Below are 144,179 nucleotides of genomic sequence, written 5' to 3' on the forward strand. Positions count from 1 at the left end.
AGCGAGAACATGTTCACCATTCAAGTCTTGATGAGTGAGTTTAATGCTAGCATCAGTTTTATCATGCATTGCTTTTTTAATTTTATCAGCTTGTCCCTGTGAGATGTTGAGTTTGGTGTTTTGATAATTGCTCATTTTTTATAGAAAAAGAAAAAAAAAAATTTTATCGATCAACAGCACTGTTTGTATATAAATCTTGCAGCACAGAAGAAATTCTTTCTCTAACATGAAATCGAATAATGATGTCTTCTCCTTTAAAGTCGATTAAATCTCCATGTTGATCATTAAGTTGCGTTTCCATTCTTAAAATTTTGTTAACAGCAATGGGTAGATAGATGAGATGAAAAGGTTTTTCACTAATTTTGTATCCGGGAAGAGCATCAGGGTAGAAGGAATAAATACCATTGGTCGATTTTCCATCTAAATAGGATGAACCTATAATGTCGTTGATGACTCTAATGACGGCAAGTTCTTCAATTCTTACAATGCTTTCAGATTCGTAATAGTCAATAACGCTGGTGACTTTATTAGGGTCAATAGGATCTTCTTTTTTCTCAACGTAAGTGTATTCTTTCTTATCAAAACCGAGAAGTGAGGCTAAGCTGTTGTTTACGTTAAAGTCAACCCAATATTGAGTGTTTGTTCCAGGTTTTCCAAAGGTTAGAGTGGACCTTGAAGTTGTATCACTTGTTCCAAGAATGACTCCATCTGCTCTGTATAAAGTTCCAGTTTGCTTTTCCATTTCTTTTTGCAAGTAATCGTTGATTTCGTTAATTTCGTAAACGCCTCCTTCGATGTAGATGGTATAACTGGTTGATCCTAGGTTAGGGCTATATTTGAAGACGTTATTTTTAGAGGTGATGTTTGGGTAGCTGCGATAAGTCTCAAGCCCGACTAAGGCCATTTCATAATTTTTTTCAGTTCCAAGATCAATGAGAACGTCAAAGTAGGTTCTAATAACGCTGCTATCCACCGTTGAAGTTTCTTTTTTAGATTTAGCGATAAAATAAAATCCAGACATGTTTTTTATACGTTTGGAGAATAAAAATCGCTAAACCCGCTTCGGTATTTTCTCTGGTTCTTTTTAGAAGACAAATTAATGGCAGCAAACCCATGAGGTTGAGACCAGCAGTACTTGCAGAACATTTTAAATTCTTCTTTATTCATGTCAACAGTAGCATGGTCTCTGTATAGGTGATCAACTTTTTTGGTCTTGAGGAAAGAGACAAATAAAATTAGCATTTTCTCTAATGATTTGTCTAGGGAGCATGAAATAGTTTTGAGCGAGATAAAAGCAGTCAACGTTAGAGTGTCTTCCTCGGATGTAATATTTTTCGCGTTTGTTTTGCTTGATAAGTTGCAAGTCGTCAAAGATCATTAAATTGTTTTTGGTAGAGTCTAAGGATTCGGGTTCAGGCACGTCTTCTTCAGTTTCAAAGAATTGGCATTCAATGTCTGTTTTTCCTTCCCTATTTTTAGAAATTTCTTCAATGACGCATTCAGGACTGGAGTTTAACTCTTCAATTTCGTTTTGAATGTTGAACAATTCGAGGATGATTTCTTTAGGTAATTTTTTTAAGGACCTTTTGAGTATTTTGTATTCAGGTTGAAAAAGTGATTTTCCAAACACTTGCAATCGGTTGTAATCAAGCCATCCCGGTCTAAGCAATAAATTTAGAAGCAACGTTGTTTTTCCACATCCAGACTTTCCAACGATGATACCTCGAATGCTTCTCGGGAAAAGCTTCTTGTTGTTTCTTTTAGTTTTACCAATGTTTCATGATAAATCAATCACTTCCATTTTTTATATATAAAAAATTTTCTTTATGTATTTAAAATGTATTGCGTCAAGTGTAAAAGAGAAACAGAAACCATTCACATGAGAAACGAGAAGACAAAAAATAATCGAAATATGTTAAAAGGGACTTGCGACTCTAACGGAACAACCAAATGCAAGTTTGTTTCCGCAACAAAAGGAGGTGACTTGGTGGAATCGATTAATAAACTGTCGAGCAAAGTGAAGCTTCCATGGGCTAAGTTTCCAGGAGAAATGCATATTCCCGGGATGAACTTTGCAGGACCTGGTACGAATTTGGATGAGACTGACTTCAACGAACATGTATCAGGAGTGGAGCAAACCGGTGGACAGAGTGGACAATGCAGCATACCATCACAATTTGGCTTATAAATATTTTAATGACAGACAGAACAGAAATTTAGCAGATCAGATGATGCTTGAAGAGATGGATTCTATACCCAACCCCACTCAAAAAGAAATCAACGAAAGAAAGCTCATTACTCCTGTGATTAAAGCAAAAGCTAATTTTGGATTGGGTGTTAGTAAAAAAAAAAAATTCCCCCCACGAACCTGAAATGGACAGATCAGCTTGCAGAGGAGCTTCATAAACCGGTCATTCGTCATTTTAAAAGAAGAAGGGTGATTGTGAATGACGTCGATGAAATATGGGCTGCAGATTTGGTTGACATGCAATCGTTTTCAAAATTTAACAACGGCGTAAAATATTTGCTCATGGTGATTGATGTGTTTTCAAAGTATGGATGGATTGTTCCATTAAAAAGCAAAACGGGTCTTGAAGTGGCTGAAGCGTTGAAAAAAACTTTCGTAGAAAGAAAGTGTTCTAAATTGTGGGTGGACAAAGGAAAAGAATTTTATAACAAGCATGTGAAAGCGCTGGCTGTGCAATTGTATTCTATTGAAAACGAGGAAAAAAGTTGTGTCGTTGAGGGGTGGAACAGAACGATGAAAGAAAAAATGTTTAAATACTTTTCAGCCAACATCACAAATAAATATATTGACATTTTAGATGAAATGGTGAAAAATTACAACAGCACAAAGCACTCTTCTATAAAAATGACACCAGTTGAAGCCAGCGAAGAAAAGAGCAAGGTTTGGATGAATCTGTATGGAAAGGCGCAAAGTGAAAGAAAAGATACGAAATTTTCCATAGGTGACAAAGTGCGAATTACTAAAAAGAAGTCTAATTTTGAAAAGGGGTATACGCCGAGATGGACTGAAGAGGTTTTTACCGTGTCAAAAGTTCAGTTTTCAGATCCTCCTACGTATAAAATCACTGACGCTAATGGTGAAGAAATTCAAGGTACTTTTTACGAGCAGGAAATGCAAAAGACACATCAAGACATATTCAGAATTGAAAAAATCATTCGCAGAACAAAGAGCAAATCACTGGTCAAATGGTTAGGATATCCAGACTCGTTTAACTCATGGGTGGATAATAAAGATCTTTCCCCATTAAAATGATCCACGGATTAAAAAATGAGTTAAGTAGATTTATTTTCTATATAAATAAATGAATTATATAACTGTCGAGAATTTTGATGAGAGTAAATTATCAGTGGGTGAGATATATTCAGCAACAAGTCCAATTCAGTTTCAAAAGGTTCCGTTGTATTATGAGTACCCTTCAGGCAAAGGCCCAGTTGTATTGCGCATTCCTGTTTTACATTCTCTTGGAGTGTGTAAGAGTTTAAATTTAGAGACTAAGAATCTGAAAGGTTATTCCATGTCTCTTTTAAGCGAGGAAGGGAGTAAATTTGCAGAGGTGACTGAAAAAATATCAAAATACCTTCACGAACAAGTTCCTTCGTTGAAAAAAGGTGGAAGATCAAAGAAGATAGTAACAGAAGACTTGTATATTTTAAAAACAATGCCTGGCAGTTCTCCTATTCTTTTTGGTTAATTGTATACGAAGAAAAAAGGGTCAGACATAAAAATAAGTTCAATCTTTTATTTGAAGAAGGATGGTAAAATGGAAGTGAATAAAAGTCCTTTAGAGTATCTTAATCAAAAATGCGAGGTGGTTGCTTCTTTAAAAATAGAGGGATTGTTTATTGGTTCAAAGGTAGAGTGTATTCAAGTGAGTGTTTCAGAAGTGTTGTCGTAAAGACTTGTCCTATTAAAAGCATCTTGACTGATTTAGAAGACGTGCAAAGTGATTTTTAAATTTTTTAAACAAATTTAAAAATGATCGACGTTGAAGGAATTATTTTGCCTAATGAGACTTTAAACAACTTTCAATTGATAAAGGCTGCTAAACAGTTAAAAACTAAAAACCTTCGAGGTGTTTTTGTCAGAGACGAGTTGCCAAAAAAGCCAAGAAGAAAAGAATGTTGGCGAGAAGAAATAAAATTTATTAAGACAGTGTGAATGAAAACATGATAGATTCTCAATTCCAAACGGATGTGAGCAAACTGTTTAAACCGATCATCGAGAGCAATAAAAAGGTGATAAATAGCATCAAGCCTGAGGTTAAATCTGAGGTTAAATCTGAGGTTAAATCTGAGGTTAAACCTTTTTTAGACTCAACAAGAATGGAAGAGTCGTATATTCCTGAGAGCAATATGTCTTTGAGGCGTTTGTTGGATCTGGACACAAGAGCAAAATTTAAAAGAAGTTTTAAGAACAAGTTTGAATTGAGTAAAAACGACGGTCAATATACCATTGGAAAAATGGGAGTGATGTTTGAGGGAGATGATATGATTGTTGGAGGTGAAAAGTATGAAGGAAAAAGAGGTCTTTGGGAGTTGATAACCAATCCAAACATTTCGAACGAAGTGACAGCAAAAGATGTGGCTAATTACTCGAAAATATTGGTAGATAGCGGTGCTGTAAAGCCAGATGCAAGAATGAACAAATCTAAAGCTGCAGAGGTTGAGAAATACAATCAATTCATCATACCTATTGAAAGCGATCTTAAAGGAAAAAAAGTTCGTGGACTTATCGTTCTTCCAAGCGATCCGAATGCGTTGGTGGAAAAGCTTCAATTGAGTATCGCTTCTAGTCATCCTGGAAACACGGCTTCAAGAAACGAGGCTGTGAGCATATGTGATGAGCTGTTGAGACAAAAGGTGATTAGCGAAGATCAGTACAAGTCGATTCAGAGATGTATTGCGAAATAATTTTTTTTGCTTATAAAAAAATGATCGTTTACAGAAAGAGATATGTGAGAAAACACGTGATTGGTGGAAGCGGTATATTTGACACGTTTAAAAATTTCATGAGACGAGCGGCTGCGTCGAGCGCATCGAGAGCAGCGTCGACTTTGGCTATAAAATGGCGAAAAGCGAGTTGGAACGAGAAGCGATTATGGCTGCCAAGTCTGCTGGAAAAGAGCTAGCTTCTTCTGCGATTACTACTGCTAAAGATGTGGCTAATGACAAGGGAAAGAAAGCTTTTGAAAAGGTGTACTGGAACTCCGAAGCAAAGACATTATTTCAGAGCTGGCTAAAGCTCCAGCTCCAAGTCGTGTTTCCGACCGTGTTTCCGACCGTGTTTCCGACCGTGTTTCCGACCGTATTTCCGACCGTATTTCCGACCGTGTTTGCGACCGTGTTTGCGACCGTGTTTCAGACCGAAGGTCAGAAACAGGATTTGTGGACGAGTATTCCATGATGGGTGGATCTTTAAGTCGTAAAAACGCAGTTCGAATCCAAGACCTGGTTAAAATGGGGAAGGGACTTAAAATTGTCTGAAAAATTCATTTTTCAGAGACATGAAAATAATTTTTAGAGGCGCGCGTTCGGAACTTTTGGAACTTTCAGAGCTTTCGGAACTTTCGGAGCTTTCGGAGCTTTCGGAATTTTCGGAACCCTCAAAAAAATTTTTTTTCTTTTATATAAAAAAATGGCAAACTCCGAGATTTTAAATTTTACAGAAGAAGTCATAATTGATGAAGGAATCGAGAGATTCAAGTTCACGAGTATGAGCCCGTGAGCACCAATTTAAACAACACTGGAGAGATAAGAATTAATATTGAACAGCAAGATTTGTTCACTCTTCCCTCTGAGTCCTATCTTTTAGTTGAAGGAAGACTGACTAAAGCAGACGGTACGGCTTATGCAGACACAGATGTGGTTACTTTTGCAAACAACGGCATCATGCATCTGTTTAGCCAAATTTCTTACTATTTGTCAAATCAAGAGGTAGAAACCATCTATAGCCCTGGTCAATCCACCACTATGTTTGGCTATCTTAAATATCCGGTCGAGTTTCAAATATCTGAAGGAATGAATCAACTGTGGCAGCGAGACACGACCGTGGATACTGATCTTGCTAATAAAACAGGGTTTATCAACAGACACGTTTACATCATCAAGCAGCCAGCTGATAAAGGAACCTTTTCGTTCTGCATTCCTTTGAAGCACATTTTTGGTTTTTGCGACGATTATGACAAAGTTCTTTATGGTTTTAAGCATACCGTTACCCTTGTGAGAAAGAGCGACACGGATGCGATTTTTAAAGCCAATAGCACAGGCGCAGGAAAAGTCGATTTGACAAAATTGTCTTTGTTTACGCCTCATTTCACTCCCTCTCTTTTGGAGAGCAACAATCTTTACAAAATCATCGAGTCTAAAGTAGACGTTCCATTATCGTTCAAGTCTAGACAATGCGACACCATTTTTGTTCCCGTGGCAAACACATTCAGTTGGAGATTGAGCGCGAGATCTGCTAGCGAAAGACCAAGATATGTCGTGATTGGATTCCAAACCAACAGAGACGGAAGTCAAGACCGAAATCCATCCGTCTTTGATCACTGCGACATTAAAAACATGTATGTGACCTTAAACAGCGAAAGGTATCCTGCTGTGGACTACGACTTGGACTTTAAAAACAACAAATTCTCAAGGGCTTACAGAGACGCGTGCAAGTTTGACAATAGGCTATACGGCATTGACGACATTGTGGCTCATTGTGGCTTAAAATCAACCGTGTTGGACGTTCAAATCAAGGCCACCTTTAATGCAAACGTTCCTGCTGGCACTCAAGCCTTTGCCGTGGTGATCTCTGAGAAGATGCTCAGGATTAAATCCGACGGGAAAAAGATGAACGTTGTTTATTAATTTTTGGGCTTCTTAAAAATGAGGTGCACGAAAAAGATTTTAAAAAGCTGCTGAGAGAGAACGGCATTACTCAAACTTCAAAAAGCAAAATGGCTTCGTTGATGCTGGCGGTGGAGAACCATCTGATTGACAAGAGCGAATGGATGAAAGACGTGATGGAAGAAAGACCGGTGGGACGACCTAAAAAATTGAATTCGAGTTAAGAAAAATTCGTAGTTTTTTAAAAAAATGGAAGAAATAATGATGAGACATAGAGAAAGACTTGGAGAAATAATGATGAGATATAGAGAAAGACTCGGAGAAATAGCTAGATCAGCTGAAGAAAGGTTAGGAGAATCATTGGTATCGGGTAATGTAATGATTGAAGGAGTATTTAATAGAGTAATGGAAGGTGACAGCGATGATGGTGACGACGGCGATGATTGGGAAGATGATGAGGAGCAACAGCGAAAATTGAAGATTAAAGCATTGCTTAAAGATTTCCGTTCTGATAGACGTAGAGTTTGTGCTCCTGCTGCTTAAAAATTTTTTAATTCTTCGAAAAGAATTGAAAGATCTTAATATTTAAAAAGATGGAAAGAAAGGATTGAATTTGATAAAATGGGCTGTGCGCATTTATTTTATGAAACTGACTGGGGGAATCTTGCTGCTTAATAATTCTTTTCAGAAAATTGAATTCGAGTTGAGAAAAATTTGGAGTTTTTTAAAAAATGGGAGATATAAATGAATTGAAAAAAATAAAAAGAGAGTTGGCGGAGGAATGAAAAAATTTGGCAAAAAGAAGAAGAGAGTTGGGAGAGGAAAGGAAAGAAAGAAGAAGAGAGTTGGAAGAGAGAAGAAGTTTGTCAAGATTAATAACAGATCTTGAAGGGGAAAGAAGAAGAGAGTTGGAAGAGGAATTAAGAATAGAGTTGGAAATGGAAAGGGAAAAAAGAAGAAAGTTAACACGGGAAGAAAAAAGAGAGTTGGCAAATAAAAGAAGAGAGTTGGCAGAGGAAAGAAGAAAGTTGGCAGAGGAAAGAAGAAATTTAAAAGAAAGAAGAAGAGAGTTGGAGGAAAAAATGAGAGAGTTGAAAAAGGAAGAAGGGGAAAATGAAGTTGATAAACTAATTGAAAAAATCAGGCAGCAAGGAAAAATGTTTGAAAAGATTTTCAATCTCAAATGTAAGGTTCGTGCAAATTTGTATAGACCGTTACTTGCAGGGGAGTTTAAAAATAAATACAGGCCGATACACAAAATGGTTAAAGACCTCTTCCTTCTCAGAAGTCAGGTGTACATGGAATTTATGGAAATTCCCAATGAGCAAATGAGTAAAAAATACATGGACAATATTAAAAGACTGTTTTGTCACGATCTGTATTATCTAGATTTTTAATTAAATATGCCAGGTCGCATGATTAATGAATATGATGAAGAAGAAGACATGTTGATGAGTGGCTGTCATTCTCTAAAATGGATGCAGACTCAAATTGAACTCATGATGTTTGAATAAAGATCTTTTCAAAGAATTGAAAAATTGATTTTGAGTTAAGAAAATTTTTTTTCTTTACTTAAGATGAATTATATAGATGAATGGAGTCTTTTGGAACTTCTTAGCGGTAAAGAATTAACTTATGATGTAGAAAAATCTAGAAGTTTTCTTAAATTTCAAAAAAACGTTAGAAAACTTCCAAAGTTGGTTAAAATTGCCTTCATTGAAATGATTCAAATGCTACCATTCAAAGGAGTTTTAAAAAATTTAAAATCTGTTATTGGTTCACATCATTCTATTGAAATTCAAAGATCTTTTTAAAGTGGTTTAATACATCCTAGATCAGTAAGCGAAATTTATCGTACTTATAATGCAGACATTGCTAAAATTACAAAAACAAATTTCAATATGAGTAAAATTAAAGAATGAGAAAAAGCAAGGAGGGGAAAATGAAGCCTTTTTAAATTTGGTGAAAAGAGCTGCGATTAAAGTCCTAGAGAAAAACAAAAGAACGAACATTATTTTAACATGTGAAATGACACGTGTGAACATTGCTACTGGACAAGAAGCTATTCGCACTGTGTCCTTCCCGTCTAAATATGAAATTATTCTCGAATCAACAGATACTGGAGAGAGCTTTGAGACGTGGAAAGAAAGAATTCTTGAAAACTGGGTCAATTACAGCAATGAAGGATCCAATTGGAAAGTGTCCAAAATTTTAAAAATAGATGTCAATGTGATCGAATACACCCCTCTTACTGCTTCTTCCTACATCGATTTACTGATGACTTGAAAAATAAAAAGGCCATTATCAATATGGAAAACAAAGACAATCAATGCTTTATGTGGTGTGTTACTCGAGCGCTAAATCTGAAGAATAGAGATAATGGAAGAATTGATGAAGACTTGATTCTAAAATCGGAAGAGTTAAATTGGGAAGAAATTGATTTCCCTGTCAAGCTTAATCAAATCGACATTTTTGAGAACAAAAATTTAGACATTAGCGTTAATGTTTTTGGGCATGATGAAAAAAAACCACACCCTTTACGAATATCTAAAAATAGAGATCGAAAGCATAAAATAGATTTGCTTCTCATTTCAAACGATGAGACGAATCATTATTGCCTTATTAAAAGTAAAAGTTGATTGTTTTCCTCTTCTACACCGTCATGGTGTAGAAGAGGAAAACAATCTCCAAGCGATTCTCCAGAGCGGAAACCCTGCAAGTAATTATCGCAATAATGTTTTTTATCATGGTAAAAAACATTATTGCGATAATTACTTGCAGGGTTTCCGCTCTGGAGAATCGCTTCTTAAACATTGGACTTATTATCAAGAACACAGTTCTGTTCGAATTGAACTCCCTATAGAAGGAACCACCCTTCAATTCCAAAACTACAACAGATCAATGAGAGTTCCGTTCGTCGTTTATGCTGACTTTGAAAGTTTCATCAAACCTGTTAACACTTGCACCCCCGACCCTAGCCAATCTTACACCAAACAGTATCAAAAACATTCACCAAGCTCCTTCTGCTATTTCATCAAGTGCTTTGACCAAACCGTTTATAAAGGAAAACTTATCATGTACACAGCAGAATCGATGATGATGACGTAGCTCAAAAGTTCATAGACTTGCTCGAAAAAGACCTTAAAAAGATTTTCAACAAGATTGATTTTAAAAAAAAGAAGGTGTTGACTAATGAGGATGAAAAAATTTTAATGATGCAACACAATGTCACATTTGCGAAAGAGATCTTGACGGTGATAAAGTCTTAGACCACTGCCATTTTACTGGAAAGTATCGAGGAGCTGCTCATAACAAATGCAACTTGGATTATAAAATTCCAGAATTCATACCCATCCTATTCCACAATTTTTCCGGTTACGACAGCCACTTGTTCATCAAAAAATTAACAGGTGGAAAATTAAAATGCATCCCCAACAACGAAGAAAAATACATCAGCTTCTCAAAAAAAATCAAAGTAAGAGAATTTATTAATAAGAAAGGCAAACTGCAGGAAGTTTGGAGAGAATTGAGGTTTATTGACAGCTTTAAATTTATGGCTTCATGTTTGGACAGTTTAGCTAAAAATCTGACCGATGACCAATGCAAAAACGTAGCCAAGTACTACTCTGGAAAACAGTTTGAATTATTGAGGAAGGAAGGAGTTTACCCTTACGAATGGATGGACACGATTAAAAAGTTTTCCGAAACAACATTACCTCCAATCGAAGCGTTTTCCTCCAAACTGAACGATAAAGAAATAGAAGTTAAAGACTATGCGCATGCTCAAAATGTTTATAACGAATTTAAATGCATAACGTTTAAAGACTATTACGAGCTGTACAAAGTCTCTGATGTACTGATGCTAGCAGATGTCTTTGAAAATTTCAGAGACGAGTGCATGAAAAATTATAAACTAGACCCTGCTTGGTATTACACCTCTCCAGGCTTGGCTTGGGACGCTTGCTTGAAAATGAGTAAAATAACATTGGAGTTGTCGAGCGATCCTGATATGCTTCTCATGGTTCAAAAAGGAATACGTGGTGGGATAAGCATGATTTCAAACCGACATGGAACTGCTAATAACAAATACATGGGCAATTCGTATGATCATTCAAAACCATCCACATTTATCCAATACTTGGATGCAAACAATCTTTACGGATGGGCGATGAGCAGACCTCTTCCTACTCACGGTTTTGAATGGATGACTGAAGATGAACTTTTAAATTGGAAATCTATGCCATGCGTTCTTGAAGTCGATTTAGATTACCCCGATCATCTTCACGATGATCACAACGATTACCCTTTGGCTCCTGAAAGAATGACTCTCAACAAAGTCGACAAGCTTGTTCCGAATTTAAACCCGAAAAAGAATTACGTCATACATCATGAAAACCTAAAACTGTACGAACGATTAGGACTAAAAATGACAAAAATTCATCGAGGCATTAAATTTGTAGAAAGACCTTAGATGAAACAATACATTGATCGCAACACCAATTTAAGAACAGATTCCAAAAACGACTTTGAAAAGGACTTTTATAAGCTCATGAACAACTCCGTATTTGGAAAAACCATGGAAAACATTGAAAATCATGTAGATGTCAGACTTGTCACTACTAAAAAAGAAGCCTTAAAATTATCTAAAAGACCTCATTTCGAAAGTCGAACCATTTTTGATGAAAATTTGATCGCCGTGCATATGAAGAAAACAAAGCTGGTTTACAACAAACCCATTTATTTAGGAATGTGCATCCTAGACATAAGCAAAATTTTAATATTTGAACACCATTACGACTACATCAAACCAAAATACAATGATCGTGCAAAACTTCTCATGACCGATACTGACTCACTCATTTACGAAATCGAAACGGAAGATTTTTATGAAGACATTGCTAATGATGTACTAGAAAGATTTGACACGAGCGATTTCGACAAAAACCATCCTGCCATTAAAAAAGCTGGTTTTAAAGTTGGAGCAAATAAAAAGGTTATTGGTAAGTTCAAAGATGAAACTGGAGGAAAGCAAATTGAAGAGTTTGTTGGACTTCGACCTAAGCTCTACTCTTACAAGATTCTTAAAGAAGAAGACGGACACAAAAAATGCAAAGGTGTTAAGAAAAGCGTTGTTGATAAAAAAAATGAAACATGAGCATTATAAAGACTGCTTAATGAATGGAAAAGAACAGCTTGCAACCATGAACATTATCCGATCACATCTTCACAACATTTACAGTGAAGAAATCAACAAAGTTGCACTCAGTGCTGACGATGATAAAAGAATTATTTTAGAGGATGGAATTAGCACGTTGGCTCATGGAAATTATAAAAAAAGACCTTGTCCTGATTTGATTGACAAGCCTTGTTTTAACTTGATCAATTATAATAAAGTCTTTGGTCCTGATAATTGATATATTAGCTTATGATATTTGCAAACTATTAATAAAAAATGAATATCACTTCGTTAAATGAAAAAATTTTAAAGCAGTTCAACATTGATGCTGCAAAAGACATGAAGAACTTTAAAAAAATATCTGTTGAAAAAGCATTCTTTGTTGCAAAAACCATCCATCTTGTTCAAAGATATGAAGACATTTTGCAAACAAAGATTCCCTTTGAAGAAATTTACAAATACAAAGATGAAAAAGAAGACATTCGAAGAAAATACTCACAAATGACGATAAATCTTGTCAATAATAAAAAGTGGACTCATATTAAAATTGAGCAAAAGCCAATCTACTTGTATAAATGCAAATAATGCTCCAATGAAGATCTCAACAACTTTGAATTAGATGCGTGTGGTAAAAAATTTTGCAATGTATGTTCTTGCCAACAAGATACTCTAGACATTAAAATAGAGTACTATCACTCCAATATAAATAGACTAAGTTCGTCAAGAATTGTTCATTTCCAAGAATGCATCAAACAGTACAATGGAAGACAAAAATGCAAAGTTCAAAAGGAGGTTTTTGAAAAACTTAAAAGCAAATTTCAAGCATTAAACCTTCTAATTAACTCCAATAAAAAAAGCATCAAATATTCCAAAATTACTAAAGAGCATATACTCATCTTCTTAAAGCAACTTGGGTATACCTATCACTATGAAAATGCAAACTATATTTATTTTGTGCTGACTGGAAAAAGAATAGATGACATTGAATACTTGGAAGAACAGCTCATCAAGGACTATATAAAATTCTCTTCTCTCTATGAGACTTATTATGGAAGAGACAAGTCGAAAGATATTAATAGAAAAAGCTTCATTAGCGCGCAATATATTTTGTTTTAACTTTTAAGAAACAGAAATCATCCTTGCAAAATTGAAAACTTCTCATTTCCAAAAGCTATTGATAAGAAAAAGATGCATGATGAAATTTGCTCTTACCTTTTTCAAAAACTAGGATGGACTTTTACTCCCACTTTTTAATTATTATTTAATTATTTAGTTATCGAAAAAGGTATGATTTACTTAGAAACTTTCTAACTAAATTATTACAAAAACGCATATTCATGAGCTCTATAAAAGGTGGCACATCAAAAAACTTAACGCGCTTAAGTATGGGATTATTAAGGTATCAATGCGCCAGAACTCTCATTTCTCTACTACTCTCATTTGAGCATCACTATCACTATTCACGTCTGCTGATGTAATTATATCTGCCGAGCTTAGACGCTTTATTAGGTTTATTATAATTTTTTTATTTTGGGCACTTGTATTCGGTACAAAAACATCAGAGATTTTCGATGAAGTAACCTGGCCATTATGAAGATAATAAACTGTGCTGCTTAATGGCGTTCTCCTCTCTTTAATTCGGTGACTAAAAGCGGCATGCAATTGTTTTCCAGTTTCGGATTGTTGTTGTTTTATTTTGGTCAACATAAACTCTAATGCAATGTCAGCTGTAATTAAAGTTGCGTCTCTTCGACAAGGTGCTTCCACAGTTGCTTTAACGGGAGTCAAAAGTACCACTAAACCTGATGTGGTTCGATATTCGTTTTCGTTCATCTTAACTGAACTATCAAAATTGGAATTCAGAAAATGAATCAGAAATGCCTTTTTAACACAATATTTTAACTTGTCAAATCCTTCAAGCATAAACAACAAACTGCTCCATCGGGTTTTGCAATCCATTATTAAATGGATGACCAAACTCAATTTTCACGTACTTTAGTAAATAATTTTCTTTTTTTGTTGGGGACCTTTTAAGCATTTTTACAATTTTCCTGACTTAGGTTATGATAGGTCCTATAATTTGATGTTTAATTGTAACCTCAGATGTTTCATTGATTAACAATGAATCGTTTGAATCTCGTGTACAATCTTCCTCTTCATAAACATGTTCGCTTTTGTAATCATCATCTTTGTCTTCATTATCGTTGTTATCTAAATTTTCAAAAAAAGTGTTCTCATCTTCTAAACTTTTGTCAACTTCCAAGTGACTGGCGTCTTTTTAGAGCCTCTTGATATTCGATCAGTTATTTCCTTTATAACTTGCTTTTTAATCTACTCGTTGTAGTCTAATACCATTTTTCTGATAGTATTACGTGATTTTGGAACATTTTTATATCTTCTTGCAACTAACCCGGCTCGTATATCAATGGAATTACAAATTGTACTAAATGATATACCATCTTTTGCTGCCATACGCGCCAATACTTCAGATAGATTTTCCTCTTTTTTCGATGCTGTTGAAAAATAGTTAGTGATTTTCGGTTTTTTATTTTGAGGTTCTTCTTCTAAAATCTTTTAAATTTGAAGCTCTCGTGGATAAACTTGGTACTTGCGATTGCAATGTTACTTTAAGTTTATGTTTAGACAGTAAATGGGAATGTAGATCTTTTGTTGAACCACCTGCAATTTTCAATGTTTTTTTGCATGTACTAACTTTGCACATGGCTGTTTCATCTGTTCCTCTTAAGAAATGTCTCCATATCAGATTTGTGCTATTGAATTCAGCATAGTTTGTCATGATATTTACTTAAGTTTTTTTTAAAGTTCTAAAGTTCTTAAATTATTTCAATTTACGTTTCTTTATCAGATCTATAATTTTAACTGAATTTGTTACTGTGAAAAGGATAACCACTTTGAATAACTGCAAAAAAAAGCTTATTTACTTAAAAAACCTTCTGTATTTTGAAAACTTCATTCATTTAAACCCTTGTTGAAAAATTTTTGAGAATCACACATAGATTTCGACGCATAAGAATTGTAGGGTTCTATCTAATTTTTGTTGTTGTGAGAATTTAACTTTCAATTTTTCTTAGTTAATATGTTTTTATTCCTGTCATTTTTTATAATTTCAACTATAACTCTTTTTTTATTTATGTTTCATAATTAAACCGATAATATTATTTATAAATATTTTAAATTTTTTGTTTTTTATTATTATAAATTGTTAATTAAAACTTTTATTTATAAATTCTTATAATATGAAAAAAGCAGATAGAACTCTTTAATTCTGCGACGATTTGGAATTAAAATGAAGCCGAAAATTCGAAATTAAATTAAATCATTGCAAAGAGAATACAGCTATGAAACAAATATTTTACCAAAGATTGTATTTACTAGACACTTTATAATGTACAAATAAGTTAATAACTTAATCCCTATTTATCTTTATTTTTCTTTTATTACGTTCCCGAAATCCCGGAAAATTTTTGTAAAAAATCCCGGGATTACGGGATCAAAAATTTGTAAGGATTGCCATCCCTATAAAAAATACTGTTCTAGATTTCGTTAGAAAATAGCGCAAAAAAATCGACCAACAAAATGAAAGATCATATCAAAATTATATCATGAACTCAATGCGCACAAAATTTTGTATAACACCGAACATAATGTCAAAAAAAGAGGTTTTCAGTTTCGATTTTCCAGGAACATCAAAACTTAGTTCTTTTCTGGAAATTGCATTCACCAAGAAATTCAGCCATTGCAGTTGCTCACCACTAAAATGTATTATATGTAACATCATCTAACAATGGTTTTTTCTTATTGAAAATATGAAGGTAATAAAAAAATAAACAAGAAATATTACGTAAAAATATAACGTGGATGATGCTGTTAATCAATATGAATGGCAGTAGTTTAGAAACTGTGAGCAGTTACAAATATTTCCAACAAATTACCATCTTTCAGAGTGCTATAAAGTGCTAAGATATGCACAGAAAAATAGGAACTCTATCATCTTTGAACTGATAGAACGAGGTAGCCCTTTACATTATAAGTTACACGTTTAACTGATACACTTGTAGCTTTAAATATTTTACTAAAATTATATCCAAAATAATCAATTAGTTCGTCTTGATCACGTTTTGGAATATACAGTAAATATCATAACTCCATTCTTTTCATCTTTATTGTTTCAGAGGCAATCATAAGAGTTCAATTCTGCACATTGTCTTATTTGGTGGCGTTTTGATAATGTAAAGGTTATATTTTTGAAGTTCGAAATTATATGGCACAATCTATTTGTGAATCTATTAGTTTCTACTTAAAGAATATAGTTTCTACAGAAACTTACTGCCCAGAGTGTTGACGGCGGGTCTAGCCATTTCAAAGTTTTTCAAAACTTAAAATTTTATGAAAAGTCTTCGGCGAATGCAACATATTGAGGCATAAAACCAAATAGATTTTTAAAAAACTAAAAAATATGTTATGGTTTTTTGAAAAACCAAAGAGTTTTTCAAAAAACCACTGAAAAACCGATTTGTTTTACAGTGTAGGTGGTTGCAAATCAAAGTGAAGCATAGTTGGATAAATGCGCCACAACATATCTTGAACCAACTTTCCCTTATAAAACTTCAAGATGAAAATTTAAAGAAAATTATTGAATAATACATGAGATCTTCAGCATAATATTCTCATTCTAAAATCTTATTACAAGTTTACTTTGAAGCCAAAACAAGATTGAAAGAAAATTTGCTGTTAATAAAATCTAGAAACAAAAAAGTATCAAAAAATGGGAAGTCTAGCTCCCAGAGCATACAAGACTCCTAACTTAAACTTGCATGAAACCACATTGACTGGCCTTAAAACATGGGAAGAAGCCTTTAAACCTATCTTAACCTGTCAAATGAACAATAGTGATGTTGAAAGATTCCTGATTGTACTATGATATTTCTATATTTCCTTGTTCACACACAAGGAGTTGAGAGGGAAATTAAGGAGTAAAATTAATTTTCCTTGTGCTTAATAATATATTTTAATTGATAAAAATTTAAGAAATATTAACTGTCTTGAAATTAGTTTTTAAATGATTAGCTTTTTCTTAGGTAACTGCTGCTTTTGAAACAGTCTTTGGTTTTGAGAGAAAAAATGATTTTATCTGAAAAAGAGCAGAAAATAGAGCGATAATGCCTTTTTCTAATAGCGAGAAGGAGATATCTTAAGTTTAGGATTCATTTTAGTCATTATTAGTGCCTATAACAGAATTTATTATTTGGTTTATCTGAGCAAGAGCAGAAATTAGATTAATAATGCCTCTTTTTAATAGCAAGAAGGACATATCTTAAGTTCAGCATTCATTTTAGTCATTTTTAGTGCCGATTACAGAATATATCATAGAGATATTTAGATATTATAGAATATATTGTTAGAGATAAAATATTTTAATTTTTGTTTGTCAACTTTTATAACCTTAATATCGTATTGTAGAAAAAGCATTTATGAAACCTGGCTTCTATACATGGGATGTAAAGGGGGGTTTATACAACACTCCAAAAAAATCCATAATTATTGACATCCAATCTGGAAAAAAGAAATCGCTTTTTATAACATCTGTCTTACACATTTTAAACTTTTCTTTCCCCCCCCCCCCTCCCCCAGTAGGCATTGGACGTTCTTAGAAGTCCAGTGGACGTCAATGGACGTCTTGGACGTTCAATGCCTACTGGGCCCATTTGAGTTAAAATTTGCAAAAATAAAGGTCTGTTTTTGCAACTGTTGCTTTTACTTTGATAAATTTATATATGCCACACCTTAATGTGTGTACTTAAAGGCCAAAAAATCCTTCGGGACCGACCTTGTTAATTAAAGTTGAAAAGTACGGGATGCCCAAATGGATCTGTACATTAGGAATATGACAATTTTTAAAGACCCTATCCCCATGTTATTTTTTGTGGAGTTTTAATGCAAAGATCAAGAAAAATCCAATGGCAAGTGTCAACATTAAAAAAATGTCACCCCCCTTATTCAAATTTATAAAAATATATACAATTATACATTGTACAAAATGGTTTTTTTTAATCAGAAATACAAACACACAGGTTTTAGTGTTCATTTGTCAAAAGATATTTAATGTTAATTTTTTCAATGCTTTGCACAATGGAAGTAAATCCTGCAGAACTTTAATTGCACGTTCAGCACAAATGTTTGACCTTTGAGTTGGGATTGGAGTCGGCTCAACCGACCAAAAAGTCCTTAAAGTCTTTATTGCCTTTGAGTGATCTTTGCAAACGGCTGCCAAATTATTGTAGTTATCCTGATTATAAACCTGACCAGAAAACCAGATGTCACTCCACGTGCCACTAATAAAGTCACATGATGACTGACCTTCGGCTGACCTTCGAAATTCTGGAAGTAAAATATAAGCTAGCAAAGCATAGATTGCTCGGCTATTCCATCTTGCATTGCTTATATTTGACAAAGTTCTGAAATTTACTTTAGGGAAGCATCCTGCTTTCTTAAACTGTCTGTAACAAGTGATCAAGTGATGAAGGAAAGCCATATCATCTCTCCAAACAATTTCTTTTTCTTCCTTCAGAGCATATCCAGAATTGTCAAAAGATGCTTTTAGTTGCTGGTACTCTTCTGTTATTCTGCTGATGAACCAATAATTGAGATTAGGCGAGGTTGTTGCTGCTTCAAAATAATCATTCATCACATGTTTTAGTAATGTATCAAGAACATGATGATGGCATCCAATATAAAGAGGTTTGTCTAATCCAAGCTTAACAAAATGCTTTTGTAGTAGTGTGACTGCCCCAACAGATTTTCCTGTATTTGCAGAGGTTGTATCAGAAATTATTAACTTAATTGCAGGCCATAGCTAATATTCATCAAGCACAGTTTTTATTTCATTGTATATTGTTTCACCTTTTCCTTTGATCAGTGCAAGAACTGCTACTTTAACTTCTCTATTTTCATTTTTTAGAACTACAACCTGGTACTCTGTATTCTTTATGTGCTTCCCATCAAAGTGCAAGCTCCAGTTTTCATTTTTTAGAGTTTCAATAAAATGTTCTTTTAATTTTTCTCCTGCTTTCATTGTAGCTTTGTAAACACCACTTTGACTTGGAGTTGGAATAGAAATTCCATCTTTTGCAAAAGTTTTGCAGACTGTGTGTGCCTTTCTTGAACTCAGTTTTGCTTTTGTCACCAAATTTATTGCATAATCAGTTTTTTGTCTTTTACATGTTGTTGGAGCCTCTGAATCTTGAGAACCACTATCAGAATCTTGTTTTTCTTCTTCCGTGCTAAAATGTTCTTCATCTTCACTGCTTAAATCATCCTTAGTATCTTGACTGACTCTTTGCTGTTCTTCATCTTTACTGCTGAAATCATCCTTAGTATCTTGACTGACTTTTTGCTTAATCAACTTTAGTTTCTAGGATGAACTCCTTGTGTATCTTCAATTGTGGTGCAGTAGCCAGCTCTACCATTTGTTGACATCTGAAGATTAAAGAAGGCTTTATCTTCCTGGCACAACCATTCTTCATTTTCATCAGTTACCTTGAACAAGTTGGTAAAGTCTTGCGTTCCTGGTTTTCTGCTGTCTTTTTCATACTTATTTAGTACATTCTCAATTTTTCTTGAGAATTAGATTTGCCTTTTTAAATTGGAAGATTCAGTTTTTTCCATAAGATTTTTACTTCTTTGACCACTATCACAACTCTCTCCTGTCTACTTTTCACATTTGCAGTCAAGCACTTAAATCTGTCCAAGATATGCTATTCTGTTGGCATTTTGTTCATTTGATCAAGACTGTCAACAATCTTTGCATACTTTCTTGAATTCTTGGCTGTTTCAAACCTCACCAAATTTGATTCCCATAGTTTCTTATTCAAATCTGAAGGAAGACTATTTTTAGACATCTTGACTATAGTCTTGTCGAATTATAATTTAAGAGTAAATTTAGTTATCTACAAATAAACAAATCTCATGAGTTTAGGTTTTCAAAAGAAGTTTATAAAATATCAAAAGTCAGGTGATGATAACAAATATAATATATAATATGAAAGATTATGTAATAAGAATGCATACATTTAGCAAAATCACACCAGCAATAAACTGAAGCTGTGATACCTTAAACTGTACTGTATCTAACAATAGATATGAGTCATCAAAAAACATGCCACTGAACTTATTGCAATAACTTTGCTCATTGTGAACCGATTTTAAAAATTTATTCAGCGATTATTCACAACTAAATTATCTACTAAACGACATCAAAATTTCCACCAAAGTGCCATTGCTCACTATGCAAGTGCACTCCAAACTTCAACAACACAAAATTGTCTCATTTCTTTACCAAAAAGTGAAATTACTGAAATGCAAATGTTAAGCTAAAAACATCCAAAAGTTTAAATACTTTTAGTTGTTTTCTAAAAATGGTGTCTTCTTCAAGTAGAGAACAAGAACAATACTTGACTAATATAAAATATTACTTTTTAAATTCTTTTTTATTGTCTCAACCTAGAATTTTTAAACTAATTTTAACTTCTATATAAGAAATCAGACAATTTTTCTGTTGTTGAAGTTTGGAGTGTTCGTGTAGAGGCAGTTTTTAGAATTGGGTCGCCATCAGACGAATGTTTTTCTACAATTCAATTCTTAACAAAACCTGAAATTTTGTTAGGCATCAGACCAAATTTGACAAAAATATGGTAGAAAGTTCAGTGGCATGTTTTTTTATGACTCATAGTGTAGATGGGAGAAAACAGTTTTCAGCTTAGGGGGATGAACTTTTTTAAGATTTAACACTTTCAAATGGTATTTCCAGTTTTAAAATGTAATTTCTCCACTCATAGTGGCATGGGAAACCAAAAATTGCCAAAAAAAATTTTTAGTCATACCTCTACTGTACATACACGTAACTCAACTCAAAATAACAATAAAGAACATAAAATATTGCTAAAGAACGTAGAAAGCGCTGTTTAGCGGTGCTCGCCCTAGTAGTCTTACTAACTAATAAATGGGAAACGCACGTTTGGTAACAACAGCTAATTGCATCTCTCAACTCATTAACGCAATAAAAGCTTTTTTTACTCAAAATAAAGTTGCTTTGAACTCACAAATGTGATTTCGCATTAGTTCAACCCAGCTATGGCTTTAGCCAAAGACATTTGTAAAATTTATCAGATACCAGATGTAGTGATGGAAATTTTTAACTTCTCAAACTTGTGTTGCTCTCTAGTTTGAATAATATTCTGTACATTAGTAAATACTGTAAGTTTAATAAGCGTTCTGTGTATGTCCAGTTAATTATTTACATTTAAAGTCAAAGGAAATAGATGAATTGTAGTAAATGTGATCATAAACAAATATATAAACAAATTTTCCATACAACAGTTATAACTTAGGATAATATAAACAGAAATTGCATCTCATATAAGAAGATTTGTTTGAATTTTCAGAATGCTTCTAAGCCATTGTGATTTGGTCGAAATATACTCTTGCTTTTGCATATAAAACAGCAAATTGTTAATCTTGAGAAATTTAATTTAATCTAGAAAAACTAGTTTTACACCAAACATTTGCAATAAATTGCAAAAACTTTATAAAACAATTGATATGCTAATGGGAAAAAAATCCGCTGTCACTATTTAACTTGGCAAGTGTCGAACTGATATTCCGCTCCTTTGCTAACAACTGGGTTGAATGCAACTTGTACGCTTCAAATTGCTAAAAAATATTTTAAAAATATAGATGAGGAAAAATATCATCTCTAATTGAAGACTAGATTAAGCTCAGAATAAGACCAAATTCATTTTCGATGATGTTATATTTGGTGATCAAATGCGAAAACCTATCTATTTTAGTTAATTTGGTGTAAATGACAAATTCAACTCTATTATTTTTTGTTTGTAGAGTAAATAAAAAATTTTAAGGAGAGGGGGGGGGGGGGGGTAAGTTTTGAGGCAAAATATTTAGGTAAATAAAACATTCTTTGCATGCGAGAAAATCATTTATTTTTATACTGTTTTGTTGCTCATATAACTCTCTTTCTAGATACGTAAGAAATTTTTCGATTATTATTCCACAACATGGTGAAACAAGTTGATCTTCGAAAACTTATCTACGCTTTGGTTTGACAAATGAACAAAGCCCATTTGGTAAAACATTTTCAAGTTGAAAATATCCCACGTGAAACAATTTATTGGATAATCAAACGCTTTGAGGATTGCCAACCATGTGAAAATAAGAAAAGAAAAGGTCGTTCAAGTAAATTGAATAAACAAAATCCAGAAAAATTCATTGTTTTACGATATTGTATTCGTAGAAATTTTAACAAACTGCGTTTAAAATATTATGAGACAACGCGCGCTAAAGTACTGTCAACAGTGATTCAAACAAATGTCTAGCATCATCGGTAAGTATCCAAAGGTTTGAGGCTTTCAGAACTCCCAAAAAATAGCAAAATTCGGTGAACTATGACTACATAATGGGAAATACTGTAGTTTGTCATGTTCTGAAAAGAATCAGCATATAGGACAACAAGGGTTGTGAATGTCAGAATAAAATTTACATTTTTTAAAAGTTTGCGATAATAGGGGAAGGATGGCAGAAGGGAGAACTTTGACACCATGCAGCTGCTTATGTTTTAATCCAATCAAAATTGAAATTAGTGTTAAAGAGAAAGTTAAGGGCAGGAGAAAATAGTTTGCAAAATTTTTGGTTGGCCGAAAAAATGAGCAGCTGCATAAGGTGTTCAATCTTCTCCTATTCGAGTTCTTCCCACCCTCCAAACTAATAAAAATTTGAATTATCATAAAAGAAAAAAATTATAACAAAAATATTACTTAACTTTTATATAAAACTTTTTCATTAATATTTTTCTAATTTCAACATGTATGGCGAATTGACTGTTTAATTAGCACAATATTTTATTTAATTAGTATATTACCACGTAAAACAAGTTTATTTAATTAGTATATTACCACGTAAAACAAGTTTATTTAATTAGTATATTACCACGTAAAACAAGTTTATTTAATTAGTATATTACCACGTAAAACAAGTTTATTTAATTAGTATATTACCACGTAAAACAAGTTTCGATTAGAAACCTTTTGCATCCTCTCTTATTTGAAGTCACAAACAAATAAAAAGTTACCGAAATAGTTTCAGCATTCTCATTTCGAAGTTCCCGAATTTTATTACGCATTTTACTTATCACGTCATTTTTTTCTATCTCATCAGATTCGGGTCTATTACAACAAACAAGTTTAAAAAAATGTAATGACAAAAAAAAATCGAAATGTTAATAGAAATAGTATACAAAGTATAATCTTAAATATATCATCAATAAAACAGTAACTAGTTCATAAAATATTAAAAAGTGGAATTACGTCATGTTTGACTTCAATTCCTTTAGTTTCTTATGAAGTTCATCATTAAAACGTTTTTGCTGATTAATTTCATTTTCTTGAACCTGAAAAATCCCAGAGATTTAACTTTGAAAAAAAAAGTAAAAAACGTTTTATTTAAACCAATTATTTGTTTAGAAATAAGAAAATTCATTATCTTCATATATTATATTTATACATAACTTTGTTATTTAAAACTAGAATCTTGTGGCTTTGTAGGTCTAATTATATAAGTTATCTTAAATCAATTTATCTCAAATGACCGATATTTATTTATTTAAAATGACCGATATTTATTTATTTAAAATAATTATTCGTTAAAAACCAAAAAACCAAGTCTTAAAGACGTGAGCCCTTTTGAAAAAACTAAGCTTAGAAAACAAAGAATAAACAAGCCTTGAAATCGGAAAAGACTTTCTGCTAAAAGATCACGCAGTTAAAAAAAACCCTAGAATATAAGAAGAAGAAAGCAAAAGAAAAAAAAGTAAAGATCAGTGTTTGAGCCGACTAATCGGTGAATGAATAATATATTTTGTAACCTTATAAAATACTATGATAGAATAACCACAAACCAAAATAAGCAGTTAAACGATATATGTTTTCACTCCATGCCCCTTTCTCACTTCAAATTTAGCTATAAACTTTCTTGTCCAAACTATAGGGCATTTTAAACCAAGGAACATCACCTTAAATAAAGGATTTTAAATATATTCGCAAACTTATTTAATCTTAAAAAAACACCATTGAACTTAGTTTCGAAGACCGTCATTCCAGTAAACATTTAAACTACCGCTGCAGATATTAAATATCCATTCGATAATACAGTATATTTCAATCTCATCACCAACGCCTGAAGGGCGCTGGTAATACTGATGATTAATAAAAATTAAGATAAAGCTCTGCATATAATCTGTTTTACTCTTTCGTTTTTACTCTTGGATTACCTACTGTTTTATTACTAGGTTTATAATTATAAACGTTAAAGACAAATCTGTTTAAATGAATTGGTGTAAATTTGTTTCAATGAGCTGGTATGATGTCTGCTTGTAGAGATAAGTCTGCTTCAATATATCGGTTTCGTGTCTGCTTATTAAAAAAAAAAAAAAAAAAAAAAACGTGTTTAAGGATTAAGCGTAGGATAAAGCCCTAAAACCGTCCATTTTAGCACATTTTCTAATTTTAAAATATCTACAAGAACTGAATTGTTTTCTTTTTATTTATAATATTTTTAAGATCTTTTGTCATACTTTGACACAATATTCAGGGGTTTCAAAAATGAACATAGAGTAGAGCCTGATTTTATACCGAAGGTTAACATAAACGAAGGAACTTTAACACGAGCATAAATCCAAAAAAGGGTTTTCCGACGATTTTTAGTGCTTAACGTTTGCGTGCATTAACCGTAGAGCGCATGCGTAAAATACTTTTGTTACAACATTAGACTGCGCTTACACAATTTAAAAAGGGTCCTGGTAAGGTGCCTCTTTTTGATCAACTTTATAAATTTTCGATGAATCAAATCTCTTCAAAGATTTGCTTGCCAAAAGTTTTTTAATTCTGTTATAGCCTAGAGAGATAATTGTTAAGTATAATAAGCTTTTATAAAAAAATCTTTAAGAATAAAAGTGGATATAAAGTGATTTTAACACTAAAATGAATATCGAGTAATTTTATTAAAATATGAGAGTAAGAAATTGTTTTTTTTCCGTACACTAATTTGTGTTCTCAACTGAGACACAATTAATTGCAATGACTTATTTTCAGCATATTTCTTTGACAGCTCTACTTTCACAACCTCGTTTTGCAGCTTAACTTCTTTGCACTTTCTGGTCAGACATTCTAAATGAAAAAAATCAAGTTTTACCTATGTAACTCAATTTGTTTATAAAAATATAAATTATATTTTCATCATTACTTTTTCTCAGGTATACACTAACCCAACGTCATTGAAATATCTATAAACTTTGCATATATAAATATATGCAAAGTTTATAAATATTCAAACCACATTGGATAAATTTAGCGGACGAATTGTAAATGTGTAACCAGAATTCTAACTCGTAATAAAACCAAATTATAAGGTCACCTCACTAAGAACGATTTTTTAAATTGTAAGCAGGCGAATTGCAAGCATAACAGTGGGCTAGTGTAATCGCTTATCAAAAAACAAACAAACAACAACAACAAAAAACAAATGAGAACAAGTAAGAACTGCAATAAGTACGTCACATGTTTTTACACCAACTTGCGCAACTGCAAACTTCGAACTGAGATTTCATATGAACTGGGACAACTGAATTTCCGAAAATCCATTTTACATTCAGTTTGTAAAGTTTTGGATATAAAGTTAAATAAAATATATGGAGAATCATTGATTTACATTTTTCTAGCAAAATCTGTTTTATCTGATTGTTTTAATTTTTTATCCTGGGCGCCTTGTAACTTTCATCCGTATTTGATTTAAAATTACACAGTTCTAGAGGTAAAAAATTACATGAAAATAACTGTTCTAAAATAATTTTGTGCTAAAAGTGAAAATAACATTTGTAAAAGCATATTTGCGCTATATGTAACAACTAACAACTATCGCCAAGTCTCCTCCGGATGTTACCCACCACCTAAAGCCATCAGATGCATCTGGTTTGGGCCACCAAAACGAAAATGGAGCAGTGAGAGCTCGAACATTATTGGACTGAAAGAAACAGTTTCAAAGGGAATTTTTATTGGTTTGTTTTATTTTGTGACATCACGGAATTACACCAGATAATACAACTTCTGGAATAAGCTCAACAGCAATTTTAACAGTCGACAGAACAAAATATTCTTTAGAACATTTCGACCTATATCCTTTTCAAAAAGATACAAGGTATTGGGTTCGGATATCGTGGTGTATAAATTTATCTACAAATGTATTTGAACAGATAAAAGCATCTTAAAGAAAATACCTTTTAGGTTATTAATTTCATTCAACTTCATACTTGATTCGCATGACCTTAAACCAAAATTTACTTTAAAAACTTCAATGTTTAAAAAAAAAAAAAGAAAATTAAAAATGATAAAAGTATTTAAAATCAAAATTAAGTAAAATGAATAAAAAACTTTAACATAAATAAAAATCATACAAATTGTGTGTTTCAGAAGAATTTTTTTCTTCCGCTCGTTTCATACAAATTTCCAACATTTTTATTGATGCATCCTTTTTATCCAATTTCTTTATTATGCTTTCTTTTTCTTTCATATATCTCGAGTGCTCTTCCTGCAAAATCAGATCGAAAACATGTTACACACAACGCTACTTTAAATGAAGCAAATATATTTGATGCTTTAGAAGATAGCAACTCTGCATGCAAAATATATTAGTTCGTTATTGAAACGTTTTTCTCCAAATTTTGTCTCTTTTTTTGTGAACAATTTATTATCATTTATCAGATAAATTTTTGCTTTGCTTTCAAAAGAGAAAAGAAAAAAAGAAAAAAAAAAAAACAAAAAATTTTGCAGACCGCAAACTTGATTTAAAAAAAAAAAAAAAAGTCATACCGCAAGGAATGTATTATTATTTAATAAAGATACGTTTTCTTCATTTATTACTTTAAGACGAATCTTCAATTCGCGGTTCTCCTGTAACAAGCTAATGTTTCTCTGCAAAGCCAATTCAGACTTTTCAATTTCCAGTTTGTGCTCATTTTGCAGTAGATTGCATTTTTTTTCTATCGCTTTTATTCTTTCTTCGCTCTTCATATAATTTGTAAGATATTCATCTGCCCTTTTTTTAAGCACTAAAATCAATTCAGATTGATGCTCTACGCGTGATTTTACTTCACCCTGTCCTTCTTGACAACATTCAATTTCATCAAAGCTCATTGACATGGCAAGTTTTTTTTTTTTTAAACTACTTCTTGCGGTATTTGCAAAAACTGGAATATACGTAAGTTTATTTATATTAAAATTTGTTTCTAATAGATTTACATCAATACGTCTACTTTATCACATCGCTAAATAAAATCTCCGTAAATAATACGAAAATTCTCACTAGATTTAATCTTAAAAAGCCTCATAAAATTACCTTAAAATGCCTCAAATAATTTTACTAAATTTTAAAACTTGTTTTTTTGAAATTTCAAGTTTGATTATATTTAGTTAAACGATTTCAACGATTACCTTGCTTGTAAATAAGAAAATTTAAAAATCGATAACTCCAACTTTTTATTCATTTTGAAGCTATTAATAAAATATTGAAAAGAATATTCTGACACATACTGACAGTTTTCTTACAACGCACAAAGTTTAAACTTTTACAGTAAACAAGATATATATAATACACTATTGTATATAATACACCATTGTATATAGTAGAAACCATCATTTCGTTTATAAAAAAATTACGAAACTAAATTCGCCTAAAAAACGTATAACTAGCTTTAGCTACTATTTTAGGGGAAACACTTCGATGTTAATACCGTGCAATGAAAAGTAGTCAACAAGGTAAACTTTGGCTCATCAAGACATCAACCAACCAACCATATTTAATGCTAAATAGGAGAATTAAGAAATTCAATACCGAAACATATTTGTTAGACAGAATTTATAAGATTGTTTTTAAGGAATTTAATTTGATTAAGTTAGACCAATTGACATAAACTTAAAATGTCCTCTCAGAAAAGCATAATTTCAACATTGACAACTTCGACTTTTTATCAAATCTTAAACTGCACGATCAATATGATCATGTATAAAATACCATAGCATGTTATTAATAAAAGTAACAAGTTTTGACAAGAATTTTTATCAAAATTTTTTTTTTTACTACGATGTTTTATAATTTAAAGACCTTTAGATAGGTGATTTTCTTTTCTTCTTCATTAGCTTTTCTTTAGCTTCTCTTAACTGAACTTCTCGCTTTGCAATGCTGAACCAAGGAAGCTGCATCTCACTGAAAATTTCATTAAAACTTCTGCTATTTATTAGAACAAAAAATACAATACATAAAATGCTAATACTATGTACTTATTAATACTGCATAAATTTGTTTAGTAATTTTGCTTTTTTTTTTATCGATTATCTAAAGTGTTTACACAGGCCTGCGATAAAAAATTAAATATTTTCAACAACTTTGCCCAACTAAAGTTTTGGGTGCGAATGAATTGCTGAGCCTAAAAATAAAAGTCGTTTTGTTTTCAAACTTTCTTCTCTTAAAGCTGTTTGTTTTTGTTTAGACAAAATAAACTCACTTTTCAGCTTTTTGCTCATGTGCTCTAACTATGGTTAAGCTTGATTGCAAAAACTTTTTTAAACAGTTTTTGTTATATATGTAGTGAGCTTCTAATTTAAAAAAATAGTGCTTTAAGTTTAAAATGAACAGTATCAGCAGTTTTTTAATTTTTCAATAGCCTATTTGCTCCCTTTTTAAATACTATTGAGGTTATAACGTGAAAGAACTATAAATCATAAGAAAAAACTGATTTTTTACAATTTTAACACCTAAAAATGCATAGGATTCAGCTGCATTTGTTTAATAAGTTTTCACACCATATTTTTTTTTTACTGGCCTGTGCTATTATATCTAATTAATGTAATATAATTGAAGGGCTTATTGTGAAACAATGACAAGCCACAAAAAACAAATATTTGAGAAAAATGACTTTTAAGCTTTATTTAAATCTATAAAATCAGTGCTTACCTTATACTATTGCGAAAAAATAAACATAACTAATCTAATCTACATATATAACAATAAAAACCACTTTAATCTAAAATAATCTCAGGATCTTCTTCTTCAGTCTCTCCAATCATGGCTTGTAAATTGTTATAAAATTGGTGGTGTATTGGCGGTATATACGGCAATAGAGTTTTAATATTGTCAATCTTTTTCTTCGATATTTTTAACGATGTTATATATTTCTGCTCTAACTCAGCAAGTGATGTCTGCAACGGTCTTCATTTCTTTGCAATATTTACTTGTTTGTACTCATCTTCATCAACGTCACGTTTGATATAGAAAACCTTAGTATTTTCTGCATTAAAGTGATAGGAAACTGCGTTAGCGAAATCTAATCTTTTACCATCGTTTGTATGTGTTGTTCTTTTAATATTTGCAAGAATAGGGGCAAAATTTAAAAAATCTGTTTGCCTTGTATCTGTTACTTCAAACGGTGTTTTTCTGTTTGCTTTGCTAATATCTTGCCATTTTCCTGGAGAATAAATTTGTGGTGCATATTTTCTATGACGTTTTTCTATAAGAGCAAAGTCTCTATCCGAAGGAAGATGAGTAAGGTCACTTATAAGAAAATTATAAGTTATACTTTTAAATTTTTTCTCTTTTACCAACTGTAAGCAGAGAACCATCAGTAGCCAATTTTTGTTTTTGTCCGAGAAAATTATCAGTAAAGATTATTAAGTCATCTACTTCAGTTATTTTGCTTAAATACTTTAAAACAATGGATGCTACTTCGTCACTTCCTCTTTTTGCTATATTTTCTGTCCATAGAAACATGTGACCCTTTCCCGCTGTGCAATCATGTATGCCCAAATTATACATCCATATTTTTCTACAATAAAATGCTGGACCAGTTGTTAATTTCGGAAGTGGCAAAACCTGTTGTAAATTGAAAGTTATTACTAGTTTTCTATTGTTGTTTTTTGAAACTGCCGTTTCCAATTAAAGCTTTTCTTGCATAACTAGGTCCTTTGCATTATGGAGTCTAAGTTCATTTTGTAATCGAATCAACTCTTGATCGTTAGCAACTATTCTTTCTGGCTCTACTTTAATATTGAGTTGATCACAAGTTTTGCAGATGTCCGATTTTGGTAATTTAAAACCAATATTGTTTTCTGAACAAAAAATTTTTCTATAAGTATGCTCTGAAACTGGTTCAATATTTTGTTGTATACACCAGGGAAGATAATAATCCGAATAAAGACTTGATATGGTCATATCGCAGTTCAAGTATTCTTTGTGTAAATTTTCAGTTCTACTATAATGACTTTGATATTTTGGAATTAAATTTATATTATCTGCCTTTTAATTGTTTGCAATCCATGAACATTTAAGAATTCATTTCTACATACTTTAATGCTCTGGCCATTAAACTTAATAAAATAATTTGCGTTGTAATTTCTACTAGACTCGTTTTTTTTTTGTTTGTCTGTTAGTCCTTTTTTTTTGAACGATATTTACGCATCCAAATAGATAAATGTTCTGTAAATCCCATGACCCTACATTTCAAAAGTCATTAAAAATTGTTATTTCAGCACCCCCTAATTTTTCCCTACATTTATTTTTACAACCACAAGGTGATCCTAAAGTTCTAGCCGGAACTAACTTTTTTGTTTTATCACTAAAATATTCGTGACCGAGATTTCGTCGTGTTTTTCTTTTTATTCTTGAATAAGTGCTTTCATTTTTTTGTCTCCAGCGACTCTTAGGATTAGGTTCCGGTGTTTCGACTCTAACTCGCTTGTAGGCTGATTATTTAGGATATTCAACAGAGTCTGTAACATCTACAGATTTGTTTGGGGTGTTACTCTAAAATAAATATACAACAATATAATAAGCCACAATATTGAACTACTTTGCTTGTAATATAATATTAAGTGCAATATAATAACAAGCCACAAAATAAAAATAAATGTTTACCTGTTGATTTGAAGCTATATTTTCAATTTCATCAGGGACATAGTCTTTATCAGCATCACTATCATCAAATTCACTACTTTTAGCACTATTATCACTGATATTTTTTATTAAATCAGCAGAAACTGTTTTAACGTGTTGACGTTTCGGCACCATTTTGTATGGCATGTCATTGTATAACCTCAAAATATCCTAATTAACACATTTTGCAGTAAGATGATTTTATAATTATAGCTCCGATTTTAAGAATTATGCCTTAATATCTTTTTGGCTATTGCATATACTATTTATGATTATAAAAATGATAACTCATTTTTGAAAAAAGTTTGGCTTGTCATTGTTTCACAATAAGCCCTTTAATTAATATATCTATCAACTCACTTAATGTTGTAGGGTAACATACTCAAATTGGGACATCTCAATTTCGTTCACTTCGTTTGGGCTAACTTTTCGATAAAATGTGCGAAACCAAAGATTTGAAGTTGATTAAGATATACAAAATTTAATACTAGCTTTAAAGTTTGTGAGAATACTGAATGATAAAAACTGTAAATTCCTATTGTAAACGTTAGATTTCTATTTGATGTCAATGGAGACATTTTTTTGTTGATTGAGATAGTCTTTTTCATTTTAGATGTATTTGTTTAGGTTTATTTTAGTAATTTTTGATAAGCTAGGTAACATAGTTCTATCATGTATTGAATCAAACAGACTTGTTAATCCAACACTTTTGCCATCCTGTATCTGGAATATGAATGAAACAGGAATGACATTAGATCGCAAACCACTACATGTTACAGCTGCAAGGAAAGAAAATTAAAGCTAACCAATGGGAATCTGGAATTGATTACCTTTATAGCCACTATTAATCTGTCATAAATAAATCTCATGTCATTTCGAAAGACAAGACGACCCAGTCTTTTGCAGGCTTTCACGCCGAAACAGCTTTTGTAGAAACAACCTTTAGTGTGTCATTGTATAGTTGGTCAAAGCAGGAAATAGCTTCATAAAACATTTATGATTTTCAACTAAAAATACTATTTTTTGTTGAAAATTTTGTCGCTAAATTATTAAAAGGTTTGAGAAGCATTTTTCCTTTCATACTTTTAACCATTTGTTTATATGATTATATAAATGACATTTAGTGCAACTTTTACACAACATCACGCTAATTTTATGAAATTTAATTAGATAAAACTTGAAAAGAGTCATAATTTATCTCCAAATATAGTGACTAGGAAACACATACAGTCTAAGTTTGAATAAGTTGCCATATGAGGTTTTACCATCCTACCGATCTACAGTTTCCACAAACTCCTTTTTCATTTTCTTTGTATATTTCTTTGTATATGTTGTTTGCTTGGATTTTGTTTAAAGGCCATATTTTTCCAGTGGAAAAAAAAAAAAAAAAAAAAAAAAAAAAAAAAAATTCAACTCTAGAGTAAGTCTACTAATTATTATTTATTTTTAATATTTATATTTATATCTGATTGCCTCTAAATAAATATTTTGCTCAAATGAGGCTTATATTTGGTCAAAATTATTTTTTTTGTATACAGTTTTTTCAAACTGAAAAAAATATTTGTTACTTAAGATTCTCAGTAAATCATTATACCATCTCTTCATCGTTGGAACATGGTTTCCCAAAACACAAACCGGAACAATGTTTGAGACTTCCAGCACCATAGCTACAGAAAAAAATCATAAAATTAAAAAAAATAAATAAAAATTAAATTTTACAAAATTTCCGTCAAAAAATACCATTCTCTGGATTTCGAAACAAACTTTCAAATGTAATAGGGGACTCTATTTTATCTTGTCTTTCGTTGTATTTACGGGTAAGAAGTTGATGTTGACGTTGTTGACGCATGTGCTGCAAATCCCACCTGGAACATTTTCAAATAAAACAAGGTCATCTTTAATCTTTAAATCACATTTTCATCATGCAAATAAATGAAAAATAAAAAAGTGAGATATACTAACATAAATACCTTTTCCTCTTAATTTCTTCAGCTTCTGGTTTAGTATGTCTTTTTGTAAACGCTTCATCACTTAAGTCCTACGCAAATAATTTTATAAAGAAAAAATAATTTTAATTCAGTTCTAATCAACCTAATGTTTAAGATTAAAATTCAATAATTTATCACACCTCTTCAAGATGGCTGATGAAAGAAATTTTTTTATTTATCACGTGCCAAGGAGGTACTAAATTATAAAACAAAATAACTTTTTTATAAATCATAACTTTTATATATAAAATGTGCATGAATATTACAAAATTTCCTGATACCTGAGATTCTTTACAACCTTATCAGTGATACCTGAGATTCGTTCATCGTTTTCTTCTGTTCTAATATCAGCTGTATTGTAACATGTCAGCAGTTTATTTAAAGGATAATCTAGGTATGCTTTATCAGTATTCAAGTATGAATGAAATTTGAAGTTTTTACTGTTCCTTGATGTTACAGTTACAGCAGCATTTGATAAAACCTTTAAACTTTTGTTAAGCTCTTTCTGATAACTAGGAAGCAATAGCCTAATGAAAAATTTTTTTTTGAGTACAAATTCTTTACAATAAATATTAATGATCTACAATAAATTATAATAATCAACAGAAAAAGCTACATGAATAAGACATGTACCAGAAAAAATCTGCGCGGACATTATAAAGGATATTTATCTAACTATTGTATTTCGATATTGAATGTTATGTATATTTTGAAAGTACATATATTATTATTTTTAAATTTCACTTAAGAAAGTTTGTGAAGTTTTGTACGTGAGAACGCACGCACTTTGCGTTTTACACTCGACATCAGCTTTTACACAGTCTTCGGCTGGACTTTCTTGGTAGCTCTCATCCATTTATTTTTCAAGTCTTTAATGTTTTTGGCTTCTTTTACATTGAACCTTAGTTTTCTTTTGACAAGAGCCCAATATCTTTCGATAGAACGTAGTTCGGGACAATTTGGTGGATTGCAGTGTTTTTCAACGAAATCTACTTTATGTTCTCTAAGCCAGTTTAAAGTTGTCCCAGAGTATAGACATGATGCTAAATCGGGCCAAAATAACGGGTTACCCGTGTGTGTTCTTAAAAACGGCAAAAGACGTTTCATGAGACATTCTTTTATGTATATTTTGCTGTTAATTGTTCCCGTAGTCACAAAACAAGAGCTTCTTTCACCACATTCACAAATTGCTTGCCAACCTAAGAATTATTTAGCGAATTTTTGCATTCCAATGCATTTATATTTGGAATTCAGTTTCTTGCGATTAATTGCTGAATAATATTGGTGTCCTGGAAGAGATCGGAAATATGCAGCACAATAAGTTTCATCGCCAATAATCAAACAAGATTTTTTAGCACATAATTTTTTATAGAGAAGCTTTGAACATCGAATTGCGACATTTTCTTGCTTTTCTTCACGACGAGGAACTTTTTTCTTTTTATAAGATTTATAACCACAATTTCTCTTTACTCTTTGTATAGTGGAAGCACTTGTCTTAAATTTATTCGCTAATGTTCGAACAGAAATCTCCGGTTTTTTGTCTAAGGTATCTTTTACCTTTTTACCAAGATCTAACAAAACATTTTTTTCTTCCACTTCCTGATTTTCTTATGATTGTACCAGTGTCCTTAAATTGTTTTACAACGCTCTGCACTGTTCTCAAAGCAATCTGCAGCTCTTTAGAAATTGTTTTGATACACCAGGATTTTCAACGAGAAAATACAAAATCTTTTCTCGCTTCTTTTCTTGATTTGATGACATTTCAATTAAAACTAATTGTTTTAATAACAGAGTTGTTTAAATTTTGAACAAGATTAATACAACCACATTTTAAAACAATTAGCTATTTTAAATGATGTACGGTTTCCGTAAACACCACATTAGAACACGCGCAGATTTTTTCTGGTACATGTCTTATGACTGTGACCCAAATTTTAACTAAACATTTTCTTTCTTAATAGAGGTGGTTTAAACCTCTTGCAGGAAATGAAAAGGTAAACCATTCTTATTGTCATTGGTGCTAACAAAAAAGATGCAGAGATTGCAACTTCATTGTTTTCCAGACCCAAAAGAATAAAAGTTATGAGATTAAAAGTGCTTATTGAACCAATTAAAGCACCACAAAAGTCTAACAAGCTCTAATTTTAGAACTATGATGGAAGCTCTTCTCCAGTTTCACTAAGGTCTCCTCTGTTATGCACAGAAAGTTTTATTTGTTATATTTTTGAGGGTTGTGAGCAATTAAGAGCCATGTGATGTCAGATCATTTCTCCTTATATTTAAGATGAAATCGGCTGGCTACATCAGAGTGCTGAGTAAAATTGTTGACCTCTGGATTAAGGAATTGGCACAGGAACCAATAAGTATTCCAGCCAGATATTGTTCATTCTCAAAGTCTGTAAAACTCAGGAGTAACTGGTTAAAAAATTTTACATTTATGTTTTTTCAAAATTTAGGGTTTCCAATTCTCCTGGCTAAGATCCACTAACTTTTTAACACCTGGATTGGTTTAGAGATTTTTTATTTTTTAAAATAAATTTTTGTTCCCAAAAAAGCTGAAAAAAATATATATATATATATATATATATCAGGTACCAGCAATTAAGTAAATTAAGAACACTATAAAGTATATTATGATACTTAAATTATCTTCATATAAATGTTGTGAAATCGTATGAACTGATATAAGCATAAATGACTAAATCTTATTACCAGGGATGTAAACAAAATAATTTTAGTTCTTATAAGATTTTAACTACATTTTTTTTGGCTTGTATCATCGGCTTAACTAAGGGATCAGATGCACCGATGAAAGACTGTAACATACTTTAAACATACCAGTGTTAAAACAGATAAACACAGATAAAATGTTTTTTGTTTTTGAGATTTTAGATTTTTGAGGAAATTTGTCTTTACAAGATCAATAATAGAAGTATAATTCTTGGAAACAGAAATGTAAAATTTAATCCTGCACTTTCTAATCTAGAGCTTTCTAATTCCTCACTTTTTTCTTATAGCTTCATTATTCAAAATATTGATTTGTTTCAACAATATTTTTAATAAAATCAAAATAAATCTTAAATGTTACTTCTCAATGAAACTGCAAAAGATATTATCTGAAAAATATAATAAAAGTGAATGAACAAATTATCTCTAAAAAATTACTTTTTTGTGGTCCCTTCAGTTTCAATAGTATGCCTTTTTTGTAATGCAAGACGCCGTTCCATTCTTCTAAGACGTGCTTCAAGCTAAATTATAAGCTTATTTAAAATTTTCACATTTTGTTCTAAACAACATAAAATATGTATTTTGTATTTATTGTATTTCTTAAATTATACATATATATTTTTTGATATATAAGTTTTCTATATAGGTTGGAAAGTAATGTTGGGAAATGATATAGTACCCATGATAATAAAACATATATAAGTTATTATTTCTGTGAACAATATTAATGCAGTAAATAATCAATACCATTCTTCATATGTACAGCTTTTTAAAATAGGCTATAAATCTAACCTGGTCTTTTTCTCCTTGAAGGGAAATAATTTGTTTGTCTTTCTGTGTTATCTTTGATTGTTGGTGTTCTATAAGATCAAGCTGTAAAAGTAACAAATCCTTCAATTGGTCATCAATAACAAACCCAGATTTGTGTTTTCTATCAACCTGCTCATTTTGGTTATTAGAAGGAATACCATGTTGGTCACTGGCTTTACTTATGTTTTCAATATCTGAAGAACTGTTTTCTTTCTCTAGATCATTATTTCTACAGGCAACTTCCATTTGAAAGGCAACCATTATAGACTTATATATATCAATATTTTTATTAGCTGTTTCAAAAAAAAAAAAAGTTGAAACTCATTAAATTCGACTAAAAACTGGTTTTTATGGTAGAATCAAATAGAATTATTAAGCAGAATTTTGTATTTTGAAGTTCACAGTAAAATTGTATTTAACAAATTTTAAACTGCATTTTAATAAACTTTACATCAAAAACAAAAAAAATTTAAAAATTCTACAAAAAAACTAAAAATATAAGTTATAAACTATTTGGGATTTTTCTTAACAGTATTATGTTCATCTTGTATTCAACTTGAATGCACATGATGCTTGAACTTCCAGAAAAAATGGCCCTTCTTGTCCTTGAATAAATGTAGAAGGAATTATAAAATAATTTCCAGGTGGCACATTTTCCAAGGTGAAAGCCACAAAACCACAGCTAAAACAAAAAATTTTGATACTAATAATGTCTAGATCTGATTAAGAATTATTTAAATCAATTTAAAACTATCAAAACCTGAAGAAAATACCCCCCAAAAAAAAAAAAAAATCAAATTGATAATAAAATACAAACTTCAACATTCAACTATATAAAATTTTTTATACCTATAATCACCAGAATATTTTCTGTATGAAGAATCCACAGAACGCAATTCAACAGCTGCATAGTATTTTCTGATTAAAAAAAAAAAAGATTAGCACATGTAAAGGATTCTTCGTGCTGTAATCAATATATAAGCATAAATACTTTATGTGAAAAAGTACTATCTCTTTTATTATACTATCTATACAGGCTTGGTTGGGAAGCGGGAGCGATCGCTCTCGAATACTGACCACAAAATAATATTTAGTTGCGAAAAACTGACCAGGTTGTTTAGTCGTTTTGAGAACATTTTAGTTAATGGTATGTCCGTAAAACAAAAAATTTTTGTTTTACGGACATACATGGAAACATACATAAACTTGAATGTTCTCATGACATCTTGGTGCGGAAGAATAAAAAGCTAAAAATAACGCTAAAATGATTTTAGTGTTTTTGGTCAGTTTTTCGCAACTAAATATTATTTCCGTGGTCAGTATTCGAGAGCAATCGCTCCCACTTCCCGACCAAGCCTGTCTATTATATTAAGGTTACAAAAAAAGCATTGAAAAAACATCTCACAAAAGGCAGTGTCGCCTAATTATACCTGCTTGCTTCAACCTTTATTAGTAAATTAGATGCAGTATTAGAGATTAGTTCAAGAGGTATTTTGGGATTGAGCTCATATGTTGGGGAATTCAAAGATCCACCAGCACACTGTTTTGTCCAGGACACTGTTACCTGAAACATTTTAGCATTTCTTCATTTTTTTAAAAATACCATGGATTTGAAATACATTTTATTAGTTCATAAAGTAAACAATTAATAAAATGTAAACACAGGAGTAGTTTACATTTATCATACAATAAATGTAAAAAAATTAAAAATAAATGACGCAATAAAGATTAACATTCAACTTAATCAATTTCATCAGACTTTTAGAAATATATACTAAGTAAGTTTACCTACCATTTAAAATATATTTCTAAATATACTTTTTCTATATATTTAAGGTCCAAACTAACAGCAGCTTAAAAACAAGAGGGAGAATTAGCACACCACCTGTTAACTTCTGTATCTCACTTTCAGGAAAGAAAGACAAAAAAAAACCAAAAACAAAATTCAAAGGTAGGACCAGGTTCTAATAATTGACCTTACTAATAAAAAATCTGAAACCCTTAATTTTTAAATCCTTTTATGATTCTGAAAGTCTTGTTGAGCAAAGAAATAGTTATGATTAAAATACTCACTTTTTTTTTTGACGAGTATAGTTCTTGAACAGGACCCATGGTAAAGCTAACTGTTGAAAAAACCTGCGTAAATAATTCTTTTATAAGTAATATTTATTTAAATAATGCAGAAAATAAATCTGAGAAATAGTTTCAAAAACAGTTTTATCCTTAATAGCATTAGAAATAATAAGGAAGCTTTCATATTTTAAATGATAACTATTAACGTTTAAAACTATTATAACTATTAAGCTGAATACAAACAATCCACTGAATAAAAATTAATCTGACCTTTAATGAATAAAAAATTGTGTGCAGTTTTTCATATTGTGATACAACTATGGTAAAAATGGATTTTCCGCTTCCAGGTTTTAGTTTTGCTAAGTAATGTGGTGAGTTAATTTTTGTTCCTTCCAGATATTTATTACCTAAAAATTGCAGAAGAATTTTTGGCTCGTTAATAGTTGTTTATCTAAACAATAAAAATTAGCAATTTCTTTTACTTTAAAGGCTAATTTCTTACCAGGGTAGTAAACTCGTTTTCCATTTGTTTTGTAAACATGTATTGTAATGAACTCTTTATTATCTGCAAAGTCATCCTAAATGTAAAATAAAATAATACTTAATGTATAATGTCAAATTTTTTTGTTTCAAAAATTGACATTAATATTATGCTTTTAAAATGAAACTATTAAAGTTGAAAAAAATGCTTTACTCTATTAGTTATATGTCTGGTCAAAAGTATCCATATGATAGTAGCATCATTATCAGAATTGAGTTCTAGTCGATATTGAGGGTTATCACCTAAAACAATTTTATAGATTGTTTTGTAGCAACTTTAAAAAATATTTTGTTATAACTTCATTTATTGGTTTTTTTCTTGTTGACATTACAATGTAGAAAATTTTAATCAAAATTTCAATTTGAATTTAAGTGCCTCTGAAAATACTCATTCTGATGTTGTCTATGTAGTAGAATTATTAACAGTAATAAAAATTAAATATATTTTCAAGAAAATATTTCAACTGATAAGAAAAGTTTTTTATCAGGTCATATACAACTATTATAAGTAAGATTTATGAATTCTTTATCCAATAATCTTTTGAAATGCATTACTTTTTATTTTTGAGCATTATTTGATTAATTCAATAATAATGAAAGTTAAAACAACATAAAAACTGGATTTTTTATGTGGAAACCAGAAAAAATTTAAACTCCAAAAATTCATGAACTCTTTCATATTCTGAACTGAATTTTACTCATTTCATATGAAATAAATCAATGTTGAAAATTTTAAGTAAATCTTAACAAATTGGGTAACTTAAAAATTACCCAATTATACAATAGAATGAGTTTGTTAGAACAACATTAAGAGTTTCAAGTAAGCACACCTTGTGTGATAATACCTTATCCAAGTATTGCTCTAATATAAAAGAATAAGTATAGCAACATAACAAAAGAGATAACAAGAATATGGATGACTACAAGAATATGGATGACTATAAGATATGGAAAATCCATGGCTTAGCATCACTTCATATTTGTATACCTTCAGCTTCCTTTTAGAATTATATAAACTATTTGATTGCATGGGTCAAAAAGTTGGAATAAGCTGGATTAAAAGGATGTAACAAGATTTTAGAAAAGGTTTGCAACTTAAATTTAACAAACACAATTACTTATTTATGGGTTGAACTTAAAACTTGTTATTTTAAGTTAAAACTAAAACTCCAGTCCTTATTCAGATACTTTTTCATTTTATATTAGCACATGAAGATGGGAAGTCCGTAGGAAGTGTTTAAAAAAGTGTTTTTTAAATCTTACTTAGTTTTGGTAATTAATTATTGCTGTCTAAAGGTTATAAAATATATGATTAAAAAAATTAAAAATATAAATAAAAAACAAAATAAAAACCTATATTGTAGGCATCTTTTATTGGACCTTCTGCAGCTTTCCAGCATCTGGAATAAGAATATGTACAAAATATTTTGTCCTGACAATCAATCCAATAAATAAAACTGCAGAAAAATTTTAAAACTTGGCTTACGCATGGAGAGTATATTTGTATGGAAAGAGTTTTGGGTTCCAGTTCATGTAAAATACATCATAAAACTTTAAGACAGATTCCCAGTTTATCCAAAATACACCTATTTTTTAAAGAAATTATGGTAGCTTTACAAAAAAATCATCCAGTATAAAAAATATTCTATTTCATATTAAAATTTAAAATACCATTATCAATTTGCGCTGCTTTTTCTCTATTATATCCTAAAGCACTTTGAAGAGATGGTGTCCAGTTTTCTATATCACTATCAGAATAATTACCCTAAAATGAAAAGATAAAATAAGACTGCATAATTTTAATTTTCTATCAAGAAAAAAATGTATTATTATTTAAACAAATACTGCAACCATTGCTGCCTTAAACAGCAATTTTATTTAAAACCTTTTAAAAATTTAATTTTGAGAGGAGAGAAGAGGAGAGAAGAGGAGAGAAGAGGAGAGAAGAGGAGAGAAGAGGAGAGAAGAGGATAGCAGAGAATAGCAGAGGACAGGAGGGGACCCAGGCAGCAAAAAACAATTTTGCAATATTGGTTGCATGCAATAACGTTATAACTCAACATTTTACAAACATTGATACAATGCTAGCTACAGCAGTTCAAATCATAATCATGCTTGGAAGCTTATGGTAATTATTTAAGCTATAATAACGCTTATATAAAAATCATAAGTTAGAATTAGGAAAATTATGATAATTATATTATAATTATTATAAGCTTCCTAGCACTTCCTATTTAATGTTAGGAATATTGTAATTATCATAAGACTAACTCCATAGCTCCTAAACATTATCTTCATAGAATTAATGCTTTTTATTTTTTAGCTTTTTTACTTTTCTATATTATATGTATTTATAAATTATATTATAAGTTTATAAACTGCTTATAAAATCATAAATGAAAATTTTATACCATATGCTTACATACATTGCCCGGCAAAAGTTTTCCAGTCACTTACAGTTTTAATAGTTTTTACCTATAACAATTGATATTAAATTTTAAAATTCTTTATAAGTCATAAAATAATTCAATTAAGATGTGTTAATGTGTTAAATAAACTTGTAATACTGATATTAAATTTTAAAATTGTATATAAGCCATAAAATAATTCAATTAAGATGTGCTAATGTGCTTTTAATATTGAAATGCAAAATCAATGTTTTTCTTCGTTTTTGGATTATAAACATGCTCAAACATACTTAGTAAAAAACCTTTAAATAAAATTCAACTGTTCTCTTGTCATCAAAGCATAATTTCTTTGAAGTTAATACAATATATTGGATTAATAAATTAGTTTAGTAACTATTTTACATATCTGAATAAAATTTCTTAGAATTTTTTAACTTCCAGTTTATAAAAGTGCATTTTGATTATTTTTAGACTAAAATTTTAGAAAATAATACAGAAACGCATTCTTCAATTGTTGCTCTGGCAAATGATGGTTGTTCTACTAGATATATTCAAAAGTTGTCAAAAATACCACAATCAACAGTGAGTAATACTATTCGTCAGTTTAAATGTACTGATACAAATAAAGATAGGAAAAGAACTGGACATCCCTGCAAAACATCAAGGGCTGAAGACAAGTCAATTATACTCTCATGTAAATGAAATAAATGATTTACAGCCCAAGAAATAACATCTAACTTCAATGCTAAAACTATTTCAGAAAGAACTGTAAGACGTCGCTTGAAAACTGTTGGCTTAAATGTTAGAGTAGCTGTTCAAAAACCTCTTCTAAAAGCAATAAATCAGAAAGAGTGGCTTCAATTGGCTCTAGCACATTCAAATTGGACAGATATAGACTGGCGAAATGTAATGTGGACAGACAAATCCAAATTTCTTGTTTTTGGAACAAAGCATTGGATCTATGTGCAACGAACAGTTACTGAAAAATTTCATCCACAGTGTATACAGCTTACTGTCAAACATGGTGGAGGTTTAATAATGGTGTAGGGCTGTTTTGCTTTTAATCAGGTTGGTAATCTCGTGAAAATAAATAGAATTCTCAATAAGAATGGATTTCATAAGATATTATGTAGAGATGCCATGGCTTGTGGAAAGCATCTAATTGGCCGTGGGTTTACCATGCAACAGGATAATGACTAGGGATGGCAAAATCCCAGACATTCTCAATCCCAGACATTCTCAATCCCGGGATTTGAGATATTTATCCCCGGGAAATCCCGGGATTAATTGGGAAGCAGAAAAAGTTATTAGCGGTGAAGCATGTGAAGATCAAATTTTTAAGTACTCATTAAACATTGAAAAATGATTAATTTATTGTTTATACAATTATATTATTAATAAATTAATCATTTTTCATTTTTTAGTTAACTAAAATAGTTCATTTACTAATTAACCTAAGTAATTTAAATTATAAAACAATGCATTAAAAAGATAACACAATATAAGTAAAAATAATATGAATATACATGAGTATACATGAATTATATTCGTTTTTGAAAGTACAACCTTAAAAAAATGAATGCATCAATCATTTCGCGTTCGATTTTTTGAGCATAAAAACCCAGAAGCTGAGAATGCTCGTTCCAACTCCACACTTGTTGGCCGTATAGATAGTATATAATCATATGCTTTTTGAAGATGATTACCTCTTGTGGCACCACTTTCAAATAACGACATTTCTCTTTGAATTTTAGAAGTTATACTTTCTACTTATAACTTTTTTATTTTGGGCGCTTGTATTTGGTACAAAAACATCAGAGATTTTCGATGAAGTAACCTGGCCATTATGAAGATAATAAACTGTGCTGCTTAATGGCGTTCTCCTCTCTTTAATTCGGTGACTAAAAGCGGCATGCAATTGTTTTCCAGTTTCGGATTGTTGTTGTTTTATTTTGGTCAACATAAACTCTAATGCAATGTCAGCTGTAATTAAAGTTGCGTCTCTTCGACAAGGTGCTTCCACAGTTGCTTTAACGGGAGTCAAAAGTACCACTAAACCTGATGTGGTTCGATATTCGTTTTCGTTCATCTTAACTGAACTATCAAAATTGGAATTCAGAAAATGAATCAGAAATGCCTTTTTAACACAATATTTTAACTTGTCAAATCCTTCAAGCATAAACAACAAACTGCTCCATCGGGTTTTGCAATCCATTATTAAATGGATGACCAAACTCAATTTTCACGTACTTTAGTAAATAATTTTCTTTTTTTGTTGGGGACCTTTTAAGCATTTTTACAATTTTCCTGACTTAGGTTATGATAGGTCCTATAATTTGATGTTTAATTGTAACCTCAGATGTTTCATTGATTAACAATGAATCGTTTGAATCTCGTGTACAATCTTCCTCTTCATAAACATGTTCGCTTTTGTAATCATCATCTTTGTCTTCATTATCGTTGTTATCTAAATTTTCAAAAAAAGTGTTCTCATCTTCTAAACTTTTGTCAACTTCCAAGTGACTGGCGTCTTTTTAGAGCCTCTTGATATTCGATCAGTTATTTCCTTTATAACTTGCTTTTTAATCTACTCGTTGTAGTCTAATACCATTTTTCTGATAGTATTACGTGATTTTGGAACATTTTTATATCTTCTTGCAACTAACCCGGCTCGTATATCAATGGAATTACAAATTGTACTAAATGATATACCATCTTTTGCTGCCATACGCGCCAATACTTCAGATAGATTTTCCTCTTTTTTCGATGCTGTTGAAAAATAGTTAGTGATTTTCGGTTTTTTATTTTGAGGTTCTTCTTCTAAAATCTTTTAAATTTGAAGCTCTCGTGGATAAACTTGGTACTTGCGATTGCAATGTTACTTTAAGTTTATGTTTAGACAGTAAATGGGAATGTAGATCTTTTGTTGAACCACCTGCAATTTTCAATGTTTTTTTGCATGTACTAACTTTGCACATGGCTGTTTCATCTGTTCCTCTTAAGAAATGTCTCCATATCAGATTTGTGCTATTGAATTCAGCATAGTTTGTCATGATATTTACTTAAGTTTTTTTTAAAGTTCTAAAGTTCTTAAATTATTTCAATTTACGTTTCTTTATCAGATCTATAATTTTAACTGAATTTGTTACTGTGAAAAGGATAACCACTTTGAATAACTGCAAAAAAAAGCTTATTTACTTAAAAAACCTTCTGTATTTTGAAAACTTCATTCATTTAAACCCTTGTTGAAAAATTTTTGAGAATCACACATAGATTTCGACGCATAAGAATTGTAGGGTTCTATCTAATTTTTGTTGTTGTGAGAATTTAACTTTCAATTTTTCTTAGTTAATATGTTTTTATTCCTGTCATTTTTTATAATTTCAACTATAACTCTTTTTTTATTTATGTTTCATAATTAAACCGATAATATTATTTATAAATATTTTAAATTTTTTGTTTTTTATTATTATAAATTGTTAATTAAAACTTTTATTTATAAATTCTTATAATATGAAAAAAGCAGATAGAACTCTTTAATTCTGCGACGATTTGGAATTAAAATGAAGCCGAAAATTCGAAATTAAATTAAATCATTGCAAAGAGAATACAGCTATGAAACAAATATTTTACCAAAGATTGTATTTACTAGACACTTTATAATGTACAAATAAGTTAATAACTTAATCCCTATTTATCTTTATTTTTCTTTTATTACGTTCCCGAAATCCCGGGAAATTTTTGTGAAAAATCCCAGGATTATGGAATCAAAAGTTTGCATGGAATCCCAGGATTTCGGGATCCCAGGATTTTGGGATCCCAGGATTTTGGGATCCCAGGATCCTGGGATTGCCATCCCTAATAATGACCCAAAACACACATCTAAATACTGTACAAACTATTTGCAAAAAAAAAGAAACTTGTAAAGAACTCAAAATTATGACATGGCCCCCACAATCCCCTGATCTCAACCCAATGGAGTTATTATGGGAACAACTGGATTGTGAGGTAAGAAAAGAGTGTGCTACATCAATAACACAGGTCAACAAAAAAAAAAAAAAATTACTGGTGTCCAAAATATTTTAATGAATTTGGGGTATTTTTGGGGTGCTGATTCTGAATATGCTATCAGTTTTGCCAGATTGACTCAAGTTTTTGATATTTTTGGTATCTTATTTATAGCACTTGTTGGTAAATGCGACGCATCTCATTAATTTCTTGGGATTAGTACTTGAACTGAGCAGTTCTCAATATAGTTTTTTGTTAATTAGTGTTCTAAAAGTTTTTTCATAGCTTGATTTTTGCACTAACTTTATGTTGTTGTCTGTTTTCCAGTGAAAAGCATGAACTCATCAAGAAGAAGTTGTCTTAATGATCCAGACTCATTTGTGGTGAATATACACTGCAAAAACATAGAAGAAACATAACAGACTTCATAAAAAAAGTGTATTTGGCCTATTTTGGGGTTATGCTTGGGGACCAAGACAAGTCTTGGGCACCACACATAGTGTACAAAGCATGTATCGAATTATTACAAAAATGGAGCAAAGGACAAAGAACAAAGCTTCAAATTTGGTGTTCCAATGGTGTGGAGAGAGCAAAAAAATCATCATGATGACTGTTATTTCTGTGCAGTGCAAGTGCAAGGATTCAATAAGCATAAGAAACAAAAATGGGAGTATGAAGATGTGCCTGTACCTGTGTTTACCATGTTACCTGACCTTCCCCCACCTGATGATGATGAAATGCAGGGTATCGAGCTAAGCATTAGTTCTGGAAGTGAACCAGAATATGAAGGAAGTTTCAGAACACCTACGCAATTTACCCAAGGAGAGCTCAACGATCTAATAAGAGACCTCAACCTCTCAAAAAGTGCATCTGAACTTTTAGCTTAAAGGCTAAGTGAAAAAAATTGTCTGACGCCTGGAACTAAAATAACATCTTACAGGACAAGAGAAGAAGCACTTTTTCAATTTTTCTGTGAAGATGACCTACTTGTATATTGTAAGGATACTCCTGGCCTGATGCTGCAAATGGGTTTACAAGTGTATCGTCCTGAAGACTGGAGGCTTTTCATAGATAGTTCTAAAAGGAGTTTGAAATGTGTTTTGTTGAACAATGGCAATCAGTGTGCATCTCTTCCAGTAGCTCACTCAACTAAACTTGCAGAACAATACAAAAATGTCAAAATGGTCTTGTGCTACCATGAACATTTGTGGCTGATATGTGTTGATTTAAAAATGGTCAACTTTTTACTTGGACAGCAAAGTGGATACACAAAGTATCCTTGCTTCATCTGCATGTGGGATAGTAGAGCAAAACATCAGCACTGGGAGAAACTGAATTGGCCTCCAAGGGACAACTTGACAGTAGGAGCATCAAACATAGTGAACGAACCTTTGGTGGACAGGGAAAAAATCATTCTACCACCACTTCACATAAAGTTAGGAATAATGAAGCAGTTCGTAAAGGCATTAGACAAAGATGGTAATTGCTTCATGTACATCTGCAGATCTTTCCCTGGTCTTAGCAGCGAAAAATTGAAGGCAGGAATCTTTGATGGTCCTCAAATTCGGAAACTCATTAAAGATTCAAATTTTCCTAAGGAAATGAATAACATTGAAGCTGCTGCATGGTGTAGTTTTGTGTTGGTAGTGAAAAACGTCTTGGGAAATAAAAAGGCAGACAATTATGAAGAACTGGTACAAAACATGCTATTGAGATTTAGAAATCTGGGTGTACACATGAGCATTAAATTGCATTATCTTCACAGTCACTTGGACAGATTTCCAGAAAACCTTGGAGATTTTAGCGAAGAACAAGGGGAGAGATTTCATCAGGATATTATGGTGATGGAGGAAAGGTACCAAGGCAGATGGGACAGACATATGATGGCTGATTACTGCTGGAATCTACAGCGTGACTGCCCGAATAGCTCACATAGAAGAAAATCATATAAAAAGCGCTTTTCCAGTAATTAAATGTCTCCTATATTTCATGTCTTGTTCATTTTTGAAGATTACTTTCTAAAACTAGTTAAAATAAACTAAAATCAACATTTACTTTGTTAAATTTATTGTATTCATGACAATATCAATAAAGTTAATGCACGTGTAGCAAATTACGTCTTTTTTTTACACATTTCACGAAAAATCTCAAAAACTTGAGCCAATCTGGCAAAACTGATGACATATTCAGAATCAGCACCCCAAAGTTACCCTAAATTTGTTGAAATATCTTTGGCCCCAAAAATGCTGTTGACCTGTGTAATTCATTTGCGGTCAATTTTGCAAGAGTGTGGAAAAATATTTCTCCAATTTATTTGGATAATTTAATCAAATGCATGCCAAAACTTGTTTGTACAGTAAGGAAAGCAAAGGGTGGATTTTTTTTATGAAAAAGAAAAAAAAACTTTTGTTCATGTTATATTGGATAAACTTGTCTATTTTTATCATAGGTTTAAAGATGTTGATTAGTTTATAATTATTTGTAATGATATTTGGTTAATTGTAATCAGTTAACTTGTTTTTTTAAATATTTTTTTACAAAAAACAGATTGACCAGAAACTTTTGCCAGGCAGTGTATACATGTAATACAAGATTATATATATGTAACACAAGCTTACATTTTTTAATTATATTTTTTAAGTTATTAACTTTTCAGTTGCAATCTTTTGGTTTTTTAACCAAAAGATAGCAACAACAAAAATTGACTAGCAAGTTAAAAAATATATATATATTTTTTAACAAAAATAAAAAAGTTATAAAACAATTGTTAACAATCGTTTTGAAACCTTTTTATTATACTATAAAAATTTTTTTTGAATGTTGTTCTCAGAAACCCCACTTATTGCAAGCCTAATTGAGCCTCAGTGATATAACTGATTCAAGTTCAGAGTTTAGTTCGGATATTGACACACACAAGCAACTATTTAGAACTGAAAATGAGCTGAAGTTTAAAAACAATACTGACATCCCAAAAAGAAAAGAAAGCCTGCAGACTGAGTTGGCTAGTTGGCTTGTAGATAGTCAATGTAGGAGATAACATGCAGATAGTTTGTTCAGTATTCAAAAAAAAAAAGTTTAAATTTGCCAAAAGATAATCACACTCTTTGTTAATTGAATCCTTAAATTATAACATAATTAAAAAATTGTAGAGGAAGTTACTATTACTTTGGTTTTAAATACACAATACTGTATTATTTAAAGAAAATCCAGCATTTGTTAATGATCATCATGTCATTGAACTAAAAGTTAATATTGATGGGTTATCATTAAAAAAATCATCAGCAAACTTGTGCTGTATTAAAAACTATAGGTCTTTTGTAGCATGTTTGTTGTATGAAAAAGGTAAATAATATTCTGTTCAAGAATTTTTATCAGATTTTATTTCTGAATACACAAGCTTGAAGTCAGATAACAATTGCTACATTAAAAAGATTTTGTGTTCATACTAGCATTTACTTGTGATGCACCAGCTTGATCTTATTTAAAGTGTATAAAGAGCCATACTGGTTGCAATACTTGACATCTTTCATCTTGTGAAAGATGTCAAATAAAAGGTAGGAGTATTTGACAATCATATTATCTGTAATAACAATGGAGATTTCTCTAAAAAACAAACATTAAGAATTTACAAGATAAATCTGCAAGAACCTCTGTGTCACAGGTTTTATTTTAGACTACATACACACTACACTGTTTGCCTTGGTGTCCTAAAAAGAACGCTACAGTTTTGGAAACAGGGTCTTGCATGTTGCAAAATTTCTAAAACTTAGCTGAATCATATACCTAAATTGATAATCAACTTGAGATGCTATATACCATCAGAGTTTCCACAAAACCCAAGATCGTTTGCAGAAGCTGACAGATGGAAAGCAACAGAACGAAGACAATCCCTTCTATATACCCGTCCAGTATTTTTAAAAAACATTACTGATCAAAATATTTACCATCACTTTCTTACAGTATCTAGCTCAATGACTATATTTAACTGTTTGCAGGAAGAGAAAATAAATTTAAAATGAAATAAAAATAGTGGCAAAATTTATATATTTTTGCAATAACCCAAAGAAAAAAATTTCATTCTAGGCCAGCGTAGTTCAATGTTACTAATTTTTGAACACTTACTTTAATTGGAATTTTTTAATATGTAAAATACTTTAATTAGAACTTCTTTCAAAAAGTGTGATGTCAAATATAAAACTATTTGTTTACTGATAGCTGATGGATATGTTATGATGCCTGTCAGAAATGGAATAGAAAATCATTTTTAATTGCTCAAGATTTGTTAAAAGTTCAAACACAATAACTGTTTCATCAATATGTATTATATTGCTTTAAAGGTAAAACTCACTAAATGCTATTTTGACACTTTTCCAATTAGTATGATAAGATCAATTATAATGCTTTTTTAATCATTATTAATTTACTTTATTATTACTTTATATATACTTTGTTATATGAGTTTCTGTTTATTATTTCTAAAATTTAGGGTTATTTAGTCAATCTTGTCATACTTATCAGATTAATTAGTTATGCACACATACTAGTTATCTCCTATTAGTTATGAGTTTTACTTCTGAACCTACAATAGATTGCTATTTGATGCAATAGATTGCTACTTGATGAAATAGTTGCATTTTTTGTTATGTACTTTTTTTCATATAGCATATTTTTTCATCTCTCACTTAAAGCTTTTGTTTAGGAAAACATTTTGTTGTCAGTGACTTATTTGAATAACTTTTTATTGATATAGTGCAAAACAAAAGAAAAGTATGCAGTATAAAAACATTCTCTTTCTCCAGTTAAATTAACAAAATGTTAAGGATATTTAGGACATTATTAATTGCTTTACAAATGAATATAATAAATGTATATAAAAGACAACTGCTTGAGTTAATTTTTTTCTCTTTTCTTATGATTACTTGTGCCTAAATATTTTGCTTGTATTTTTTGACAAATTTAGTTTTATATCTCACCAGAAAAATAAAGATTTTTTGGAATGGGTCAAAATTGTATAAATAAATATTTACAGCTTTTATGGTTAGAAAATGGTGAAGATTCATATGTTACTGTCCTTGTTAACTGGCTTTCTGCATACCACAAATAAATTTTTTTGTCATCAAGAGGCAATCTTCAACATCAGATAAAGAATGGTACTAAACTAAATAAACTGTGAAAGAAATTTCAAATTAAAAAAAAAAGTATTTTGGAATGGTTTTTTTTTTTAATTAATTTTTCTTAAAAGTAAACTTATTGCTAATGATTATTAGAACTTTAAGTCATTATGATCTGCTTTTAATTGAACATTTTAAAAAAATATTGCAGATACAAAATGAATACCAGAGATTGCAAATACATTACTTATCAGCACACATTCAAAATGAATTCATATCATGCTGTACTGATTACTTGAGAACTTGAATTTTAAAGGAATGAGAAGCTATGAATCATTATTCACTTATTGTAGACGCAACACCTGATTCTGCGCATACAGAACAAATTACGTTCATTTTATGGTATGTTACTAACAACTCCAACAAATTTGAAACTATGGAAACATTTCTTCCATTTGTTGACTACAATAAGAAGACTGGAGAAGATACTGGTAATTAAATTCTTGAAACGCTATAAAGGTACAGTATTCCTATAAGTGACTGTCAAGCACAAAGATATGATAACAGATCCAACATGAGTGGATCATATTAAGGTACACAAGTATGCATTTTGCAAATTATTCCAATGTTTTCTCCTTGTGCATATCATTGTTTAAATTTATGTGGTATTCATGCAGCTGAATCTTGTATTCAAGTTGTAAGATTTTTCAGCACTATACAAAAATTATACAATATATTTAGTAGTAGTCCACAAATATGTAAAATATCAAAAAACAATACCAGATGTTCTTTGCATAATATGTAAAATACACACTGTTCTGCAAGAACTGTGCACTGTACTGAAAGTGTTAAACCATTTGCTGAAAAAATTAACGAAACTAAAAATCCAAAAGATTCTTGTTTGGAATAACACTTAACGTCAGAAACTCAATCAGATTTTAACGGAATAAAAAATATATGTAATATTTTGAATGCCTAGTACTGGCAAAAATCTGGCACACAGCTCTTGCAGCTATATATTACAGAAGTACTGTTTTACAAGCTCTCAATGCAATAATTGATGTAGAAATAATTAATTTGTCAAGTTTTCTTGTTGAATTAAATACAATAAGAGATAGCTGGGACACTATTTTAAATGAATGTAAATAGTTGGGCACATCTTTACAGAAAAACACAGAAATTTCAAGAATAAAATATGCTAAAAGGAAAAAAATAGCACATGAGCTAAAAAGGACGCCGACAGAAGAATTTAGAATTAATATTTTCAATGTTTTCATGAATAATATCAGTGGATATATAATGCAGCAAAAGAAATAGATTCTTTATTCAATGTATTATGGTTGTTCTGTGACTTAAAGGATCAAGAAATACAAATTAAGAGTAAAAAATTGCAAAAAATTTATGAAAATGATATCAATAACAATCTTAGAAATGAAATACTACATTTAAAATCAATTTATGATGCCAATATACAAAATATTTCTATTCAGCCCATTGAATTATTAAATAAAATTAATAATTCAATGGGCAAAAAAACAAACAAGCTGGATGTGCTGCTTCTAAATATTACAATTGCAATAAGGCTATTTTGTACAATTCCAGTGACAGTTGCCTAAGCAGAAAGTTTTTTTAGTATGTTGAAAAGAATAATATCAACAGTGACAATCATTTAAATGACTTATGACTTTTATCTGTTGAAGCCGAAATGACTATGAAAATTAATTTTAAAGAAGTTATTCATTTGTTTGGAAGTCACAAGGCTTGCAAAACTCTATTATGAAACAGAGTTTAACATTATTTTTTGTTTTTAGTTTTTAAACTTTTAAAAGATTTAATTAATTTTAATTTTTAATTTTCAGAGGCCAGAGCTTTTAGTGGTCCTGGGTATATAATTGATCATAATGAGGTCCTTTTAAGAAAACTTCCCCACGGCATACATACATACATTACATTACATTACGTAAATACATACATACATACATTACATACATACATTACATACATACATTACATACATACATTACATTACATACATATTTACATACAGTGAGTCCAAAAATTATTAGCCCACCTTGCATAACTACTTTATATTTGCTGTCATATAAGAATTATAGGAGAAAATTATTCAATGTTTGCATCATTGTAAGATTTATTGTCATTGGTAATATATACTACAAGTTTCAGCTTTACTATTACTTTTGTTTTTGTTTTATTAACAAAACAGTACAAGCTTATTCAAATATTACATACAAAAATTATTGGCCCAGAGGAAAGAAAAAAATATTTGCCCATTTAAAACAGCTATTTTGTCAAATCTAATATTGTGTTAGGTAACCTTTGATTTTGATGCATTCTAGTAATTTATTTGGTACTGAATCGACAAGTTTCTGAAGAACAAAAAACTTGACATTATTACATTTGTTCTTCAATAGGTTCCCAAGCTCATGGATATCCTTCAGCTTGTGTTTCTTCATCCTCTGTTCGATCTCACCCCATAGATATTCTATGGGATTGAGATTGGGTGAGAATGAAGGCTAAGTTAATGTTTGAATATTGTTTTGCTTAAGCCAATCTTTATCTAGACATGATGTATGGTTGTTATTCTTTTTTGATCATATCTGAATAAATTACCAACACTATTTGTATGTTTGTATTTCTTAATTATGTAACATACTGTCCCTAGAGGAAGTAATGTCTTAGCAGCAATATCCTGTTGAGAATCACTGTTCTGATGGTGCTAAATTAAAAAAAAAAATTGAAGATCATAACTATGTTCTTTCTTTTTAGGTGCCATTTTATTTGATTGTCATCAAGTGAAGAAATCATTGTATTTATACTATGATTAGTGGTTTTTGATATAACATCGACACACTTCTGTAACATTCTGAAAAAATCACAAAAGTTCTAGAACTTTTCAAGAGAATTCTTTTCTTTCCTTTCCTCTGGACCAATAATTTTTGTATGTAATATTTGAACAAACTTGTACTGTTTTGTCAATAAAACAAAAACAAAAGTAATTAAAAAGCTGAAACTTGTTATATGTTAATATAAATGATAACAGACAACACAATGATACTAATATTGAGTAATTTTCTCCTATAATTCTTATGACAGCTAATATAAAGTAGCTATGCAAGGGTGGGCCAATAATTTTTGGACTCACTGTACATACATACATATATACACTACCGTGCAAAAGTCTCCGCTCATTTGTAATATTTCAATAAAGTAACAAAAGTTTGCAAGAAAATTGCGTTTATTTTTAATTGTTTATTAAACAATGAATTAGACAGTAAATACAATACATTTTAGGATGATTTTAAATATATAAAATCAAGAAAATGTTAATATACAAAGTTGTAAATGTTAAATTTTATTTTCATCAATATGAGACCCCTTGGAGCGTATAACAGCAGCACATAATCTTGGCATTCGGGCTAATAATTTATTCATGGTTTCCGCTGTTATCTCATTCCAAGCTTTTTGCAAACGTTCCCATAGCATTTGCTGATTAATAAAAGATGTTTCACCTGCTTCTCTGATCTTCCGATCCAGTTCATCCCACAACTTTTCGATGGGTGATAGATCTGGTGATTGAGGAGGCCAAGTCATAATTTTGCAAACTTTTCCCCTTTCTTTTAGTTTCAAATAATTTTTGCATAATCCAGATGCATGTTTTGGATCGTTGTCCTGCTGCATGATGAATCCTTTCCCAATTATACGAATACCAGATGGAATCGCGTGCTTAACCAAAATATTATGGTACATGTGTTTATCCATGGTAGATGTGATTTTAACTAAATCTCCAGTTAACCCATTGCCAAAACATCCCCAAAGCATAATATTACCACCTCCATGTTTTACAGTACTTTGTATACATTGAGGAAGCACTCTTTCATTAGGTAAACGCCTAACATGCACGCGACGTCGGGTACCAAAAAGTTCGAACCTACTCTCGTCTGTCCATAGAACTTTCTTCCAATCTTCTAATCCCCAATTTTTATGCATTTTTGCCCATTCCAATCTTTTCTTCTTATTTACTGCCCTCAACAAAGGTTTACGTGCAGCAATGCGTCCAATTAAGTTGACTGATCTTAGTCTTCTTTTTACAGTATCAATTGATACTGGCTTTACCCTTGTTTTGTTGAGTTCTGCTGTTAAAATTGTGGCTGGAATTTTTCTATTTCTTTTGCTGGACACAACAATAAACGTATCTTCTTGCCGTGATGTAACTCTTGGTCTTCCAGAACGTGATCTGTCACTGTTGGAACCAATATCATGCAATCGTTGTAGAGCATATCTCACACCTGATTCGGATATTTTTAACCTGGAAGCAATTTTTCTATATGAATAACCTTCTTCACGTAAAATACATATTTTGCCACGAAGTTCTTCACAATATTCTTTCTTTACTTTCACCATTTCTCAAATTCTTTATTTAATTCAAGACATTAAATGCGCACACTAATGCCATTTTCAAGTATAAATATAAACATAAGTCTATTAAAAGCAACCAATTAAAATTACTGAAAACATCCTTACCATGCCGGAAAGTATCATGCTACTGTCAAACCTAAGCTTACAAAAAATATTTTGGTTAAAACTTTTGTGCAGTTTTAAATTTAATAAAGAATACTGAAGAACTTTATATGTATTTTACGTGAAAAAGGTTATTCATATAGAAAAATTTCTGCCATGTTTTTAGCAGCAGAACTCAACAAAACAAAGGTAAACAAAATTATTTGAAACAAAAAGAAAAGGAAAAAGTATGCAAAATTATGATTTGGCCTCATCAACTTTTTATATTAACATTTTTTTCTTTTTATATATTTAAAATCATCCTAAAATGTATTGCATTTACTGTTCCTTGCAAATATTACACATGAGCAGAGACTTTTGCACGGTAGTGTACATACATGTGTTTGTGTCATGACATATATTTATAGAAAATGTATAGATAGAATGATTGAAAACTTTCATAAGATTATTTTGCTTTTATATTTATAAATATGACCTTAAAATAATGTCGAGTGTTTGTCACTAAAACAAATATGCAAATTTACTGTTGAAAAACATTTTTAGGAGTTATACAACCAATACATAAAATTTTCATAACTTTTTTTATAACAGTTTAAAAAGTTTACAGTTTATAAAAGTTTTGGCAGTTGGGGAGAGAGGTAATTGAGAGAGTAAGTTGTAAGTTATAAATGATAATTAGGAATAGGAATTTGAACTGATTTTATTAGACAAAAAAAACTTAGGTGTTTTAACATAATTGAATATTGCAATAAAAAAAAATCTCTCTCCAACTAAAGATTTTCTATTACATCAATGAACTGCACCGAAATTCATAATATGATTATTCATGTTATGTGTTCAAATGTTCATAAGTTAACTCTTTTATGAAAAAACTTTGTCAACAGTCATTACATAAAGACCAAAACAGAATGTGAAAAAAAATAGTAACATAGACATCAAAATCTATCAGCAAAATAGATAATGATCCAAAGCACACCACAAAACCTGCCCAAAGAGTATTTCAATCAAAGAATATTCCGATTAAAATATAATCCAATCAAAAGATATTTCAAAAGTTATTCTTGTCTTGAAGTAACCATCATAAAATATCATAAAATTTGATAGTAAATTGGCAGAAAAAATACTTAATATATTCTAATATATATAGCCACATATAAAATTTTATAGAAAAAAAGCTTTAAACCAAAAATTTAAGAAAAAATTACCTTCCATCTTAAATGACTCCATGGATTCTTAAGTAAACAAAGTCGTTTCCCCTGGAATGAAAACTTTGATTATAAATGGAGAGCAATTCATGTCCTTCATTGACTCTTCAATGATACAACAAAGGAATTTTCTCAAAGTATACTTTAATAATAAAGATTTGGTTATTATACCCACAGTGTTTTTGTTCTCACATTGTTTAATGGAGAGTCATCATTTATTGAACATAAATAACTGAAAAAATTTCAATAAATTAAATTTATTTTATACAATCAAACCTGAATTTTCTTTATATTCAAAACAGCATAAGCATGAGTAGGAACTAAGCCTGCACGCTCAGCATCAGATTCACTCATAACTCCAGTTGCTGCAGTAATTAAAACATCACCTGTAATAAATTTGATAATTAGTTAAGCTCTAAGATTGTTCAGTTTCCTTGACACAAATCTATGACTATTTTTAGTAAGTTTAACCCCTTAATTACAATTAAAGTTTAACTTTTTAAAATTTTCATTTTTTTTTATTTGTATTTATTCTTGCAGAATAAATTTATTTGATTGATATGTTTGATTTTGTTATTATAACAAATCAAGTTTATAAAATTAAATTCAAAGAAAAATTTTTAATTAATTCTAATAATATAAAAATGCTATCTAATCAGTAGACACTAGACTTTGATTTTTCAATTTTTTACAATTTTTAAAAATAAAAATTTCTGTATAAGTTGTTTAAAAGAAATTTAATTTAACATAATTTTCATATTAAGACAAATAAATTTACAGGATTTCAGAAAATTTTGATACCTCGCGAAGCTTATTTTATTTTAAAACATTGCGCAGAGCTGCTATTTAATTAAAAACTTATGAATGTAAACATATCACACTAAAAAAAAAAATGTAACCATGTCACACCTGGCTGTTTTAAATGTATAAAGAACTCTATTTTAATAAACTTCAGAAAAATTAGATTTATTTTAAATAACTTATAACAAAAAAAATTTTTTAACCATTATTAATCACAATTCAATTAATTATTTAACCATTATTAATCACAATTCAAACAATTTGCTTTGTCACTGATTAGTAGACAAGTCCAATGTCTACAAGTCCAATGTATCAGTGACAAAGCAAATTGTTTGAAAAAATCTGCAACCTATGTGAAGCCTATGGTGAAAATGCTATTAATGCATGTTTCTTGAAATTCCAATTAAAACCTTTAACTCGACTTGGATAAATTTATATCTAACTTTTTTTACTTATGAGAAACCTTTCCATGTATATCTTCTACTAACTTCAAATAAACACTTGTGTATGATTTATATTTGGGTTCACAAAATCCCACTCAAGGATATTTAGTCCAGATGATAATAATGGATTTCCCAGGATAATCTTATACTGATATTTATTGAATTGCCACCAAAACAGCCCCACACCATTACAAAAACTTGCTTCACAGAAAACACCAAACATCAGACAAATCCTCTTCGTTGCTGATCTGTAGACTAAAACATTTTAGTGGGAGTCAAAAACATAAAATTTGAGTTTGTGCTTCTTTAGGACTGTTCATTAGTCTTTAAGTGTCCAACTTTTATATTCTTTTATATACACTTATCTTATTTTACTTTCTCCAAATTTACCTGCACTGCTATTTCTGATCCAATAAGATTGTGGTTATAAGATTGTGATTCTAGCTCAACCATCACGCATTTTTGTTGCATGAACTATTATTGGAATTCAGTTATTTCATTTTACAATAATTTTTTTCTCTCTTGTTATTCTCAGTTCAATTAGAGTATTACCAAATTTACACAAGACAATTATTGAACATTTCAATTGAAATTTCATTCATTTATTGTGTAGTTTTGCATAAAAAAGATCATTTATAGTTGTGCGTAAACGCTGAGATATCTTTATAAAATTCAACACAATTTATATACAAATTATTTCCCTAGGCATTTACACAAATCTTTTCACACATACAATTATTTACAAGTAACGCTATAAGGCATTCACACAATTATTCACAAGTAATGCTATAATTACATAGTTTATTACAAGCAATAAAACTTGTAAATAAGGACATGGCATAGGAAAAGCAAAAATTCTGTACTGTTTCTGCTGTAAAAGCAAAAGATAAATTTAGTTGTTCAAGTAAAATGTAATTTTACTATCTCAATGCAATAGAAAAAGAGGCGGTATTATTCACTTGTTTTGAGATAACCCACTCAAAATGGTAATAAAAAAAGTGATTTTTTTTCATTCAAACGTTACTTCTGAAAACTCTAAAGTTTGCTACCATCTTTTTAACATGTGCTTTTATGAAAAGGAATATATATAATAGGATAAAAAGGTTTTTAATTTGTAGTAGTCTATATGCCTACAAAAAAAAAAAAAGATAAGTTTTGAATATATCATTTTTGTCAGTAACAGGTAAATGGGTATGAGCAGCAATGTACATCTCTTTTTTTTTTACAAAGAAAAAAATTAAAAATTTTTTTTGATTAACATCATTATTTTTAAGTAACAAATTAAAGATTAAAAAAAAACTCTATACATAATAAAGCACATACTGCATGGAATGGAAGATATAAAGTAGGAATAAAAATATGAATAAAAAAAAATAATCCCAAATAATATTTTACAAGGAAGTAGGGAAGATTGTAATAAACTGCTTTTTAAAATTACAAACCTTTTTCAAGACCAGTTAGCATCCTGTCAAACAAAACATCATAGTTTATTTCTTTTGACTTAAGTGAAGCTCGCTCTGGTATCCAGCCAGTTAAAGCATTCAAGTCAATATTCTGAGAAAATAATTAATTTCATCAGATAAAAAGCTTTTTTGGAGAAAAATTAAATAATTTTGGTAATAATAAAAAAACTACTTACTGAATTTGAACCAGGAAAATCATAGCCACCCATTACCTAAAATTTAAATAATGAAATAGCAAATGTGAAACACTTATAGCTTTATAAACCAAAATTAGTAATTATAGTAGCAAACTTTTTAAAATAATAAGCAACCAATTTTTTTTTTTATAAAAAGTCAATACTGACCTTCATATATGCCTTTTCAAGTAAGCTCACCCAAAACTCATTGCTATTTTGTGAGAAGGAACACAGTAACTGTCCATCTTTTCCCATTGGAAGAAAGTCATCAATTATTACCTAAACAGTTTTATTTTATTCTGAGTGACTCCCTTTACAAATTTTAAATTACCCCAGTAACTGTTTTTTAAATGTTTTTCAACTCTTACTTTTCTTGCAACTCCATTAAAATGTAATTTCACCATATATTTTCCGCAAGGATTTATAATTGGAGTGCCATCCTTTTGCTGTGGAAAGATAATGCTAGAAACACAAACAACCAAAAACTTTTATAATATCAAACTAACTAAATGTAGAATCTAAAAAGGAATAGTTCTCTGACTTAAAATTTTGATTTATCATAAATTGAAAGAACATTTTTTTATCAAAGAACAAAGGTAACACTTTAACACTGTAAAAGTTATTTAGTTATTTAGTAATATACAATATATAAATATTTGAGCAAAGAAAGTTTTAAGAACATTTAGCTCTTGAATGAGACTGTGCTTAAACAAATATGTACTAACTGTATAGTGATAAAATATTGGCTAAAAAGTTTTTTTCATTGTTTCGGAAGCGTTTGTCTATTGTGGCATTTTGCATTTAGAGGAAGATACTAAGCAGGATAGCAAATGAGAAATTCTCAGTACAGCTGCAGCACCATTTCCATTTTGACACATGATGCCTTGTAATCATTAAAGAGATAGACTGCTTTTTTTGCCCGTAGTGTCAGTCAAAAACTGTAGCACAACCAGTACACCTCGGGATTAACAGTTATTTTTGAATCAAGTAAATCACACTGTACATTTCCATTCAAGTAATGTTGTCTGGCAACCTTTGTTATAACTATAACTAATTGGATATAACTGTTACTGAAAAAAAAAGTATATATATTCCAACCCTTCAAATAAAGCATTATCATTTTTTGTTAGTAACAATTACATCCAGCCAAATATGTAGTAATTTAACACAATAATGTATATAAATTCAGGCAGGGTGTGTAGAAGCTTATACAGCTTGAAGAATCTTGTTAGTGCTATTTTTGATTTTAGTTTCACTAATAGCTTTTTCTAAATGTTTGTTTGCACCATTTGATTGATACTGACTAGATTTTATTTCATAATAGCATCAGTTATAGTGGTATTTTGAAATCTGCAATGATGTGTAATAAGCTAAAATGAGTTACCAATAGCTTCTTCAATATTCCAGGCTAAAACTTTTGAAAAGCTCAAAAAGGTTTTTAGTTTACCAGATGTATGGACTATTAGTTTTGTCCAAATTAGTAAGATTTTAGGCAGAGCTAAAAAAAAAATATTTTTTAGCCTAAATTCTTACTAATTTGGACAAAACTAATAAGATTTCAGGCAGTGCTAAAGAAAACACACCTGAAACAATCACTAGTTTCACTGAAACAATCACTGATAACTCTGTTCATAAATGGATATATCTAGAGTAATATAAAATCCTATTTTGTATTTCAGGGTACAGGAAATAAGTGTTTCAATTTCTAGTGATATCAGAACATCCTTTAACAATCAAAAACTAATTATAGTTTCAATTTCTTCGTCAAATTTTTAAAACCATTACACTTTTGCAAGGATTACAGTTTGGTTTTAAAAATTTTTACTATTTCATTTGCAAATTGGACGGTAGAGACAAAAAATTCAGTATATGAAGAAAGTGTGGCCCAAGCATGAATCACTTACTCTAGGCCATAAAAATTTTTTAGTGATCTTTTAGTAAACCCTTATGAGACATTTTTACTACCATTACACATAAAGCTCAGCCTGGTAAAAATTTTTGTAAATGCTAAAGATGGCAATGAATTTTTATATCCGAAAGAACAATTCTCTAAACTCAGCAAGGCAAAAATTAAAGAGAAAATATTTGTAAGTCCACAAAACAGAAACTAATATAGGAAGAAAGCTTTGAAGAAAAACTGAATGCATGGTCAATAAAATTATTCATGGATGTCTCTGGGTGTGTCATGCTTGAAAGGTTTCTTTTGAATTTTTTTTTTTTGAAAAGCTATTAGAAAATGCAAATTTTTTTTGAAAAAATATTAGGAAGTGAATTTTCCTAATATCTTTTCAAAAATATAGTTTTAGTATTTTACATTTTTTAGTTGTCATTTTTTAATATAGTTTTAGTATTTTACATTTTCTAGTTGTCAAAATGTTTTCAACACTTGCATATTGACAAAATGTAAAAATTCTTTCTTTTAAAAGTCATCTTAAGAAAAGATCTATTAATAAAATACATATCAAAAACATGTTCACTAAAAGTAAAGAATTTTTCAATTTTTACCTTAATCTTTTTATAGAAAAAAATCATTTACAGAATTATTACAAGTTTAAAGAAAAAAAAATCACCAGAAGAAATTTTGATCAGACCTTGTGATAAGCTTCTTTTGAAATTGCCTCTCATAAGCAGCACTGATTGCCAAAGAAGCAACAAATGAACAATCTGATACAATGGTCTAAAGATTTAAACAATCATTGATTTCTCACCTAATTAAAAAAAATTGGCTTAATTTTCAACTCATACCCTGATGTTTCAAATAAAAATCATAGCATCAGTATTATAAATTAAAAAATAAAGATTTGTAAGCATTATTTTTACACAAACATAAAACAAAATCTTTAAGTGTTAAATTTTTCTGACAAAGATTGTAGCTTCCTTTTTTTTGACTTTTTTTAATTTTATATAATTGCTTTTAATTATGAAGCTTTAAGGCGCCTTATTAGTAAAAACTGATCCTGATATCTATAGTTAATCTGAATTCTAAAACTTTAACTTATAAATCATAATTAAAATAAAGTATGCTGTTGTCAAAGTAGGATTAGTACCCTTTGAGCAGACACAAAAGTGCCACCTATGAGGTGAAAATAGACAAAATCCTTTGTTGAAACTTTCATTTTTTTACTTTAAAGTGCAAGTTAGAAAACTAATTGTTAAATCTGATTTACTATCACACCCACAAGAAATTTAATGCATAAGTAACTAATACTTATATAGGTAAATAATTTTTCATACAAATATCTTGCATGGTTGTTAATTTATTGACATTTTAATGTTAAATTTTATCTCATTTTAACACTTTTTGTTCAAAAGCTAACACACATGTGTATATACATAAATACATACATACATACATATATACATACATACATACATACATACATACATACATACATACATACATACATACATACATACATACATACATACATACATACATACATACATACATACATACATACATACATACATACATACATATCAGATCCAGGAATGATTGATATATAAATGACATGCCAGACGGCTTAGTTTTAGCCAACACACTTCCTGATTTCAGGAAAGCTTCATAACTGATTTCAATAGAGCTCAAAGTTCTTAAGACCTTAGAGTTTTCATGATTTTTCAAGCAGAATGTTTGCCATTTTCAAATCACAAGAAATGTGTGGGTTAACTTCATTAGCCCCAATGAGGGACCTGACTTGCTGAACATTTACGTAAGTTTCATGTAGATTCTCTGCAACAGCAACTAATATTTGATGTTTGGACTGTGTATTTGTATTATTTGAGGTTTGATTGCGTCTTTGGCTACTCTTTGCTTCATAGGAGGGAATTTCTCTGAATCTTCAGTAAAAGGGTGTGTTTAAGAGATCTTCCAAATTCTTGCAGTGAACAACTGTATCAATTGAAGTGCCACTATTGCAAAAGAGTTTTTATTTCAGAATAAGTGAAGAAATCGCTCAATTGGCAATCAACCATTTGAAAACTGGAACAGAAATTAGGTTGAACTAATTCACCAGATGATGATTTCTTCATCCTGATGTTAGACAATGCTGTGTTGAGCTGAATTTTGATGAAATCCTTTAGTAACAATAGAAGTGTGAATAATTTCGCCCTTGTGCCACTGCCACCTGGATATTTTATTAGATTTTTATTGAACAATAGACAGCACTCATTTCAACAAGGCAACTTTTCACTTCAAATGAGCATTAAAACAACTAAGAATTGTTAGACATGTTCATTAAAGTTGCAATTTTATTCAACAAATTATCATTTAATGTTAATCCAGTTAACCATGCAAGGTGTACTGTTTTTTGTGGTGAGACTAGCTTTTGAGCAATGACACTTACTGTTTAGCAGATTTAAAATCTTTTGTAACTAGACCTTTTATATTAAGACTTGCCATCATTTTTTAATTGTTCAATAAAGTAAAGATTTTATTTTGAAAATAACACAGGGTCTATTCTGATCTTTACTGACATGAAAATTTTTCACCTAATATTGAGAATGGGCTTTATTTTGAAATCAGTTGCAAAACATATTTAAGTTAGAATATATCATTTGGAAAATAGAAACAAAATTTTTGTAATGTCTAAGGAATTTTTAAAACATCAAAAACATTTGTTTTATCAATCACAAAGGTACATAGTCATTTCTCAGAAAAAATGCATTGCTCTATGCAATCAATTACATCTAAGAAAGAGGCCAAATAGACATTTTCAACCACAGTTAACAAAACTAATTCTTAAACTATTTTAGCTGTACAGCAACTTTAATGAACATTAAAATGTTAACAAATCAACAACCATGCAATATATTTGCATAAAACATATCTACTTATTAACATAGGTATTAGTTTGACATCCTCCAATTTTCATGTGGATGCTGGCAGTAGCTCAAACTTAATAAGGATTTTTCTAACTTGCATTTTAAAGCATAAAAACTGTAGTTGCAACAATTTCAAAGTCAATTTATTTCCACAGATTTTTTAGTTGGATCTCAAAATTTACATTTCTGGACAGTTAAATGTGGCAACTATTACCCCATATGAGTGGCACTTTTAGATCAGCTCAAAGGGCATTTATTCCTACTTTTGACAACTGTTAATACAAAAAAAAAAAGGTACTTAATTGGCTGACACAAAAACTAAATATTTTATCAGATAAATCAAAAAAAAAAAAAAAAAAAAATAAGTAAAAAAATTAAAAATCTATATAACCTGCTTGATACTTAGACTTGAGACAGCAAAAATCATTTGTGGATTTTCACACAGATCAGATGGTCTGTTAAAAAAGAAATTAATAATAAAAGTAAATTTTAGATGGTCTGTTAAAAACATAAGATTAGTTTCTGAAATCACTAATTGCTAAAATACAATCAGGTATTTTGTTAGCACTATAAAACATAACAGTTATTGTAGGATCTTTATGATTTACCAAACCTAATTCAGAGAAATTGCTAATCATAATTAGCTACAGGTTTTCATTATCTTTCTAATGTCATAAATAGATTCTGCATTGAAAAACTTTCTTGTCTTTTAAGGCAATCCAAATATTGACCCAGTTATTAGCTTTTTTGTAAGAAGTGAAGTGCTACTCTGCCAGGCCATGAATCATCAACTTGAAAAAGTGGTAGCCAGAAGAAGCAATATCTGGTAACATGGTGGGTGGGGTAGGATATCTCATTGAAATGCCTCAAAGTTTCCTTGACAACTTTTGCAACATGTGGCTGAGCATTGTTGAGCTGAAAAATCACTTTGTCTTTTAGCATATTGAGGGTATTTGAACTTCAATACTCTGCTCAATTGGATTTTTGTTAGTATTGTTTTTGTTTTTGCACTCATGGCCCTGAAATTAATTGAAGTCGCTTGCCAATTCACTCACAAGATTTCAACAAGCTCCTCTTGAGTTTGAAATGAATCTTGGTCTGATAATGTCTTCAACTTAGTTTTACTGACCTCCCTTTGCATTCTTTGTCCCTGGTGTCAATATTGCCACTTTTAAAACACTAGAACTAGTACTTATCTTTTTTATTGATTGAATATGTTCCTCATATGCTTTACATAGCAATCGATGTCCATTTGTACTTCAAATTAAAACAAAAAAGCAGTACTTCCCGCAAATTGCATTTTGGTGGCACAAACATGGTAAGAACACAAAGAAAGTATGTTGTTCACACTTCAGCAATATGATAAATACTGATTTTTAGCAGGAAATCACATTGCTTCAACATGATGGTTCAATCCAATTTGATACTAGTTATGCCATCTTTTCATCAAAACTTATTCACACCTACAACATCAAGTTTGATGGTGTAAGATGTGTACATAATGGTGGTTATGTTAAACAAAGAATGAAAAGAATGAAAAATATTGTTTTTTCTAATTTATACTCCATTCTTTTCTCTTACTAAATCCATGTAAAAATAGCAGTGAATACAAAAACAATTGAATCTATTGTTTGTATTAAGTTTACATACCTTTGTATAAGTTATATAAATAAAATTATGAAAGCTATTCTTCCTTTGAGACAATTTTCACTATTTTTCCTTCCATATCTTTTGTTTACAATTATTCTCTCCTAAATCTAGAGTAAAGAAATAGTGACTCATGAAAATCTTATAACCTGACCCATGATGCAAATCTTGATTGTTGCTTTGGTGCCAATGTAAGAAGCCCATTTGGATCTCTAAAATTTAGAATAGGTTAGTTTAGAGTTTATTTTGATTTACCGATATCCATGTTCACCATCATCTACATTGTCATTCTGATCACATTGCCATTTCTATCACCATAATTGCCATAATTATAAGTTAAACAAAGACTACTTAAATAGAATTTAAAACCATAACATACACAAAGGGTATCTTGTAGGCAAAGCGCTCATTTACATCAATGTCAAGAATAGGAGGATAAAGATTGTTATTTACATATGATGTGAGTCTAAATAAAATCAAAGATTCATCACTAACCTATATGAATAACAACTATCTGTTTCTTTAAAGAAAATTTATACCTTAATGTTTCAATTTCACTGGACAAAAGTTTTTTTTTATTGGAGTTTGTTGCTTTCAAACTGAGAGATAAATTTTCCAGAGAAAAATTGCTATTTTCTGCAGCTTCAGGCGCTCTTTTAGTGCTCTTAATAGTTTCAGCCCTAAGTTTAAAAAATATACATATAAAAAAATTACAAAAAACTTTAACTAAGTATTATGTTTAATTTTTAAAGGTAAGTAATTCTTGCGAGTATAGATAAAGTAAATTTGACCACAGGTTCATTTACATATACACTTCACCTCTTCAGAAAAAGAAAATAGCGATTAAAAAAAAAAACAAATCAATCAGAAAATATTTTAGAGTAAAAATTTGCATGATAACTTTGTATAACTGAAATCACCAGGAAGATGATTAGTACCATTATTTAAAGGGAGTAGTAAATGCAACTGATTTAAAAAAAGGAAAATTAATTAAAAAACAAAGTATAATAATTAAAAGTTTACTTTAAATATAAACTAGCCACTAAGATTAGAAAAAGAAAATAATTTATCTTAAAAGTAAACATTTTTTTGTTACAAAAAAGATGAACTTTAAAATTAACCAATTATTAGTTCTTAACAAATTATTTTATATTTTACAAATAATTTCTACCTCTCAATTGCCATTTTTGCCCATTGGCTGCATTTATTTTTAATTTGCTCATCTGATGTCATTTTTGTCTAAAAGTTTTATTTGATTGTTTTATTTGAGACCATTTTTTGCATTTAATAAACATAATTAGAATACCACCCTGCTTAAAAAATCAAACATATCTAACAAAAGCACAAAATCAAATTAGTTCATTTTTGCGTTAATTAAATATTCTCATCAAATAAAGTAAGCACATTTTCTTTATTCAAAACTAAAATGGTTGACCATATCAATAAAAGCTTTTAACAGAAAAACTTTTTTTCAGTTACTGTTTATTTTCTAAGCAGGGCAGCATGGTGCTTTGACTGTTCTAATTTAAAACATTGAATCTGGCAAATTGTCATGTCTAAAAAAAATTTCATGCATACTGTTTTTTTCAAAAAATGTAGTATCAAAAAATTCAAAACATAAGATAAACCCACAAAAAACCTAATGATTTTAGCTTCAATACTTTAAAATGTCTCAAGACAATATAAGAAAATATGAATATAACTTCTTAATACGAAAAAACTCAAGACTAATGTTTTTTCTTGAAAGTATTTAGCATTAAAATATAATATTTAAAAAATACCATTTTTAGACAAGATTCAACAACATCAGTATACAAAGGTAATGCAGTTGATTGATGGCCATTTTCATCTTCAGTAAGAGCTTGCGATAAAAGAAACTGAATTTGGTCAAAGTCTTTCTGAAAATAATTTTAAAAAAGCTTTCAGTTGATTCTTGTAACTTAATTGTTTTCAGAAAAATTTTACAAACTTTAGAAAAATGAAAAATGCAAAACTGATGGAAAGAGAAAACAGAAAAAAAACAGTTTAAAAGATCACAAATAAAAAAGGATGTGATAATTCGATTTAAAGGTTTATAAGCTAAATTATCATACAAATGAATAAAATTTGTGACAAAATTTCCAAAAAGAATTTTTAAAATCTTTAAATTCGGTTACTCAAAACATTTTACCTGCTCATAACATTGGGAATTCAATATTGAATGGTTTTGATGTTTGGCTAAAAAATGCAAAGACTATTTTTATAATTCAACAATAATAATTGGTTTTAAGTTTAAATCTAACAAATTTGTCTTTTAAAACTATATAAACCATGTATGAATTTATCTCTTTGTTTATAAACCTGTGGGTTTTTGTGTGATTCAATTTACAAAAGTAAAATTATCTTTATTTGTTAAAGTACTTATCAAAAAATTCCAACCTAATTGATGTAAACATGATATAAACTATTACTTAAATGATTTTTTGTAGTGATGTTTTCTAAAAATATACAACTTTGTATTGATATATCTTAACATTTTCACCACTCATCCAGTTGCCTTGTCTGTAGTTTCTTTACTTGTCTGTTTCATCTGAACAATTTTTTTTCATAACTCAGTTAAAAATCCTTTTAGAGTTTTTAGTAAATAGATAACAGTATCAAACAAATTGAGTTAAGTTATATTACTTCGCCAAAATATGATGTCACTTGAGAGAGAGAGAGAATCTCAGTATCTATGATCATTTAGTATAAAAATAAGACTTTATCTAATTGATAGATTCTTATAAGTATAGAAACTAAATATTTTCTGTTAAAAATTAAATATTTTATAAAATCGAGGAAATCTGAAGACTAGTAAACATATACTTAAACTGCTCTGCGTAAAGTTAAATTTCTTTTATAAAAAACATTTGTAAAAAAATTCTCATACATTTTAATTCTCCTGTATCATGGAATGAGTGTTGACTCTTTAAACAATCTTGATTAAATTAAAACAAAAAAATAAAAAAAACAAACACAAAAAAACAGGGTTGCAAAAAAAAACGTTTTTTTTTAAAAAAAACCAAAAACCATTGGTTTTTTTAAAAAAACCAAAAAAACCATGGTTTTTTTGGTGTAAATGAGATTTTTATTTTAAAATGTCGTATTTAGTTATCCTTTTAAATTAAAAGCATAATGCATTTTATTTGAATAAACTATATTCTTTATCAATATTACTGCTATATTTCATCAAAATTATTCAATACATCACTGTTTAATGTTATATATATAAATACAAGCTTTGCTGCTTTTTCTACCCCCAACTGGTTTCTTAACTTAGAATGAACAAGGCCGAAAGTTGAAAAAATTCTTTCAATTCCTGCACTAGAAGCTGGTGCATTTAATAAACCTTCAATATCCATTATGTTACAATCCACAATTTTTAGAGATTTCCAACATTCTATTGGTGATACATTCTTTAAAACAGAGTTGCTATACAAATAGCTTTTATCAAATGGAGCAGATTTGGCTTTTAATTTAATTATTATTGGTAACAAATTCTTGAACTCTTTATCTGCAAAATTCATAGCAGCTTCATTTTCATTTTCAGAAAGATTAGATCCAAAATATCTAGGATCTAGTGTGTTTGCTAGGAAATGAGTATCACTGACAGTCTGAAGATATCTAGATTCAACTATTTTTTTTTTTTTTTCGTTTGATAAAAATGATAAACTGTTCATCAAATCTTTAAAAATTTCAACAGTGTCACTTATTTCTGTTTTATCTCTTTGGAACTTATCTAGAGCTACTGCAATTGGTTTTTTGCTCCAGCTTGAAGATTATTTCTTAAATATTTTATTATTTGTGTAACATGCTTGCTCACATTTTCAATGTTAAGATCATTTGCTAAAAGATTCAGCATATAAGCAGCACACCCATAAATTATGATAATATCTCTTCCAGATGACAGTACTTGTCTCATTGATTTCATATTAGCTGCATTGTCAGTCACAAAGCTTTTTACTGTGCATCCAAATTTATGTCTTACAGAATCTATTGCTTCTCTTACTAATTGTAAGATATTCACAAGCATGTGAATGACCAGAAGTGTTGATTGTTTCTACTAAAATGTTAATTTTATCTGTAATTACAGAAATAAAAACTATAGGTTTATTATGTACATTACTCCAGCCATCTAAAGACGTGGCTACAATTTTCCCATTCAATACATTACATTTTTCAATTTCTTTTGTGTAAACCCTATCTAATACTTCTCCTCAAATTTGATTTCTATTAGGTAGAGTGTATCCTGGATGAAGCATATTGATAGATTTTTTAAATTCTTTGTGTTCAACTGTTCTGAAGCTAGAGTTTGTACTGTATAGAAATCTACCAAACTGCAGATCAAATAAATCTTTTTCTTTGAGGCTTGTTTGTGTGAAAAACTTATCAATTTTCAAATATTTATCAGCTGATGTTGAATTGGGCTGAGACCTTTTCATTTGTTGTTGTGATGTTGATGGTGAGTTACCTTTAAAATGAAATTGCAGTCTAGTGAATTATTCTAAGTTAATATGTCTATATGTGATAGTTATTTAAATATATATGTTTATGACTTAGGGAAAGTATAAAATTTTAAATGATAATGAGTAACTTAATTACCTTGAAGAAGTTGTTGATCTTTAATTGACTCCATAATTTCATGGGGTTGTGATTGCTTGCACTTTTTTATATGTTCATGCATCCTTTGAATTTGACCTTCCATTTCTTTTCTACACACATTACAAACTGCTCTACACCCCTTTCTTTCTGGAACAGCCACCTGTGTATATTTTAACCAAATCATATCACATTTGCGCCCAGTTTTTTGAGACATTTTTGTGGTATCAATAAATTATGTTAGAACTGCTTATACTTTTGCTAAACATATAAATTTATATATATCGTTAAGAAAACTTCCTGATGAAATAAGTTCATCAGAAAGCAATGCTTCTTGATGAACCTATTGAAGGAGAAACAGCCTGTAGAAGAAAACAAATAAACAAGTGTTATTACTAATTTATTACTGCTCTGTTCTATAAGAACACTGAGGACTCAATTCTATGAAAAAACAAAAACAAAAATCATGGATTTAAAAAAAAATATCTATATTTATAAACATAACCCTGTTTTAATTTCCTGTTGTAAATTCAAATCTTTTTAAAAAAATATTAATTTGGTTTAAACCAACATTTTTTAAATTGGTTAAAACCATGCAACCCTGCAAAAAAAAAAAGTTTTATTATGATTAAAATATTTCTTTCTTACTCAGCAGGATAGGCTTAATATTATTTAATGTTTGTTACCTGTTTTCATTTCTGAATTAATACATCTGTTATTTCTTATTATTCATTAAAAAAAGTCAGGGTCAAGATACCTCTAGAAAAACACTATATTCATGAACTAAATGTTAAATTAGAGCTTAGAACAAAATATCTACATTAAGTGAATAAGTGTGTAAATATAACTCTTTAAAAATATTGAAGCAATATAAGTTTTTGTAAATGTGCTGTAAAAAAACTACTTAGTTTTGAAAGTAAACAGGTTTTTTTTCATACTTATAAAAATGAATTTAAAATTTAAAAAAAGACAATTACCAGATGAAGAAGCTGCTAGATATTCTGCTCTCTCCATATACTGATGCACTTTTACTTTAGCATCTGTTAAACTCTGATCCATTGAAATTACTTTTAATAATGCCTCTGAGGCCTCTATGTAGAAAAACTTAGCTAATTCGTGTTCACCAGCTAAATCATGAGTAACAGCTTTAGCTGCAAAATTCATGCTATCTTTGAAAAGTTGCTGTACATCCATTCTCCTTTATATTGTGCATCCATCCATGTATGTTGTGTTTATTATGTTTAGATTTTAATAATAGTGTTTAACAAACTAAACCAATGAGAATATTAGATTTAGGTAAAGAATGATAATCAAAAATAGTTCTAACAAACTTATATTTAGATCTATGAAAAAAAAACTCATTGATATTTAATGTAACAACTATGCAAGGAAAAATATTCACAAGAAAAAAGAAATTAGTATATGGGTTAGATCATTATATTTCAACCAATTTCAAGAAAACTTTGTGGGGCACCCATCTCTGACTTTCCTGATTTTTACATATCATTATCTACATTATGTAAATAGGTTATATTTGCAATTTCAGAGTTCCAAGTACAGCGGTTTAGAAATTATAACCTTATAAACACTCTTGGGTGGCCCCCCTCAATTTTTCAAATGGTAAAAATAGACAACTTTAAAGCTTTATAAGTTTTTTCTAACTTTCAACAAGTGACTCATTTTTTCTAGAACTATTTTCTGAGTATATCTGTCTTAAAAATAGTGATTTTTATTAACTTGTATCATATTAGAAAAAAACTATAGCCTCCTCAACTTTGGAAAAATTCTGAAAAATCCTAAAAAATGGCAAAATAAAGTTAACCCTAGTATTTTTCTATTCATCAACGTCCTTACATGTTAGTTTTCTGATTAGCTATTATTGTCTGCAACAAATGGGAAAAATATAAATAGCTTGTTACATTTTAGAAATCAAATATATCTAAAAATGTATTGTCCACTTGACTAAAAAGTCCAATTTTCAGCCATTTGAGAACAGCTCATAAATTTTTTTAACATTTTGTATTGATCTAATATTAACAGCAAATAACACCATTTGGCCTAACTATATAAAAATATAAACATTATAAATGTGTCATGTTCTCAACAAATATGGCAGCATTTTTTAATAACCCTACTTTTCAATAATTAGGGTTGAATTGTGTTATTGGAAACTAGTGCCCCTCCAACCAACCTCCTGGCCCATGTGAGGGATGTAATTTATTTTAAGTCATTTTTTAAAAAAAGAAAGTAATGATTGGTTGCTTCCTCCCTGATCTGGTTATTTTACTGGATAGGAGAACAATTAAAGGAGTAGTAACTATGTAGAGTCCTGCATTATTGCTTAAATGTGATACTTAAAGATAACTTAAATCTTAAAATTGAAATTTAATCATTATTTATTACATTTACTTTTTTATAGTTGACTGAATTGCTAATATTTCAGGCAAAAGTAGGACAGTGGATTCACACATTACTGGCAACATGAATTAGAACAAGACTAATCAAGCCATTATAATATTGATTTATTGTTTTGTTCAAATAAATTTTGTAATAAATCAAAGATTGCTAAAGGAAACCTGACAACTGTCACTCTGGAGCATAATCAACTGAACTCTAATTTAATTTCTGGGAAAAAAAATGTTTTGGTTGTGTAAGAAAAATCAAGAGTGTTGAGGAAGTTGACAAGAGAATGACCCAGATTACATATCACCTGATAACTCTGTTATACAAATTGATACTATAAATCCTTGTTATTAAATTTTGTATCTCTTACTAAAAGATCATCCAGCATAAGTATGCTACAAATAGACCATAAAATAAAAAAGTAAGAAAGTGAAATTGCTAAATGAATCATTTAATACATCTGAACAAGAGGAGCCACAAATTAGTATGTTTAAAACTTTCTCTTTAGATTTTATCATAGAACAGTTTAAACAAAACTTTCATAATGAGATCAATATTTCACAAAAAAGAAAATTGCTCACTTAAGTTCCAGTCCAATGGACTATTTAAGGAAACAATAAATGAATTTAAAACAACTCTATACATAGTGAAGCAAGCTAGAGCTTTGTTGGACGTTAAAGGAGTCCTTGGTGAGAGATCAACAGACATAAGAAATCCTTAAAAATCGACTACTGGAATTTTAAATCAAATTGTCAACTTTTATGAGGATAGTAGCAGCAGGTCAATGCCAAGAGCAAAAGGATTATATCATTTTAAAGATAGTTGATGGTAGACAACACATCAGAAGAGACTTATATTATGTAATCTTTCAGAACTTTACCAGAAATGGTTAGAAGAATCAAAATCCAATGTTATAGTTAAGGTGAGACTGACATCATTTGCTCTTTTTAGGCCACAATATTGTATTGTGGCTGGAAAATCTAGCATGTACACCAGGGCTGTGGAGTCGGTAAGCTGCTGTTCCGACTCCGACTCCTTGATTTTATCATGGACCAACTCCGACTCCCAACTCCGACTCCTTCATAAATAACCAATCTTTAACAACAAATTTACTGTAGTAAAATGTTAACATTGGCTATTTCATCACTATGATACAAATAATCCAACCACTTAGTGCTTTAAACAGTATTTATTAGAAAATAATTTCTGAACAAACAACTTTTCTAAACTCTTGTTATGCAATAAACTCTAATGTTGTCACTAATAACATTATGAATTTGTCAAAATCATGTTTGAAATATTGTCAGTGGGAGAGAAAGAACTTGTTCTTTTTTAAGTTCATATTCTTGAAAAATCTTTTCCACCAAGACCTGAAGAAATTCACTGGTGCCCTCCAGTTGTTGCAAACTACAATTCCCATTATGTCTGGATATCCTACAGCTATCAGAGCACCATGGGGACTTATAGTTTTGTAACAACTGGAGGGCTAGAGTTTGATACTTGTGCTTTAGACAGACAGAACATAAAATATTTTAATTAATTACATCTATAAAATCCATATAAAAATTACGAAACTCCAACTCCACGACTCCAACTCCGGCTCAACAGCCCTGATGCACACAATCTGTGTTTGTATCAACCATTGAAATCAAAATATTATGGTAAAAGCATTAAATGAATTAAATTCAAAAGATCTGATGGCCTTAGCTGTAAGTTCGATAGAAAATAAACCATGTATGTTTCTTGAGTGTGAGAAGTGTCCTGTAAAAGAGAGAATTGAAAAAAATGAAATGAACTGTTATGGGATTCAAGAAATGAATAAACTAGCTAAAAGTCCCAATGAGTTTCTAGAAGAATTAAGAGACAGGTTATATAAACTCACAAAACATTATTGTCAGCAAATTCCAGACATACTCTTTAAAGTAGATAAGAGAAAACTTGAAGCTAAAGAAACATTATGTAAATGGATTTTGCAGAAAATTTTTCATTTATTATACAAGATGAAGTTCAGTATAAAAATAGCCAAGTTAAATTTTATACCACAATATTTTAAAAAATTTTTTGATTAACAATTACCAATTCTAACCAACTGTTTTCAGTCTTTGAAATGATGTTCTTCAGATTTGAATCAAAATTGATAATCATTAACTGAATAGGTATACCTTTTGTTACTGTTTTTTAGGTTTAATTTGAAAAACCTGTGTTTTTATGAAAAAGACTTTAAACCAAAAGCAGATTGGCATATTTTCAGGACTGCATATGGAAAAAGTGCATGTGATGGAATAGGTGTACAGTGAAAAGAGTTTTGCAATAGAAATCTTGAAAATCTTGAATCTAGAAAAAGAGTTTTGCAATAGAAAATTGTATAGAAATGAATTTGTTAAAACAGGAGCTTACTAAATATATTTTTTGAAAAAGAGATTTATGTTAAATTTTTTTAGACCTCTACATTTCTGAAATCTGAAAAGCAAACAGCTGCTATTAAGCATGAATTACTTGCTAAATGATTTGAAAATGTTCCTGTTTTAAAAGGAACTTGCTCATATCATTAATTCTCATGCTGTTTAAAAGCTTATGTAACATCAATGAGCAGTACATTGACATCAAGAGCAGTACATCAGAATTTTGGAAAAAAAATAATTTTGTTTTTGACATAAATATTAATGCTGCACTAGAAATGGTTTTTATAGCAACTATATAAAATTTTGTAAAACAAACTACAAATAGCAGGTTACATCCCACCCATAGGCCAGGAGACTGGTTGGATATTTTACCCATTTGTTGCAGACAATAATAGCTAATCAGAAAACTAACATGTAAGGACGTTGATGAATAGAAAAATACTAGGGTTAACTTTATTTTGCCATTTTTTAGGGTTTTTCAGAATTTTTCCAAAGTTGAGGAGGCTATAGTTTTTTTCTAATATGATACAAGTTAATAAAAATCACTATTTTTAAGACAGATATACTCAGAAAATAGTTCTAGAAAAAATGAGTCACTTGTTGAAAGTTAGAAAAAACTTATAAAGCTTTAAAGTTGTCTATTTTTACCATTTGAAAAATTGAGGGGGGCCACCCAAGAGTGTTTATAAGGCTATAATTTCTAAACCGCTGTACTTGGAACTCTGAAATTGTAAATTTAACCTATTTACATAATATAGATAATGATATGTAAAAATCAGGAAAATCAGAGATGGTGCCCCACAAAGTTAAAAAAAAAAAACAAAAAAAAGAAAATTTTACACTATAAGGTCACTTTATACATAATAATTTAGAAAACATTTTCTAATAACTATCTAAAACCAAATTTTAAGCCTTCAATGAATTTACAAATTTGCATTTAAAAAAAAAATTAATAAAAAATCCGAAAACTAAGAAAAGTTTAAGTTCTCTGAAATTTTCTAATTATGTGCATCATCAATTCCATCTGTTTCATTTACAAGTGCACGTTCCAAGATCACATGTCCTTCCTTCAAAAATAAAGAAAAATTGTTAAAGAACACAAGAATGAACAGAAATGAAAGAAAAACTTATTAAAGAATACAAGAATTAACAAAAAATGAAAAAAAATTGTAAGAAAACACAGGAATTAACAGAAAACAAAGAACAGTTTGTTAAAGAATGCAAAAATTAGATAAAAATGAAGAAAAATATGATAAACAACACAAGAATTAACAAAAAATAAAGAAAATTTATTAAAGAATAAAAGAATAAACTGAAAATGAAAATTAGTTTGCTAAACAACACAAGAATTAACAGAAAGTTAACAATACTGGTAAACCAATATCAATATTTTGTTTACCAGTGTTATTCATTTACTAATATTACCAATTGTAAATATCAGCAAAATTAAAGCAACATCTTTTTAATACTTGCAAATACCTTTTGTAAAGAATTTCTAATGTAATATTTTTTTAGAGATCTAACAATCAAGGTAAAATGTAAATAATATGTGATAAACTATGGTCAAAGTACAAAATTTTGACTAATAGAAAGGAATATATGTTTACATTGATTTTTTCTTATTAAATATTGTGACTTACAGAGTAAAATTTGGCTTAAAAATTATTTAGGTGAGTTCAATTTTTTAAGTTAAGTTTATATTTTTGGTTCAGAAAAACAAAACAGAAAAATCTGGAAAAAAAAAAAGTAAATAAATTGATGCCATTTTTAAGTTAAAAGTGACAATCAATAAAAAAATTTTAACATTTTTTAATTTGAAATTTACAAATATGGGCACAATTCATGATGTAAGTGCAGAACTATTATGAATTCTCTGGAGAATCATTATCTAAATGTAAGCTTTGTAAAATTATTTATCTAGCAATATCAATTTCAAGACTTTACAAGAAAAAATACAACATGGAAATTATAAAATGCAATATTTTTGCCTCAAAAGTGTCAGAAACCAACTCACCTGCAGAAGTAGATAGAATTTTCGTAATTGGTTTGAAAACTCTGCCAGAGATTCTGAGTAGATTAACTGCTGTTAATGGAATTATATTTTTTACCATTACATGCTGCTCATACAACACCAAAAAGACCTCAAATACTCAACAATCTTGTCATGAAATATTTAGACTTAACCAAAAAACAATAGATTTTTTGAAAGCAATACTTGAAAATGATAATAAATTGAGCATAACATTAGCAACAGCTTTTATAAAAAAAACAGGGCTTAAAAACCATGCACAATTATTATTAGCGTCAAATCTGGCTTATCAGCAGAAAATTTATGAAATCTCAAAGATCAAACTCTTAATGTTAGAAGACAGTAACAAACTTAGTTGGGAACAAACAAATGCTTGGCAATCAACTTCCACCCCCAGTTTGTGGAAATGTTAGAGTTAACACCTGTTGCTGCAGTACTTGGTCACACAAATTTACTCATGCACAGTTTGGTTGCCAAGCTTTATTTATTATCAATAATTTTTTTGAAATAATTTTACCACTATACAAGATTGTAAAAAGAAAGATTATCTGTTCAATGAACTGGGTCAGAAGATTATCAAAAGATTATCTATTCAATCTAGTGAGTCAGAAGATTATCAAAACATTGTTTTGTTCAATGTGCTAAGTTACAATAAACCATTGAACTTGCATCCAAAGACAAAAGAGATTATGAGTGACTTAACTTGTAATGCAACAATTGCACAAACTGCCTTGAATATTTTGTATCAGGCTAAAATATTAAATTGCTATCAGTTCTAGTTAGCATTAATTATGTGTCAAAATACCAAATATCAATAAATTCATTATTTTAGAGCTTATTGGCCCAACATTGACCAAGCTGCATTTCCAAAAGCTTGCTACAGTTATATCATGTCAGCTGCTATTGAAAAAAAAAATATCCTGTTATTCTGTTTGCAGTCTCATGATGGAAAGAATTTCAATCACATGATAACTATGAATTACTGGAAATCATATATATATATACATACACAAAAGTTTTCTTGGAAGAAATTTAGTATCGCAGAGCTATCTACTATATACACTGGATGGCAAGAACTTACTATTCTCAGAAAATAAAGATACTCCGCAGCTTCATAAACAGTTTCCACTAGTTAAAGCATCAAAAATAAGTTGTAAAAAAACATCTCTAGAATTGCCTAGCTAAAAAAGCAGCTATAAAATTGTTTTGTCTTAAATAACTAGTTTACAGTAATGAAGAGGTTTAGTAATTTTTCAAGAGTTTTCAAGAGTATAACACTTCCTTAACTAGAAACAAGAAACAAAACCAGTTTTTATAGCATCACAGAAGAATGTTTTCAGCTCCCTCAAAAATGGGAAATTTAATACCAGTAAATTTATAATAAAGACATCAGTTTTTATCTGCTTGCATAGTTGCAAACTATGGTTTATAATAAAATTTTTTAAAATATATATATATATATACTTTTTTTGTGTTCATTTTATATGTAAAAGAGAACTTTTTTTTTCAATTTTTATTTTTAAGGAACACCCTAATGTTCAAAAATACTGGAGAAGTTGTGCAGTATAACAAAATAAAACTTGCAGTTGTACAGTGAATTAAGAGTAAGTTTTTCAAATTTAAATACAAACCTTATACCGTTGATCATCTTCTGTTGCAAATTCCTAAATAGAAAGGTACCACCGAAAAACAAAAAAATTAGTTATGCTGCATAAGGTTGGTTCTTAAACAATTTGTTGTGCTGATTTCAAGCCTATTTTTCATTTTTCTCCATCACCCAAGGTTATGTGATTTTTGTTTAAAATTTGCATCAGAAAATAAAAAAAAATTCAATTCCTAGTAGCACTTCACAAGCATTTTTGGGATACTTTTTTATATGGATTGCCCCTTATTATCATATAGAAATAAAAACAAAAATCTAAAAAAATTTATTTTTATAGTTCTATACATCCCAGCATTTTAATTAGAAGTATTTAACTAATATGTTACCGTTTTCAGATTTGTGATTTTATTAAGGAATTTACTTTTTTTTTCAGTCTCATATTTAAATCAAAAAGCTTATAGGTTTTCTGTATCAAAGAAATGTTTTTTTTGTGAGCTGAAAGTTAATTCACAAAAAGTAATTAAATTCTTTACAATGAAATTTTGCATTTTAATTAATGAAGTAACAATTTTTAGAGTAAGGAAGAAAAGAATTATTTGTAATATCAAGTATTTTATGTTTATGAAAAAATTTAAGAAAACAAAAATTTTACTTAATCAGACTGTTTTAGGTAAGACTATTCTTATCAAAAACAACACTCTATTTCAGTAAAATTGGTGTCTCCTTAAGAGTCAAACAATGCATGACAAAATAATCACTGCTTTATAAAATTCAAAATAAGATATATGGTTATTATATATTATTATAAAACTTGGGCTAATTCAATTAAAAAAGTCTTTATTAATTTGAGATCTTTTTTTAATAGTCCTAGTATAATAAGTCAAAGTTGTAAAAAAGTAAAAACAAAGTGGCTTAAAAAGACTTACATATATCCAGCCCAGTTTTGTTGCACAGACTTTACAAGAAACATCTCTGACCATATGTCTGCCAGTAAGCTAAAACACATACATACATACATACATACATACATACATACATACATACATACATACATACATACATACATACATACATACATACATACATATATATATATATATATATATATATATATATATATATATATATATATATATATATATTAGGGTGGTGCTCAAAAAACTTTTTCAAAGTAAATTGATGGGACAACCTCTATTTTTGTTCCTTTTAGCATAACAAACTTATGTGCAAAATTTGAGAAGGATATTTCATCATTAAGGGGTGCCACACGGGGTTGAAAGTTTCACTAAGGTTGACGCTAATGGCTGTAAGCACTTTAAAAAATTTTTTCTACATAAACTATTTTAATTCAAAAGTTTTTAAATAACAAAGTATTGAACATTGAAAACCATGAAAAAATAACTATAATTTCAATATCATTTTAGTTTTTCATTTTGTTTTGAATGGAAAAATGACTATTTAGTCCTGTTTAACAACAGTGGATTTCTTGGCATCTGGAAACTGTTTTCGATGCTCAGACACAACATGGAGAAGTGCTTGCTTTTGTCCTTCATCTTTTGTTAGAATTTGGTTAAAGTCTTGGATAAGAGCAACTCCTCTCTCTGCTCTGTCATTCACAACGCTCAAACCGGCTACAAAATGCTTAGCTGCAATAAAAACTTGGTCCTCGTTCCACAAAGATGAATCCAATTCGAGCCAAGAAGTTGAGATGCCCAGTATAACAAAAAACCTCATGGTGTTCGAGTTAATGAAATCAGCAAGCTCTGATGATGAAATGTTGTTTTCACGTAGTTGAACACGTTTTGCAGGAATTCCATTTCCAGTTTTTGTTTTCATTGCATTTACCATCTCGTATTTTGTAGCTGCATCAACACGATCATCAAAAAAACTAAAGGCAATCAGTTCCTCACTGAGGTACCACATATGACGAGACAATGCCTTTATCGCTACATTTGCAACATTTAAATTTATTGTCCTGAATTGTGTGAGTCGTTTAAGGCACATGAGATCATTCAGTGGAGCTTGAATGGACAGCGAAGCAGTAAACCATGAGTTGAGATAGACAAAGCAGACAAAAATATTCAAGAAACGTGATAAATTTATTTCACGCTTTGTCATGCGAAACTGGGATCTGAAGAGAAAAATTTTGATTGAATAAATAGCCATGGCCATCCATCTGGCCCGATGCATAGCCCCAGGAGCCATAAAATGAACCCCGCGAGGAGGAATATGACCCAGGTAGATCAAAGACAGTTCTAAAAGTTCCCTATAATCATCACGAGGCTGGTTCTCTGTCAGCAAGCAGTTTTGAATGAAATCAATAGCTTCTTTCATCATTTCTCTGTTGCTGTTAAAAACTAAAGCTGTTTCAGGATCTGATATACCGTCTTCATATCTGTCACGACTGACTTTTCACAATTGAGATATTCCACTGCAAAAATGTTAAAAATGAAAAATTTTAGTTAAAATAATTAATTTGGTAGTCTGATAGTGATAAACATACAAAATGGCGATTGGGTGGCAAATTACAAGGAATTCTGGGATAGAAAAAATAAGTAAGTGGGCTGCAGCTAAGTAATTAATATTTAAGCACTATAAAAATTTAACTATTTGAATGTAACAAATTTCTAAAAATGCTATGAAGTAAAATTTCTGTTTTTTTTATCTGTATTTGGAAATTTATAAATATTTTTCATATACAGAACATTAATTAGTTGATAAATTTAACAACTGGTCAGATTCTCAAAAAAAACATAAAGAGTACACCTCATTGAAAAGACATCTGGTTGTGTTCAAAATGGATTTACAGATAAAAAAATTTATTTAAAGATTTCAATAATATTCAACAACACATTAATTTACACGGCTATCTTTTCTATCGCGTACATGTGGTTTTATCAGTTGGCATGTGGCACCCTTTAATGAAAGAATATTTTTATGAAATTTTGCACATGAGTTCATGAGATCAATAGGAACAGGACTAGAGGTTGTCCCAGACAAAATCTGAACATTTAATTTTTGACTACCACCCTAATATATATATAGATAGATAGATAGATAGATAGATAGATAGATAAATAGATAGATAGATAGATAGATTTATATATATATATATATATTTATATATATATAGATAGATAGATAGAATTCTGAATACATTGAAAGATAAAATATAATTAATAAATGATGAATTATTTGTTTTCAACCACTTAAAACTACATGCTGTGACTGCCAAATACATTTTACATGGCACTTATTTCTTACATTTTTTTGAAAACTCAGATAAGATAGCATTTCATAGAGAAAATGGTCAGCTACATCTTTCAAAATTTTATTGTTAAACTTAGGTGTGCCTTTGCGCTCATTATGCATACTTGAATGAGAATTATGTCTAATACATAGTATTAAACTATGATGTTCCTTTATTTTAAAAGCAGGAAAAATTTAGCTTGGTAAACAAGAAATATAAATCTGATTGCAAAACTCAAATTTCTTCAAAAGATTTTGAAAGTAAATTACAATAGTGCAGAATCTCTATCTGAAAAAGGAAATATAAATCTGATTGCAAAAGGAATTATAAATCTGATTGCAAAACTCAAATTTCTTCAAAAGATTTTGAAAGTAAATTACAATAGTGCAGAATCTCTATCTGAAAAAGGAAACAATTATATGTTTTTCAAAGTTAGACAATGGTGAGGAAAATTAAAAACTTACTCAGGAGAGTGCATACATCGAGAATTAAGTCCAGATTTAGCATGAACTAACATGTAACTAGATCCTATACTAACTCCAGTTAGGCTTAATTGAGTAATGCGATCCTAGCAATTCTTTAATTCTGGAGATTTTTTTCTTCCTTCATTACTCAAATGATCATAAAATCCATCATAAAATCGTTCCTGGGGTGATTCTGCACATATTTCAGAAGAATTACTGTGTAATCTTCTAGATTATCATTAAATAAGAAATCATAATCAGGAGGTTTGTACATAGATACAGAGCTTGAGTTGCTGGAGTTAGGCTAAAATGTTTAGAAATTGTATGTAAATATATAATTGCTTTTTTTATTTAAAGTTGCGTTAACAAATTAATTAATTACATTAAACATTTCTATATCTTATCCCATATTGGTATAGAATTAAAAAAAACCAAATTTATTTTTACTCCACTAGTTTTTTTAAACTGCTATTTTTAGATTTTTTTTTTTAGATTTTCTTGTTTTGTTTAAACACATCACAGTTCGCACAACTTTTTGTTTGATTTGCACAGACACTAATAATATTATGTTAAATGCAGTGACAAAAAGTAGGCAGGGAACACCCACATTTTATTAACTTCATCAATAAATTACAGTAGTTTTAATTATAAGAATAGTTTAAAAAACTGATAATTTATTTTATTTTCAGTTTTGATTTTTAACAACATTAAAGGATTTCTATGAGTGATATGAGTGCATTTATTTGTTGTAGATTTATACAGCATGCCATGAAAATATAATAAAAATAAAAAGCATGAGTAAAGAAGACTTTTAAACTTTTTTAATTGAAATAATAAATAGTATATTCATTAGAAAAGCTGTTGATTGACATGTTAGATATTAAATTACATATAGCATTGAATAATCAAAAGAAGGCAAATTCTGGATTGTTAATAAGCCAAGAACAGAGATCTGTGCAAATCTTTCAATTAAAAAGCCAAGAATGACATGGCTGCTAGAAAATCAAAAAAGTGGCTTAGACTAAAATCCCAACACATTTTTTGAATTGATTTTTGAATTTTATTTGAATTGAGAGAGAGAGAGAGAAAAAGAAAACAAATTGATTGCATGATAAATAAAGTGGCCAAAAACTTGCACACAAAATATTCATGAGGTAAGAAAAGAATATAAGAAAGCAAATAAAGAAAAAAAAAAGCCTTAAGAAGAATAAAAAATACAAAAATCTTAAGAGTAAGTGCAATAAGTGAAAATCTTTATGAATACCTTGCAAATGAAATGCAAAAAACATTATTTAGAACCATCTGGTTCCATTACCCAGTTTAAATTACACCATTGACATGCAGTAGGCTGTTGTGTGTATTTTTTACATTTAAAATCTAGTTTTTTGTAACTTACCACAGTATAATAGAGGTTTAACTAACATGGATAGAAATGTCAAAGAGTTCCAACAAAGTTGAACTTATCAAGCAATGTCAGATTAACAACAGCCATACAACCTCCTAAGGATAATTGTTTTTTTTTTAAATCATTGTGGTCCATATTACATTTATCCATTTAAAGGAGAAAGTAGAATAAACCTTGGTTTGTTAACTTAGAAAAATAATTGATTGTTTTATTGGAATTTTCAATAAATATTAATTTATTACAAGTTAGTTTAAAAAAATAGCTTACCATTACTCGATCTTGAACTTCGCTGCAATTTAAATTAACACTAAAACATGAAAACAGAAATATATTTATACCATATAGCATTACATAGTTTACATGTAACATACTTACGTATTGTATAATGTCTTTCTCAAAAACTTAAAAAATATATTTTTCATTATCTAAAAACGCACATAGGAAAACAAACAACTAAATGATACACACAACAAATACAAATTCTAAAAAATGCACATAGGAAAACAAGCACCTAAATGATACACACAACAAATACAAAAATACTTTTTTATGTGTATTTTATCATTTGTCTTCATTGGAGCCAATAAAGAAGATTAACTAGAGCCTACCTTCTCCTCCTATATTATAGAGCAAAAATGTAGAAGCAGCTTTTGATGTGGAAATCTAAGAATTTATTCTTATATTGCACTTTCTCAAACTCCTTTTTTGTATAAAATGATATGAAAATGGTTTACAGAAGTTCTGTTTGCCAAGGTTCATCTTAGCAAAGACAAGTATCTGAGAATTAGCAGAACTAATATCAGTGTTTTTATCTATGACAATGTTACTTGTATGAGAAAATAATCTCTCAGAAGATGAGATTACACAATAGTAGCCTCTTACAAATCCAGGAAGCTAATGATATTCATTGGAACAATTCTTACACCATAATAATTGACTGCAGATACAAAAATTTTACACTACTCAACTTTAAGTGGTGAATTTTATCAAATAGTCAACCCTGCTAAGAGAAACTTTTACGTGCTCAAAAACTAGAGCATTCAGGTTACAATCATAATCATCTTTCAGTGTGAAAATATGGATACCTAGTGTTAAAAAAGTATTCTAAAAAAATTCTTTTGAGAGATGAATTTACATACTGCTTGGAGTTTATAGCCAAAAATTTTTGAAATCTTTAAATAACGCCTGTGAGATTTTTTTTTTTTCCTTTTTTTAGCTTTATTATTTTTTAAAAAATGTTACTTTTTGCATTTCTATAGGGTAAAACTTATTTTCTGAAAAAAGTTTCTTTAACAAAAAATATTCCAAAATATATGTACAATATTTTTTATCTTAAGAGCTTTTTAGATAAAGTGGTTCCGAATAATTATTTTAAATTATTTACTGGGAAACTCTAGTGTTCTTTGAATACAGTATTAAAACATGCCTAATTTTTCTAAAACTCATGATCAATGTAAAAAATCAGTTTGTAATATGCATGAGGATGATGCTAACCATTTTCAGATTGGAAAACCAATGACAGTAACACTAGAAATGTACCAAAACATTAGAATTTTGACACTAATTCAATTAATCCTTCAACATCCTTCTCACTCAATTGTGACTCCTTGATCTGAAGAATTGCTGGGCTTAAATAAAAGGAAAAATTCCCACTACCAATTCATGACATTTCAACACCCAAATCATTTCAGAAGGCATCCCAGATTGCTGAAAATGTTTGCTCAGAATGTCAATTCTAGGTCATACTCTTTCTTATCACTGCACTTCAGGAACTAGGTATGAAAATTTAAAAAACGGTTTGATATTTTGAACTTATATTTTTAAGGCGTTAAAATAATATTTTATTGGTATTTTATTCAAGTTTTAATCATTTTTAGGACCCTCCATTGCTCAGCAACATTTTAAAGAATCTCTATTCAAAACAATGATACTGATTCAACAAAATACAGGTACTGATTCAACAAAACAATGATTTGAGAAAAATTGGAATTCTGAATCAAATTGGTCCAATACAATAAGTGGAGCCAAATTTTCAGCAAAAGTTTGCTTAAGTAGGTCAAAAAGTAAATGATCATTAACTCAATCATTTAATATGACAAGCATAACTTTAACTGATGCAAACTAGATATGCTAAGTTGTATAGTGTAACACCTTAAGAAAAATGAGTGATATCTCCATTGGTTTAAAAAACTCAATGGTTCTGCTATTGTAAAATTAGGCATAGAAGGAGGAGGGTCAATCCTGAAAATAAGATTTACTCACATTCAACTAGAAGAGAATGAATCTCCAATCTTACAATCCTGTTCAGAAGGCTGCCAAACTAATATCATCACAAACATCAAAAACATCCAGTGTCAAACAATAACTTCTTGTAGTAATTGTTCAAGACACCCCAGAAATACATCATCTCAAAGAAATTTTCAATTTTTATCACTATCTAAGAGAAATTATCTTCTGTGAGTTGAAGCTTACTAATATATTGTGAGGTACTCAATCACACAGTTAACCCCAACCATAAACTTACGCTTGAATCTATTACAATAACAAAGCTCCATTGTAGTGTTAAAATAAATTTCTTAATGCCAATCCAGAAGAAAACAAGAGAAATCTTTAAATAGGTAAATTATAATAACAATCTTATCCTCGAAAACGTTTTGTTAAGTTTTTTTTTATTTTCTTTACTTCTAAAAGCTTACAAATTTTTTGCAATGTTTTATTAAGAAAAATTTTTAGATTTAAATGTGCTGTAATCTTTAGTCACAGCTGAAGGGTTGAAAATATATAGCTATGATTAGCCTGCATATTTTAAGCAACTGTATGAAATATTTTTAAAGTATGTTTACTGTTATTTAATTTTAAAACAAGTTCTTAAATTAAAAGTTTAAGAACTTAAAGAAAAAGTTTTTTAATGTTCAAGATGGAAGCAATTGATTGTTCATGATCATTTCTCTTTTAAAGTTGTCTTTATATATATATATAAGATTAACATAAGATTGCATACACTTTTTTGAATAAGAATGCTCTTCCAGTTGCACCAGTAAACCTCTAGAGAGAATGAAAAAAATATTTTAGGTTGCAGATAAAACATTAGAAGAAATAAATCATTTGGTCAAATATTAACAATAGTATTTAAAATGTATTCTTAAAACTGTTCCAGTTTACAAAAAAACATGTAAATTTCAAAGAGGAAAAGTTCAAAAAATTTAAAAAGCAAAAAAAGTGAAGCAAATTATTACAGTTGAAACGAGTTCCCCTCGGTTGGTTAATACAGTGTCACAATTAGCACATTGAAACAATCTAGAACCACCAGGATGCTCCAGAAAAATACGACCCATTTTATGTTTAAACTATTTGTCTAAACTCTAAAAAACTTTTAATTTAAGCTGAAACAGAAAAATATTATAACTATAAAAATAATAGAATATTAAACAATAACACTTTTAAGAAAAATAAAGAATTTTTGGAAAAAACATTTTATTATGCTATTTTGTTAAAATACTGAGTAATGTGAAAGTAAATGAAAAAAAAACACAATTTTTAGGGATGAAGTTCATTATGAAGAGCAACAGCTATAGCAGAGAAAAAATTGAAGCAAAAGTGTTTGGCTAAAGAATTGAATTGTCTAAAATTGTGTTACCAGAAATTAAAAGACCATTCCCTTAAATACCTTAATGAAAGAAAGAAACTAAGTAACAAAAAAGTCCCAAATTTTGATTGAATTTAAAATTCAGTGGTAGAATCTGGAAAAGAAATAAGATATATATATATTAAGCTTGATTTAAAAAAATTTAAAAACTTTGATATGATTGTAATAGAAGTTTTTGAATGATATTAATACTAAATGGTTTTTAAGATATAAATTATTTCTTCATTTTTTATTTTTTTACTATTTTTCTCAAAGAAAGTGAGCATAAAAACTTCTCAGTGAGCAAAAAAAGTCTCAGGTTGCCTTAAACAGCTGAAGTAGTGTCCTAAACTCTCCCTTTATGCCTCCAATGGGGCCAGATTAGTTTGAAGGAACCATTTCAAAAAAAGTTAAAAAATGACGTAAGTCACATGCATATGTTTTGTTGTAGAATATAATGAAAATTAATTGCTAATTTTTTCTATTTTTCAATCAACAAACTATTTATAAAGAATTGCAGTAAAATATAAGCATTATACAAATTTTGTCCTATAGTGCATCCTCCTGCCTGTTCCCAATATAAAAATAATGGAGAATTCTTTTCATGATAAAATTTAACTAAAGTACTGAGTAATGGAAATAAGAGAACTAAAGCATGGAGATTAGATTTCTTGTTATTGTTAACAGATAAAAATAGCTAAAAACAAAATAGGAAAAAATATAATTTCATTTATATATATTTTATATCATATTCTTTTAGTTTCTTAGTTTTCCTGAATATTAATAATAAATATAAACACCTACAAATTTAAAGATATAAAATATATTAGCACTACTATTGTCTTGTAGTGCATAACAAAGCACCCATGCCAATATAAATATAAAAATAATACAACACCAATATAGATAGAAACGTTTATACCATACTTAATACCAAATAAATAATCTGCATTGTACAACAGCAGCATGTAATATCTGCCATATTTAAAGCTTGTAAAATAACATCTTTTAATACTCTAAAAATTGCAAGTAAATTCGCAATTAAACAGTTAATTATAGATTTAAAACAACTAAAAGCCATAATGAAGTCTTGTTTTAATTTTTTTTAAAAATTTCAATTTAGAAACATGCTAAAGTAAATTTCTTTTATTCATAACAGTTTTTATAACAATCATTATTGTTATTATACTTTACATTTTAATAAATATAACAATTTAAATAGAAATAGAAAATAATATTTCGTTGACTGTAATCTCCACCTTAATGTTTGTAAATAGACAAATAAAAATAAAGTTAAATTATTACAAACTAATAAAGAAAACAGTTGACAAAGTAAAAGATAATAAAATATATCTGAGAAAACAAAATAACAGGTGCAAATCTAATTTAAACTCTAAAAAAATGTGCTTCACAAAAGGAAACATTTAAAAAAAGTTTTTTTGAGAAACAAAAATATTTATTGCTAATTTAAAACTATTTATAACATGATCTAATTAAGTTCACTCAGTTCAATTATGACTGATTTAAATTCATTTTTCAAAATGCTTTTAAAAAATAAATCTTTTAAATATATCTAATTAGATCTTTCATTTTGAAAAATAATCTGAGCTAGCTGAATACGAGAGCCAGTTCTTGGACCAGCTTCAGCAACGCATTTAGAGTAATGGATAGTATCTGAGACATTACATGTAACTGGAGTATAACGACGCCTAAGATCAGAATCTACTGCTCTGAATACTGATAAATGAGACTTCTTAAAAATTTCAAGCAAGTTGCTATTGGGTTGATTTTCATCAAGAAAATCATTAAGCAGCATTCGAATATCTTTATAATCTTTATTGTTAAAGCATGCAACATCGTCTGTAGATCTATCCCAAAATCCATTGTTACGGTGTATGTCTACAAAAGCTGGTTGATGTTTTGTTTTATAAACTAGCAATGGATTAAATTCAGCAAATGGAATTGGAAAGAAAACCTGAAACATAGAAGGTAAAAAATTAAAATTTTTAAAAAAAAAATTATTCTTTTAATTTTTAAACCATTTTTTAAGAACACAAAAAGATTTATATAGTCAGGTTCCTATATAGTTTATAATAATAAAATACCACCCAACATTATTGCAAACATGTTGAGTGCTGTTTATTTTTTGTTTTTATCATTATTTATGTTAACTATGCAGAACTTTTTTTTTTTCTTACACTGATTAGTCAGGAATAAGTCCACAAGCTTAATGAAATGGTGTGCATTTCACTCCAAGCTTTATAAATTTCTGTGAGAATATCATGTTTGTTGGATTTTTTTCTTCAAGTTTTCTATTTAAATGGCCCCCAAGACTTTCAATCGGGTTAAGATCTGGACTTTGTGATAGCCTCTATAAGATGTGAACACCCTTTGATAGAAGTATTCTTTGGACAAATTTTGGGATATATTTTTGGTCAATCTCTCCACATGCAAACTAAAAGAGCCATTTTTTTCAAATGACACATTAAGCTCTGCATGTGGAGACATGATCATGATTAAGGATACAGTCAATACTAAATCTTTTGATATCCAATAGTTTTGGTTGGTAAACTTGATTTTCCATATTTCACTAGTTTTATCAAATTAATGTTTAGGAGCTTTTTGAAGATGCTAATAGGTGATAACTAAAGCATGTGACTAATTTTAAAAGAACACATGATTTAAATCAAACTATTTTGTCCTAGAAAAAAAAACATTTTTAAAATTCTCAGTTTTTAACACATGCTGTTTGAATGATAGCTTTATATACTTTGCATTTATTACAGTATAAGTAATTCTTTCTATTGAATTATGAAATTTTACCTTTGATTTGATAATAGAAATATGACTTATAAAGCTTTTGTCTGCAAAAAGTTTTTTTTTTTTTAAAACTCAATTTTAATTACACAAATTGAATAACTTCTTACTTTTCCATTTTTATGGCATAAGTAATTTCTATCAAATCTTTCAAATAGAACTTTAATTTATATCAACCATAAGTATTTTTGTGGTGGTGGTTAGTAGAACTTTCAAATTTGTGTTTTTATCAAGTTTCTGGGAAACTGCTGTTGCTCATTTAGTTTGCACATCAAGTGACAACAAAACTCACTAGTTTGAAAATGCCAAATACAATAAAATCACATGAAGAATGCAGGAAGACTGCGTGTATGCTTTGTATGAAAAAGTGTACTTGAAGTCTTAAACCATTTCTGATTGAAAGAATCAAAGAGCATTATTCGTGTCAAATTAACTTTTATGATGCAAGAGCGCCTGAAGGCATTTGTGACAGTTGCAGAATTTTTCTTCAAAGAAAGCACAATGGAGGGAATATCAGTCTTACAACTCTTTTTCAGTTTTCAACAATAGTCATTCACCCCACTACAAGGTGTCAGATTTGTGATTGCCTGATCTAAAAATTTGGCCATATAAAGCTGAATGAAAAACACCCCTTAGAAAATTTGAACACTTCTCAATCTGCAAAAGTTGAAAGACGATGCTCATTTTGCTTGACAGTAATTGGAAAAGGATTGACACATAATTGCATTCAATATACCTTCAGAGAAAACATGATCCAACTTGCTTTAGCAGACCCCACAGTAGGTGAACAAATTGCATCTTCAGGTATCACTTCTAAAGATGCTTCACCACATGGAACTATCAGAGTCACACAGGCAAAAGGTGGTAGACCTCTTCCTCTTACACAAGGTAATGTTTTAAGCTAACATTACTTTGAAATATTTTATGAGATGGATTTGAGAAAAATAGAAAACATTTTATTTTTGCTTCAATACAAGTTATTTCTTCTAAGATTGAAAATAAAAGAATTATTTATTATTCATTATTTCAAACTCTTAGTTTTAGAAAATACAAATAATATCTTAAATATGTCCACTATTACAAAAATACTTCAATGTAATTCTAGGTCCTTTTTGCTCAAAAAACCTTTTTGGTAGTAAGCCAAAGCTGAGAGCAGAGGATTTAGTGCAAATTCAGTCAAACACAGGGATGTCTAATTCAGGCATTAAAAAACTTGCCACCACTCTGAATCAAGTTACAAAATCACCAGTTGCTGAACCAAATTATAGAGCAAAGTTTATGCAACTTGGAAGTCAACTTACCAATTATTTTTCTCAGAGTGCAATTGATATTTCCCTGGATCAAACAAAAACAAGGCAACAAATTGTTGTACACTGCAAGAATCTTAAAGAGATTCAAAATGCGATCTTGACACAGAGAAAAATATACTCAGAACATCTTGTCAAGCTGGGGTTGGATAATAGTGGTGGCTTTTTCAAAATCAGTCTGGGCATTCATGAGCTCAATACAAATAGTCCCATTCCATGCCCACCCCAGCAAAAAGACCTTGACTTGCCAAACTGCAGCAGACAGTAGTGTAAAACAATAACTTCTTGTTGCAGTTGCTGAAGATTTACCAGAAAATTATGATAATGTTAAGAAACTTTTGACCTTGTTCTGTCCTGAAAATGTTCCATTTTTTGTGTCATGTGACTTGAAATTGGCAAACATTCTCTGTGGTTTGCAGTCAGTGTCACCCATGTACATGGTGTGACACTGAGTTGCGAAATTTGGAAAATTGTGGAAATCTTCATACATTTGAATAACTTTGAAATTGCTTTGAAGCTTTCAAAGCTGCTGGAAAAGACATGAAAAAAGCAAAAGATTTCAATAATGTAGTCCATGAGCCTCTTATCTCTAAGTCAAATAGCAAACTTGTGTTTGACTTGATTCCACCCATGGAACTACATCTTCTTCTGGGAGTGGTGAACCTCCTCTACAAAGCATTGAAAGACAGGTGTCAAAGGCAGAAGAATGGCCTACTGCACTTCACATTAAAATCCAGCCTTTTCATGGAAGTCACTTTGCAGGAAATGACTGCCACAAACTACTGAAAAACATTGATGTGCTTCAAAGGCTTGGTGAACAGAATTGTGTTTTCCAAATTTTTGGCATCATTGACACTTTAAAAAAATTCGGAAAAGTTGTTTCTTCCTGTTTTGGAACATCTCTTGATGAGAACTATGCCCAAGAATTACTGAATTTAAGAGCTCATTTACAGACTTAGAAAGGGTAAGTGTGACTCCCAAAGTTCATTCTGTGTTCTATCACATTGCACCATTCATTGAAAAACAAAAAGAGCCTCTAGGTAAGTTCAGTGAACAAGCAACCGAATTTCTTCATCACAGCTTTCATTCTCACTGGGAGCGATACAAAAGAGCAAACAGCCATCCTGAATATGGAAAATGGCTACAACTCTGTGTTGTGGACTATAACAGTAGACATTTGTAAATTGCAATAGAAATAGTCCAAATATGCAACATAAATTTTATGGCCATTTGTGTTTGTCATTGATCTTTACTAGAAAGGTGCATTTTCAAACTAGTGAGTTTTGTTGTCACTTGATGTGCAAACTAAATGAGCAACAGCAATTTCCCAGAAACTTGATAAAAACACAAATTTGAAAGTTCTACTAACCACCACCACAAAAATACTTATGGTTGATATAAATTAAAGTTCTATTTGAAAGATTTGATAGAAATTACTTATGCCATAAAAATGGAAAAGTAAGAAGTTATTCAATTTGTGTAATTAAAATTGAGTTTAAAAAAAAAAAAAACTTTTTGCAGACAAAAAGCTTTATAAGTCATATTTCTATTATCAAATCAAAGGTAAAATTTCATAATTCAATAGAAAGAATTACTTATACTGTAATAAATGCAAAGTATATGAAGCAATCATTCAAACAGCATGTGTTAAAAACTGAGAATTTTAAAGATGTTTTTTTTCTAGGACAAAATAGTTTGATTTAAATTTTTGCATTTTTGATATCAGGGGTGTGTATATATCACTCCCTCCAGAGGGTTTCTCCGGAACATCAAGCTGGGGTTACAGCCTTCTTGGACCATATGTGAGAACTTTACTCCCTTAATTTAATAGACAAAAATGAAAATAGCAATTATTAAGGAATTTATATAAGTAAAACTTGAAAAATTTAATGACTACAAAGTTGTGGCTAATTTAAATAGTTTATATTAAAAAATGTTTTTTAAAACATTATATCAGGTTTAAAAATTTTGTTTGAAAAACAAAACATTAGTTTTTAGAGGTCGGAATTAAACAAAAACATTTTAAAATAGTGCAGTTAAGCATCATTTACAAAAAAAAAAATAAGCTGAAAAAAATGTTTGAAGCATCTACCACCTCTACATCAAGCAATACTGAAATAAGAAAACAATTAACATCATTTGAAACTTTTTTTAAAAAAAGTTTGGGATATTAATGAACATAGAGCAATCAAAATCCACAATGACAATAGAGAAATTATGGAATTGGACATTCAACCATATACCACTTTAGAAGATCTTTTGAAAGTTAATTGAAGGGATATGTCCTAACTATCAAAAACCCATTAGTAGTGATTTTAGTGAAACTATTGTTCCACAAATATAAGATTAACTATTTAATTCCGCAAAATGTAAAATATCTAAAGCCAATATTGTAGCTGGTGTTAGAGACAATGGTTTTAAGTCAATGTCATGTTTTATACATATAATACAATTATGTTTACATGAAACAAATTTTGTCACAAAAATCTTTCAAATATAGTTTAACTTGTTGCAGAGCTCTTGCAATATTTTCAACATTCACCAACAGCAACAGCAAAATTAGAAGCAATTCAGGAACAAGTTGGTACAAATAAGAAAAGGGTAATTCAAGATATTGAAACAAGATGGAACAATTCCTACAACGATTGAAAGGATCAAAAAGTTCTTTTAGCAACTTACACAGCTGATCATGCTTTAATCTAATTCTTCAGTCATGGGCAATATTAAGTAATATTATGACTCAAAATAAAAAACAAAGAGTTCCTCGCATATCGTAGCAAAGTTACAAAAGCAAGAGGTGGCAAAAAAAAAATACTAAACTAGAAATCAAATATGATATATTTGTATTTTTAAAGATAGTTATTGACAAAACATAGTTCATAATTAAAACTTTGTATGTATGTATGTATGTATGTATGTATGTATGTATGTATGTATGTATGTATGTATGTATGTATGTATGTATGTATGTATGTATGTATGCATGTATGTATGTATGTATGTATGTATGTATGTATGTATGTATGCATGTATGTATGTATGTATGTATGTATGTATGTATGTATGTATGTATGTATGTATGTATGTATGTATGTATGTATGTATGTATGTATGTATGTATGTATGTATGTATGTATGTATGTATGTATGTATGTATGTATGTATGTATGTATGTATGTATGTATGTATGTATGTATGTATGTATGTGTGTGTATGTATGTATGTATGTGTGTACACATACATACATACACACATATGTATTTATGTATGTGTGCATGTATGTGTGTACACATACATACATACACACATACATACATACATACATACATACATACATACATACATACATACATACATACATACATACATACATACATACATACATACATACATACATACATACATACATACATACATATACATGCATGACAAATGTGAAAAGATAATTGATGGAAGAAGGGGTTGGTGGTATAATAGCTGCAAGGAAACTACTTCTTTGCTCCAAAAATAAGAGAAAAAGCTTATAGCAGACAAAAAAACATGAACAATTGATTGTTGATGACTGGAAACATGTTCTTTGGACTAACAACTCAAAGTTCCAAACTTTTGGTTTAAAGAGAAGAGTATTTGTTCAAAGTAAAATTAGTGAACAGATAATGAAAATTAGTGAACAGATGATGAAACAGTGTGGTGTCAATTGTAAAACATGGTGGAGGTAGTATCATGGTATGGGGTTGTTTTGGAGGTAGAGTAATGATGTGGTAAAACTACTGGTGATCATATTAATATAAATGGACTAGTAATGAAAGAAGTATATTTGGGCATTTAAAAAATGCTCAAATATAGTTCTATATACAAATAAATACATTTTTTCCCACACTATTCCATCTAAAGTACTTAAATTGATTTACAATATACAATAAACACCAGTAACTTTTTCTGATTTGCTTTAGATAGAGGTTTTCTTCTAAATATTCTCCTGTGAAATCCTTCATTTCTATGGATTCTTTAATGGTCTCTGCACATTCAGTCTTTCCAGTGGCTATTACAATATTTATATTTAGATTAAGAGCAGATAATTTATGATTAAGTTACTTTTTGAATAAAGTCCTTAAGTGGAGCCATTCTTTTAGAACTATGTAAATTTAGAACTACGTAAATGTTACCAGCATTAAACTAATTACAAATTTTGTTTTTATTACCTATCATATGTTTATTTACAATATATTGTTATTTTCTCATGATACAAATTGTGTAATACAGGACTGACTTTGCTTCAAGTACAACCTTGATGTAGACTTTGTTGCGGAGATTTTGTAACAAATTTCTCAATCTTTTTGCATATTAATTATTTTGTCTTTATATTTGCTTCCCAATGATAATAAATATACTTAATCTTTGTATATGCAGAGTATACAATTTTTATTTCTGTTTTTTTTATAATTACAGCTTTTGTAGGAATGATATAAAGTTTTGTTACCGCATATATACCATGCTTTTAATGTAAAATTATTAATATATACTTAGAAAATAATTCTTTAAAATATTTTTAATTGTGAACACAAACCTGCATCCCATTTACAACATTTACACGACAACGATTAAGGAAGTTAATTGTGAAGTCCACTGCTAAGTTAACCAAGAATATCAAAGCATTTGATGGCAACTTCATTGAAACAATATCCATTAAAAGGGTTGGAGAAGCCTTTTTAACCCCTACCTGCAACCAAGGAAGCTGCGCCCACATGTATGATTGTTTGTATCTTTTTAAGACAATAAAAGCATAAAGTTAGTTTTCACAAGTTTTTTTTAGCAATTCTGAAAGATTATTAAGTTAATAAAAAAAAAAAGTTTAAATTTCCAAAATGGAAAAAATTTATTTGTAAATCTAGATTTAAACTACTTATGCTATCATAAAACAGGAAGAAAACAGTGCTGGTGAGAAAAATTTCTTTTAAGAAACCACTTTACAAAGATATTAAATTTTAAAATAAGAAAGTATTATGGAGATGCAGAAAACATTTTTCACTTAATCTTTTAAATTTTTCAAAAATTCCACTAATCTTTAAAAATTAGTAGAATTAGTTATACTACCAAAAAAAGAAGTATACAAAAAATCAGAAGTCATTCAGGGTTTTTTTTAGAAGTTTTTTAATACACTGTATACATAGCTAAAGCTCTGTAATATTCTAATGAGAATATGAAATGTTTTTTTAATGACAAAATGTTAGACACTATATTAAAAGTTGAAAAATAAAAAATCCTTTTTAATATACCTTGCAATAAGATTTTTAGAATCAAGAAATGGATCATCTTTATCTTCACCTTCAAATTGACCAAAGCGAATGTTTATAAAGACAGTGAGAAGAACAACATTTTCACCAGTTTGTAAACAGACACGTTTGTACATTTGTAGAAAATGCTCATGCTGGGCAACATCTTCTCTACAAAATAGTTGCCAAAAACTGATCTTATAAAAAGACTAAATAATATAAAAATTTAACAAAAACAAAGCACACATCAATTGTACTCCTAACACTTGAAAACTAAACTTGAAAAAAGGTTTTTGGGAGCAGAGGGGGAGGCTTGGAGTGAGTTGTTTTGATTTGAAAAGGGGGAGAAGAGGAGAAAAATTAAAGATCAATATTAGGATCTATGCACAGTACAAGAATTACTGTTTTTATACTTTTTTATTACAATAACTTATCTTTGTTTATGAAAAAAGTGACTTTAAATAAAATGTTTAAGGTAATAATTTAAAGTAAAAGTAGGTTTGTAAAAATTTTCAAGGAGTTAGGTAACAGCTCAAGCAAGTTTATAATAAAGACAACACAAGTTTATAATAAAGCTTAAAAAATAAACTTTTTTTAAAGGAAATGTTAAATAGCTAGAGTAAAAATTTTTATAAATAGTATTGTATAAAATCAGGATTATCAAAAACAAGTTTCAAATTTTTTTTTCTATTACAAACAAAAATATTAGCCACATAGTACTCCAAAATTGGCCTGATAATTGCTTTCAGTTGTCTCACTTGCAAATAGACAAAGCATACTATCTAACAACCTGACAAACTATTGTTTGTTATCTATTGTTATATAACAATTTAACAAAATAATGTTTGTATTGCGACTAAAAATTGAACAAAGTATCAAAATACTCAAGACTTTTTAGTGAAAATCTTTAAATTAGGACTAAATTTTTTATAGAACTTAACAACATATAATTTATAACATTTTTAAACAAACTTACTTGAGAACAGGAAGAATAAGGTGGATTCCTTTCTGCTCTGTAGCTGCTGGCATTTGCAAGGCTTCGATACTTGCAAATGGCTTTAACAAGTTCACTCTTTTCAACTCCTTTACATTGAATCCTTTTCTACCTTCATACATGTCAATAACATATTCTGCTCCTAAGTTTTAAAAATTTTAATAACAATAATCAGTTAGTATCAAAGTTTTCAAAACATAGGAGCAGAATATGTTCTATATGTAACTATATGAATTTATAGTAATCTCAGTTGTATTCAGCTTAAGGGCCACCCAACTGTATATGGTATCGTTTATAACTTTTATTGTGGTATCCTTTATAACTTTTATCTTCAAAAGTTTAGCTCCCAAACCCATATATTATTTCAATCATAAAAAAAAAATCTGTAAAAAAATTTAACTTAATTAGACAACTGTTAGACAACCCTCATTGACCATAAAATATTGAATGTTTACTGTGTGAATTATGTGATTTTGATTTTTGTTTTAGATAAACTTATATTATTAGTTAAAATTATAAGATAATTTTGTTAAGAATAATATATTAGGGTGTGTTAATTTTTAAGGTAAAATGAACTTTTTCAAATTTCGAAAAAAGATTAAAAGTGATATTTTGATAAAAGAAATCATTTTAGTGCTAGCTTGGTAAATTTTGATTCTAAATTCACTTATTTTGGTTATTACCAATAACTTTTAAGTTTTCTTTTTTTTTTTCTTTGAAAATTAATATCATAATAAGACCAAAAGGAAAGCTCCAGAAACATTTTGACATTAAAAATGTCAAAAAGAACAAGGAATGTATTATCTATTAAAATGAGCAATCTTGTAGAAATTGAAAAAGAACTTTATGCATCTGAGCTTCCAACAGCTTGAGATATGCTAAGATACGGTATTTTTTTAAGAGAAATTAATAATAAAAAATATTAGGAACTATACTGTAGATCGTCTAGTAAATGATATGTTACCCACTTTACTCGGCCAATGGTTGAAAGCAAATGCATTTTTTACATCATCTGTTGTTATTCATGAAAAAACAATTTTAAGCTGTTGATTTTAGTATTGGACTTGGTAAAAAAGCTGAAAAAGAAAGATTTAAATAAAACAATTTATATAAACAGCTGCTCTTCATCATTTAAAGATGATAGTGGTCAGAAAACAATCCAAGTTGATAATCAAACTCAATATAAATCTTCTCTGAATCAAAAATGTTTAACTCATAATACTATGAGTATTAAAAATATTGCTCTGGCTAGCATGAGACACCAAACAAGTTTAAACAAGTTTAAACAAGTTTAAGAAGATGCTGAAATAGCTACAGCAGATAGATGCATAGGTTAGAGTGATTGCCATCTTATTATAGATCATAATTAGGTAAAAAGGGCTCAGGAAAAATTGGCAAAAGTATTAGACAATCAGTTTGAGGTAGACTTAGAAAAAAACCCTTGTCTGGTCTTTTTTTTGACAGGAGAGTAGATGCCACAAAATGTCTATAAAGGTAAATAAAAGAATTTTCCTAGTCTCATTAAAGAAGAACATTACTAAGATCTCCGCAACAAAGTCTATATCAAGGTTGTACATCTTTTTTCTTATATTCCAGATATGATCAATAGTAAAAAAAGAGCTGAAACTATTGCAGATCACTTAGTTGACTGGTAAAACAGTAAAAATCAAAATCTCATGGCTATTGGAGGAGATAGCACAAATGTCAATACTGGTAGGGTAGGCGAAGTCATGCAATGGGTAGAAAAAAAAAATTAAATAGAAGATTAGTTAGGATTGTTTGCTGGAAATTGGACCAGTCTGTCACATTAGATGGCTAATAACAACACTTTCATTTTGCAGGATTTGGGTGTCTAATCATGGCCTTACTGGTACAAATCTAGAGAAATTAAAAACAATTGTGAATTTCATTGTTAGTGTTTATATGGTTTAATGGTAAAGTTCAATCAAGTTGGGTTTAGGGACCTAGACAAGTCTTATCAAGTAGAGTTACTTAGAGTAAAATGTTTTAGATATTGTTATGCCAACAATTAGACAATTAGCGTGGTATGCACATTCTGAAGCAATTTTATAATCCATGCTTTAGAGCAAAAATGCAGAAGAAAAACTGTAAACAGAATTCTTAACATACGAGGAGTAGGACATGAGGTAACTCAAATTAGAGATAGTAGTCTCAGAGTAAAAAGAACACCAAAAGTAAATCCTAATGCTAAACAGCTATCAGACCTAATAACATGGAATTTTAGTGTAACAAAGCCTTGAATTACCTACTTTCATACCTCTGCTAGATTCAAAGAGTTTGTAAACTATCATATGGAAGTTCCTCACTGCACTTCTCATACACATTCAGTTGAAAGATGTGTCTTTCAACTGAATGTGTATGAGAAAATTAGGAATAATAGGAATATTTTTCTTGCTTAAGTGTACATTTAAATCTGGCTTCTGTTCCTTTGATTGTGCATTAATTGATAAATTAAAAGGAATAGGGTGCATCAAAAGCCTCATGATTTTTAAATTTGCAGAACATGTTTGTCTCTAAAATATTTTCATTCCATCTGCTGAAATAAAATTTACAGCAAAGTTTTGGATTAAACATCATTTAGGGAGCCCACCACCTATTTGAAATTTTGCATTCTTGAATGACAATTTATTTATAATAAGTTTCTGATTCATTGTATATACTATCTATTATCTTGGATAGATTCTAGAGTTCTAAAAAAAAATCATATAAGTTTATCATCTTTTATTGAGCTTCTTTTTTTATTTTACTTTTACTTAAAGTTTATATGAATAAAAAAATTGAATTCAAAAGAAAAATTGCATACACATAGATTTAAAAATTGTTCAGTTATTTTGCAACTCTTTTGCTTTTTTGCAAATTTGGTTGCTGCTTTCTATGATGATAGTATCTTTTATTTTTTTCAACTTCTTCTGTTAGAACTGTGGATCTAGCTGCAGTAAAACATAAACTATGAGTCTGACTCAATAAGATCTGAAAAGGCTATTAATCAGACTTGTGGACAGGCTAATAATTGAAACTTTGGTTTGCTAAATGTTATACCAAACCTTGCCCTAGGTGATTTTAGATCCATTTTAGGCTTGATGACTAGCAATTGATCTGCAAGAGATTGTCCTCAGCGATTGTTTTCAATTATTATTGATGAACTTCTTTTATTTAGTAGTCTTAGCAGAAGAAGGAGTGGCATCCAGAGCTTCCATTTTTGAAGGAGTAAGAAATATGTTCTTATAAGTGAAGCTTCCATAATCCATTTTAGATCTTTAATTGTTTCTAATGATATTAACAACTGTTACATTTAGAACAGCTTTGACAGCTAGTAATTATTTTATTTATTCTTTAAAAACATTTGTTTAGATTATGTTTAAAAAACAAAACAGATTCCAAAAATACAAAATGAGCTAAAGAATCTAGCTTCTGTTTTATGTCTGATGACATCTATTGAATGAGTAATTGAAATCTTAGATAGCAGAGGCAATTAGAGATAAATAATAACACCAAGGATATTAAAATGTATGAGAATTTTTTTATTCATTGAATTTGAAGAGAATCTATAGTAACAAAATAAATTCAGACAATAGTGTCAGCAATCTGAGAATTATAATTTTGAGGTGGACCCTCTAAATAAACTTGGAATTTTAAAAAAATTTCAAGGAACACTATTAAGAACTAATGGAATGTTTAACATAGGCAGAGTATATTTTTTTTCAGAAGGGAAGGTTTGATACACCCAGGGAGAAAATATAATTTCAATTCATTTCAAGTATTTAGTTCCCTAAACTGTGGCTCTATCCTTGATTGATTTTCAGAAAGTGTTCAGTTAAATATGGCTGAAGTTATGCTGGAAGCAGACAAAGATGAATAAGTGGTAGAAGAAATTGCTAATTATGCACCAAAATATATAATAATTAACAATAATAGTTAACAACTAATTATGCACCAAGAAAATTTTTAAAACATGGAATTTTTATCTTTTGCAACTTCTGAGAAAAAAACTTATATTACAAAGTTTTCTCTAAGTACTGATTTCCATGACAAATACTCTTTAACAATAGCTGCTGTGATGTTGCATAGTGAGATCTCAAACTTATTCAGGATTACAATTACATTCTTACAAAAGATGAAACTGAAAAGAAATTTGTTTTACTGATATATCACTGATAATTCTTAAATATTTAATGTGATTCCAGAAATTTTTTATATTATTATTTGAGTAATTTCATTCAGTATGCTTTTAGGTAAATGCTTGGACTGCCTGGATGTGTCCATATAAACTAACTCAGGAAGGAAAAAGAAAATGGTTGAGATATGCAAGATAGGGGAAGTTTTTTTAGTGGAAAAAATGGTTATGTATACCATTTTTTAATGGAATTAAAGATTGTGTATACCTATTATTCCAACTTCAAGGCATTTGAGAGTCACCTAACAATTGTCCAAATAGATACTTATCCAACTATATTACTTTAAAAGGATATTTTATAAACTATTTGCCTCTTTGAGGATCTAATCTACGATAACCATTAACCAATTCATAATGGTGCTGTGAAGCAGGGCCATGCTGATACTGCAATGCTTGTTGAGCAACCTTTAATATATCAGTAATATCTTTTTTATTGGCAGAATCATATTCGGAAACTGGCTCAGTATCTGTGTGCCCATACAGATATTTATGATCAAAGTACATCCACTCAATAACTTCAAATCTTGATAAGGGTTTGAAAGGATGTGGAAACCCAATAGGCCAATGAAGTAATTTCTCAGGAACACCTAGGAAAAAAATACCATTTGTTTATGCACGTGAAAATTCACAGTAAAAAAGAATCACCCTACAAAAGTAATCAATAAGAATCAACTCAGCTATTTAAAGCCTGAATCTACTTAATGTTGTTTATCAGTACTTTAGTCTTTAAAAAGCTACATTTCACTAAAGCAACCATTTCACTAAATACTAAAAAAAAAGTAAAAAGTTGGTTCAAATTTGACTTTTGCTATCAATATCCAAGCAAATTTATTTTTGAAAAATCAATCAATGGTGCAGTTTTATGGAAAGACAAAATGTGATACAAGTATGCAGATTTTGTAATTTCATTCACTTACATTCAATAGAAATTACTGTTTAAATGATGAAACAATAACTATTATGAAAGTACATACAACTTTTATCATGTACTAGTCTATGCTTTTACTAGCTCACTAGCCATATTAACTTATCTGCACTATTCTGTTCTCACTTGAGTGGATACCTATGGTACAAATGAAGCCAAATGTGATTAGTAAGGCAAAAATGCTGATTAAGCTTTTTATTTTAGTCTCAGTTTTATTTTGATGATATTGTTATGTTTACCAGTGTCAAGTGGTCAAGTGATTCTTTTAGTTACATAATATTAGTATGATATAAAGCTATTTAATTTTTCTTTTTTAAATAAAATTTTAATGATTGAGAAGTTATCTAGTTACAATCAGGCAAATATGCCAAACCCAGAAGAGATGAAGTAATGACCAAAAACTGGCAAAAAGTTATCTAACAGTCTCTGTGTTCTTGTAAAAGAGAAAATTAACTCTTGTCATTAACCTTGTTACTATTTAAAAACTTTGCAGGGATTGTTTTCTCTTTTACAAAAACACCAACAGGCTGTATATAACAGACCCCAAATTAAGTGCCTTTTAAGACCTAATGTCTATGTACAGTTAAAAGAGTTTAAATCTTTTGAATAGCATAAGAGCATCAGATGAATACTTTTTTTTTCCTATATTTTTTTGTCTATCCAAAGAACAAATAAAATTTTATAGATACAAACATAAAGAACTAAAAGATAATATTTCTAAAAAATGTGTAAAATGAAAAAATAAATAGATAAGAAACCTAAAGATTAATTGTAGTTAAAATAAAACAAAACAAATTACCTTCGGGTAATTTTTCTCTTATATTGATTATTTTTTGTTGAAGATTATTAATGTCTTTAAAAGTTCCATGTAAGTTTTTCAATGTAAAATGTTTATCGATTTCAACCATCTCACGAGCAGATTTTACAGGATAAAGCAGCAGTGCCATATTGATATTTTCATTGTGTGAAACAGTTTCAATTGTGAAAGGATTCAACTTATCAACAAGAAACAAATCTTTAACCTGTGAAGAAAAGATAATGACCAATTTTATTTTATTATTTTTTTTTTTCTAGAAAAATTTTCTTAAATAAATCTTGCATTAGGATGTACATGCTAAAACATGGAATTACATTTTTAAATGTTGCCAAAAATAATAAAACAAATCATAAAAGAACTGTGATAAATCAAAACTGTTGTAACAGCAATAAACATCAAAAATAATATTTAAAACATCTCCTATATTCTTTTTAGTAATCATCCGTTTTTAATTGATTTAACAAAATTGTTTCAAATTTTGTTTGGAAGTCTTTTTCAAATAGTATATAGCTCTTGCTTTAGGCTACGTATACACCATATTCAGAGCTTGACTAATTCTTTGTCTATCCAACCCCAAATAGATTTGATTAGATTCAAATCTAGTGATTGAGCTGGTAAGGCCATTAAATTCATTTCATTCAAGCTTTTACTGAGCAAACTGTGTGGACAGAAGCCATACCTTATTAAATCTACCACATTCATTTTAATTAATCAGAATGTCTGCTGATGGAACCATGCAGTTCTTTTGTGTCTCTATGTCGATGCATTGTTTGATTCAAACTGTCAATTTAGAACTTTTTGCACCAAGTTTTTTTTAAAAGAACTTGATAGAACTGAATTATTTAAAAAAGTAATGAACTAATAAACTTTTAAATGACATAAGAGAAATAGATTTCTTATCATACAAAAAAAATGCATGCTACTTTTTTATGTTTTGAATTCCAGAAGTTTTAAATTAATTATATAGCTAGATCTTTTTTTTTCCTAATATTGTTTGTTTGAAAGAGTTTTTTTTTTACTTTGAAATGAGATCTAACTTTTTTAAAATCATTATTTTTTTAAATATTTTATTTGTAATTAAAATCTAAATAATTATTATTTCATCTGCTAAAGGAAAGCTGAAGTTTAGTAGTTCACAATGACTGTTGAAATAAAATTGTATTTTTAGTAAAAGATGCAATGATGTCTGAATTTGGTCAAATAGCATAATAGACAGTAAGAATTTAGATTTAATGATGGGGATTCAGGTTCTTTCTGTCACTATTGCAACATTAATAAAAAAGATTCAAGGGTCTCACAATAACTTTGGAATGTTTCACTTTTGAAAAAACTATGATCAAGTTTTGCCTACATAGCATAAATTGGAAGGCAGATAAGTTTTCTTATCAAGATAGTGTTAGAAAAACATAGTGTCATGCACCATTGGTAGAATATGATGTTTTTTAAGATGCTTCATCAAAAGTTAAGGGATTGTTTAAAGGGACCATTTAGTTATAGGTCAGACCCATAGAGGGATAGAAGACAATCAGGTTAAAAAAGCCTTGAAATATGCTAAGATAGAGCTAACAGAACGTGTTAGAATTGTGACAGGTAATCTTCTAGCACAACTTCAAGTGAAGGTAATACAAAGATCAACAAAAAGTGTAATATTCTACATGGTCGGGATTCAGCATGTTGATTTAAATAAAACTGTTAATGTGAACAAAGTGTAGATTGCAGTATATGACCTAATAATCATTGGCAAACAAAGTTATGATTGACAATGGTGCCCCCAAGTGTACATCAGATATGTGCACATTCACAGGACACATATCTGATGTACACTTGCAGGCACCATTGTTTCTCTGCTGACAGCAGAGAAACGGATTGTTAAGTTCTCAGAATAGTCTTGTAAAAGTTGGAACAAACATTAAAAATCATCCCTAGCCCTAATGCAAAGCGCAGACAAATGACTATCAAGCTAAACACTTTCAACATTTTTTGTCAAGTAAAAACTCATCCTTTTGTTGTTGATAACAGATTTTAACTCATCTATTGACAATGTTTTAAAGTCAGACACAATATTGCAAAGCATATCAAATTACTATGGTTGCAAAAAACATGATTCATAACTGTTTTACATAAATGTTGTTAAAATGAATATTAAATTCTTAAAAAATCTATTTTTAGATATAAACATCATCCAGATTATAATTTTGACCTAAAATATGAGATCCAAGACTTAAAATACCATACACTAAACATATCAAATAATCTGGCTAGTAGCATGCTGGTAAAAGCACTCAGACTTTTTATTTGAGCTCCATGACAAAAATATCATATATTAGATGTATCAAATGGTGGCATTATGAAGTTATGAAGGTTTTAAATTTAATCTTGCTAACTAGTAAGACCCAATAGTATGCTTCTTCATGATAAAATATAAAACTCCCAAAAATTTCAGTCAACTTGGTTGATAAATGTAGCCTTTATGAATTGTTCCCAAAAATAAGGATTCTGAGTATACTGTACTTTGATACATAAAAGAAGCAAGTGAAAATTTAACTATAAGTGTCAGTAGAATATTTTAAGTGTTAGTATAAACAAATCCTTAAAGAAGTATCCAAGAACATCTACATGTGAAACATGCAAGATGCTTAACATTTTTCATATTGAAGGAAATTCATCTTCAGAGCTGATTATAAAAATTAAATACAAACATTTTTCATATACTAAAGAAGGAAATTCATCTTCAGAGCTGATTATGACAATTAAATACAGATTGTCTTAAACCATATAGAACTTAGTTAAAAAAAAACTTATACTTCCAAAAAAACAATGGCTTTCTGTGTGGCTTTCTTGCATAAATACATAGTTACAGTAAAAAACTCTCTATGATTGGTGGAGCAACAGTTTCCTCTGGATGACCTATTTTGTAATTTGGTGATCTCATTTCAAGCTCTAACTAAGAAGCTCCAAAAAGTGAGTTAGTACACTATAGCTTAAGACAATTTATGTGTAGTTCAAATATATTTTTTCAAATTAATTAATTAATTCTGTTATTTACAGAAAAACATTCTGAATTGCATGTTTATAGATGATGAGAAAGATAAATGAGATAAATATAAATCAAACTAAAATCAAATGAATCTCAACAACAAAAATAAAATCTTTTTACCCAAGATTACTCAAAACAATACGAAGATCAACTTGTTTTTAAAAGTGGAAAAGATTTAGTACAAGTATCTTAAACTGAAATTGAGCCTTCTATTACAATTTCCATTTCATCTGCTGATAAGATAATTAGCAGAAGCTCTATAGTATATAAATCTTTGTAACAACTTTAAGTCAGCTAAACTGTAAAATCTGTTATTGAAGCATCAAAGCAAATTTATAGTCCCAAAAAAAAGCATATCTATGCTCTATAAACAAAAACAACAAACTCTGGGTGTTACGTTTTATTTAACAAGTATTGTTAACTAATGCAAAAATAAAAATGTTAAAAACTGTAAAAAAAAGTTTTAATGATTTTGAGTTACTTAAAAATTAGAAGTTAAGCTTTTTGTCTGTTTTTTCTGTTGCCAAAAGTCTCTTGTGAAGTTATATTAAACATGTTAACTTAATTGTAAATTTTGACAATTTTTTGCTTTTTTTTAGATGCTCAAACCAGTTTTAAACTTTAATGAAAAAGTATTCTAAAACTGTGCACATAAAATCCTCTACAGCCATACCAAATTTTATTTTAAAAAAACTTAACTCTATGGAATTGAAACTAATATACCATTTAAGCATATAATTTACCATAAAAAATTTGTGTCATAAAATCAATAATAAAGTGAAAAAGATCTAACATTTGATAAATGCAAAAGAGATATTGAGTATTATTTAACATGTTACAGTGAAAGTTTTAAAAAAATCATTAACTGTGAGGTGCATTGTTAGATGGCTAAAGTAAAGGATAGCTCATACCTCTTTATCATGTATACAGTCTATTTTTGAAGTTCTAAAAAATGACTCTCCAATAGCCTCACCAATATGTATATTGGTTTTCACTGGAAGACTTTCAAACTTCAATAATGTAGCTCTACTTATTATAAAACCACTTTGATCATCACAGTAAAATCCAGGGGGCTCATTTTTAGAATTACCTGATGGAAGAGCAATACTTTGGCTTTTAAGGATTGGGTATCCAATGTAAAGATCAGCTGAGCTATTTAGAGAATGCAAGAACTTTAGCATATCATTAGAGCGAATATAAACTTCATCACTGACCAACATAAACCAGCTATAGCTATCAATAAAGTGGTCCTTCATATATTGTAAAATTCGAAAAGAAAATTCACTTTTAGTAGACTCTTCAGTAATGTCTGACAACTGTACTACGTTCAGATTTAGTTTAGTGTTATAGTGCTCATGAAAATTTAAATTTTTTGAGTAAACAGTGAAAAAAACCACACGAGGTAAATATGGTAGCCAAGTGTTATTAATAGCTATCCCATAAGACATGAGTCGTTCTTCAGTTGTCATAACTGCAACAATAAATTGAAAACGAAATCCAAGCTCACTATATACAAAATAAGGACGAAAATCATAGTTAAATCGTGTTGACTTAGGTTTTACATAAACTGGAGCAGAGGTATATTGATTTTCAATTTCTTCTGTTGGTTTAGTTAATTGCTTTTGAAGAACAGTTTCTGATTTAATAGAAGAAACACAAGTATCTTTATATAAAGGAATATAGAAAATAGAAACAACACAACCAAGAAGTATACCAATAAGAAATGGTATGTATTGCTTTACACGGAAATTTCTTCTCATTGTAATAATTTCAGATTTCATCTTTTCTAAACATAATTTAAATTAAATTTAGATTTAAAAAAATTAACTAACTTAGCCAACTGGTAATTATTTAGATAAAATAATATGATTGGTTGAATGATTTTAAATTTTATAGTTAGAAATCACCTATTAGAGCTTTTATAGGAAACAGCACATATGAATAACAGCAATGAAACAGCTATATTAAACTATAAAACTTAAAATCTTTTTGGTAAGAACCTAAAACTTATATATAAAAATCTTCTTTATTTGCAATTATTTTTTAGAAGAATTCTATTATCCATTAATTCTATTACACATAAATCTATATCTTAGCTATTATTACAGAAACTTGAGTTTGTCATTCTTAAACTTTACGGCCACGAACACTTTTCGCACTTTTGTTTTTGTGTGAAGTCGGTTCCGGCAAAGAGTAATTTTTGACTGGTATTTCTTTAAAAAAGAGTGAACACCGAAATAAATTAGGGTAAAAATAACTTTCTGCGAAGTCTTTGTTGTATACTCTAAAGGACTATTTTTTCTGACGCTGACTGAGGGTTTGACCAATAATTTCTTCTATTTTAAATGTTTAAAAAAAGAAAAAACTTATAATCCTGATCCTTAATCATTCCAATTTATTTTAGCTATAGGAAGTCAATATTACAGAGGCGGGAAAAGTTCGGAAACTTTTTAGTAAAGGATTGTATTACAACTTTATTAGTCGAAAAAAATATAAAAACCTAAGAACATCAAAAAATATATAAAATTTTAATTACAAAAGTTCATTTTTAAAAATTCCTCCATTTGCTCTGATACAAGCTCTGAGACGCCGCGGGAACTGATCAATTGCGGCGCGCACCATTTTTTCGTCAATTTTGCTCCACGCTTTCACCAAATCGCGCTTTAACGACTCCACCAACTTGTGTGGTTTAGAACAAACCTTTGCCTCTAGAATTCCCGTTCTTGCTCGATGTTCTTGCTCGATGTGCTGGCGCAGAATCTTGTTGAAAGATTCAATTTTGGTTTGAATATGTTTGTTGGGTCCAAGGCAACACTACGGCTTGAAGAATGTCGGTGACATATTTGTTGGCGTTGATTTTGATTCCATTTTCGACAAAAATAAGCTCTGTTTTGCCCAAAAATGACACTTCGGCCTGGATTCTGCGTGAGTGAAACGCTGCAGAAGACCTGAATCATCAACCCGCATCAGAAGACCTGAAGCAAGTACATTATCACTTTGGACATTGTGGGCTTGCTCAACTTTGAAGAATTTTTCGTCTGAAAAAAGAATTTTTCGTTGAAATTGAGCACCACGCTTCCCTAACAACCTTTGACATCTTTGTTTTCTTGTTTCGCATTTTTTATCATCTAGATGCTGGGTTTTTTCACGGCGATCTTCTATTTGACTTAATAGTAAATTTTTCGAGATCGTCCGTGTTTTATCATTCGGTCTTATTTTTATAAGATTTTTCATTCCGTACTTTCAAGGCCTTCTCAAACAGGCCACAACAGCTCATTTTCCGTAAAATTAGCGAAGGCCGACTTTTTTACGGTTAAAATTATTTTTTATCCTTGCTTTTGTAAACAAACTTCAGAAACAAATAAAGAGCTTTATTAGGACAAAACATTTTGATTAAATTTCGGAAGCAAATATTGTAGAAATTTTTTTTTACGTTTATAAATAAGTTAATTACAAAAAAAATTTAAAGAGTTTAGCTAAAAATGACTAAATCTCATTTTTATAACTATGTTTATTTTAGCTGTTTAACACTTGTAATACAAATAATAAATTTTTTGATAAAAACAAACAAATATGTTAACTTTATTTTATTGAAATTATTTTGACTTTTTTTAACTAAAATTACTTTATTTTGAAGTTGAAAGTTTTGCTTGTTTTATTAAACATTCCTTCCCAAAATCTTAAGAGTGTTTTTTACAATAATTGTTTAAAGAAATGTTTGCTAAAATGCAGCAAACTTTTTAAACACTTCGAACATGCAATCGAAATTTACTATTGCAGTTAATAAAAATGTCAATTAATCCTCTCTTGCACAGCAATGGTGAAACTTTATTCACAAGTGTCACTTCAAATATAAAAAAACAATAAATAACAAAGTAGACTAAATTGTCAGAAGGTTCTCTTAGTCTTTCCCTGTTCAAAGAACTAATCAAAGTTCCATATTCTTGAAATATATCAAAGGTGTCTATTTCTTCTAAAATTGAATGTAATTCCAGAAGTTTGTAAGCAATAAAACCTGCAATATATAAAAGCCCTTGTTTGCATTCATTTGGCAACTGAACTTCACGATTTTCACATATTGACATATCAAACTACACATCAAGTTCACAGTTATCACAATGGTGGTGAGCAGGAGGAAATATTGCAAAAACTGCTTGCTCGTCTATCAAATTACAAGTTTTGTTGATTCTAAATTTTTGAATAACACTTTGCTCAGTTAACAGATATGTGCCACCTGACCCTTGCTGATATTTCCTAAACTGTTTTTCTAGTGCATCTGATTGCATTTGTCCTAGCAATACATAAGATACACCGCAATTCAACAAATACTTGGCACAGCTTGCTAATCTCTTAGAAGTTTTTTGCAAAGCACTCACAGTATCCATTGTTAACTTTTTCTCTCTTAATTTTGAATTTACGCATTTAAAATTTTTAGCAAAATAAGAAATATAGTTCTCTAAGAAATCTATTTGCTAATCATTGACTGAAGTAATAGGCTTTCTTTGAATATCATTTAATCTAATATATAGACCTTTTGCTTTACTGTTGACAATAAGCTATCACTTGACAACTGTTTCAATAAAAAGTGCAGTATCTTTAGCTTTAGGAATTTTTACACATAATGCTGCAACTGTTTCATCACAAAAAACTTTGAGAACTAATCCATAATTTTGTCGTTTAATTGGTTTTGGTTATTTGATGCCTAATATAACTTGCTCGCTAAGAATCTGTTTCATTATTAATAACATAACTAACAGCATTCTCCAGTTGAGAATAATATTTAATAATTCCTTTGTTTAAAAAAGAAAACAAATATCTCCAGAATCTTCTAAAGTTACATATATTGAAAACTTAGGTACTGGTCCACAATGTTCATATGATTTTAGGTACTGGTCCACAATGTTCATATAATTTTTCTTCACAGTTATTTATCATTGACTTCAAATTTTTCACAATTGAATTAAATTGAATAGCTTCCATTTTTTTAAATTTTTCAAACTCATCAGGTAAACTATTTCCTTCAGAGCACATTAACCCAGTGACATCTCGTTTTCTAGACACTATTGGAATACAAGACACTGATATACCTTTAAAGACTGATGGAGGATGCACTGGAACAAAACTACTACCTTTGACTTTTTTTAATTCTGCATCTTTAGGCTAGTGCTGAGCACAAATTCGCTTATAATCTGTAAACACGAAGTTTGCATTTGGAAGTTTTTTAATCCATAACTTGCGATCCTCAGATTCACAGACAAAGGCATACCAATTTTATCTTCACCATTTTTTAAAACGCATTCAAACATTGGCTGACCATTTCCTGACTCTAAAACATTGCAAAAACAATCAAACTGATCACTTTCAGTTATAATTTTCCGGAGTGCACTGTAGCCTTTATTGCATTTATAAGACCCTGAATAAAATTCTTCAACAGATACTCCAATATTCACTACACTATCTTATAATAACTTTTTCATCTAAACAAGAAGAACTATTAATTACTATTAGTTAATTAATTCCAGTTATACTATTACAGCTTGAAGAACCATAACCTTATTTTCTCTTCACTTACTTTGAAATTATAGAAAATAATTTCATTTTTGTAACCTTCGTTTGCGATTTGAGTTTGATCATTTTCTGGCGTTATCAGAAATTTACTTCAGATTAAAGAAAGAAACAGTAAAAACACCAAGTTTTAAAAAACGAAACAAAATACAGAAAGAAATTAATTCGTTATTTATTTGGACAAAATACAGACACGCAATTATTTCTTTAAAGTTAAATAATTTTGCAGACCTGGAATCTCGTGACTCATTCGGTTAAAAGTTCTAAAAAAAGACTGATTTTTTAAATAGTAAATTCTACAAAACAAAAATAACAAACCTTTCTCTTTCTTCTTTTTTTAATGAAACAGGTCTTATTTTTCCTAATTGTCAAAAAAAAAATCAAAATTCCTTTGTTCCTTTGTGTGTATTTTTAAATGCCCCCGAACGTCGGTAATCTGCCCCCGAACGTCGATAATCTTAAAAGTGAATTTTATTTGCATGGTTTCGTCAAAACAAAATTTTTTTTTTTTGAAAACAAAAGAACAACGTTCTGACTGTATAACGCACAAGTTTTTGTTTAAAAAGTAAGGTGAATTCGCATTATATAAAACATTTTAAATAGGTTACATGGAGTTGTTTCACTATTTGGTAATTTCCAGATCCACGGATATTAGGAAAATCTATAAACGAAAGATCGCCGTGTTTGCAGCTTTAAAGACTTGAGTTTAAGCTATTTTTTGACAATATGACGGATACTGTGCTCATCAATGCCAATTTCTCTAGCCATTTGCTTCACTGAACGACGGAAATTTCGTCGAATTCGGTCTCGGATCATTTTATGGTTGGCAGTGTTGTTGGCAGTGCGTGGTCTTCCACTACGAGGACGGTCCTTAGTGTGCCCCTCCTCCTTGAAACATTTAATTGCTTTAGACACCACAGATTTACTGACATTGAGTAAACGTAAAATTTCGATTTGACATTTATTTTGCTGATGCAGGGAAATTATAGACGTACGAATGTTTTCACGTTCGATAGACATCTGAAAATTAAACATTTAAGAACGTTTAATACATCATTCAAGAGAGAATTGAATAACAAATTCAACAATATAAAAATATTAATAAAACATTGTTTTACTCAATAAAAGTTTTAAAGCAAAAAAAGTTTCCGAATTTTTCCCGCACACTGTAGTACTTGATTGATAACATTGAACCAGTAAGCTTGTTTCTATGAGACGAAGAGAAAAGCACAAAAAGTCATATTATTATCAGGGTTTTGTCATTTTGAATTGGACCTAACTTTGATAAAAATCACTCTTAAGATTAACCAATAACCCTTTCTTTGTACTTATTTGGCTCTGAATAAATACTAAACGTCTTTTCATTTGATTAGAGAATTGGAATGTCATGGTTATTCATGAAACGGAGAAGCACTCATACAATTTGCCCCCTCTTTAACTTGTTAGCCTCACTAAATAAATAAAACTTCAGTCCCAAACTAGCCTTTGAATTATCTGACAGGTTGTGGTGGAATTTCTGGCAAACCCTAAATAGGTCTATTATGATTCCGTTGCTCCCTGCAATAAAAAAAATTTCTCAAATCTTTCGACTAATTTGCCTTCATAGGCTTGTTCGACTATCTTCTATGTTCCTGAAAACCTTGTTATTTATGCTCGGCACAATATAATAAGAAAATGTAATAATATTATATTTTCTTTTTCAGTAACATTCTACAATAAATACTTTTCAATTTGCTTGCATTTACTTTTCTTGTAGTGTCTCTTTTTTCCTTTTGATACCATTTTGCGTCCGTCTTTTTTTTTTCTTTTTTTTTTTTCATTAAACAATAATCTGTTCCGAATCTTTGGTTTAAAATCAAGCGGCAGCACACTTGACCTGTTTAAGTTGTCTTGAACTTGGGACACCCATGAAGTCAATTGTAAGTCTTCGACACTGCTTAATTTTAGGTATTCAAGCATAAGCATTACTTGTCTTCGAGCATTGTTTTTAAACTTGTATGTATTTCAGAATTGTTTTAACTTCCACTTGCCCTCTCGGCATTTTATACTGCCTAAACTCTATTGCTATATGCTATTTCTATGGTTACCACCCTATATATTGCTTTAGTTGATAAAATTAATAAGTATTCGTAATGAAAAAAACTATAGATATAGCTAGACATGATAAAAAGAAATTGAGATTGACTACTTGACTACTTTAGTACACGTATAACTTGAGATGTAATAAATAATACAAAATATCAACTATTTTTGTAGCTACCTAGAGCATATTGGTTTCATGTCCAGGGAACAACTCCATCTACTTTATTGCTGTAAACCTCTAGCTTATGAATATTATACAATTTTCTATTTTTATGTTTAACAATAGAAATATATACAGTTAAGGATAAATATCTTATACATAAAATGAATGTAAATACAATAAAGAAAAAAATAATTTGTTACTGTTTTAAAGAATTTAGTAAAGCCAATTTATGGCAAACCGCAAGAATAACTTCGTATTTAATTTTAACATAACATGATTTACCAGTTATATATAAACACATTTTTATTTGAGAAAAACAAATGGGTTATTATGTGTCTTTTATGACAAGTAAAATAATATATGAAATATAAAAAACGAAAACATGAAATATCTGGCCGCATTTTGCAAGATAGTTATAAATTTGAATAACTTTTTAAAAGGTTTTGCATTATCAAATGAATTGTAAAAAATTCCATTAGAAAATACACCTACTAAAAAATAATGCATAGTGGAATATATATTATAGAGCTTATAGAGTAGTCAAGGCAAAAAATGGCGACATATCGGAAAAAATACTAAAAAAATAAACAAAATTAAGCCTGGTGAATTAAGGGCCAAAGAGTTGAATGAAACCAGGTCTTGGCAAAAATTTGATTTCAGCTTTTTTATATTTCGCTATACTTTTTTTAGTCATTTTAAAATTATCCTTGCAGGTCTATTTTATCATTGACATGCTTTGTTTACATTAAAAAAGTTCTCTAATTTACAAATGTTTATCTTGGAAAAATGGTGAAAATCTGTTCGTGCCGACAACTAATTTCCTTTACCTTGGTTAGGGAGCTTAGGCAATTTTTTTTATAGCCGATGTAAATCTTTTTTATTTAAAATGCATTGGATTCCTTAATATATTTTATTTTCAAAATGGTTTCAACCACTTCTATAGCTTATTTAGTTCCAAAGGTATTCGTGTTTAAATATTTTCAATTCATATACATTTTATGAAATATTTCCTTAAAGTTTCTCGTTAAACTTTTGGCGCCGAAAAAAAAAAATTTATCTTTTTTTTTTCTTGCGTAAAAAGTTGCGTTAACAATAAATATCTAAAGACGGGGGAAATTTATAAAATTTCCACTTAGAAAACAAAAAAACCCACCCTATTAGACTGCCAAAAACAAACAAAAAAACTGATTGACATAATAAATAAATAGTTGCAGAATCTATTTTTATGTGGGGACGAAATAATTAGCTTAATTTACTTGTATATAAACAAAACTGAAATATTTAAAGTTAAATAACTTTATCAATTCTAAAGCAAAACGATGTCCCCAAAAAATTATTGTAGTGCAACCTTTTCTAAAAAAAATAACATCTATATATACATATATACTATTTATTTTCATGGGTGGGTTTTCATTCTTCGACACCTACATAAAACCATTTGTTGCGTTTTTTGGACGAAGTTTTTCAAAAACGTTCGATATATTTTTTTCCGCGATAAAATGTCACGTGACAAAACTCCCTACATTGGTGTAATTTGTTTTGTATTTTGTCAACGCGTGAAGTAGGATAAACCACTGATCTCTATAATAACTGGATAGCGCATCTCTAATATCAAAATTGACGCCAAAATTGCCATATTGGAAAGCCCCAGAACGCTGAAATCCGATACTGAGTATTTAAAGCGATAACCCGAAAAACAGAACTTAATGCTTACGGGAATTAAATTTTTGGGGCTTTCCAATATGGCGATTTTGGCGTCAAAAAATTAGAAGTTTTGCTCGGAGTTGCGCTATCCAGTTATTATAGAGATCAGTGGGATAAACGCAAAATTTTTGGAAATCGAAAACCGAAAATGTTATTTTCAAAACCGGTTTTTGGATATATATCTTTTGTACAAAATTTACTTGGTTATTTGGCAATTCTAAAACACTTTTCTTGATGTGAAGTTGCTCGAGAAGAAAAAAAACATTTAGTTTACTTTCACTTGAACTTTAACAGTAATTTTACGGCAATTTGTGATGTAAAAAAGTGAAACAAAATTTCACAAAATAGAAAATGTCGTTTTCTGAAATCCACAAGGATACCAAACCAGTTTGGAAGCACTTTTTGTACTAAAAAAAACTTGAATTGGCCAAGTGCAAGCTCTGTGACCAAGAAATTAGGTGCAAAGGAGGACAAAGCACAACATCACATTTGCTGCTGTTGTTACTCCTGAGAGGAAACTCGAAGTCATCAAGCCCAATGATTCATTTTTTAAGACAAAGGATCCTCCTGATGTTATTTTGCTGAGCTTATTTCATGTGATGGGCTGTCCTTTCGTATTTTCTCAACTAGTCAACGTTTGAGAACAGCTCTAGAAACACAAGGATATAAATTGACCAAAGATGCTAAATCGATTAAGGTTCTGCTGATGAAACATTATGAAGATATCAAGAAAACATATTAGCAGCAGTTTGTAGAAAAGAAGCTTGTTGGTCACAAATTTAGCTTAACCCTTGATGAGTATACTTCATCCAGAAACAGAAAATGTATGAACATAAATGTTCATACGGAAGGTGATTATTGGAACCTTGGAATGATTAGGGTACATGGGTCTATGCCAGCAGAGAAAGATTGTGTAATTGTTGACGAGAAGATGAAAGAATTTGGGGAACGTTTTGCCTGTGATATTGTTGCAGTAACCACAGACGGAGCTGCTGTAATGAAAAAATTTGGTAGCTCAATTTTACCAGACCATCAGCTCTGCCTCGTACATGGAATCCACTCGGCTGTCTGTGATGTTCTATATAGACAATCTAGGAAAGAAGATAATGGCACACCTGAGCAAGTCACTATTCTAGAAGAGGACCAAAAAGATAATGACAGCGATCAGGAAAGAGGTTTAGAAGTTTCAGCAGAAGCAGGTGCATCAGCTCCCCAGCAAACATTAAGCAGGCGGACCGACAACGGACCACTGTCAGCACTTATGCCGTGCCGACGTCAGCCGCCCGCTGCGTTGCCGCGTAGGCTTCGGTCCGTTAGCGGAAAGCTGCAGGCGGTTCGGCAGCGGACCGATGGCGGCAAATCGACAACTTTTGAACAACGGTCCGTCAGTGGCAAACCGATGATAAAGCGATAGCGTAATAGCATAGGACCTATAATAAGTTTTCACTAAGATTTGGATGCATTGATATACATACTATTTTTTAATTATTGTTTGAATAGAACGCACTTATCGTTAGCAAAATTGTGTATATCTTTCAGCGCAATTTTTACTCATAAAAGAATGGCAAATCCTGCCGATGCCTGGAAGGCACATCAAATACCTTTTGACTTTGTGCATAGGTATATAGCCATTAAATACGAATTTATTATACTAAAATTCTCCTTGCACCAAAAAACACTACCCCAACTGTAAATCACTAGGTCATACGTGGCAACGCTTAAGCTCGGTGAACAATAAGAATAATCAGAAGTTATAATAAAAATCATTTTAAGATTGCAATTTACAATTATAATATGAATACTAAAGTCACAATAATATTTTTTTATTTAAAACAGAATATATAAAATATTTGTATCTATAGGTTATTGCTTAACTTGCGTTTAGCGAACGTTTAAAATATAAAATATAAAATAAATAGTTAATTTTAAACATATTTTTAAGTTTAGTTTATTCTCATTTCAATCGAAAACTAAATATACTATGAAAGCCATAATGTGTTGAAAATCGATTTACGTTGCAGTCTGCAAACTTCTAACTTTTACCTGGAAGCAGACAATGATATATAATGAAAATATTGAAACAGTTAAGTTTAGAGCTATTACAACGAAGATAATAAACTTACCTTCTCAGCCCTTAAAAATGTTTTTGGTTAAAATAGTCTGATCATCAGTTATTGACAAATAACTCCAGATACTAAGTTTATCAACATGGAATAAATATAAATTTAATTTTATTATTTAAGCATAATTTAAAACATAAAAATAACAAAAACATTGCTTAATTATATTGCTATATTATCTTAACTAAAGAAACATCTTTATAAAAAACTATATAAAAATAAAGTCATATTGCGTGCCTTTTTTTAAAAAATAAAACTTCATATACAGTAACCTTAAATACTCTACCTGGTATACCGATTCCTACCAATGCGCTTGAGGGGCTAATGAACAATAAAAAAAATTGTTGTTTCATTAAAAAAATTATCTTTAGTTTTAATTTTAAGTTACCAAATAAAATAGTATTTTAAAATGATATACTTATATGCCAAGTTGGAAATCAAACTGTGAAACCCACAGCAACTTAAGGGCAATGGTGAACCTTTTGCAAACCATAGGCCTAAGACACAAGTGCAGATCTGAAAAAGAATGAATCAAAGACAGAACACATCAATAAAAATATAATTTGATGAACTAAAATATAGTTTGCACATTGAACATAGTGTTCACCATACAAACAAAAACATAGCACGATATAATATACTATGAAAATACCTTGAAAAAATGTTAAGAAAGTTAAATAATTGATTGAAATAAAATGGTTTAGTAAATAAGTATATAATTTTTTCAAACAATAGACAGACTCCAGAACTTATATTTTGGATTTCTTTCAAAAACAACATTGAAACAAATAACATTAAAATAATAAAATCTATCTTACTTTATTCACTGGTAACATTTAATATCACGATCAATTTAAATTCTCATTAACAATCTCATATACAAGAGGTTACAGTAAAAGGGAATGAATATCAAAAATATGGAAACAGTAATATTGCACCAATACTTTACTCCAGTGAGTTTAAAAAATAAAATATTTAAAAATATATTAAATATTGTAAAATAAAGATAACAAATTTGTAAATAAATATAACAAATTTGTAAATAAAGATGTTTATTTTATTTAAAAAAGTTATCTTCTGAACTAAAAAATCCCTCTTTATTTAATGGCATTGGAAAACTTGATGTTTGCCCAAAAGGTCATTATTGAAACTTATATAAATTTATATTAATTGTTTTATTTACTAAAGCTGGTATATATTAAAAAATACATATAATATAAATTGCTGGGTATATTTGGACATTATAAAAAATAATTTGAAATTAGATGCTGTTAAATTAAAGTTAGGAAATAATTGGATATTTTAACAGGATCGAGATCCAAAACAAACTGCTTATGTTGTAAAATCATGGTTGCTCCACAATGTTCTAAAACAACTGCTTTCTCCTCCCCAATCACCAGACTTTAGTCAAATAGAGAATGCGTGGGATTATTTAGACAGACAAGCAGGAAAGGGTGACCGGACTGAGAGTGCATCAAATAATTTTAAAATGACTTTTTCTGCCGCAGTTTCTAATAATTTAGATGAATTTGATGCTGTTTTAGCTGCTATTGATGAAGATTTGTTGGAGACTGATCCTAATTTTAGTTCAACTGTTGAGTTAGCTGTTGGAAATATTCCTAACGCAAATGAAGAGCGTGTATTTTTGTGTTTATATTGCGAAAAAAGATGTTTATCACAAGGTGGTTTAACTCGTCACCTCAATGCCAAGCACAAGGACAAGCTTATTGATAAACAGTTTAGTAAAGAGAAAAAAATAGCAGAGCTTATTCTTCATTCTAATTGCTTTCAAAATTACTTGATTCAGAGTGCAGAAAAGCTTGCCATAGATAAATGCTACCCTACTAAAATAAGAACTGAATTTAAAAATTTTAAATTGACATGTATAGAGGAGGTCAATACAGCTTATTCTTTAATAAAAAGTATTATTGAATCATTTGATGGAAATGCTGAAAATTTTTACCCAGCTTTCTACAAAATATTTTCTGAAGCACCAAGTCCTTTTAAAAATCTTAGCCAAAACTGCACTCTTCTTTTAAGTTTTGAAGTTGCTAATCTTGTCTTGGCTCATCTGACTGGAGTCTCCTTTAATAATGATGTTTTAACATTTAAACATGAATCTTATCAGTTTACTGAAAAAGAAAAATCTATTATCGCTTATCTTAGTGGTTATGTTTTTGGTACCTTTTATCGTAGAATTAGATGTAGTTCTAACATGTCTAGTTTGTATCATAAACAGTGTTTATCATTTTTGCTTGCTGGTAAATGTACAGGAGAAATGATTTCTTTGCCAAAGCATAAACATGTTAATTTGCATGATAGGGGTGGTTTATGGAAAGTAAGTAAAGAGGTTATTTGTATCTTTACTACTGCAGAGTACCATTTTATTTCTATGGAAAAAAAGTCATTTCATACTATCAATTGCAAAGAAATAGTTGATACGTTAATTAAAGACTCTTTTGTGCTTGTTAACTTTTCAAAAATTATACATAGTTCAACTGATAAAGTTCAAAAAGAAATAGCACTTAATTTATTAGAAGATCTTCTAACTCTGTATATAAGTGTTCTTACATTTTCCTATGTGAAAGATAAGTTGCAAGCTTTCAAGATTTCTAAAAGTCAAACTAAATCAAATGCATTAAGAACAGCAATTAAAAAAAAAGTCTCAACTTTGGAACAAGGACATTAAAGACTTGGCATGACTTGGACTTATGAAAACGGCTATTTTCATAGCCACATATCTTTTAAAAATATTAATAGCATATTACTAACTACTCCTGAAGTAGTAAAATGAATACTTAATGACTTTAACTACTTTTATGATGTATAAGTTTATGGTATATTTCATATTGATATTGTATAAATCAACTTTGATATATACAATATCAATAACAAAATTAATACTTTATAGTGTTACCATTTTTTTAAATTGTAAGATAAATTTTGATATAGACAGATCTTTAAAATTGATTATTTTTGACCAATACATTTATACCAAAAAATATTTTAAAAATAGTGTACTACAGTTTTAAAAAAGAAAATAAGTTGAAATCTATATATGTTAAATTTTAAGTGAAAAATAATAAAAATTGAACTCATCAAAAAATATTATCTTATGTTTAATACAGTTTTTACTTGGTTTAAATTTTTTTTAACACGATTTAATACTATCACTCGTATTATCTATATAGCTAATAACATTTCCAGTTACAGGAAGAAATACTTACTGATTTCTTATCATGTTATCATTGTAACCAAAGTCATTAACAGATGGATTATCTTTTCGTGATCCAAGTGATCGTTGGCGTCCAAAATAATTTTCAATTGGATCCTGACAAAAGCGTTCAGTTAAAACATATTTTACATTTTGCTGCAGTAAAAACTGAACAGATTCTATAATTGAATGAACTGTAATCTTCAAACCTTCATATGTTTGATGGGCAATGAACATCTTTGATTTTGAAATTTTTGAAATATCTCCAGGATGCTCTTCAATAGATTTTAACCAATCTTTAAAATATTGCAAAAAAAACACTTTGTAAACAAAAAAACCTATCATCATTTAATGATGAGAATGGAGCTAGATTTGGTTTTAGATCAAATTTATGACCATTTAAACTTCTTATATTCATTATATCAAAGAGGCTATCCATTAAGGCACAAAACTTAGCAGTGCCTTCAGCTTCAGGTGGTCCGTAATGTAATAAAACTTTTGATACAGTAGAACTTAGCACTTGAGTAGCAAGTTTAACATTCATTATTGAATATGGCGTCAATTTTATATGTTCAAAAGTGAGTTTAGGCAAAATATGTAAGCCACATTCTCTGTCCTCATAAAATATATCAGCAATATGATTCCACAATATGAACATACCACCATTCCACATATATCTTGTTCCTTTCGCATTTTTTGAGTTAGATAAACAGTTACGAACTGTCTTAATTAAATGTGGTGGGTCAGATATAAAATAAATAAATCGTTTTTCTGAACTAAAATAGTTAAGGGTTCTATATGTGACATCAACATGCAGATTCATATCATCATTACGTGTCATGCTAAAATGCATTTTAAACAACTTGCGATTTGCAGAAGCTCCATCACAAGTTACAGCAATAACTTTTAAGGAATTTAATTCACAAATTCCAATTGCTTTCCAAAGCAATGGAAAAATTTGACAAGTAGTGGCTCCAGTTGTTGCAAAGTTAGCTAAACTAAATTTAAAAGGATTGACAATACTACGAACAAGAAATACTAAAACATGGGTAGCAAAATCATCTACTTTTGGCAAAGTTGCTATGTTAACATCAGCATCACCAAGATCAACATAACCCACAATCTCCCCAGTGTACTTGTCCCAAACTAAGTTTTCCTGAATTTTCATTTCATCCATTAGAATGACAATAAATTTTCCTTGCTAAGAAAAATCTTTGGTTTTTTCTTTTGATTGATCAATTATTTCCTTATTAAATCACGTTTAGGTTTAATGTAATTTTTATAATCACGTAAGCGACGACTTGGAAGGACAAGAAAACCTGTTCCTGATTTCTCATTGTAACGTATATCATCATAAATTGCAGCAGACTTTGATGCCAGTGAAAGACAGTATCGAATTATTATAGGATGATATCTTACATTAGTTAGAGATAACCTCAAATATTTTTGCTGCTCCTCCCAAAATAGCTTCATAAAAGGTGAGTTTTTGTTTTGATCTGCATTTGACATAATTGATATTAAATCATCACTTAAACTTGAACTGATAGTCAGGGCAGATTTTGAAATTGAATTTTGTAAATCAATGATTTTTTCTTTCAACTCCTTATTTTCAATTCTATAGTTTTGAATTGTTAACTTTAGGCGATCTGGAGAAGTCAATGATATTGGTACATTAAGTTTAGCAGGCTTTTTCGCTACACTGTGCTTTCTTTTTGATGATTTGGAAGACTTAGAAATTAAAGTTTTTTCATTTATAATACAGTTATCACAACAATACAGTTTGCTCAAAACTGAACATGTACTTGATCTGAAATACTCAGTTTGATAAGTACCATAAAAGTTAAATTCTGTTTGATTATATATTTTAGGGACACAATGTTTGATGGCAGACTTTTTTGCTTCATCGAATGAGACTCTTAGACAAATACTATAACTTGAAATAACTTTGATCAAGTTTGACAAAGTGATATTTTTCATTGAACTGTTATAACTTTTATAAACTTCATGGGTTGATGGTAAACACCAGGCATAAATGCGAAGTGTAAATGTTAAAGAAGCATCAATAAATATGTCTGTTTTTGTAACTTCATGAATTTCATCTTTTTCAAAAATATGAACGTGAGAAATATTATTATTTATATTCTAACCAGAAGGAAGATTAAGATGTATTATACGCTTAGTAATAATACATCTTAATCTTCCTTCTGGTTGGAATATAAATAATAATATTTCCATTGATTTGTAACATTCCTGGATTGAGTTTGGTTGAGTATTTAAATTGGATTTCTTATCAACTATGATTTCTGCAGATTTACGAGATGTTGTGCTTAAAATAAAATTATCAATTCAAGTAGTTTATTTGCAATTATACAACAGTATAAACAAAAAACTATTTTCAAGCTATATATATATATATATATATTCTTTATTATTTTTCAAAATAATTTTATTTTACCTTGAAATAGAAAAACATTTTTGTGCTAAATTTATTTTTGGTATTGATCCAGGAATAAGTGTAGTTTTTAAATCATCTAAAATTATATAAATGTACCTGAATTTTCTTGTTTCCAGTATAGATACCAACACAATGTTAATACTGATATAATATTTGTCAACTAATCCAGCTAAGTAAACTTTATATAAAATATAAAGTTTATTAGGCTCTACTAGCTAACATTTCAAATAAATATATTTTGAAGATAACGTATTATATCTGAAGTCATCCATCTAATTATACAGTCAATGAAATGCTTCTATATATTATAATTATATAGCATATACAAACCAATTTCTTGAAGCAGCAGATATATTGAATAAAATATTGCAATTTACTCACGACGAAGAAGTTGATCCTTACAATCCAACATGATTTCTTGATACTGAATAACCAAATATAGCGCAATTGGCTCCTGGCATTTTCAATATTTATCACAGAGTAAATGAAATTAAATAGCAGCTAAGTACTATGTTTACAATTTGATGCACTCTAAAGTAGTCTGAGCACTATTATTAAAAGGAACTTAAGTGTTATGAGAAAACGGCCCGCGTTTCCAGACTATTTAATTACCAATGATATATTATATATACTAGGGCACAATGTTAAAAAACTTTTTACGGCTGTAAATGCCTACGTCTGTAGAAAATTTACAGCCGGTATAGCAGTCTAAAGTTAATCCTGTCAATAAATACTCCCGGAGTATTTATTTCCTAGGAAATATGTACTCCGGGAGTATTTTTATCCTAGGAAATAATTACTCACGGGAGTAATTATTTCCTGGGATAAAAATACTCCCCCAGGATATAAGTACTCCCCTAAAGTTGAATTTTGAAATATATAAATATAACACTGAATTTGAGGTGGCGCGTCGCATCTCTCTGATGCGTACTGATTAAATAATTTTAAGCGTAACAACATTGGTTAAAAAACAGATGGTTTTTACAGTATTTTTACATTGAAAAGAGGTTGCATCTTTTATTATTTTACTTCCTTTAAAGTTTTCAAAAATATTATAAAAATACCGTGGCACCTCCAAATTTTATCAAGAGGATATTTTTTCTTTCTACTTGTACCGTTTTTTTTGGTAATCGGCTTTAATCGGCATTTTATTGGGTTTCCCATGGTTAATTTTTTATTTTTATTTTAAACAGTTATATCTTGTAGTATTTAGAATCCTTATGATTCCTTGGGATTATCATGAGAAAATCCCTTATTAAAAATTTCTTCCTAATTTTTCTTTTCTAAAAAAATGCTAATACTGGAACCCAGCACTATTTTTGGCCTGCGGTTTTGGTACAAAAAAATAATTATAAAAGTAATTATTTACAGTTTATAAAGTTTTACAGTTGTAATTATTGTGTTTGAATACAATATTTATAAACAAAAAAAATTCTTTTGAGGAAAAGGTAAAAGATGCTGAGACTTTAAACATGATAACAAGTGTCCCCACATTTTCAATACATCAAAGTTCGTTTCCATAGGTGATTTACCTGCTAATAATTCGGCTGCAAAGGCAACAGCAAACAATCCACAATTAAAATCATCTGTTTGTTTTTGTACAGGCAGAAAAGTTATAAGTAAGTCTTCATTACTATTAACATTGTTTTTATATAAAGACTGAACACATTTCAAAGAAACAGTGAATCATAAAGACTATCACAAATATTGACTCTTCCATTAGAACAAAATGTAAGAAACCAATGGCATGAACCATTATGCATAAGTTGAATATGTTCAGTATTGACTGGCTGGTATGGATTATTTGAACATTTTTGAGAATTTAGTACAGATTGGAATTCTGCATTTGGTCCTAGCTGTTTACAAATAAGCATTTGGGCAGCATCCATGATGTTGTCATTTAGCCACGAATTATGAGACAACAAAATCTGTTTATCTTCATTTTTAAGATGATAAAGATTTGGAAAATTTAACCATAGTTTTTGAGGTTTTAAAGCCTTTTTTGAGTCAACTGAATTGATTATTTGATGTGATTTCCAAAATGTTTGTTCAACTGTAAACCATGAATGTTTTTCTGCACAAATGATAATCCATGCAGACTTCCATTTTTCATTATTGACAATATTGTTCAAGCAAGCTGCAACTCCACTAAAAGATCCAAATATTTTTAATAACTTTTGAATACTTACTTTTATTCTATTGTTCCGTTGCATTAAACTTGAGAGTTTGTGATCTTGAAATTTAAGGAAAATACGCGGAAGAAGAAACTTTTTTTTTTGTTGCAAAATGTTTTTAAATCTCTTACAGGTATGATACAACGATTGATATGTTTCCGTAACAATAATGGATGTTTTCACTGCACTAATCAATATCATTTCAACAACTTCGTCAGGTAACATGCACCATAAACCTGTAACTTTTTCTTCAGTTTCAACACAAGAACTCAACATATCATTATATAATGACTTTTTATTTTTATCAATGTATGGCTTAAGTAAAGTAACGTTGTATTTTTTCTTTAGAGTAGTATTTTTTTGGTTAACCAAAGTGCACAAGTTGTTTTTAGAAATTGAATGTACTGTATATGGACCAAGCCATTTAAATGAAAATTTTCCTCCTTTTCTATCTATCCTTTTTTGATTTTTTAAAAGAAATTTATCATTAATTCCAATCAAATGAGGTGCTTGATGGCGTTTATTATAATCTTTCTGCTGTTTATTTTGAGCAGTTTGAATGTTTTTGAATGCGGTATGGTAAACTTTTTCTCGTAAAGAAATAAAAGAAGTAAGAACTGCATCAAAAGTTTCTCTGTCAAAACTTTCAATGTCATGCTTTTTAATATCAACCATTCCGTATTTAACATCTACAGGTAAAGTGGGTTCTCGATTATATAATAGAAAAAATGGTGAATATTTTGTTGAAGTGTGCTTGCTAACACGATGCGCAAATAAAATTCCTTCAATAATGTAGGGCCATTCTACAGCTTTTTCATCAAGAACTTTAACTAATGCTTCTTTTATAGTTCTATTCTGACGCTCACATAAGCCATTAGATTGGGGATGGTAAGCAGAAGTTACCCTTTGCTCAGTTCCTGTCATTGCATGCAATTTTTCGCTGACTTCATTTACAAACTCTCTTCCTTGATCATTAATTTGTATTTTAATGCACCCGTGTCGACAGGTTACTTCATATAAAAAGAGTGCAATTGAATCAGCAGTTTTGTTTTTAAGAGGTTTAGCTTCTGACCATTTTGTGAAATAGTCTATACAGACAGCTAAATGTTTAAAACCATCAACCTCTGGCAAATTACAAACATCAATTCCAACTTGTTCCATTGCTTTACTTACAATTGGAATGGAATGCAGTTCTGTTGAAGAACTTATTATTCTACCATGTTTTTGACATTGATCACACTTTTGAATAAACTTTTCTACGTCGAATTTAATATTGTGCCAGTAAAACCTGCTAAAGATTTTGTGATGAGTTGCATCTCTTCCACGGTGCGAGGCCATTGCTTTTGCTTTGGAATTTTCACTAAGACCAAAATGAATGTCAGATATTATCTTTTGCTGTTGATCTTTACAAGCAACGACTAACTTTTTGCTACGGTATAGTAATTGTCCAGATAAAATGCTAAAATTTTTGCAAGCTTTTCGAAAATTAGATTTCTTTCCTTTATCAGCTTTAATTTCTAGAGGATAAACTTTTTCTTTAAGGTACTTTTCAATTGCAACAAAATCAACATGTCTCGCCATTTTTTATTTTAAGTGTGTGTAAAAATTACTTTCGATATTGAAGGAACAATTTTACGACAAGCGATGCATCGCAATGTCTTCAAATCCTTTTTCAGCCTTGATATACTACTAATTTCACTTGGTTTTTAATAAGTTTAAGAACTTAACTATAACATAATACTGCTCAATTTACCACAAAACAGAATTTACAAATGTAAAATCAATTGTCATTAAAAGATTGCTTTTCGAATTTAATTTAAATGGTAATAAGTACTCTCATTGGGAGTACTTATTTACTAAAGGGAGTATTTATTTACTAGCTTAAAATGACTGGGGGAGTACTTTTTGACTAGGAAATAAGTACTCCGGGAGTATTTTTTTACAGGGAGTTATTTTAAGCTGCTACACGGTAATCGAAATTCAGTGTTATAAAACTTTTTCGGCTGTAAAACCTCTACAGCTGTAGGAATTACAGCTGTAGAAACTCCGGCTGTAGGACCATCTGAATTTTTGACTTACAGTCGTATTTCAAAAGCAAATTGGCTAAACCAGTTAATCCTTTGGATGAAAATTAGAAAGCAAACATTTTCAAAGTTTTTTTGGAACAGACAGAGCTTTTTTTAAAATTATAAAATACATCTTGTATCGAGCTATTATGGACTTGGATCTTGATTGCTCCAGCTCAGATATGGAGCTCTACTTCCTGTCAACTCATTTTGGAAAAAAGAGAAAGCCCAGAGTGGTAAGATAACTACAAGTTTGAAAGATTTTTGTTTTTGTAAAATATTTATTTAAATGCAAAAGTAATCTAGCTTTGCATGCACCATTGATAAAACCACCTATTTAACATTATTAAAAGATTCAGGTAAAAACTAAGCTACCCTAATATACTAAACCAAATAATATCCTGGGGATTAGTAGTTTCGAGCAGAACAAAATTCAGACTTTGCAGACTCAGACAAACTTTAAAACAGTAGGACATATGGTTTCGATGATCTTTCCAGTTAGATCTTGAGGGACTATTTTGGGTTAGGATTAGTATTTTACTCTATAGTTCACCAAAGACAGCACAAGGCAAGGTACCTTAGGTTACGTAGATTATGTATAGTAAGTAAGGTTAATTTGATTGAAAATAGTTGGTGGGCTCTGTATCTCATTGTATAATTTTAAGGATATTTTAATTAAAAAAAAACAATATTTAGTTCAAAGATCGAAGGTTCACTGAAGAAGTCTCTGATGTGGTGTATAGACAACAAAATCGGATCCCAAGAGCAGCTGTCGACTATTTGGAAGATAAAATTGAAGATCAAATTAAGCATCCTACAAACAGAAATCATCCACTGAGTTCAAGGCAACAGGTAATCAAAAACAACAAAGTCTTTTAGATAACAACAATGTTTGATTAAGCAGAGAAATTAAATATTTTTACAAAGTGCTCCATATGAACCAAAAATTGCATAAGTTGGATTCTGTATTTTAATTGTAAAATTCTCTTGCAAAGTTTTATCATCAAAACAAAACTATTTGTTAAGAACCACATTTTAATGGGATACTCTTTTTCCAGATTTTGCTTTTTTGTCAATTCCTGGGCACTGATGCCTTTTACCATTTGTTAAGAGATGCTCGAGGTGTTGATACCAAGACCATTCATGCTACAGTCCATCGAGTTGCTGATGCTGTCATCTCCCTGAAGAATGAAATCATTCGTTGGCCTGAAGTTTGCAGTGACCTAGCAGAGAAATTTTACCAGTTCAACCAGTTTCCTTTTTGTACTGGTGCCCTGGATGGCACCCACATCAATGTTGAACCATTAAGAAATGTATTCAAATTTCACTGATTGAATTATTAAGCGATATTATAATATCTTGTCAATGCTTTAGAACCAATCAAGGTTCTAAAGCATTGACAAGATATTGCTCTCATCTGAGGGCATTCTGAAGTTCATTTTCAAGCAGCTAAAAAGCCAGGAAAACAACAATTTGCTTCCTTGGTGGAAGAGTTCGAGTTCTCCATCAGAGAGACAGTCAAAGGGGTTTCACCAAAGAAACAAAAAATAGAATCAACTACCAAACTAACGCTCAAAGAAATGGCAGTATTTGAGCTAACAAAAAAACGAACAAGTAACTTAGATTTGTTGCACAAGGCTTTGAAGCTAATTTAAGTAACAAGTGTGGAGGCTGAAAGGTCATTTTCTGCAAGTGGTCTTTTTGTCACTAAACTAAGGTCAAAGTTAAATGATGAAACACTTAATGCTTTATGTTTTTTACGCGTTTATTGTCTTAAGAAATGTAAAACTAACCATTAAAGAGACTTATTTGTTTGCTGCTCAGTTGTATATGACATTGTTGTTATATATATTTACGTTTTTGCTGCTATTGTTCCCCTGAAATATATATTATAAAAAAAATACACTAGAAAACCGGAAAATCGGTTTTTAAAACATTAAAAACCGCGGTTTATTCGAAAAACCAGTTTTAGAAAAAACTTAAATATTTCCTTTCCCTAGCGTGAAGTAGTTACTTTATCCTGAACTGTCTTATTAAACAAATGCTAGTAGCAGGAAAATGCCGGTTCTAGCGCATTGATACTTTTTCCATACTTAAGCGTGCAAAGTTTTTGATTCGAGCTCATTTTTGATATTCGTGCTAATTTTTAGAGAGTTGCCGGTTCTGACGCATTGATGTACATTTCCGTCTTATTTTAAGGCAACGACTAAATTTTTCAATAGTTAGAAAAATTGATTTAAATAAAATAATTTTTAAGATAAAAAAATGTTTCTAGCGAGAACAAAACATGCAAGTGATTTGAAGCTTTATTCGACCTTTTGTTTTATAATATGAAGATGGTGAGTTTAAATATTAGCAAAAAAGGGATTCATTTAAAAGCAAAGATGACTATTATTCTAATGTTTGAAGTTGATCTTTTAGCTGATCAGTTTGAAGAGTACGTGTTTAATTTTGAGGAGCCATTGTATATTGGTATTGAGAGTTACATTAGCAAGGCTTTTAAAACGATGAAAGGTGAGAGCATGGTGACTTTATCGCTTTGCAGTCCAGGAAGTTTGACAATTAATGTAAAATCTTCTGAAAATTTTAAGTACAGCATTAAGGTGACAACAGAGACTGTTCAAAATGTGTTTTTTCTTGATTATTTTTCATATGAGAGTCTAAAAGAAGAATTTCAGTTTCGAGATTTAGCGACATGTGTAGGATGATTAAGCCTACTTCTGAATTTAGCGTTACAAAGGAAAAAGGGTTGTTTATTTTTTCAATGGACACTCAAGATATTTTTTCAGAGAGTTTTAAATTTGGAGTAGAGGATTTGTCAGATGGGATGAAAGTTCACAGCGTGTATCGTTTAGAGCAGTTGTATCGAATTTCAAAGATTGTTTTATTTTTGAGCGTGTTGGATGTTTTTGTGGATAAGGATAATCCGCTTATGTTTTTGTCTACTGGTAAAATTGGAGTAGTAAAAGTGTATTTTCTTTAAAAACATTTAAAAACGTTTTAAAAGAAGTTTATAGAATAGCGCCTAAGAATGGAATGCTTGAGAAGGGTGAATTAGGTCCAAGCAGCAAACCAGAGCCAATAGGTTCATACCCTTTTCCTTTTTTAATAAAGAGCCCATCTCCGTAAATGGGTTTGTTTTTAGTCCAAGGTCTTAAGTATAAACCAGAACCTGCAGCAGCGAGTTTTACTCCTTTTCCATTTTTGCTCATGTAAACAACTCCTCGTCCAGCGATTTTATCAACCATAGCTGAACCTGCAGAAGATCCAACACCTGCAAGCAGTCCAGTAGCAAGTGCAGGAACGACTCGTGTGGCGAGAGTGCTTCCAATCATTCCTAATAAGGGTAGTAATGCACCGATAAATCCTCCTTCCACTTTAGAGTTGCATGCAATTTGTCTTTTGCTGAGTTTAAGTGTGACTCCATTTCCATTGCTGTATGCTTTTTTAATTTTGTTCAATTGCGAGTTTGTGACAGCGAGAACATGTTCACCATTCAAGTCTTGATGAATGAGTTTAATGCTAGGGTCAGTCTTATCTTGAACGGCTTTTTTTAATTTTATCAGCTTGACCCTGTGAGATGTCAATTTTGATATTTTGATAACTGCTCATTTTTTAAAAGAAAAGAAAAAAATTTCACATGTAAAATTTATCGATCAACAGCGCTGCTTGTATATAGATCTTGCAATATAGAAGATATTCGTTCTCTGACATGAAATTGAATAATGATGTCTTCTCCTTTAAAGTCGATTAAATCTCCATGTTGATCAATAAGTTGCGTTTCCATTCTTGATATTTTGTTTACGACTATAGGCAAATAGATGAGATGAAAAGGTTTTTCACTGATTTTGTATCCGGGAGGAGCGTCAGGGTAAAAAGAGTAAATATCGTTTGTCGTTTTTCCATCTAAATAGGAAGAGCCAATAATGTCGTTAATGACTCTAATGACTGCAAGTTCTTCAATTCTTACAATGCTTTCAGATTCGTAGTAGTCAATAACACTGGTGACTTTATTAGGGTCAACAGGATCTTCTTTTTTCTCAACGTAAGTGTATTCTTTTTTATCAAATCCAAGAAGTGAGGCTATGCTGTTATTAACGTTAAAGTTGACCCAATATTGAGTGTTAGTTCCAGATTTTCCAAAGGTTAGAGTGGACCTTGAAGTAGTATCACTTGTTCCAAGAATGACTCCATCTGCTCTGTATAAAGTAATCGTTGATTTCATTGATTTTGTAAGCTCCTACTTCGATGTAGATGGTATAACTGGTTGATCCTAAATTAGGGCTATATCTGAAAACGTTATTTTTTGAGGTGATGTTGGGGTAGCTGCGATAAGTCTCAAGCCCGACTAAGGCTATTTCGTATTTTTTGTCAATGCCAAGATCGATAGGTACGTCAAAGTAGGTTCTAATGACGCTGCTATCTACAGTTGAAGTTTCTTTTTTCGATTTAACGATGAAATAAAATCCGGACATGGTTTTTTATACGTTTGGAAAATAAAAATCGCTAAACCCGCTTCGGTATTTTCTCTGGTTCTTTTTAGAAGACAAATTAATGGCAGCAAACCCATGAGGTTGAGACCAGCAGTACTTGCAGAACATTTTAAATTCTTCTTTATTCATGTCAACAGCAGCATGGTCTCTGTATAGGTGATCAACTTTTTTGGTCTTGAGGAAAGAGACAAATAAAATTAGCATTTTCTCTAATGATTTGTCTAGGGAGCATGAAATAGTTTTGAGCGAGATAAAAGCAGTCAACGTTAGAGTGTCTTCCTCGGATGTAATATTTTTCGCATTTGTTTTGTTTGGTGAGTTGCAAGTTGTCAAAGATCATTAAATTGTTTTTGGTAGAGTCTAAGGATTCGGGTTCAGGCACGTCTTCTTCAGTTTCAAAGAATTGGCATTCAATGTCTGTTTTTCCTTCCCTATTTTTAAAAATTTCTTCAATGATACATTCAGGACGGGAGTTTAATTCTTCTATTTTGTTTTGAATGTTGAAAAGTTCGAGTATGATTTCTTTCGGTAATTTTTTTTCGAAGGACCTTTTGAGTATTTTGTATTCAGGTTGAAAAAGTGATTTTCCAAACACTTGCAATCGGTTGTGATCGAGCCATCTCGGTCTAAGTAATAAATTGAGAAGCAATGTTGTTTTTCCGCATCCAGACTTTCCGACGATGATACCTCGAATGCTTCTCGGTAAAAGCTTGTTGTTGTTTCTTTTGGTTTTACCGATGTTCCACGATAAGTCAATAACTTCCATTTTTATTTATAAAAAATTTCTTTATGTATTTAAAATGTATTGCGTCAAGTGTAAAAGAGAAACAGAAACCATTCACATGAGAAACGAGAAGACAAAAAATAATCGAAATATGTTAAAAGGGACTTGCGAATCTTGCGGAGCGACCAAATGCAAGTTTGTTCAAACGACAACGAAAAATACTTGCTCATGGTGATTGACGTGTTTTCAAAGTATGGATGGATTGTTCCATTAAAAAGCAAAACGGGTCTTGATGTGGCTGAAGCGTTGAAAAAAATATTTGAAAAAAGAAAGTGTTCCAAATTGTGGGTGGATAAAGGAAAAGAATTTTATAACAAGCATGTGAAAGCGCTTGGGGTGCAATTGTATTCTACTGAAAACGAGGAAAAAAGTTGTGTCGTTGAGAGGTGGAACAGAAAGATGAAAGAGAAAATGTTTAAATATTTTTCAGCTAACAACACTTATAAATACATTGACGTTTTAGATGAAATGGTGAAAAATTACAACAATACAAAGCACTCTTCCATTAAAATGACACCAGTTGAAACCAGCGAAGAAAAGAATAAGGTTTGGATGAATCTGTATGGAAAGACGCAAACTGAAAGACAAGAACCAAAATTTTCCATGGGTAACATAGTGCGAATCACTAAAAAAAAGTCTAATTTTGAAAAAGGGTATACGCCGAGATGGACTGAAGAGGTTTTCACAGTGTCAAAAGTTCAGTATACAGATCCGCCCACGTATAAAATCATCGACGCTAATAGTGAAGAAATTCAAGGCACTATTTACGAGCAGGAAATGCGAAAGACCAATCAAGACATATTTAGAATTGAAAAAAGCATTCGCAAAGCAAAGAGCAAGTCGTTAGTTAAATGGCAAGGATATCCAGATTCGTTTAACTCATGGGTGGATAATAAAGAATTGATACGTTTGAAAAAATGAGTTAAAGGATTTGGTTTCTTGTATGAAAAAGATGATCATTACCGTTGAGAATTTTGAAGAGAGTAAATTTTTGGTGGGGGAGATTTATTCGACAACAAATCCAATTCAGTTTCAAAAGATTCCGTTGTATTATGAGTATCCTTCAGGCAAAGGTCCAGTTGTTTTGCGCACTCCTGTTTTGCATTCTCTTGGAGTGTTTAAGAGTTTGAATTTGGAGACTAAGGAGCTGAAAGGTTATTCGATGTCTCTTCTTGGCGAAGAGGAAAGTAAATTTGTAGAGGTGACTAAAACATTATCGAAATATCTTCCCAAACAGGTCAAGGAGTTGAGTCCTTTGTTGAAAAAAGGCTGAAGATCGAAGAAGATTATAACGGAGGATTTGTCTATTTTAAAATCAAAGCCAAACAGTTCTCCCATTCTTTTTGGTAAATTGTTTACAAAGAAAAACGGAGCAAACATTGAAGTGAGTTCAGTGTTTTATTCAAAGAAAGAAAGTAGAACAGATGGAAATAGCACCATCACTGCGGACATTGATTTTAACTCTCAAAAAATCATTAATCTGGCAGAACCAACCAACTCACACGACGCCGCTACGAAAAATTACATGGACACGCATTCGTCGAGAGGAACTAGCAAGGTGATTGGAGCAGCGGACTTGGATTTAAATTTTCACAAAGCGATTAAAACAGACGGATCGAGCACGATCACTGGGGACTTGAATTTAAATTCGCACAAATTGCTCAACGTTACTGATCCAACTAGTTTAAAAGACGCTGTAACAAAAGGGTACGTGGACACTAAAGTGGCTTACGCCAATATCTTTTACACAGACATTAATATGACGTCGCACAAATTGACCAATTCGACCGAGCCAACTTCAGCCTCAGATTCAGCCACAAAAAATTACGTGGACACGCATGTTTTAGGCGGAACTACAGTGGGAACTGCAAACTTTAACTTGAATTCCCATAAATTGATCAATGTTCTTGATCCTTTAAACGCGCAAGACGCTGCGACAAAAAGTTACGTGGATGCTTCAGAACAAAAATCCAACTTTTAAGGACTTGTTCCAAATTCAAGCTTTTCATCCTTGGGGTTAAAGTCGCAAACTATGGCAGGATCGACCACCGCACCAGTCTTCAGCTACACTGTTCTCCAAAACATTAGCAACCAAATAAAATTTAAAAAAATTTCTACTTTGATTACTTATAACAGCAATTTTCTTTTTTTAATCACGCTTTAAATGAAAAAAATAGTTAATGTTACATATGAGAAAAAAGATTTTAACATAATAAGACTACTTGAAAAAAAATAAACGTGAACTTTTGTTTGAATTGGTATTTTAACGCAAAAACGTGGTCCTCCAAAACATTAGCAACTTTTTTAAAACTACCCTAAAAAATGTTAATATCAATAGTTAATGGCATATCCTTTACTTTTTAGGATCAAGGAACATCTTCTCGGCATAGACTTTACGAGTTTATTATCTTTTTCTTGTGTAATCTCATTCCATGTGGTTTCAATAGCTTTACATAGCTCATCGACGTTTTTGAAGGGTCCTTTGTGTTTTAGGGAGAGTTCAACTTGGTACCATAAATTTTCAATTGGATTGAGATCAGGTGATTGAGCTAGCCATTTGATTACTTTAATTTGATTTGTTTCAAACCATTCTTTAACGAGTTTAGAGGTGTGTTTGGGGTCGTTGTCTTGTTGAAATGTCCATAAAAGAGGCATGCTATTATCAGTATGAGGAACCACTTTTTCCTTGAGAATATCACGATAAACATACTGATCCATAATGCCATTTATTCGGTAAATAGTTCCAACTCCACTAAAACCAGAAAAACAACCCCAAATCATTGCACTTTTTCCATCACCATGCTTGATTGTTCCTCTTGTGTATTTAGGATCTAAGCGTTTACCTTTAGGTCTACGTACCTTTAAATTTCCATCAGGACCTTTCAAATTGTACTTTGATTCATCGCTCCAGAGTACTCTATTCCAATCATTTATAGTCCAGTCTCTATGAGAATTTGCAAACTCAATTCTAGCTTTTCTATTCTTCTAAAAAATGAAAGGTTTTTTTTCTGTTCTAAAGCTCAAAAGTCCTGAAAGTTCTAACCGTCTACAAACTGTATTTTGAGACACGGAAAGCTTCAGTTTTTTAATAGCATCATTAGCGCTGTCAAAATGATTTTTTTTAACATGACGAATAATTTTCCAATCAGTGAAACGACATGTTTTGAGTGGTCTTCCACCCTTATGTTCTGTTTCTAAAGGACTACCTTTATTAAATGAACACCACAGGAAAAGGAAATGACGTTTTTCTGAAATACATTAGAATGCACATCATCGGCGCCTCCGGAAACTGGTGGGAGTCTAGAGTCAGAATGTACGATGGAAATTTACCTCCTGGCAACGGCACTGTCCTCAGTCCCTGGACCTCTTACAGTGCAAACAATTACAACACTTTCCATGGGTATGGATTGGAAGATTTTTATTTGTCTTCATGGAATGGATCAAACTTAACCTCGTTTAACAACAAATCAACGGGACTCCTGTACCAATCTACCGCCTCCATCAACTCCACCACCACTATTTCCTTTTACAGAAATTTTGCAGAATCAGACTCCATGCCAAGCGTCGCAGCTGGCAGAAGACTCGTCGTCACGCTTAATTCTGGAGACGCGCAAGTCGGTCAATCCGGAAGCTTTTACCTTCTTCTCGGACAAGCGTATTATTACGTCTAATTCTTACGGTTTAGCTGAAGCATGAAAAATGTCCCATTCGCGAAACTTTTTGCGTTGAAGAGATCTTTCCAGAAAAAATGCAAAAAAAAAATGATTTTTTAAAACAAAAAGATGCAGTGTGTGAGAAGGGTTCATTACGACAGAAAGAAGGAGTGGGAAAAATACGTTAATATTTTTGACAAGTATTTAAAGCATCCTCAGTTAAATGTAGGTGACAGATATGAGATATTTGCTCAAAAAGATATTCATTTGATTCGTCTAAACAGAAGATTCTTTTCATGTTTGGGATTGAAAGAGGGATAGCGTTGGTGAATTTGAGACATGGTCTTAATGTAAAGTTGAATTATTTTAATCACAGTATGATGATTTCAGAGCCGGTAAATCAGATCTTTATGGATATTTACAACAAAAGCGACAAGGATGTCATTACTAAAAAAGACGAAAGTTTGTGCTTGGTAAATTTTCTTTAAAAAATAAATTTATCTTTTTTGTCTTAATAAAAATGGATTACAAAAGTTATAAAGAAATATATCCGAATATTCCTACGGCTCCAATGGAAGTTCTTCAAGCGACATCGCTTGAAGAAAGCCACGCTTACCGACTTCAGAAAATAAGAGATTCAAAAAGAGATGGACAACGAAAGGAAAAAGAGAGTTCATCTGAGCAAAAAGTATCATCGCGCTTTCAGAATTATATCCAATGTAGATAATACGATGCAAGCCTTGAGCATTGCTTTAGGAACGGTTGGAATTAGTCTTTTGAGCACGATTGTTGCCAGTCCTGCAGCGATTTGCGTGTGAAGGCGTGGCTATTGGAGTGGGCTTTTTTATCTATTGTTGGAGGTCAAGTGAATAAAAAGCTAACGTTAAAGCGGAGAAGCATGAAAAGATAAAAGTTTTAGCAGAGTCTAAATTGAACACGATCAGCGACCACATTTCGAAAGCGTTGGTGGATGGAAAAATAAGCGATTCTGAGTTTCAATTGGTTTTGGAGGAGCTTCAAAAGTTTAAAGCCATAACGGAAAAGATAAGATCGAAAGCTAAAAGCGGAATAGATGAATTGACTAAAGAGTCTTTGATCCAAAAAGGCCGAGAAGACGCGATTCAAGCGTTTAACAACCTATTTAAAAAACGATCTTAAAAATTTTTTTCCACGTATTTTAAAAAATGACCTTTTATAAAATACAAGACCCGAATAAACGGGATGAAATTGTGAGAGAGGTGATGTCGAGAAGAAATAAAATTTATCAAAACAGTGTGAATGAAAACATGATGGATGCTAATTTTCAGACAGATATGAGCAAACTGTTTAAACCGATCATCGAGTGCAATAAAAAGATGATTAATAGTATTCAGTCTGAGATTAAATCTGAGGTTAAATCTGAACCAGTCATCGAGTCTACGTTTGAGGAGAATCCTTTGGGCAATATGTCGATTACGTATTTGAGTCTTCAAAATAAGATCAACAGAGGAAAGAGAAATTTTAAGAACAAGTTTGAATTGAGTAGAAACGATGGTCAATATACGATTGGAAAAATGGGTGTTTTGTTTGATGTAGGTGGTGAAAGGTATGAAGGAACAAGAGGTCTTTGGGAGCTGATGACCAATCCAAACATTTCGAAGAATTTTGACGTGACGGAAGAGGATGTGGCTAATTACTCGAAAATTTTATCAGAGAGTGGAGCTGTAAAGCCAGATGCAAGAATGAACAAACCCAAAGCTGTAGAGGTTGAGAAATACAATCAATTCATCATACCTATTGAAAGCGATCTTAAAGGAAAAAAAGGTCGTGGACTTATCGTTCTTCCAAGCGATCCGAATGCGTTGGTGGAAAAGCTTCAATTGAGTATCGCTTCTAGTCATGCTGAAAACACGGCTTCAAGAAACGAGGCTGTGAGCATATGTGATGAGCTGTTGAGACAAAAGGTGATTAGCGAAGATCAGTACAAGTCGATTCAGAGAGTGCTAAAATAATTTTTTTTGCTAATAAAAAAATGATCGTTTACAGAAAGAGATATGTGAGAAAACACGTGATTGTTGGAAGCGGTATATTTGACACGTTTAAAAACTTCATGCGAAGAGCGGCCGCGTCAAGCGCCTCGAGAGCAGCATCGACTTTGACTAAGAAAATGGCGAGAAGCGAATCGGGACGAGAGGCGATTACAGCTGCAAATACGCAGTTAAAAGCTAGCTTCTTCTGCGATTGCTACTGCTAAAGACGTCGCTATCGATAAAGGCAAGAAAGCGATTGAAAAGGTGTAAGTCAAGACTGGAACACCAAAAATGAATTAGAAAAGCAAAGACATTATTTCAGAGCTGGTTAAATCTCCAGCCTCATCAGGTTTTGTCGACGAATATTCTATGATGGGCGGTTCTTTGAGTCGTAAAAACGCCATTCGAATCCAAGACCTTGTTAAAATGGGTAATGGTGTGAAAATAATCGGAACTTCGGAACTTCGGAACTTTGGAACTTCGGAACTTCGGAGCCTTCCAAAAAAATTTTTTTTTCTTTATATAAAAAATGGCAAATTCTGAGATTTTAAATTTTACAGAAGAAACATGGGTTTATGAAGGAATCGAGAGATTTGAATTTCATGAGTATGAACCCGTGAGCACCAATTTAAACAACACTGGAGAAATAAGAATCAACATTGAGCAGCAGGACTTGTTTACTCTTCCATACGAATCGTACCTTTTGGTCGAAAGAAGACTGACCAAAGCAGACGGTACGGCTTATGCAGACACAGATGTGGTTACTTTTGCAAACAACGGCATCATGCATCTGTTTAGCCAAATTTCTTACTATTTGTCGAATCAAGAGGTAGAAACCATCTATAGCCCTGGTCAATCCACCACTATGTTTGGCTATCTTAAATATCCGGTCGAGTTTCAAATATCTGAAGGAATGAATCAACTGTGGCAGCGAGACACGACCGTGGATACTGATCTTGCTAATAACACTGGGTTTATCAACAGACACGTTTACATCATCAAGCAGCCAGCTGATAAAGGAACCTTTTCGTTCTGCATTCCTTTGAAGCACATTTTTGGTTTTTGCGACGATTACGACAAAGTACTTTATGGTTTTAAGCACACCGTTATCCTTGTGAGAAAGAGCGACACTGATGCGATTTTTAAAACCAATGCTACAGGCGCAGGAAAAGTCGATTTGACAAAATTGTCTTTGTTTATGCCTCATGTCACTCCTTCTCTTTTAGAGAGCAACAATCTTTACAAAATCATCGAGTCTAAAGTAGACGTTCCCTTAGCGTTCAAGTCTAGACAGTGCGACACCATTTCCGTTCCCGTGGCAAACACATTCAGTTGGAGACTAAGTGCGAGATCTTTGATCCGTCTTTGATCACTGCGACATTAAAAACATGTACGTCACCTTAAACAGCGAAAGGTACCCTGCTGTGGATTAAGACTTGGACTTTAAAAACAACAAATTCTCAAGGGCTTACAGAGATGCGTGAAAGTTTGACAATAGGCTTTACGGAATTGACGACATTGTGGCTCAGCCTATTATGACCGGCTTAAATTACAGATTCATTTTCCCTCTTTTCGTCTTTGATGTTAGTAAGCAGGCGGAGAGGTTAAAATCGACAGTGCTCGACGTTCAAATCAAGGCCACCTTTAATGCAAAAGTTCCTGCAGGCACTCAAGCCTTTGCCGTGGTTATCTCTGACAAAATGCTCAGCATTAAATCCGACGGGAAAAAGATGAGCGTTGTTTATTAGGTTCTTCGATTTTATTAATATTTGCTCATTAAAAAATAAGGTATACGAAAAAGGGTTTGAAAAAGCTGCTGAGAGATAACGGAATTACTCAAACGTCGAAAAGCAAAATGTTTTTGTTGATGCTGGCGGTAGAGAACCATCTGATTGACAAAAGCCTATGGATGAAAGACGTGATGGCCATCACGTCTTCCATATGGAAGAAAGACCTGTGGGACGGCCTAAAAAAGAAAATTGAATTTGAGTTAAATGAATTCATATTTTAAAAAAAGATGGACTATAGTTATGATATTTGTTATGATATTTTTTATGAAAATGATGATAGACCTCGAGATCTTGATTATTTTACTGATGGATCTATCTGTCGTTATCTTGCTGATATTAGTTATGAAGAATATTCATCGGAAGAAGACGATGAAGAAGACAATGATTAGCTTGTTTCAATTCTGTTCAATGATGATATCATGAATTTTTCAAAGTTGTCGAAAATGATTTCTCAAAAAATGAAAAAAATTGAATTTGAGTTAAAAAAATTTCTTTCCAAATGAAAAAGATGATAAATTACATGATTGATGAAAATAACAATCGGTATTTGATGGAATATGATGAAGTATCAGGTCTTTATTATTTTCTTGATGAATATGAAAATAGATGTTTTATGATTGATAAATCGAGCAATCAGTATTGGATGAAATATGATGAAGTATCAGGTCTTAATTAATTTGTTGATGAAAATAGCAATCGGCGTTTTATTAATTGTAATAAAGAATTAGATCGTCTGTATTTTATTGAGGTCATCCACGTTTTATTTATTTCAGTGTTGATTTAAATGCCTTTTATTCATTGATAAATCTAATACTCATCATTTTATTAGTTTGGATGAGCCTTCAGAAGATGAGCCTAATGCTTGCGCTCCTGCTGCTTAAAAATTTTTCAATTCTTTTTGGAAAATTGAAAAGTAAGCTAAATAAATGAATTCATATTTAAAAGATGGAAAACGACACGAATGTAATTGATGAAACCATTTTATTTGATGAATTTGGTGACAAGTGCATAATTGAATATTCAGAAGAGTCACCTGCTGTTTCGAGAGCTATTCCTCCTCCAACTAATTCGAAAAGTTTGCTTGAATTCTTTCTTAACGTTGAAAAACTTCTATATGTTTACCAAGAATTCATTTGTAAAATGCTCATAAATATGTCAGAAGAAGAATTTTACACCATTCGAGACGCGATCAGTCTCGAAGCTAAAAGATACTGAGAACTGCATAAAACTGTTCATGAATTCTATAAAAATAAAAAAAATTTCTTTTATCAATCATTGTATTTTAATATGAAATATGGGTATAGAAGGACAAAATCAGAGTTGGAAAACATGGTAGGTCACATCTTAATTCAAACTCCAGCGATCCAACAGAGACTTAAAAAATTGAATTTGAGATAAATAAATGAATTCATATTTAAAAGATGGAAAGGAAGTATGTGATTGAATTTGATGAAATTGGTCGTGCACATGTATTTTATGAATCTGTAGAAATTCATGCGGCTGGATCTGAATTTTCTGCATATGATGACTGGGTAAGAAAGTATACGATTAGATTTGATGAATCAGGTTGTGCACATGTATTTGATGAAATAAGTGAAATTTATGCAAATTATCCTGCGAATTAAAAATTTTTCAATTCTTCTAAAAGAATTTAAAAAATTGAAATTAGGTTAAGAAAAATATTTTCCCTTTTTAAAAATGAATAAAATGAACGTTAGAGAATTGCGGAAATCCGCTTAAGACTGTGGCATCAAAGGTTACTCAAAATGCGAAAAGCTGATCTTATTGAAGCTATAAAAAATACAAAACCCAATGATAGGTTTGGACCTGCTCCTCGTCGTGATGAAAGACCTACAGTTGTGAGACTGGTTAAACCTGCACAAAGGTCTTCTGTAAGGTTTGTTGTTGGACCTGATACTAAGCCTGTTATTGCTCCAAAACCTCCTCTTCCTCCAAAACCAGCTCATTTGCAAAATGTTCAAATACCTGGATTATTTTCAAGGCTGACGACAGATGCAAGAAATGTTATTGTCGACAGTTTTAACAGTGTGCTTGAATCCATTGATCTGTACGTCCCAGAGGCGGTGAAGAAAACAGTAAGAGATGCAAGAGACGGAGTCGAAAAAAGAAAAAAGGCGATCATATTCAACAGACCGGTTCCTGCTCCTCGTCCCGTCGTTGCAAGGCCGGTTCTTGCACCGAGACCTGGATTATTTTCAAGGTTGATAACATCTGTAATAAATGCAGTTCAAAGACCGGTTCCTGCTCCTCGTCCCGTTGTTGCAAGGCCGGTTCCTGCTCCTCGTCTTGTCAAACTACAAATAAAGTTTGAATTGACTGATCATGCGCTAAATTATATCACCAAACAATTTTCTTACAGCCCTTCTGGAAATTATCAAGATCCTTCCGCCTTTTTAAACATGGTTAAAGATGCTGTGATCAAAGTCATAGAAATAAACACAAAAACGAACCTTGTTTTAACATGCGAAATGACGAGTGTGAACATTGTCACTAGACAAGAAACTCTTCGCACTGTGTCCTTCCCGTCTAAATACGAAGTTGTTCTTGAATCGACAGATAAAATAGAAAGCTTTAAAACATGGGAGGAAAGAGTTCTTGAAAACGTGGTCAATTACAGCAAGGAAGGATCCAATTGGAGAGTTTCCAAAATTTTAAAAATAGTTATCAACATGATTAACTACACTCCTCTCACCGCTTCTTCCTACATCGAGCTGCCTGATGGCTTGAAAAACAAAAAAGCCATTATCAATATGAAAAACAAATACAATCAATGCTTTAAATGGTCAATCGCCAGAGCGTTGAATCTGAAAAATAGAGATAACGAAAGAATTGACGAAGACTTAATTCTAAAGTCGGAAGAA

General features: G+C 30.3%; 6 protein-coding genes and 3 pseudogenes across 26 annotated transcripts; 4 read left to right on the forward strand and 5 right to left on the reverse strand.

The window, feature by feature from the left end:
* The first annotated feature begins 4,194 nt into the window (after nucleotides 1-4,194).
* LOC149887008 (uncharacterized) lies at nucleotides 4,195-4,938 on the forward strand. Its single transcript, XM_090091459.1, has one exon. It carries the CDS (start codon nucleotides 4,195-4,197, stop codon nucleotides 4,936-4,938), a length of 744 nt encoding a protein of 247 aa, XP_089947585.1.
* Nucleotides 4,939-5,092: 154 nt separating this feature from the next.
* LOC149887009 (uncharacterized) lies at nucleotides 5,093-6,879 on the forward strand. The gene is made up of 2 exons (XM_090091460.1): nucleotides 5,093-5,223; nucleotides 5,715-6,879. The coding sequence occupies exons 1-2, from the start codon at nucleotides 5,093-5,095 to the stop codon at nucleotides 6,877-6,879; spliced, it is 1,296 nt and encodes a 431-aa protein (XP_089947586.1).
* A 14,684-nt stretch (nucleotides 6,880-21,563) lies between these two features.
* Nucleotides 21,564-36,907, reverse strand: LOC145190791 (male-specific lethal 1-like 1). 8 transcript variants are annotated; one of them, XM_090089897.1, is made up of 9 exons: nucleotides 31,082-32,480; nucleotides 28,277-30,970; nucleotides 26,986-27,977; nucleotides 26,571-26,704; nucleotides 26,394-26,440; nucleotides 25,160-25,287; nucleotides 23,431-23,513; nucleotides 23,196-23,289; nucleotides 21,564-21,763 (listed from the first exon to the last, which is right to left on the reverse strand). In XM_090089897.1, exons 3-9 carry the CDS (start codon nucleotides 27,313-27,315, stop codon nucleotides 21,656-21,658), a joined length of 924 nt encoding a protein of 307 aa, XP_089946023.1. In that variant the 5' UTR covers nucleotides 27,316-27,977; nucleotides 28,277-30,970; nucleotides 31,082-32,480; the 3' UTR covers nucleotides 21,564-21,655. The 8 variants fall into 8 exon arrangements, 7 of the variants coding, with proteins under 7 accessions (XP_089946023.1, XP_089946022.1, XP_089946025.1 ...); XM_090089896.1 differs by having other exon boundaries at nucleotides 23,122-23,289; XM_090089898.1 differs by lacking the exon at nucleotides 21,564-21,763 and adding an exon at nucleotides 21,971-22,550.
* An 89-nt stretch (nucleotides 36,908-36,996) lies between these two features.
* Nucleotides 36,997-71,772, reverse strand: LOC145190783 (calpain-7-like). Of its 11 annotated transcripts, none has more exons than XR_016453189.1 (26): nucleotides 71,457-71,772; nucleotides 68,033-68,079; nucleotides 67,644-67,760; nucleotides 67,034-67,101; nucleotides 66,402-66,542; nucleotides 66,242-66,328; nucleotides 66,012-66,074; nucleotides 64,607-64,670; nucleotides 61,983-62,068; nucleotides 59,760-59,853; nucleotides 59,560-59,670; nucleotides 59,392-59,427; nucleotides 59,195-59,306; nucleotides 56,785-56,894; nucleotides 56,509-56,559; nucleotides 41,660-41,712; nucleotides 40,909-41,002; nucleotides 40,724-40,823; nucleotides 40,591-40,637; nucleotides 39,392-39,480; nucleotides 39,200-39,275; nucleotides 38,968-39,104; nucleotides 38,698-38,760; nucleotides 38,055-38,188; nucleotides 37,474-37,542; nucleotides 36,997-37,306 (listed from the first exon to the last, which is right to left on the reverse strand). XR_016453189.1 is itself a non-coding variant. In XM_090089860.1 (26 exons), exons 2-26 carry the CDS (start codon nucleotides 70,694-70,696, stop codon nucleotides 37,165-37,167), a joined length of 2,352 nt encoding a protein of 783 aa, XP_089945986.1. In that variant the 5' UTR covers nucleotides 70,697-70,740; nucleotides 71,457-71,586; the 3' UTR covers nucleotides 36,997-37,164. The 11 variants fall into 11 exon arrangements, 10 of the variants coding, with proteins under 10 accessions (XP_089945986.1, XP_089945984.1, XP_089945985.1 ...); XM_090089860.1 differs by lacking the exon at nucleotides 41,660-41,712 and adding an exon at nucleotides 70,483-70,740 and having other exon boundaries at nucleotides 71,457-71,586; XM_090089858.1 differs by lacking the exon at nucleotides 41,660-41,712 and adding an exon at nucleotides 70,483-70,740 and having other exon boundaries at nucleotides 61,962-62,068; nucleotides 71,457-71,586.
* Nucleotides 71,773-71,900: 128 nt separating this feature from the next.
* Nucleotides 71,901-87,455, reverse strand: LOC145189948 (protein yippee-like 5). 4 transcript variants are annotated; one of them, XM_090089922.1, is made up of 7 exons: nucleotides 87,272-87,455; nucleotides 87,037-87,080; nucleotides 84,303-84,342; nucleotides 79,843-79,911; nucleotides 78,945-78,977; nucleotides 77,299-77,367; nucleotides 71,901-76,351 (listed from the first exon to the last, which is right to left on the reverse strand). In XM_090089922.1, exons 1-7 carry the CDS (start codon nucleotides 87,368-87,370, stop codon nucleotides 76,283-76,285), a joined length of 423 nt encoding a protein of 140 aa, XP_089946048.1. In that variant the 5' UTR covers nucleotides 87,371-87,455; the 3' UTR covers nucleotides 71,901-76,282. The 4 variants fall into 4 exon arrangements, with proteins under 4 accessions (XP_089946048.1, XP_089946049.1, XP_089946050.1 ...); XM_090089923.1 differs by lacking the exon at nucleotides 77,299-77,367 and having other exon boundaries at nucleotides 76,119-76,351; nucleotides 87,272-87,453; XM_090089924.1 differs by lacking the exons at nucleotides 77,299-77,367; nucleotides 78,945-78,977 and having other exon boundaries at nucleotides 76,119-76,351; nucleotides 87,272-87,454.
* Nucleotides 73,275-75,389, forward strand: LOC149887010 (uncharacterized; annotated as a pseudogene).
* A 1,639-nt stretch (nucleotides 87,456-89,094) lies between the features above and the next one.
* Nucleotides 89,095-108,810, reverse strand: LOC145190784 (chondroitin polymerizing factor 2, non-catalytic subunit-like). The gene is made up of 7 exons (XM_080067688.2): nucleotides 107,937-108,810; nucleotides 103,971-104,193; nucleotides 102,558-102,833; nucleotides 98,034-98,193; nucleotides 97,061-97,228; nucleotides 96,352-96,547; nucleotides 89,095-89,635 (listed from the first exon to the last, which is right to left on the reverse strand). The coding sequence occupies exons 1-7, from the start codon at nucleotides 108,804-108,806 to the stop codon at nucleotides 89,234-89,236; spliced, it is 2,295 nt and encodes a 764-aa protein (XP_079923814.2). The 5' UTR covers nucleotides 108,807-108,810; the 3' UTR covers nucleotides 89,095-89,233.
* On the forward strand, nucleotides 98,927-99,870 carry LOC149887011 (uncharacterized; annotated as a pseudogene).
* A 1,787-nt stretch (nucleotides 108,811-110,597) lies between the features above and the next one.
* LOC149887012 (uncharacterized) lies at nucleotides 110,598-112,278 on the reverse strand (annotated as a pseudogene).
* Nucleotides 112,279-144,179: the final 31,901 nt, after the last annotated feature.

The sequence above is a fragment of the Hydra viridissima genome, unplaced genomic scaffold, assembly GCF_058129835.1.
Source record: "Hydra viridissima isolate aposymbiotic clone 2 unplaced genomic scaffold, HvirCarnegie_v1 scaffold_6, whole genome shotgun sequence".
NCBI lineage: Eukaryota > Metazoa > Cnidaria > Hydrozoa > Anthoathecata > Hydridae > Hydra > Hydra viridissima.

Bases quoted from the DNA above. Each gene is read 5' to 3' on its own strand.
- LOC149887008 (XM_090091459.1), top strand. From the start codon at position 4,195: ATGATAGATTCTCAATTCCAAACGGATGTGAGCAAACTGTTTAAACCG.
- LOC149887009 (XM_090091460.1), top strand. From the start codon at position 5,093: ATGGCGAAAAGCGAGTTGGAACGAGAAGCGATTATGGCTGCCAAGTCT. The intron at 5,224-5,714 runs GTACTGGAACTC...TAATTGATGAAG, and splicing joins AAGAAAGCTTTTGAAAAGGT to GAATCGAGAGATTCAAGTTC.
- LOC145190791 (XM_080067707.2), bottom strand. From the start codon at position 36,885: ATGGTTGCCTTTCAAATGGAAGTTGCCTGTAGAAATAATGATCTAGAG. The intron at 33,138-33,227 runs GTGTGATAAATT...TTATTTGCGTAG, and splicing joins TCATCAGCCATCTTGAAGAG to GACTTAAGTGATGAAGCGTT. The intron at 32,965-33,069 runs GTATTTATGTTA...AAAATGTTCCAG, and splicing joins GAAGAAATTAAGAGGAAAAG to GTGGGATTTGCAGCACATGC.
- LOC145190783 (XM_090089857.1), bottom strand. From the start codon at position 71,673: ATGGATGTACAGCAACTTTTCAAAGATAGCATGAATTTTGCAGCTAAA. The intron at 67,761-68,032 runs GTAAAATGTTTT...AATTATTTTCAG, and splicing joins ATTCCCAATGTTATGAGCAG to AAAGACTTTGACCAAATTCA. The intron at 64,671-66,011 runs GTTATAAGATTT...CTTTTTTAACAG, and splicing joins AGATTTGCATCATGGGTCAG to ACCATCTGATCTGTGTGAAA.
- LOC145189948 (XM_090089922.1), bottom strand. From the start codon at position 87,370: ATGGGTCGTATTTTTCTGGAGCATCCTGGTGGTTCTAGATTGTTTCAA. The intron at 87,081-87,271 runs GTAATAATTTGC...CATTCTCTCTAG, and splicing joins GAGGGGAACTCGTTTCAACT to AGGTTTACTGGTGCAACTGG. The intron at 76,352-77,298 runs GTGAGTTGGTTT...TTATTTTTGAAG, and splicing joins AATTCTATCTACTTCTGCAG to GAAGGACATGTGATCTTGGA.
- LOC145190784 (XM_080067688.2), bottom strand. From the start codon at position 108,806: ATGAAATCTGAAATTATTACAATGAGAAGAAATTTCCGTGTAAAGCAA. The intron at 102,834-103,970 runs GTAATTTGTTTT...TTTTTTTCCTAG, and splicing joins AAGAGAAAAATTACCCGAAG to GTGTTCCTGAGAAATTACTT. The intron at 98,194-102,557 runs GCAAATAGTTTA...TTTAAAACTTAG, and splicing joins TAGATTAGATCCTCAAAGAG to GAGCAGAATATGTTATTGAC.